Below are 121,896 nucleotides of genomic sequence, written 5' to 3' on the forward strand. Positions count from 1 at the left end.
AGTTATCCAAAAATACAAAGTTTGTTTTAAAAAAGTCAAAATATATAATCAGCAGTAAGCCAAATTTAGGTGAATAAATTTAATGATACAGTTTAGATATTTGTACTACATTAATAAACAACCCTTAAGAAAATGTTTACTTTGAATTCTTCCTGTGGTTAGATGTTTGGCTGTGTGTGTGTGTGTGTGTGCGCACGCTGTCCCAGCTCTGCACAGACAGCCGGCATGGCAGACCTTGAGCAAACCACCCAATGACCACAAGATCCGTTAAGGTATAAAGGCGCCAAGCCAGGTTTATTGTTGACAAAGCACGGTAATAGCACCTGACAGACTCTACAAGGGTACTAACACATGTATGCCCATGACAATGGATGCAGCTCAGTGAATGGCGGGACTTTCCCCCCTCCATTCCCATTTCCATTCCCCCCTCAGCTGGACAAAGATACTCCTCTGAGATATCTCTTTATACCCTGATACAAACAAGTTACTTACTGCTTCGGACATAGTTAATTACTGCCCCCTGACATGGCTAGTTATCACCACCTTTTGCTTGTTGGTTTGATCAAAACATCTCTGGGCTTGGCTACACTTGAGAGTTGCAGCGCTGGTGGAGGCTTTCCAGCACTGCAATTAGTAACTGTCCACACCTGCAAGGCACATCCAGCGCTGCAACTCCCTGGCTGCAGCGCTGGCTGAACACCTGGTCCGCTTGGGGAATAACGAGTGCAGCGCTGGTGATGCAGCGCTGCTTGTCAGGTATGGCCACACACCAGCGCTGTTATTGGCCTCCAGGGTATTAGGAGATATCCCAGAATGCTTTTAACTAAATTACTCTCTTTGTGTTGTTATGCAGCCTCTCTTTGTTTTGTTGTGAACTCGGGGCTCCCGGAGCTGCTTATCTAAAAAACAAACACAGCTCCTGTTTTCTGTGATCAATCTGTAACTGACTGAACAATCAAATGAGATAAACCCCTGCCTGCCTCATTCACAGGGGTTGAGTGTTTGCTTGACAGAGAAACGGGGGGGAGGGGGAGAAGGAGTCTGTGCTGCTTATCTGGTCTGCAGGCTGTTTGCAGTTAAGACTAAGGGGTCAGGAAAATTTTCTGATTTTGCAAGGCAGGGAGCTAGTGTCAGCTCCAAAAATCCACTCTCTCTCTCTCTCCCCCCCGCTCCCTGTCACACTATACCCCACCCCCTTCTTTTGAAAAGCACATTGCTGTCACTTGAACGCTGGGATAGCTGCCCATAATGCATCACTCCCAACAGCGCTGCAACTGTGACCACACTGTAGTGCTGGTAGCTGTGAGTGTGGCCACACACCAGTGCTTTCCCTACACAGCTGTACGACCAGCGCTGTAACTCCCAGTGCTGCAACTCTCAAGTGTAGCCAAGCCCTCTATTATGTATTGTCAACCTAACCTTACCATTTAGGAGGAGTCAGTATGTTTCTGTTATTCTTGGGGAATGCTTGTACCATCCTTGATATCGGGATGTTCTGGTACCACTTGATATCAGGATATGTTTGTGTAAGTCCTCTGTGCTTAGTACTTCTTAGAAATGTGTATTTCTGCAACATCAGCCCTGTTCTTGCCAGATACTGTGAGCAGGTCCAGCCTCGTACCAGGCCTCTGATACAGGGCTTATGTCTCAGGCTTTCTTCCTACTACACCTCCATCTCAAATCCACATACAAAGCCAGACTACTGAATGATGAACAACTCAGGTTAAAATCATAGTAATTTAGCAAAAAGCATATCACTTAAAAAGTTGCTAACATTTGCCTCATACAGTGGTGCATCAAAGCTGTATGCATACAAACAAGAGCCTCTCAGAAATATGGATGCCAGATCCTTAGCTGTCTTAAATCAGCACAGCACCAAGAACCTAGCCCAGAAATCCATATAAGGAGGTGCAATCTATACATGATAGATTAACAGGTCACTTATAAGAAACATGATTCTTGGAATTTGAGAACGTTAGTTCTATTTGTCTTTGGCACATTTCTGGGAACACAGGGTACATCTAGACTGCAATCATCGGCTAGGAGTGCAGCTTGTGTATACATATCTGAGCTAGCTTTAATCTGGCTAGCTCAGGTCCTGGAGTAGTGAAGCAGTGGCAGTGTGTGCTTCATTGTGGTCTGTACAAGCCCGCACCAAATACTGAGAAGTTACTCTAGAGGCTAACCTGAGTTGAAGCCTATGCTGCTGTGGCTTCACTACTCCAGGACCTGAGCTTGCTAGATTAAAACTAGCTGGCTTGGGTGCGTCTACATGAGCTGCAGTCACACTGTATGATTGCAGTATAGACCGTCTCTATTGTCAAAGTGAATGAAGAACATCGTTGAAGAACATGAGCTAATGCTTTGTAGTACCTAGCATTCATTCATTCCACCCACACACACACACTTACTTTTTTGGAACCTTTTCTCACTAGACCATCCAGGTGTCTTTAATATGAAGTTCCAATCCAGGCCTATTGAGGTAACATTTTGTAACAAAGACACTCCCTCAAAGATGGAGAAAGATAAAATTATAGACCCCCCCACACAGGAAATTATGTACCTATGCACCACTTGAATGTATTTTGCCTGATCTATCTTGTTCTTTATTGAAAGCAAACAAATTAGGCTGACTTGAAAAAAAAAAAACACACTTCCGTAAGAGTAAGGAAGGCTCATAAGACTTTTCAGATTGAAAAAGCCTGTGTTTCTGGTTCATTATGGACTTGGGTCAAAGCCCATTGAAATCAATGGTGGGTGGGGGAGAATAGTCACTGACCTCTAGGGGCTTTGGACTAGGTCCTATTTAAACATTTTAAATGGCTTTGTTGATTTTTTAATAGAAAAGACCAAGTAACCAGAAGTATTGGAGCCAATGATCCCAAGCTTTGGTGAAATTCTGATCTTCAGTTTATCTTCACAGTGGGCCAGTCTCCATAGTTGTCTGAACGTAAAATGTTTGAATCCAGATCCTAATTTTAAGTGTGTGGTTTATACCAGAGGTGGGCAAAGTACGGTCAGCAAGCCAGACCAGCCCTGAGCTCCTGGCCGGGGAGGCTACCCTGGACCCTCCCCTGCTGTTCCCCCTCAGCCTCAGCTCACTGCGCCGCTGGGCAGCTCAGCACCGGTGTGGGGCCGGCAGGGGAGAGCAGGGAGGGAAGTTCACCCGCAGCCTCAGGAGAGCAGGCGTACGGTGTGGGTGGTGGGAGCATGGGGAACCTGGCTGGAGGACTTAATAAATACAAACAAACACACACACTAGTGCACAATTCCTTCCCTAGATAACATCTAGACAGGCCTTTGAAAAATGAAATTTGGAGTTGAAGTTAGAATTTGATCCTGGACAGCTTCATTACAGTGGACCTCTGTCTGGAAGCCTCAGAACCTTGCTGTTTTGCACACCAAAATAGAAAATTAGACAAGGACAAAGTCTGAGCCTTAATGACTTGCATGCAGGACCTGAATCCTCTTGTGTAAATTGAGCCATCAATGAAGTAGTGCAGGAGACATAATTCAACATGTCTTATAACAACCTAATGTGGCATATCACATTATAGTGCAACAGATGAAACTTTGTGAGGGGAAATTTCCAGTGCTATAACAAGCAGCTCACTAACTACCCACAGACACCAATAAATCACAGTTCTGGGGTCCACACTAGCAAAACCCTGCATTTTGCTCTGGGTCCCTGGTGCACCACACAGATACATAGGGCACCAATGTGGTAATTTTTAGCTGAAACCTGAGAGAAACCATAAAAGGACGCAAGGTTTTCCCATGCAAGCTATGCAGGTGTTGGTATTCACAGGTGTCAAATGCACTTACAGTTAAGAGTAATGGGGAGAAAAACAGAAACACACACATAAGAATTAGATGGTTGGAAATATAGCAAATGCTGGAAGTAAGAAATATGCAGTGACAAATTCAACTAGGAGAAAGTCCAGTATGTTTCAAAGAGAAATTGTCATTGTAACAGACAGAAGAAATGAAGTATTGTGAAAAATTCAGTAGTAGCAACCAAATGTGAATAGGTGTTAAGACAAATGCTAGTATTACTGTGAATTCAGGAAATGCTCTAGAGAGAACAAATTGGGAAGAAGTCATTTAATACCAAGTAGTAGGTGGTAAAACTAATTCAGCCAGGGAACACAAAAAAACCCTGTTATTTTAAAGATTTATGAGCTCCTTTGTACAGGAAGCACTTGTCTTCTAATACAGATTTCCTTAATGTTCCTGAAGAATTTCCCCAGTCACTTTTCTGCAGGCTTTTCAGCGAGAGCTAAGAAACCTGAAAGAAGACAGAACCCTGGGTTGGTCCTTTAAGCAATATATAAATAGGAGCAGAAGTACTGTGTAGTCTGGTTAAGAGACTACATAGCTATTAGGTGCAACTTTGTGTATTAATGAATGTTTAACTATTTAACATAAACAGCACAATAGTAAGGATTGAACCCAGAAGGACTTATGGAGCTAAGGGAATGAGCTTCTGAGTGCCTGAGTTAAAGAAGTATGGGCTGGATGAATGGACTATAAAAGGTAGATAGAAAGTTGGCTAGATCATCAAGCTCAACGTGTAGTGATCAATGGCTCCATGTCTAACTGGCAGCCGGTTTCAAGCAGACTGCCCCAAGAGATGTCCTTCAATACTGCCTTAGCTCTAAGACCTGTCAAAACAGCTTGGACTACTGTTCCACATCTTAGATTTTAATAAAAGTAACCTTTTCCTCTAGTTAATGCGACTCTGGCCACTTAACCTCAAAATTCATTTTTAAAAGAACTCATCATGCCTTCCCCCCTCCAGCATCAAGACAAACATTATGTAAATAAATGGCAAATAATACTCTGTTCCAAATTGTGATTTCAGCTGTATTGATGTAAGTCCAGTATAATTCCAAAGGAGTTATTGGAGATTTGCAGCAATTTAAAAGTGGGTTCCAAAGAGGATGGATCTAGACTGTTCTCAGTGGTAGCAGATGACAGAACTAGGAGTAATGGTCTCAAGTTGCAGTGAGGGAGGTTTAGGTTGGATATTAGGAAAAACTTTCACTAGGAGGGTGGCAAAGCACTGGAATAGGTTACTTAGGGACATGGTGGAATCTCCTTCCGTAGAGGTTTTTATGGTCAGGCTTGATAAAGCCCTGGCTGGGATGATTTAGTTGGGGATTGGTCCTGCTTTGAGCAGGGGGTTGGACTAGATGACCTCCTGAGGTCCCCTTCCAACCCTGATATTCTATGATTCTAAGCTCAAAAACACAGTTCGGTTAACTCATAACTTCTGACTGGTCCAAGTGAGTTATATACAGCACTGGCTTCTGATATTCAGACATCACTATGCCTCAGTCCCCCTCCTAGAAGCAGTTTTACCCCATTCTCAATAGTCCATCAGCAGCCATCCCTGAGACTCAAAAGTACTTCTAGTAGTGCCAAGGTACCCTCACCACCTCTCAGAGGAGGAGCCCACCCTGGGACCCAATCTACCTTAAATCCAAGATTTCCATTCTACACTATTTTCTTGCACCACTTCATACAGTGCCTATTGCTGGTCAGACTTTACCTGGCTTCCCCCTCCACCACAGTATACAAACCCCTCCTTCAGGGTCCACCTATAGACCTCCTCTCTGGCCCTTATCTAGTTTCTTCGATACACTCTTCCTGGACTACTTCAGTAGACAGCCACTGCTAATCCTTCTCCAGTTCCTGGAGAATTTCACAATACCACAGGTCCCACCAACTTCCCCTCTCCTACTGAAAGCAAGCTTCCTTTTACAGTTCCCAGCAGGCCTAGGTCATTCACCAGGTCTGTCACATGACTTGGTGTGGGGGAAGTAAAACTAGATGCAGATTTTTGTTGGGACCGGAATCCCTTAAAGGCTCGTCTCATCTTGTACCATACTGTAGCTGCTGACAATGCTTACAAAGCAAAAAAGGCCCATGGATCTTACAGCCTACATACATACACAAAAATACTAAGATAAAAAGCCTTAAGGTTGCAAAGTCTGTATCCTCATCCTCCTGCTCCATCAGAAGCTCTATTGGGTGCCTTGAGTAAAGTGACCATACGTACTGGTTTTACCAGTACAGTACTGTTTTTTTGGACATTGGTCTGGTTAGTCGTGAGATGTAACCAGTACAGTTTAGGACTACAAAATCAAAAATTATTAATTTATCAAAAGATTGAGTACATCAAATCAATCCTTGATAAACCAGCCTAAATCAATTTTATTAATTTATCCTAGTTTTAGTTTTATTTTACACGACGGTTCTCGTCGTTGGATCTCGGCAATACTCGGCATTCAGCACACGCACTCTCAATATATTGTGGCCGCGGCGACTCTTCGATAACACTCCCGCGCATTACATACAGCCCGACCGTGGGAACTCGATTATGATGTCATCACACAGAGCCCCCCAAAATAGACCAGTTCGGTGTTAGCTTCGGACTATAAAAGGCCCTCCGCAGCACAGGACAGGCACCAGTGATCTGGCATCTTCGGACCGTGACACTGGCCCTCAGAGCTCCGCGTTCTCTCGGTTACTCGAGCTTTTCGCTCCGCCGTTTTCACGGCGAGCCTCTCTGCTTCGCCTGGACCCCTTGGACCAGAATCGACGCCTTCGCCCCTTTGGACCAGGACCGGCGTCTTCGCCCCCCTCGATCCTGGACCGGTGACTTCGCCCCCTCGGACCAAGACTGACATCCAACGAAGTTTGTAATAATTGTTTATTTTTGGACACCCATGGCGCCAAAACGATGAAAGTGCGTCTTCAATGACGAGTTAAAATCGAAATATACATTCATCAAAGCAAGTACTAATAATGACAATAGTGAGGTGGAATGTGTAAAATGCAGAAGTATATTTTCTATTGCAAACAGTGGAAAAACCGACATTGAAAATCACATACAAACAGCCAAACATAAACGGGCCGTGTCTGCAGCAATTGCAAGTACGAGTGTGACATCATATTTTAAGAAAAAACAATTTGAAGATGCTGAAAGAAAACTAGCTGCAGCTGAAGGTTTATGGGCGTACCACACAGTAATGCATAATCACTCATTCCGATCAATGGATTGTACCTGCAAACTGATTAAAACATGTTTTGATGCCAGGTTTACATGTTCCAGAAGAAAATGCGAGGCCATAGTTACCGATGTGCTGGTGCCTTATGCGAAACAGTTATTGGAAGAGGATTTAGATGCTGCAAATTTTATTTCTATTTATTCGGATGCATCAAACCACAAGGAAGTAAAGTTGATTCCCATAATAAGATATTTTTCATACCAGTCTGGAATACACATCAAAATTTTGTAAGTAAGAGATTTTCCAGGCAAAACATCTGACATAGTTACTGATTATATTTTGGAAGTGTTAAAAAAGTATCGTTTAGATACCAAGATACTTGGATTTTGTGCTAACACCACCAATACTAACTTTGGAGGAATGCGAAGAAGTGGGAAAAATAACATTTTTACCAAGCTGAAATCAAATTTGGGTGGAGAGAGCGCTTGTGGGAATTGGTTGTGCCGCTCATATTTTGAGCAATGCTATACAAACTGCAGCCAACTGTGTACCAATTGATGTGCAAACATTCATCACCAATATTTATTCATACTTTTATATATATATACAGTGCGCGTTAATGAATTGAAAGAATTTTGTGAATTCGTGGACATTGAATATAAGAAAGTCTTGGGATACAGTGCCACACGATGGTTGGCGTTACGACCCGCGATTGAGCGCATCCTACAAATATATCCTGCCTTAAAATCATATTTTGCCTCAAACGAGAAGAGCCCCACAATTATCACAAATTATTTTGATAATTCAGAGACAGAGTCTTGGCTTTACTTTTTGCATAACGTGTCAATGTTCCACAATGCTATTTTGAAAATAGAAGGACAGGAGATTTCTATTATAGAAACTAGCAATATTTACAGTGACTTAAAAACAAAATTAGCTGACAGAAAAGCAAACATTTTCTTGCCGTTACAGGTGCGGCAAAATTTGAAGCAGCTTGAGGAAGAAGGCATATTAAAACCTGCTATTTTCAAAGAAAAAAGTGGTAGAATTTTATAACACGTATTCAATATCTAGAGGAATGGGAAGGACCTATTAAGCATACCGAAAAATTCAATTGAGTTTTGTTAAACACTAAACTCACCCATGACAACTTTCAAGTTTGCAGTGATTACATTCTTCAGTATTTTTCTGAAATCAATTTAGTAGAAGATGAACTGTTTGATGAAACCTGCTTTGTCCTGCGCTACATTACAGATGAAAAAATTACTCACTGGAGACAAAATTCTGTACCACTATCGAACAGATGGATTGAAATATTCAAAGCCTTCAGTGAAAATGATGTTTCCTACAAAAATATTGGCAAATTGGTAGAATATTGTCTCTGTTTACCGAACGTCTTTTTTCTTTGATGAACAATATCTGGTCCAGTGATAAAACTCAATTACATGATGAAACTTTGAAATATTTGCTAATTACTAAATATAATTTTAACCAAACTTGCATGAAATTTTATAAAAACATCCAGGAAAACGAATTATTATTAAAATCAATCCTCTCTTCACAAAAATATAAGAAGCAAAATTAGGAATGTAGATTAAGTACTTTTGTACCAGTTTTTATTAAAACCATTTTGTTTTACTGCTACACTTGTTTCTTTATTACTTAGATCCCAAAATCCTAAGTATAAAATTATGTACTAATCTACCCATATCAAATATTTGTTTTTTTTCCACAAAATTACTTTCATAATATATAATATAAATAAAAGAAGTACATTTTATTGTATTCTTTCACTTAAAGAAAAAAAAAGATAAGCATACTCCGTAATATTTGTTCAACTTATATTCTACAACAGCGACTATTACTCATGCTGGCTGAGCTATTTTAAATGTCCTGGTTTTAAATTTGAAAAAAAATGGTCACCTTAGCCTTGAGTGTGTCAGAAAAGGCCACAAAAATTCCATCAGTGCCTCACAGAAGCTCTGCCTGGTTCCTGACACAGGAGTGAAAGTGCAAGCAAGAGAAGATCTTCAAAAGGTGCCTCCATCCATGTTGCTGGCTCTGGTTGCTGGGAGCACACAGACGAAAATGACTGCTTGGCAGGATGAGTTGGTGGCTTCTGGCCATTCTGTGTCTGCTGCAAGTTCTGTAGTGGGCTGTTCCTCGGGGGGACAAACAGCTCCTCTGAGTACATCCCCAAGATCGGTTGCTGCTCCTGCGGCAAAGCCTTCAGTGGGACCAATTTCAGCATTAGAGTCACTTTGTTGTCCACACTTGGCCCCTGCTCCTGGCTTTCATCAGTCTCCACAGGGCAGCACGTCCTGCAGCGGGTCCCTCAGTCCCTCTCGGAGCAAAGGACCCACTGCCAAATTGCTGCCGAAGAATGAAGTGGCATGGTAGAGCTGCCATCAAAGTGCCGCCGATCGCAGCTTTATCTTTTTTTTTTGCTTCACTGCTTGGGGTGACAAACAGGCTGGAGCCAGCCCTGAGTCTCCATGGTGGATTCTGGGGCCATCCCAGCTGAGTAGGTCATCATGCACCACTGTTGACTGTGTACTCAGCCCAGTACAATAAAATAAAATGGGCACAATGTCAGCAAGTTGCCCAGGGTGTGGTTCTGGTCCCTGGATTTCCTATATTCAGTCTTGAGCTGCTTAACCAGTCTGATAAATTTGCAACATTGGCAGCTTCTTCACTATGTTGATATGTATGGTCATTTCGGGTCCTCTTACTAAAGTCCACAATTTTGCTGGCCTTGCATCAGAGATTTACCAAAATTTGCCTGCGCTCCCATGACCATGAAGCAACACTATGCAAAAGGCTTGTTCTGTTCAAACTCCATCAGAGAGGTCCTTTGGGGCCATCTGCCTGTCCCAAGTCAGGGTAAAGGAGGAGGGTTGGGCGTGGGGCTAGCAACTCCACCCTGTAAAAAATCAGCTTGCTACAGAAACGCCAACAATAGAGTTAACAGAGACTTTTAGCCTGGAAAAAGAAGGGTCTTCAACTCGAAGATGCATGACGCTGGGTGGTGAAAGCCGCGAGGAAGCCACTAAGCCGATCACCCTTCTTGCAGCCAGGAGGATTACCATCGGCACATGGAACGTGAGGACCATGTACGAGTCAGGAAAGACGGCGCAGGTTGCAGCAGAGATGAGGAGCAACAACCTGCAAGCGGAAAAGAGGCCGCCCAAGAAATACCTGGCGACGCGACCTTCAGGTTGATAGCAAAAAAATGGGCTATACCTGGAACCAGCTAGAGCGAATGGCCCAGGATAGAAGACTATGGAGATCTGTTGTTGGCGGCCCATACCCCGGTTGGGGTGACGGGCATGAATGAATGAATTGTTCTGTTCAGTCTCCACTGCAAACACAGAAGGCTCTCCGATGGTGTGTTTACAATTTGGTAGTCAGAAGACAATGAGAGTTAAACACTGGCTCACTGAGCTGCTGCACTACACCAAGGGAGCATGGTGAGCGGGAGTTGCTTCAGTTTTCACTGGAGCTGATTGGAGATTCTTGGGACAAAGAAAGTTAGCCCATGGGATTGTGGGATACTTTTGGCAGATTCCCAGAATCTGAGTTGAGAGTCTGCATCTACACTGCAAAGCAAAAGGCCTCAAACCCTAGGTCTTGGGTTGACCCAGGCTTGGACCCTCCATCCCTGTAGGATCCTAAGTCTGAGCTATTTGTGTATAAACAGAAAGGGGGGTTGGACTAAAGCCTGAGTATGAGCCAGGGCTTACATCGCAGCATAGACATACCCAGGGACAGCATTGGGTAGTAAACTAAATAGATCTCAGAGCATATCTTATGCACAACAAAAACAGCAGAGAGAAAAAAAGTTACTGTGCTGTTATGCACCCAGCGGAATATCAGTCCAAAAATCATCAACAAAATCCCAGTGAAATTCATCAGAGTTCTAAACCCACAATTATAAAAAGTGGGAAGCCTTCCTGAGGATGCTGTAAACAGCCTCTGACTCATGACTGCTGACCACACTACGGGGTCATGTGACCAGGTCACCTGGTGCTGGACTCTATCTTGGAATACCAGTGTTTTTCCACTGGCTGACATGGAAACCAAGCTTTGAAACAAAAGGTTCCCGCCATATGCAAAAGCTATTTAAGGCAGGGGAGTGACATCATCATGGTTATTCACTGACTCCCTGCCCCAAAGAAACTCTTAGAAAGACCTGAGGAACAAGGACTGAACTGAGGGGGTGTGGGGTGCGCCCAGGGTGGAGGAGTGCTAGGGGAAGGGATAGCTCAGTGGTTTGAGCATTGGCCTGCTAAACCCAGGGTTGGGAGTTCAATCCTTGAGGGGGCCACTTAGGGATCTGGGGCAAAAATTGGTCCTGCTAGTGAAGACAGGGGGCTGGACTCAATGACCTTTCAAGGTCCCTTCCAGTTCTAGGAGATGGGCATATCTCCAATTATTACCTTTTATTACCCAAACTAAAGGGATTTTTAGCCTGTGAAAGGAACACCTAGGATTTTAAACTGTAAAGAAGTGCAGCTGGTCCCTTAAGAATCTCTGCAGCCTGCTTGAATCATTTAGGGTGAGAATTTGCTGCTCATATCCAATCTCTTTAGTCTATTAAGCTTAGATTGCATTTTTGTTTATTTGCTAGGTAGCCTACTTTGATCTGTTCGCTGTCCCTTATAATCACTTAAAAAGCTACTTTTTGTAGTTAAAAAATGTTTTTGCTTTATCACAAGTCAGTGTGAGGGAATCAACTTGGAGCAAAAAGCTGTTGTATATTTCCTCTCCACATTGAGGGAGGGTGAATTTCATGAGCTTATGCTGTGCAGTTCCCTGTGCAGCACAAGATGGTATAACTTGGGGTTTACACCCCAGTGGGGGGGTGTGCACTTGAGTAGCTAGGCAGTTCCTTAGCTGTAGCCTTCCCATGCAGAGCTGATCACAGCAGCTGTACGTACTGCAACTGAGTGTGTTCGTACCTGTAGGTGTGCTGAAGCCTGAGAGAAAGCTTGGCAGGCTGGTCACAGCAGTACAGCATAAAGGGAGCCCACGCTGGTGGGTCAGGGAGCTCAGTAGTACGCCAGGGGATCTGTCACACTGAGATAGTAGGCATGCCTGCAGATCCATCCCCTGTCAGCATTAAAAGATGGGTTGTGCTTAATCCCTGGGAAAAGGCATCTTCTCCAAACCAAAGTAGGGTTGAGACCCCCCCAATTTTTTCCTTGCTGTGACAGGGTGTTCCACTCACCTCTAGGATGGTGCCTCCTCCTGGTCACTCTGGGAAATAGCTCACCAGGTCAACACCTCTTCCTGCAGTTGCACACAGTTTTTCTGCTCCCCTCCCTCTTCTTTCTGGGTCTATCACCTCTTCCTCACTCCTCAAGCTGCAGCCTTCTTTCCATGACTCAGTCCTCCAGCCAAGTCACCCTACATGTTTTCCCCTTCTAGGGTACCAGAGTGAGTCTCCCCTTTCACTGGCCCTTGCTATCACTCCTCAGGGAAACCTAGACCTGCCCTCTACTCTGGGTTCTGGCTCAGGGACCCTCTAGTCATCAGTCAAGGAGTGTTAACCTTACTGCCTTTCCCTGAGCCCTTCCCTTACAGTCTAGCACTCCCCAAAGTAACTATGGGCTACCTATCCCCATGGTCTCCAAACACACCTTCCTTCAGCCAGGGAGTAACTGGATACTTTCCCCAGCAGCTGCCTCTGTGCCTGATTTCCTAACTTTATAAGTCCAGCCCAGCTCTTTCTTCCCCAGATGACCTCCCTCACTCAGTCAGGTGATTTCTTACCCACCTGATTCCTCTCAGCTGTGGCCTGGTGGGTTAATTAGCCCCCTTCTCCATTTGCTATAATGCTTGCAGGGTACTATTGGGGGGCAAACACACCATCACACTTGCCTAGAAATAAAGATGTAACCTGCCTGAAACCCACACTTGCACTCTCAGAGTCTGTGCCCTGGGTAAAAGATTTCTTACAATAATACAATTTAAAATATTGCTAGAGCTCGTAAAAAATGGAAAATATTTTTCTCCATTCCCTTTGAAAATGTTTAACATTTGAATCTTTTCCATCAGCGTAAAACACTACTCAGTTAGTGGGAGACAGAGGCACCTTCTAAATGTTCCTTAAGCAGCTAGTGATATTTATTATTACCTGAAATATTTTGACCGGCTATTTACCTAGTTTTAAATCTTCTCATTCTTCAACACCTGATTTTGCTTAAACTCACTCATGGGTCTGTTTTGGTTCCTGGGCAACATAAAGTTAGCACTTGCACCAGGCTCATGGTCAGTGTATATAGATCCTCTGTCTAGCACCCGCCCTCCTGAGAGCTGGGACGTTACAATCCAACTTGCCTACACCCTGAGGCTAGTTCTGGCTCCCTCAGACTCCCCAGTAGCTTAAGCACCTCCTTCCCAGAGCTCCAACCTTGTGAGCACTCTGGTTTACAGTTCATCCTTTGAGGGGCTTGTGACAGTTGAAGCAAATAAACACAGACTCTGAATAGGGTTTCTTACATAATCACACTATACTTTAGATAGCACAAGAGATATGCAGCTGTAGGCAAAATAAGAAGCATCTGCCCATGAATCCTTGCCTCACTCTCCAGCATTCCTTGGGATTTAGGCAGAGTCTTCTACAGAATCCAGGATCTTTCCTCTCCTGCACATGGCTTCTCCTTTAGAAGATGAAGTCTCTCTGACTTACAGTCAGCATTCTCCACCTTTGGCTGGGCTGGCAGTCAACAAGCCTCCACAAATTTGTCTTTCTGTTCCTCTTTGGGTCCCTCTCTGAGTCTTCTTCCCCCACCCTCTCAGTTTCTGAGACTTTTCAAAGGGCTGCATCAACCTTTGGGTTCTTTGTTCTGCTTCAAAACCTCATCCCCACAGATCGCCTGGAATGTAACTGGATTCTTCCAGCTCAGGCACCCTCTTTAACAAACCCATTGTCCTGATAGAGCAGCGTCATTACAATGTTAATGATTCCTTTTGTTTGTTCTGTAGCTTTTTCCAGGTAGCATGTATGATACATGACAGGGGACTTGTCTGACTATGGTTGATTTATTATGCATTGAAGTGGAGTTATACAAAGAGTTCATAAAATAACCAATTCATAAATTTTACATAGCAGGTCTTCCAGATGGTCACATCTGGCTTTTGTAGTACTGCTAAAATCAATCCTTGGCTCTTTACTTTTATGCTTACGCAGATAGTGCTGTATAAAAACACCCCAACAGTGTGTTGAATAGTTAGGATTAAGTGGCCAAATCCAGCAGCCAATGGGGAAATTAATCAAATGAGTAAAATATGTAAAATCCACCCCCAGGTTTTGATCGTTAGTTTATTTATAATTTCTATACTTATCAATTCCCAAGCATGCTTTCCTTAACTGTTATCTCTGTTTCCCCATGTGTGAACTGGGGCTATTTGCCATCTCTTTACAGAGGGAGATAGCTCCTTGCACCCTTTCTCCACTCCACCATCACAATGCTGCAGGACCAGCTGAGTTGTGTTCATAATAATCATCACCACACTAATCAGCAGCTCAGGCCATGCTATCAGGCAGAGATGGCGGACGCACAGTTTACAAGGACTGTTGAAAAATGGTGCAAAACGAAATAGGAAACCCATGGAATGCTGGGACAGAAAGAACTGCTCCACTAACGTTATTATAGCGACTTCTGATCGTTGACTTAATTCTGTAGTGTAGACATGGCCCAAGTCAGCATAGCAGGTGAGTTACATCAGCGGGAGCAAAATTTTAATGTAGACACTAACATAGTTAGGTCTACGTAAGCTGCCTTGCATCAACCTAACTCTGTAGTGTAGACCAAGCCTGAGAAACTGAAGATGTTCAATATTTAGGTTATTTTTACACTGCAAGTGCTAAAGCAGCAAGTTCTAGTGCTGGAGCTACACCTCTGCAGTCTAGGCACTTGCTATAGTGACAGAGGAGATTTTTCTATTGCTGTAGTAAATCCACCACTTTGAGAAGCGGTAGTTAGATCACCCGAAGAATGTTTCCATTGACCTAGCTGTGTCTATACCAGCTGTGGGGGGAAAAAACCCTGACCAATGCAGCTAATCTAACTTACAGTGTAGCTGCAGCTATATCTACAGAAGAATGCTTCTGTCAACCTAGCAGCCATTGCTCAGGGAGGTACAATCCCTGAGCAATGGCAAAAAAAACCCTTCTGTTGGTGTAGGCTGCATCGGTGCAGCTATGTTGGCATAGTCTCTGAAGAAGACATACCCTCAGATGCCTATGTGTCAATTGTAGGTAGATATTGAGATTTTAACAGCAACTTTTGTACATGGTTTCTGGAATGGAGAGATCATAAAGCAAATTGCCCAGGGGTTATTATTTTTTCCTATCCGAGATCTTATTCCTCTGTTACATCATTGATTTATACTGGTTTTATGAAGGCACTGACAAACTGCAGCAATACACACACAGAAAGCCTTCTTAATTTTCCCACTGAGCATTCAAAAACATCAAGACTATCCTTGATGAAAATTCCCAGCCCATTAACTGATATCCCATTAGCCAAATTAGGTTGCATTTTACAAGACAGCTCCCTTCTAATGTGTAAGCTATTGTTGGTGTGCTGCAATTAATTTAATTTAGGGATTAATGCAAAGATGTCATTTTATAAGTCTTTCTTAGGGCCATAGATAGTGCAGGATGCATTAGCAGCTGGGCACTAATGGTGCATAAAATGAAAGCCAAGATAAAAATTAAGTTGTTTTGTTAAAATTAGTGAGAAGCAGAAGGTATAATGGAAAGTGACAGCTGTACTGTAGGTGGAACTAATATATTATGTCTGGCTTGAAAGCACCAGTAATCATTTACTGAAAATAAACCACTCTTCAAAGGTGACCGAGCCTAAGCAATCTTTGCCTAAAACAGAATTTGATTGCCAGGGTCTCATCTTGTGAAAAGTTTTGTGATTTATTTATTATTGTTGTTTGTGTTTTTCAGGATTTATTTTGGGGTATTCAATAGGCTGCATTTAATTTTTAGTGTCATTGTAAAACTCCTGCTCATCAATTTAATCAAGTTTTTTGAAGACCAAATCCTGCCTTCACATGCTTATTTGCAGCCTGTTAACCTCGATGGAAACACTACATGTGTGTTCCCCAATGGCAGCTTTAGCCCTTGGTAGGAAAAACTCACACCATTTTTATAGCTTTGTGTGTCCTCAATGTGCAAGTATTAGTGAATATGTAGAGTTAATAAAAAGAGCTCCATGTCTCCAAGCCAAGTGTGAGATTCCTAAAGCCTTTTCCTGCCCTCTGGTACTGGGTTCCCCCCAAGGGATCAGTAGTGCTGGGTGGTTGTCTTTGGAGTTAGCTTTCCCTTTTCTTTTTGGGCAACATTGGCCAATGAGTAGAACTTGGTTCGAGTAGTAAAATTTGATTTTGGATCCAGATCTCAAACACCTCATATCCTGAGCCTGCTCTAATTTGCACCATTGGCTGAAACAGTCCTTCCAGTCAACTCCAGGATTTGAGGGAGGGGAAAAGTAGCACACAGCTTTCCCCTGAACTGAGTGCAAATCACTGGACTCAAGGATTGGCCCTGCAGAGAGAGAGAGAGAGAGCGCACGCATATACACAGCCATCCAGCAGGCCATATATTTATACACACAAGTCATAATTCTGCTCTATGTAGAGAAGAGTCTATGTAGATGGTTTAAACATGGATTAACAAAATTGTTATTGGAACCATAACTTTCATAATTCCTGACTTTTTAAAAACAATTGTGTAACCTTCAGTGTTCCATTAATGTAGGTTTTGCATTTAATGTTTAATTAAGAGGTATGTGGAAGTGGGCGGGAATGCGCTAAATAGTGCTAGGTAGCAGGAAAATAGTCATTCTGCAAACAAACAAACAGAACTGAAACTAATCCAAGCTGAACTAGTCAAGTACAATTTGTCTCAAAATCTGATGTAGGCCTCAAAATGAGCCAAGACGATGTCTTGGTCTGGCATATGACATGCAACTGTGAAGTTAAACAGAACGAAGGGGAATAAGTCCCTATTCTGTAGGCACTAGAGATGCTGACAGTTTTGAGGAGAATTATATCTTGCTGATTTATGAACTGACTGAACAGCTTGTGGTGTTTAGATGTTGCTTGTGATTATTAGAACTGGGAGCACTGGCTGCTGGGAGTCTGAAAGGACAGGAAACAGGAAGGAAGGGGGAGGAGTTGAGGAGACAGAGTGAGAGTTACTGAGAGTGCAGAAGCGGCTTGGTCGAGAGGTTTCCACTTTAAAAATAAAGTCCTGTTGAAGTTTGTTAGTACCTTGCCTGATTGATGCAACACAGCTTCAAACAGTTTAGTTTTGTAAGATGAGAAGCCATCTGGTATGCAACTAAACGAGTGAATGTTACCAAAGCAAACAAACAGATTTGATATGTATATTTCACCAGGGGCTAGCAAAGATCACTGTATAAATTCATAGATTCCAAGGCCATTGTGATCATCCAACCTGATCTCCTCTATGACAGAAGACATAGAGCTTCCCCCAAAATAATTCCTAAAGTGTATCTTTTAGAAAAACATCCTATCTTGATGTAAAAATTGGCAGTGATGTAGAGTCCACCACAACCCTTTGTAAATTGTTCCAATGGTTAATTACTTTCACCATCAAAAATTTACACCTTATTTCCAGTCTGAATTTGTCTAGCTTCAACTTTTAGCCATTGGATCCTGCTCTACCTTTCTTTGCTAGACTGAAGGGCCCATTATTAAATATTTGTTCCCCATGTAGATTTTTATAGACTAATCAAGGCACCCCTTAACTTTCTGGACAAACTATTCCAGCAGCAGTTGTACCACTGCTAAACAGAGGTAAAATAACCTCTTTACTCCTAAATAAAGTGAAGGAGTTTTGTGGGGAGGGGGCAATTAGAACAACGGCCAAATATATATTTCTGACTCTGTTTGGTAAAAAGAGCATTTCCAAGGTTGTAGCTGGAGTGTATTAGGAATGTTTATTCAAGTCAACCCCTACAGAAATTAATTCCAGGCCCATAGTTAAAAGCTGCCTGTCTCCATCACACCATAGCTCTAATTGAGGAGTCAAGCTCTCTCATCACCTCCTTGCCCATCCAAATCAAGTGGAACTGAATACCACAGTTGTCTGAATGTTATAACAAGAACACGGTCCACGTTGGTATATTATGGAGAGTGGGACACCTCTGCCTGAGGCCTGGGAGAAGGCAATGTGATGCCAATTAAAAAACAAAGATTTGCAAAACATCTGTAAATTTTACTAACAGGGAAATCCTATTACTGTCCCTGCATACTAGAAAAGGGAATATGTTGTTGGAATGACCTGATGTGTCAGCTGGAGGTGGAATTTTTAGGCATTCCTGAGCATTGGTGCCTAAGAGAACTGAGCAGTTTTTTGGAAAAGTGATCATAATAAATGAGGGTGAAGGCAGAACAGTGATTATGATTTTCCTGCAGGCCTCTGATTAGGTCTGATGACACCTGCAATTGGTGAACAAGTAATAGAGAAATCTGTTTGCAAAGCAGCAGACAATGATCTTTTCAAACTGCACTATTACAGGGATGGAATTAATGATTAGCCACAACAAACACTAGGAAATGCTGTGGTGTTTTTACGATGTGGACAAATGGCCAACAGGGCTCAATTGAGACTCAGCTCACTTGCAGGTTCCCATTAAAGTTGCATCTTTAGAGAAGAAAAGGTGGAAACCAAAGCAGAAGAGGATAGGTGAGGATGAAAGGAAAAGATATAAAAAGGGAACTGTTGCGATCTGGTAAACAACTGAAGGTAAGTGAAGAAACACTGAGAACAGTGCTTGGAAGACAAAAAAAAGAGAAAAAGAAAAGATGGAAAAAAGGTTAAAAAAGGTGCAGGAGACTGAGAAATAAAATTAAATGAACAGAGAGCTTGGTCCTGCAAACATAGTTCAGGTGAGCAACTTGACTAAATGAGACTGACACAGGTAAAGGTACTCCTGTACGTACAGAGGGCTCTCCTATGCACAAAGCTACACTCAGGCTTGAGGCCAGACTGGATAGGAAAAGTGAAAGGGAGAGGCAATGAAAAGAGGAGTTATGAATTTTCTGAAAAGGAAGTTTAGACTGAGCATTGAAAACCTTAAGGTTCTGCCATTCCTGGCTATAATGAAAGCATTGGAAGGCAATACCAATGCTCTGCAAGTCTCCAGCTGTTCCTTCTGGGCATCCAAGAGCTAGGCCGGGAGTTTCCACGTTGGCAAGTACTAAACTTCAATAATCCTCTTCCTGTTATTAGCGACTCCTGGATCCATTATGCATCTGTCCCCATTTGGCACAACAGCATACTTCTGCTTCCAGAAATTATTGCTCATGACTAAGTAACCATTTCTGAAAATACAACAATGACACAGATCACCAGTTTCTCCCTCACTCCCTGCTCTGGGCACATTTACCCTGTTCTATGTCTGCCCCTCACTCCTCCTTGCTCATTGTTCTCTGGTTTTGTTCTCTGGTTTTATTTTCTTCAGCTTCTTTTTCTCACTTCTCCTCACCCTCTCTCAATTCAGTGCTTAGGTTGAAGAGAAAAGGGGGCTGGAAAGTTTCTCCTTCCAGTTCTCATTCCCCAACCAATTTTCTTTACTCCCCTTTTCTGCATTACAGTTCTCCTCAACCTGCCCCTCTTTAATTCTCTTTACTTTGCTCTTTTTCCAGGCTCATTTTCTTTTCACTAGTTCTCCTTGCCGTTCCCCAGTTCTCCTCTGTGGCACAAGTATGTAGTCAATACAGATTTATAATTTGTATTGTGGTAGCACCTCAGGGACCCATAGACTAGGCCCCCACTGTTCTAGGGCCTGAACAAACCCATACCAAAAGTCAGTCCCTGGAGTTTACTATCTGAGTGATACCATCCTAAATAATTCTCCCTTCAGCTTAACTACAGAACTATTCAACCAGAAACTATAGCCTCCATCTACACTAGGAATTTGAATGATTGCTCACAATAGTTTTCAGCAGTGGATCCTTCTGGCTGCTAGTATAAACAGGAGAAAACTAATTGTGGTACAATTTCAGAATAAATACTGGCGCTTGGTGATGTCTTAGTGAAGTTGTCAGTATTAGCTCTGCTGGTTCCCCTGCTGAGTAACCTTGACAGCAGCAGTTCAATTTCATAGTGCAGACAGGGATTATAACTGCCAATTAACTGCCTTGAGTGCTTTTTTGCTTGAGACTGAGCCACTCCTCTGAGATACATGTAGCTGTTTTACTCATAACTGGAAACGATGGCTACTATGCAAACTATTTCTGCAAAATATGAATCCTTTCAGTCACCTCCAACAGGATATTTCATTGTATCAGTTGTACAGAGAATGAAATGTTCTTATCAGACGCTTTTCCTGAATGGCCCTTCAATTCTTTACTTTTAAAAGGCTGAAGGAAAAATGGAAGGACTTTATTTTGTAAACATGTACAAAAAATTAGTTAAGCTGAGTCCTTAAAAAAAAAACACACACACACACAGAGCTGTCTGGCTCTTCTGTCCCTGAGCTGGCTAACTGGTGCTGCCCTAAGTCATTCTAAGGATATGGGCTTCTCAGCAGAAGAGTGACATCAAAGATATGGAAATAGCAGAGGTATGCTTATAACATCATGGGGTTCCCCTGGCATAAGGTTAGAGCCAGTCCTGGAGTCATTCCACATGCAAAGCTCTCCCTGACAGCATGGTCAGGCCCCTAGTGACCAGTGCAGCTTCCAGTGATTGCAAGGGCTTAAATCACCAGGCTGAAAATATACCTCTTATTTGATTTCATAGGTGTCTTGTTTTTTCCAGCATGTAAGTGCCACCATGCTAGAGCCTACACATACTAGATCATTTCTGGTGAGATTCTCTTCCCTGCATATGCTGGGCAAAAGGGCCAGAGAGATGTAGAGGGGCTCTAAAAGCCCCAGTTCCAGCTGGGGGGGAAATCCCCAAGTGCAAGGACTGAGAGAGTCGCTTTAACCAGTCTTCCAGGGACCCCCTTTGGAAGCCTTGGCACAGGGCTGTAACCAGGGCGGGGCACGTGGGGCAGCTGCTCAAGGCACAAAATTGGGGAGAGGGAGAAGTGGGGCAGAAAAGTGGAATGTTACTGCAGGGAGCAGGGGGAAGGGAATAGATGACTTGTCCATGCTACGGCAGTAGAAGTTTCATTGATTGGATCCTTCAGTTTTATAAAGGTGGCTAGTAAGAGTTTAGAAAACATCTGTATGGGAAATTACCATGTATGATTCATGCTGTTGGAATACTCTTATGGAATTCCTGTGACAATATTTAAAACAGACTGACAACAAGCCCTCTGTAGCAGGGTATGCACACCTCCATCCTCTTTCGGGGTGGGGCAGAGGCTATACAGCTGCCCTTGGGGTCAGGGCTGTTCAGCCCAATGGCCAGGGTCAGGGGTCACCACCCTGGGATAGTGACAGCTGGCGTATGGGGACCCAGGCCTTCCCTGCTCCACCAGGTCCTGGCCAGGGCTCTGTCAACAGTGAGTATGGTCATCACCCAGTCAGAGGGGAAATCATACAACACCACACTGACTTTCCTCAGGTGGGAGATACCACTCAACCCGCCTCCCCAGACCACTTCCTACCATGTGTCCTGAAGCTGGGGTCCATTCATCATCAGGGGTACTGAACTCCTCAGCACAGGTAGCTCGCTGGAATTCAGACTCCAGTCAAGCAGCTGTAGGCAACAGGTCTCCGGTCTGGGCCTCAGATCTCTGGTCCCTGCAGTCAGTGGCTGAAGTGGCTCCTGGGCTGGAGCCTCCAAGCATCCTTCCTTCTTGGTGGTCAGCCTAGAATGAGTTGGGCTGCTCCCTTTTATACTGAGGCAGCAGTTGGAGCATGCCCAGCATGGCCTGAGGGGCGGGACTTCTGCCACCCATAATGTGGGATTAACCTTATCTTGTTCAGTGCAGGGTATGCACACTCCGTCACACCCTCCAAATGTTTTCTGCTAGAACATGAACAATAGAATTAAGTATTAGTAACCAGATTTTGATGTGTAATTCTAGCATTTCTTGGAAACTTCCTGTTTGAAACTCTGTTTTCTTTTATTGACAAAGTTTGTGTGAAGGGTTTACTGGTGCTACTGGGAAGATAAGACCTGGGAAAGTCATTTCTCAGACATTGAAGGCCATGATGATAATAATGCACACTGATACAATGCTTTTCAAACCAGTTGAACTTAAGAGACAAAGAGTATGTCTACACTTTGAGCTTGGGGTGTGATTCCCTGCTTGAAGCGACATGTCTGGGCTAGCTCTGACTGAGCTAGCACATTAAAAATAGAGTGTAGTTGCAGCAGTGTGAGGGGGGCTAGCCACCCCAAGGGTGTGTCCGTCAGAGATGTTAGGTACATATTCGGGATGTCTAGCACCTTTCATCTTTCGTGCTGTTGCAGTTACCTTCTATTTTTAGCATGCTAGTTCTGACTGAGAAAAGGGGAGGAAAACTGAAAAAGAAAAAATGAGGCTTTTAGTTTTATCATTGAAAAAAGGGAATTTTCATGATAATGTCCATTTTTTTGCAGAGAAACAATTTTTTCAATCAATAATAAAATTAATCTGAAATTTTCAACCAGATCTTGCAAACTTGCAAATGGCATGCAGCCCCTTGGCGACCATAACCAACTGGTATAAATTAGAACAGCTGCTCTAAATTACCCCAGGCCTGGTGTCAGGGCAACCTGAGAATCAGGTATCTGTAACTGGCTCCCTGACAGTCACCACAATCTGTACTGAGCTGCCTTTGGTGCAGGCTGAAATCTGGGCTGTTGTTTTTAATATAAAGTCCTATGTACTGTGCCAAAACAATTTACTGGGTCAATGCTGTTTTACTTCAGAAACGATTTCATTAATGCCATAAGAATCAAAAATGGAAAATTTATATACTGTGGGTCTAATCCTCCACTCTGCTATACTGGTTTATGCCAGTGGAATTACATCAGCATAAAGCCAGTGTAACAGAATTATGAATCAGGCCTTGTCTCTCCTGGGTTCCCAATTCAAAATTGGAATAGGTGGTTCTATGTGGAAAATAAGGTTAAATTGCACAAGTAGTTCATATCTCTGTATAATCTCAAATGGGCATATGATAACCTTCAAAAATGCGCAAGGTTAATTCAGCTTTCCCAAAAGACCATTTTTCATATATATAATAACTGTAAACTGGATTCTCACTTAATATACTACTCTGCAATATTTGCTCCCCCAGTATTAACTGCTTCAGTAACATATCTCAATTCCAGAGCAAAGACACCCCATGGAGAATGAAATAAACAAACAGAATAACAGCACAATCCTTGTTAGGATTCCATAAAATATGGAAAGTGAACGAAAATAAAGCCCTGTCTCTTACATACTGGAGCAATATATGTGGTAGACATATAGAGTATCCTCTACTGTTCATGCTTTTGATTCCTTTTCCCATGCTTTTGAGGAGCCTCTGAGAACATCTGCAAAGCCACCTCTTTATTGACCTTCTAATCCCTCCTCAAAACTCTCCAGTCCCATGTTGACTATCAAAAAACTTGACAACAGTTAGACTGCTGGTGTGCAGAGACTGTTGGCTATCATGCTGACCATGTTGTCTCACTGTTTCCTTGTACTCCTATCTGCCTGTATCTATCTGTTGCCATTTGTCTTATATTTAGATGATAAATTCCTTGGGAAAGGGACTGTCTTTTTGCTCTGTGTTTTTATAGTGCCTAGTACAATAAGGTGTTGGTCCAGGACTGGAGCTCCTAGATGCCGTGGTAATAATAAACAACAATATATACAGCAGGGGACAACGGTAAAGACACTTCAAATTCCAATTCTGGTTGGGCATTTGATACATCACTGGAGAAAGGAACAGCAGTGGATAGGAGAATGGACTTTAAGAGGAAGGATAGTGCTGATACTAGTCAGGCGATATTAGCACTAGAATGGCTGTACCCAATCAGGCAAGGAATGTGGACAAAGCCAAGCAGCAACAATTAAGATGCTTGTACACCAAAGCAAGGAGCCTGGATAACAAAATGGAGGAACTAGAACTACTGGTACAGGAAGTGAAACCAGATATTATAGTGATAACAGAAACATGGTGGAATAGTAGTCATGACAGAAGTACAGGTATTGAAGGGTTTGTGCTGTTCAGGAAAGACAGACATAAAGGCAAAGGTGGCAGAGTAGCATTGTACAGTATATTAATAATAAGGTAGACTGTAAAGAAATTAGAAGAGATGGAATGGATAAGACAGTCTGTCTGGGTCAAAATCACTTTGGGGAAGAAAGCTATTAAAGGTTCCCCTGATACAGTGCTTGGGATGTGCTACAGAACACCAAGATCTGATCTGGATATGGATAGAAACCTCTTTAATGTTTTTAATTAAATAAATACTTTTGGGAATTATGCAGTTATGGGAGACTTTAACCTTGCAGATAAGGACAAGTGCTAATAATAATAGTAGGATCCAGATTATCCTGGATGTGATAGCTGACAGATTTCTTCACCAAAAAGTTGCTGAAGCAACAAGAGGTGATGCCATTTTAGATTTGGTATTGGTGAGTAGTGAGGACCTCCATGGAAGAACTGGTTGTAGAGGGCAACCTTGGTTCGAGTGATCATGAGCTAATTCAGTTTAAACAAAAATAGATCTGCAACAAGAGTCCTTGATTTCAAAAGAGCTAACTTTAAAAAAAATTAAGGGAATTCGTTAGGAAAGTGGACTGGACTGAAGAACTCAAGGCTCTGAATGTGGAGGAAGCTTGGAATTATGGTACTTTAAGTCAAAGTTGTAGAAGCTATCTGAAGCCTGCATCCCAAGCAAGAGGAAAAAATTCATAGGGAAGGGTTTCAGACCAAGATGGATGAGCAAGCATCTCAAACAGGTAATTAAGAGAAAGCAGAAAGCCTACAAGGAATGAAAGATGGGGAAGATCAGCAAAGAAAGCTACCTCCTGGAGGTCAGAAGGTGTGGGGACAAAGTGAGAACTGCCAAAAGTCAAGCAGAATTGGAACTTTCAAAGGGAACCAGTAGCAAAGGGTTCTGTAGCCATATAAATAAAAAGAAAACAAGGAAAGAAGAAGTGGGACCACTAAGCACTAAGGATAGAGTGGAGATTAAAGATAATCTAGGCATTGCCCAACACCTAAACAAATAATTTGCCTCCGTTTTTAATGAGGCTAATGAAGAGCTTAGGGTTGCTAATGGCAACGATGATATGGAGGCAGAAATTACCACATCTGCGGTGGAAGTCAAACTCAGGGGCCCAGATAATCTCCATCCAAGAATATTAAAGGAACTGGCACATGAAATTGCAAGCCCAATACAATGATGTTTAGTGAATCTGTAAATTTGGGGGTTATACCCTATGACTGATTGCTAATTGCTAATATAGTTCCTATTTTTAAGAAAGAGAAAAAAAGTGACCCAGGAAACTACAGGCCTATTAGTTTGATCTCAATTGTATGAAAGGTCTTGGAACAAATTTTGGAAGAGAAAGTCATTAAGAACATAGAGGTGAACAGTAATTGAGATAAAATACAACATGTTTTACAAAAGGTAGATCATGCCAGACCAACCTGATCTCCTTCTTTGAGAAGATAACTGTTTTTTTAAACAAAGGAAATGCAGTAGATCTAATCTACCTGGATTTCAGTAAGGCATTTGATATAGTTTCGCATGGGAAATTAGTTAAATTGGAGAAGATGGGGATTAATATGAGAATTGAAAGTTGGATAAGGAATTGGTTAAAGGGGAGACTACAACAGGTCATACTGAAACAGGGGCGGCTCTACATATTCCGCCGCCCCAAGCAGTCATGCGCAGGAGGCGCCCCGGAGCCCCGGGAGCAGCGGACCTCCCGCGGGCTTGACTGGTGAGGGTCCGCTAGTCGCGTGGCTCGGCTGGACCTCCCGCAGCTGCGGGCGGTTCGCTGGTCCGGCGGCTGCGGTTGAGCTGCCGTAGTCATGCCTGCGGGAGGTCCAGCCGACCTGCGCGACCAGCGAACCGTCCGCAGTCATGCCTGCGGGAGGTCCGGTCTTCCCGGGGCTCCGGTGGACCTCCCGCAGGCGTGACTGCGGCAGGTCCGCCGGCCCAATCTGCCGCCCCTGCCGGAAGTGCTGCCCCACGCGCGTGCTTGTCGCGCTGGGGTCTGGAGCCGGCCCTGTACTGAAAGGTCCACTGTCAGGCTGGAAGGAGGTTATTAGTAGAGTTCCTCAGGGATTGGTCTTGGGACCAATATTATTTAACATTTTTATTACGGACCTTGGCACAAAAAGTGAGAGTGGGCTAATAAAACTTGTGGATGACACAAAGTTGGGAGGTACTGCCAATACAGAGGAAGACTGGAATATCATACAAGAAGATCTGGATGACCTTGTAAACTCTAGTAATAGAAATGGGATGAAATTTAATAGTGCAAAGTGCAAGATCATGCATTTAGGGACTAACAAGAATTTTTGCTAAAAGCTGTCTATTTATCAGTTGGAAGCGACAGAGGAGGAGCAAGAGCAAGACCTGCATGTATTGATTGATTGCAGGATAACTATGAGTCATCAATGTGATGCGGCAGTGAAAAAGGCTAATGCAGTCCTAGGATGCATCAGGCGAGCTATTTCCAGTAGAGATAAGGAAGTGTTAGTATCATTATACAAGGCACTGGCAAGACCTCATCTGTGCAATTCTGGCCTCCAATGTTTAAGAAAGATGAATTCAAACTGGCACAGGTGCAGAGAAAGGCTACTAGGATATGAGGAACCTATTTTATCAGAAGAGACTCCAAGAGCTTAGCTTGTTTAGCCTAACCAAAAGGAGGCTGAGGGGAGAGATAATTGCTCTCTATAGACAGGGCGGCTCTAGGTATTTTGCTGCCCCAAGCACGGCAGGCAGGCTGCCTTCGGCGGCTTGCCTGCGGGAGGTCCCCGGTCCCGCAGATTTGGCGGCACGCCTGCGGGAGGTCCACCGAAGCTGTGGGACCAGCATGCCGCCGAAGGCAGCCTGCCTGCCGCCCTTGCAGTGACCGGCAGAGCGCCCCCCGTGGCTTGCCACCCCAGGCACACGCTTGGCGTGCTGGTGTCTGGAGCCGCTCCTGTCTATAGATACATCAGAGGGATAAATACCAGGGAGGAGTTATTTAAGTTAAGTGCCAATGTGGACACAAGAACAAATGGATATAAGCCAGCTATGAACAAATTTAGACTGAAATTAGGCATAGGTTTCTAACCATCAGAGGAGTGAAGTTCTAGAACATCCTTCCAAGGGGAGCAGTGGGGGCAAAAGTCCTAACTGGCTTCAAGCCTGAGCTTGATAAGTTTATGGAGGGGATGGTATGATGCGGCTGCCTATGATGGCGTGTGGCCCATCAGTGATTGCCGTAGGAAAAATCCCCAATGGCCAGACAGGAGAATAGTTGGATAGTGCTCTGAGTTACTACAGAGAATTCTTTCCCAGGTATCTGTCTGGTGGGTCTTGCCCACATGCTCAGGATCTAACTAATCGCCATATTTGGGGCTGGGAAGGATTTTTTGCCCGGTGAGATTAGCAGAGACCCTGGGGGCATTTTGCCTTCCTCTGCAACATTGGGCACAGGTCACTTGCAGGTTTAAACTAGTGTAATGGTGAATTCTCCGTTTAAACCATGATTTGAGGACTTCAGTAACTCAACCATAGGCTAGGGGTCTATTTCAGGTGTGAGTGGGTGAGGTTCTGTGGCCTGCAATGTGAAGGCGGTCAGACTAGATGATGAGTCTATAAAGATTATTTTTCATATTTTCTATATTAAGGTAGGACCATAAATATGCATGGTGCTTTACGGATGTGTAAAGAGACAGACCCCTATTCCAAAGGAGGAGGGGCAAATGGATATAGAACACAGTACAAAATATGTAAGATAGAAAGATATAGTATTTACAGCCCAAACTTAAAGGGGAAAGCTACATAAATCTGAAATAAATCATAACAAAAAAGGTTGTACTTCTAGGGAAATGGATTTCTAGTTAGCAGCAGCAGCAGCCAGGACCCAAAGAGTGAAGAGCCCTTTGTTTATAATGCACATTAATCCCAGTAGTGCTAATCCTTTAACTGGTGGGGCAGGAACAGGGGCGGCTCTAGGCATTTTGCCACCCCAAGCACGGCAGGCAGGCCGTGCCTGCGGGAGGTCCGCCGAAGCCGCGGGACCAGCGGACCCTCTGCAGGCAAGCTGCCAAAGGCAGCCAGCCTGCCGCCCTCGCGGCGACCAGCAGAGCGCCCCCTGCAGCTTGCCGCCACAAGCACGCGCTTGGCGTGCTGATGCCTGGAACCGCCCCTGGGCAGGAAGGGAGACACAGGGCATAAGACCACAGGAAAAATTGTCACAAATGGAAATGAAGAGAAGCTTGTTGTAGCAAGAGTAAGATTTCTGCAGTAGCAGGGATCAGTAGTGAACGTCCCTCTATACTCACATTCCACACCCTATTGTAATAATCTTTTACACAAAGAATGCCTTGTGAGGGATCATTTGAAAACTCATAACTTGCTGGTAAGCATTGGCATGGTAGGATGTGCTTTATGTGTAAAGTTATACATTTCCCCTGTATGATGTTAAAAATATATGTTCAGACTCATGTAGCATCAAACTGGTCAACCTACTTGTCTTGAACAAAGCAGTGTATGCTTATCTTAATTTGCATTTAAGCAGTAAACAGAATTGTCAAGCAGAAGGGGGAAAGGGTGCTGGAACAATTTGCACAGTGGAGGTGCTGAGAGCCATTTAACCAAACTGCAAACCCTGTATATAATGGAAACCACTTCAAACCAGGGGGTGCTACTGCACACACCAACACTCCTAGTCAGAGACACAGACTTTCTAACGTTCGGGGGTGCTCCACCCCAGGCCCACCCCATCCCCCAAGGCCCCACTCTTCCCTATCTCGTCCTGCCCCCCCCACCCCACCCCCTCGTCCCACCCCATTCCATCCCCCCAAGCACACCCCATCCTTACTGCTCCCGCCTCCTTCCAGCGCCTCCTGCAAGTTGTTGAACAACTGTTCGGTGGCAGGCAGGAGGCACTGGGAGGGAGCGGGAGATGCTGATTGGTGACTGGGGGGAGGGGGAGGTGCTGATATGGGGGAGCACCCATGGAGTCAGAGCCTATGCTCCAGTTCCAGCACCTATGGAAGGGTGGGGGAGTGAGAAACAAAGGAAGCTCACACAGGTGGACATCCTTCTACATAGACTCTTGGTCCCCTGGTTCTCAGCTGGAAATGTTTTTCAAGAGGAGAACTGATATTATAAAAAGGAGAGCAAACACCCCAAGACAGCTTTCCACTCTCACTCCCTGACTCTCTCACTCTTTGCACCTGAGAAGACAAATGCCAACACTGGACTCCAGGGGAGGGGTCCTGACCTGAAGAGTTTGGTGGGTAATGCTGTTGGAAACATACGGTGAGAAACTTCGCTTGACTCTAATAAACTTTGTTATGTTAGGCACTAGAAAGTGTATTATTTTTATTTTTTCTTGTAACTATTTCTGCCGTTGCTTTTTTGCTTGCACTCACTTAAAATCGTGCTCTTTAGTTATTAAACTTGTTTTATTGTTTTATTTAATCCACTGTGTTTAAGTTAAAGTGTCTGGGTAGCTCTATTTAAGATAATAAGATGAAGGAATAATGGCCTTCATATATATGTACAGTCCAGGAAAGGGTTAGGCAGTATAAGACATATATTGGGGGGCCGGGGAAAAAAACTGGGACTGGGAGGCTGTTGGGGTCACCCTGCATAAGTAACCCAGGCTGGTAAAACCCTGAGTGTAACCCAAGTGTGGCTGGCGGGCTGCAGTTACACACTGACACTCACGGTGTGGCTTGCACGCTGGAAGGCTGTTTGTGAGTGGTCCAGGTGGAGGCATCCACAGTTGCAGGGCAGGAATGTCACAGCCCCTCACTAGTCTGGATTGTATCCCCATATGTCACACACAGTCACCTGCAGAGGATTGTTAAAATATATCTATTGTGACAATAACAACTGTCTTGACGAGGTTTTGGCTTGCATGGTTTTAAAGCCTCAAATATATTTTTAAGTCATTGTTTCAATAATTCATAGTAGCCACCCGAATAAATCTAATTCCTTACAATGAGAATTACTGTATGACAAGTAAGCACTGACTGATTAGTCGTCCTTTAGAAATGCTCATCACCATTGTGTTAAAAATATTGTACAAATAGTTATTTTATTAAAATACAGACATACATAGCTTGAACCTATGGCACTGAATATACTTGACACTATCATTATTTATTATTCTTATTACAGTAGGGTCCAGAGGCTCGAGGCAGGATTGGCAATCCATTTTAGAAACATACCAAGAGACTGTCCCTGCCCAAGGAATTTACAACCTATCTTAACACAAAAACATGACAAGAAGGTGTACCAAATAAGTGGAAAGTGAGAGAGAGAGAGGATGAGGGTAGTAGTTTCATGTGGTTACACAGACTAGCTGTCACAGAATCATAGAAATGTAGGGCTGGAAGGGATGTCAAGAAATCATCTAATCCACCCCACCTCACTGATGCTGGACTAAGTATATCTAGACCATCCCTGACCGGTGTTTGTCTAACCTGTTGTTAAAAACCTCCAGTGATGGGGTTCCACAACCTCTCTAGATAACCTGTTCCAGTGCTTAACTATCCTTATAGTAAGAAACGTTTTCCTAATATGTAGCCTACAGCTCCCGTGCTGCAAACTAAGTTGCTTACTTTTTGTTCTACTTTCAGTGGACAGGGAGAAAAACTGATCACTGTCCTCTTTATAACAATTATAATCATGTACATAATCATCATCTGGTTTCAAATCAAAGGTGTTTATTTTTAAAGATCTAAACTAACCAGTCAATCATCAATCATTCCTACTGGCCACCTGCCTGAAATGCCATTTCATGGCAGTTGTGATAGCATTTGTATGTGTGTAGCAGGGTGCTGGTGCAAAAGCACCTGAGCCCCTGCTCAGCCAGCCTCAATCAGGGGAAATAGATTGGGGCTGGGGAAAAGGCTGGTGCCTGGCCTCAGGAACTGGCTGCACCTGTGGAAGAGCTATAAAGGCTGGCGGGAAGCCAGTGCAGGAGGCGAGCGGCCAGGGAAGGGGTAGTCTCCAGAGGGAAGGGAGAACCCCTGTAAAGAGGAGACTAAAGCCTCGTAAACCTTGTATATAGTGTTGCTGGTGGTGGGTACTAATTGTAAATAAAAACCACGGGTGCTGCAAAAGCCTGAAGCCTGAAGGTGCTTTATTGAAGAAGCCCAGAGCAGCAGGAAAGCAGGCCAGGAAAGGACCCGGTTACAATGTGTGATGAGGTTAGCCATCTGCTAGGATCTGAGATCACCCATATGTATCGCCAAACCTTTCAAACAGCCACTAGCTGGGAATGACTTTCAATCACTTCTGATTGGGATCACATTTGAATTGGTGACCTTGAGAGCCAAAGGCTTCATATTCCAGTACAAATATCCTGAGCAATCATATTCTCTTACAAAATATTTAAACTTTGAGAAAGGTGGTATTTCAGTGTTGCTGTAGCCATATTGAGCCCAGGACATTAGAGAGTCAAGGCAGATGAGGTAATATCATTTACTCTACCAACTTCTATAGATAGGCACGACATTTTTTACTATATTCTTTGTGTTGGGCATGAAAGACTACAACCTGCAGCAGAAATGCCCTTGCTTTTGCTACCACTGCTCTTATTATTGACATTTATTCTGAAACCTGTCCTTAAAAGTTGATTTTACTCAATATATTTAAAAATCGCACCACATCATCAGCAACAAGTATGAATTAACTCCCCAGACATGATGATATCACTCCTTTTATTGTTTCACCTTGAAAAACAAGTTTTTTTTCTTCCAATAATTGACAGAGTTTTTCATAAGACCTTAATACATAATGTCAAGAAGACCCTGTAATCAGCAGCATCATGATTTGCAAATACATTTATTTGCAAGTAATTCATAACAATAGTCTAACTCTGAAAAATGATAGATGGACCAATCCAAAGGCAGATAGGTTGGGAAGAATCTTCTGTGACTGATTACACCAGAAAAAGCATTTAATGTAAGAAGAACTTTTTTCATACAACAAACATAATCGAGAATTTGACTGTCAGTCTGATTGCTTGTGGCCACTGGGCATTGCTTCATAGTTCTCTTCAAAGGCACAATCCTGCTCCCATTAACTCCAAAAAGGAATAAGCTGAGAGTTCGACGTTCATTGTAAAACAAAAAATCATCTGAAATCTCAACAGTGGAGAAAAGAAAAGTTGAAAGTGACATGTTGATTTTTAAGCAAATGTTTTACTCCACAGTCAGAACTTATGACTAGTTCAGGGACTCCAGTGCAGACTTGGAGGGAAGAAACAGTGATACATTAACTTTATTTCTATACATTATATAATAATCAGTGTATAAATACTCATGAATTTTCCAGAGAACATAGACACTGTATAGTGCAAACTATTCTTATTCCCTCCACCCCCAACATATGTTTTCGACTGAAAGCCTGTTTTTTTTCTGATTTGCTTATATGGAACAAACAAAAACAATCTTCACTGTTCAATCTGGTTATTCTGAACATTAGCTCATCAGATAGGTGATGTACAGCTTGGCACAAATAAGAGATACAGCGAGAGGCTTCAGAATTTCCTGAGTGTTTTAAATAGGGGAATATTACAACCGATATGGACAGGCCTAAGGAAGATGGGCGCTATGAAAATCCCAGCCTACTAGTTGTTTTTTCCTGTTTTATATAGTCCTGTATTCTTTTCGTATTCCAGTTAATCACAATGTACAGATCATTCATCTCATAGTAGTGAGCCAACCATCTAAGGCCCGAGTCCTCTAGAGCAGGGGTGGCCAACCAGAGCCTGACAAGGAGCCAGAATTTACCAATGTACATTGCCAAAGAACCACAGTAATATGGCAGCAACCCCCCCCCATCAGCTCCCCACCCCCTCTCCCAGTGCCTCCTGCCCACGGCAGCCCTGCTGATCAGTGCTTGCCCCTCTCTCCCCGCACCTCCTGATCAGCTGTTTTGTGGTGTGCAGGAGGCTCAGCGGGGGAGGGAGAGGAGCGAGGGCCTGGCAGGCTCAGGGGAGGGGGCAGGAAGGGATGGAGAGAGGGCAGGGCCTGTGACAGAGCCAAGGGTTGAGCAGCAAGCACCCCCTGGCACACTGGAAAGTTGGCCCCTGTAGCTCCAGCCCCGGAGCCAGTGCCTATACAAGGAGCCATATATTAACTTCTGAAGAGCTGCATGTGGCTCCGGAGCCACAGGTTGGCCACCCCTGCTCTAGAGGCGTGGGTGCATGCCATAAGAAATCTCATTGAAACCAGTAGGACTCCTCACAGGGAATATCTACACAGTAGCTGGGAGGGTGTTTCCCAGCATACGCAGAAAGATGCGCTAGCACTGTTCGAGCTAGCACACTAAAAACAGCAGTGTGGCTGCAACAGCACAGGGAGCAGCTCAGGCTAGCTGTTGAGTAGCCCCTCGGGGAGTCCATTGGGATAGCATTAGGGCACCTAGCCCAAGCTGCCACCCATGCTGCCACGGCCACACGGCTATTTTTAGTGTGACAGCTTGAGCAGAGCTAGCCTGGGTCTAGCCAGGCTGAGAAGTACCCTCCCAGATGCTGTGTAGACACCCACGGGGCATAGAGGCTTTTTCTTAGCGTATGCGCAACATGCCTCAGGTGACATGTGACCAGGATCCATAATTAGTTTAAGGCCTCATCCTATTCCACTTGAAGTCAATGGCAGAACTTCCTTTAACCTCAGTGATGCAGTGATGCTAATCAAAACTTCAGTTTTAATTTGCACATCCTTCAAAAAACAATACAGCTCATTTACAGAGTGCATGGCTCTTAAAGAGGTGTGGTGTTTTAGCCACACACAAGCTTTTTCTCTAATACATTCTAAATGTTTTATACTCTGCAACAAACAGCTACTCGTGGAATTTTAAAATCTCTGCAACTATGGGAAACTAGCAAAAACATCAAAAGCATCATGCACGTGGGAATAGATGGAGGGTGAAGGGGGAGACAGTTTAAGTAGAGGGCAAGAAGCCACACTATAGGTCCCAAGTAAACGAGCTGTATACTATCTGTTGCAATAACATCCATTTAAATAGCGGCTTACTCAGAATTTCAGGGGGGAATACAGTCTGGAAACCATCAAAATACAACACCAAAACCAAACTCAAGATTTATTAGATCTGTGTACTTTCAACATTACTTTATAGTGCAGAATGCTGGGGAATGAGAAAGTATGAGATGTCTAAACTGTCTTCAGTCCATACAACCTGCCTCAGAAAAATCCTCTCTATCTTTTGGCCCAGAACAATCTCAAACTAAGATCTATTGACACAGTGCAGCCATGAGGATTTGAGCACCATCATTGCCAGGAGGCGTTGGAGATGGATCAGTTATGTGCTTCGACTGGAAACTGATTTCATCATCAGAGTAGCAATAAGATGGACACCTGAAGGCAAGCGAAAACGAGGCCACCTGAAAACAACATGGTGAAGAGCTGTGGAAGCCAAGCTGGGGCACAGCTAAGGAGTCATTGAAAGACTTACCAGAAACAGACAGGAGTGGAGGAGCTTCGTTGCTGCCCTAAACGTTAGAGGCATAATGGGAACATGATGACGATGATTACTCAGAATCACTGGTAGAGTTTAAATGGTTAGGTCACTGGCATTCAAGTATGCAGCCACCACAGAAACTTCAATGAAACGTGCTGATGCCACATGTTTATTTATAGAACTAAACACATGCAGTTTATTTCACTGATGGTTTGGGTGGTGTCTCTTGAAGAATGTCAGACTAACTACTTGGATTGCAAGTTCTTTGGGACAGAGACTGCAGCTTTGTGTATGTTTATACAGAACCTAGCACAATTCAGCATCAATCTTGAGAGAGGCCTCTGAGCACCACTGCAATATAAATGTTAAGTAATGATGACTGCGTACTTGAACGACAGGGCTGTGGCCTGACCAAGATGGTAGCCTGGCACTGTCAGGGTGCCCTCTGCTTCCATGACAGGAAATAATATAGCACTTCTTGTTGACTGAGCCGTGAACTGGTGTGGCAGTATAGAAAAAAGGGTGGTGGTGGTGTTAGGTGACCCAACCTCCTCCCCAGCCCACTACACTAACTAGTAGGGGTGTCAGTAGGGTTGCCAACAGTCCCTTATTACAAGTGACGTCCCTTATTTTTTCATCTCTGTACAACAAGATCAGGAGTTGCTGAGTGCTGCAAAAAGCAGCAAGAAATACCCCAGGTGAATGTGAGTCATGCTTATTAATAAATAATAATAATGATAATAATAATTAATGGGATGAGAGGTGGGGCGTGAGGTGCTAAGAAAACAGTCCCTTACTTTTGAAATATAATGTTGGCAACCCTAGGTTTTAGAAGTCCCTTTTTTTTTGCTCTCTCTCCTATCTCCGGAAAAACAAAAACCACAACACCAGGGTCAAGCAAGTGAACATCATAACCTCTGCAGCTGCACAACCCTGACAGAGATCTATAATGTGTTGCAAAATGGAGCACCATTGAGGAGGAAGGATAACAAGAAAGGAGCAGATAAGAGAGACTGGGAACAAACACAAAGAAAAAACTGTGTATTTCTATCCAGTAAGACTAAGATTGTAAACCAAACAGAAAACCCCGGCATCATAGGCACCAGATCTTCAGTTGGTGTAAAACTGTGCAGCTTCATCAATATCAGTGCAAAGCTACTCTGATTTACACCATCTGATATTCATAGATCCTAAGGCCAGAAGAGATCATTATGATCATCTGGTCTTACTTCCTGTATAACACATGCCATAGAACTTCCCCAAAGTAATTCCTGTTTGAACTAAAGAATATCTTTAAAAAAGAAATCCAATCTTGATTTGAAGATTTACAGTGATGAAGACTCCACCACAATCCTCGGTAAGAGGGTTAATTATCCTCATTGTTAAAAACTTACTCCTTATTTCCCTATCTAAATTTATCTAGATTCAACTTCTAGCCACTGGATCGTGTTATACCTTTTTCTGCTAGATTGAAGAGCCCGTTATCAAATTTCTGTTCCCCACTTAGGTACTTATAGACTACGATCAGGTTACTCCTTAACCATCTCTTTGTTAAGCTACATAGATTGAGCTCCTTAAGTCTATCATTATAAGGCATGTTTGCCAGTCCTTTAATAATTCACATGGCTCTTCTCTGAACTCTCTCCAATTTATCAACATCCTTCTTGAATTGTGGGTACCAGACTGGACACAGTATTTCAGCAGTGGTCACACTGGTGCCAAAGACAGAAGTAAAATAACCTCTCTTCTCCAGCTCGACATTTGTCTGTTTATGCATCCAAGGATGCTTTTGGTCACAGCTTTGTACTGGGAGTTCATTTTCAGCTGATTATCCACCATAACCCCCACAAAAATTTTCAGAGTCACTGCTCCCCAGAATAGAGTTCTCCATCTGTAAGTATGGCCTGAATTCTTTGTTCCTAGATGAGTACATTTACATTTGGCTGTATTAAAACTCATATTGTTTGCTTGAGCCCAATTTACCAAATTATCCAGATTCTCACCCTTTGAGTTCTCTCTACTCCTTCTCTTCACCCCAGTTATTCCAAGGTCCTTATTAGAAAACTGGGACTATTATTTTGACATTTCTGGGTCAAATTCCTGTCAGTTACACCAGTGTAAATATGGAGTATATCTGTTTAAAAATCAACAGAGTTACTCTGATTTTACTCCAGCGTAAATTGGAGCAAAAGTTGCCTCTTTGTCTCTTCATGGTAAGGAACAACATTATCTTTGCTACCAACATTGAAGGCAGTATACTTGATTATTCTCCAGGGCTTTTTGGAAAATAGGCATTTCATACAGCATCTACCTTTTAATTTCTGTTACAGTTAGAACAGCATGAGGTTGTCTTTTTAAAATTCTTATATGCATTATGCTATTTGTCTTGAGTGTACAGAATTTAAAACATACAACTTTTAGAAAGAATAACAACACCTTACAGAAATGTCCTCATAGTACCCAGGGGTCTGTTTCCTTGAAAACAAAGTAAACAAGAGCTCCAAAACTCAAAGTGGGAAGGAAATTAATTGCAATAGTACTGTTTGAATATAGTTAGCACAAGATACTTACTGAAGTCTGCATCGTGAGAGTCAAACATCCTTTTTAACAAGTTCATGCTCCATTAGGCATTCTATCAAAGGACACGTGAGGGAACCAGGAAAACTGTATAGAAAATGGGCAGTGGGTGGGCTGTTTAGAAAAGGTTACATTCAAAAGTCTGGTACCATTACTTTATTGTTTCTTAAATGAAACCCTCCAGACTCTACAGATTTGCAAATCTGCTGTGTGCAGGTATTGTTTCCAAGGTGATTTCAAAGTTATCATTTTGAGTGCTTTTTTCTCCTTGAACAACCACCTTTACAGATTTCTTGGCATCCTGATTCTGTTTTGCTTGGAGACTACTCTCCAAAAGCACACTTTCTTGAGGAGTATATTCCATAGTGCTTAACCTCTCCTGGCAGCATTTTGGATAGTTCTTAAAGCATTCAAAAGTATCATTGCACTTTTCACAAGGGAAATAAGAACATCCTTCCACAGTCTGCACTGAGTTACAGCTGGACTCATTTCTCCCTTTAAATGATTTCAGGCTGATTTCCAGAACTGACCTGTAACTGCAGCTCTGTAGGGCCTTGAGGCAACAACAAGTCCTGATGCATAATTGCTGGAGAACTCCAAAATCTTTGGCAAGGGTGCTTCGGAAATTGGGCTTCAGAAGAAGATAGGTAACTGGGTTGTAGAGTGTTGAGGACTTTGCAAAGACAGCTGGCACAGCAAAGGCTAGTGGAGGAATCCCTTCTATGGATCCAAAGGCTGCCCACATGGCTATGATGGCATAGGGGCTCCAGGCAGCAAAAAATCCAATGCATACAGCAATGCTCATCTTGCAATGAAAGGAAAGAGGAAAGAAGTGGTGTTAGCTAAAACAGCATACGTGAGAAACATACTTCCAAACTAGTGTGGGCATAAGACATTATCATGACTAATGCATCTGCTGAAGTGTCTCTCTATGCCTTCCTCACTTTTCATCTTGTCTACTCTGTACACAGCTATTCTGTACTTGGATAATTGTTTCAGATAAGATGCATACCAGGCTCCATTGTATCTGGAGTTTTTTGAGGTCAGCTCTAGCATCTTAATCCTATCTGTTTCTCATGTCAGAGAAGGGCAAACATTGCCCTGGTAAACACCTGAGGAAAAATGCAAAATCAGAGGAAATTCTCTTCTGACCATCAACAATAGACTTTTCTATTTCCTAGCCCAAATAATTGGTTTATATTGACTTTACTGTGTGCACTATTCCTTTAGAGAGACAGGAAAGAAGTTAAACTAAACTGTAATAAATCTATAAAAAACTTAATCTGTGCTGACTCATCTCATCACCAGTATCCAGAATAAAGAATTCTATGGGAGTTGCACACAGGCAACTGATGGATTAGTCTGGCCACTGGTTTTTAAAAAATACATTTAATATTTTTAAAGCAATTAATATATTTAAACCAGCAGCTGACTCAAATGAATGAATTCATATGAACTGCTGTTGCACAGCTAATTGATGAAGTTTTGATAGCTGCTTTTAAAAAACATTGGGGAAAAAACCCACCATTTAAAGAAGTGTATATGTATAAAGCAAAAATATGAGAGTAAATACCAGAATTGGAATACAAACACCAAAAGCCAGAAATCACAGATATATTGTAAACTTTCATTCACACTGAGAGACCATAATCTACTATGAACCATTCTGAGCATCATTCAGAAATAAACAGTACTGAACACTTAAAAAGATATATACAGAGAAGAATACTCTCAGATAAGTGTCAGATTTCTGAATGAGTTGCATGAGCTCTGAATTGGTCAAGAGTTGCAATTCAAAATGAGAAATGATGAAGAAAATCCATTTCACCTAAAGCAGTGTCAGGTCAAGGTGTGTTTTGGCAATGAATGCACTCTTGTTTCCAAAAGCCTATTGTGCTCTGTGCCTGTAGTGGTAACTACCTCATCTGGCTTTAAAATTCAACCATTCCCCCAGGCAGGGTCAGGCTAAAAACTCTCAGCTGCCAAAAGCATGTTTATATTCACAAGTTCCATTGGTTTATGTAATGGCGATACTGAGAAAGGCCTTCTGAGCCCAGAATAAAACCAACATGTGTACAAGCTGTGCAGTGCAATCTATTTTAAAACATGCGGCTCTCTCCCAAGATTTTAATTAGTCTCGCCCTAAATTTGCAAATTTCAGGAACTGCAGGATAATTAAGTACAACATCCTCGGGAGAAAAATCAGTCCAAAAGACACTAAGCATTAGAAATGGGGATGTAAAACAAAAACTGAGGGAGCTAGTCAAAACAATATCCTTTAAGTCAAAGATGAAATTAAAATCCTGAAAAACTCAGCGTGGAGGCTTAGCACAGGATAACAGAACCACAAGAGGCATGCATCCTTAAAACAATAAAGAACTTAGAAAAACAGAGGAAAATACTACAGTTGAATTGCACAGTTTAACACACTACTGGAAGGCTGTCAGCTCCTACAGTGATAAGGGTAATACAAGATTCTGAATAGGTTATTCCAGCCAACCCTTTTCAAAAAATGGAAATCCAACCCAGTGAAACTGACAAAGGAGCATAAATTATGGAGGTTGTAGCCTTTCCTTAAATTGAATGGATAGTTCTGTGTTAAATCACAGTGTCCCTGGTGAATATTAGGTATATAAGCAAGGTAAGGCTATAATGCAAGGCCTATAGGCTAAGGCCTGTAAGATTTCAGCTTAGCCATACTAGGCCTCAGGAGGGTGCTATGGTTTAACACAGCACTACCATTTCATTTAAGGAAAGGCTACAATGTTAAAATGTAATTAGGACTAAGAGAAAATTTGAAGAGCAAATAGCCAAAGACAAAAACAAATAGCAAGAAATAGCAGGACCAGGGTTTATAAGGCACAATGAATGAGAATAAGGACATTGCAGAGAAGCTGAATTATTTGATTGCATCAGTCCTCACAGCAGAGAAAGCTGGAGACATACTTGTCTTAGACCTGCTCTTTTCAGCAACAGAGGAGGCGCATTCAAAAATTGAGGTGTTAAAAGAGTTGATCCTGGAGCAAATTCGTACATTTAGAGATTCATAGATTTCATAGCCAGAAGAAACAATTGTAATCATCTAGTCTGACCTCGTCTATAAGACAGGTCATAGAGCTTCTCCAAAATAATTCCTAGAGCAGATCTTTTAGCAAAACATCCAGTCTTGATTTTAAAATGATCAGTGTTGGAGAATCCACCAAAATCCTTGCTAAATTGTTCCAAAAAAATTGAAGAGCAATGAGTCGTGAGGACTAGATGGAATCAATCCAAGCATTCCGAAGGATTTTAAGAATGAATAAAAATATGCAATCTTTCATTAAAATTAGCCACTACTGGAGGATTGTGTGGTATCAAATGTCATACCCATATCTATTTTTTAAATGGTAATATGCATGATCCTGAGAATTACAGATCAATGAGTCTTTAAACTGGTTGAAAAGATAGCTAACCACAGAATTATAAAACATGTAGATGAACGTGATTCATAGACTCAAACTTCAAGGCCAGAAGAGACCATCATGATCATCTGGTCTGATCTCCTGCACACCACAGGCCACATAACCTCACCCACCCACTCCTGTAATAGACCCATAGCCTCCGGCTGAGTTACTGAAGTCCTCAAATTTACATACTTCAAGTTACCAAAAAATCTACCAAATTACACTAGTTGAAACCCACAAGTGACCCATGCCCCATGCTGCAGAGGAAGGTGAAAAACCCCCAAGGTCTCTGCCAATCTGATCTGAGGTAAAATTCCTTCTTGACCCCAAATATGGCTTTCAGTTAGACCCCAAGCACATGTACAAGACCCACCAGCCAGAGACCTGGGAAAAAATTCTCTGTAGTGACTCAGAATCCTTCCCATCTAGTGTACCTTCACCAGCTCTTGAAAGTGATTGACAATGAGCAAAGAACAAAGGTTTTGTAATGGAAAAATCATATATCACTAATTACTAACATTCTTTGATCCTCAAAAAAAAATGAGGAAGCTGGATGTCAGAGATCTGTCCCCCCATTGGATGCTACACGAAAAGTGCAGACACACAAGTCCAATCCTTCCATCAGAAGCATTTGATGTCAGCCCACCAGCCAAGGCCTTCTGACTATTTCTCCCCATTTCAGAGTCCCAAGTGAAACAGACAAATAATCCAAAGTTAGCAAGAGAGATTAAACAAAAGGGTGAAGAAGAAGAAGAAAAAAGCCTATAGTCAGTTCTAGCCAAGATATTTGGCATCTCTTTCTTTAGAGGGGCCTGGATGGGCTATAGTCCACTCCAAAGTTCTTCGGGTCTCCAGCACAAGTAATAGGATACAATCTCTTCCCCCTTTTTAGCACAGGGGATCTGTCTTCACTTTCTGTGAGGGCAGAGTCTCTGCTAACTCCCAGGCTCTTCCAGCTGCTTTCCTAGGGCTCCCTTCAACAACCTGCTCTCTTTCAAGGGCTGCCCACTACTGAATGGAGTTTCCTCCGTTTCAATGCCTTCTCCATTCCTGACATGACATGCAGGTGCAGCAGGGTGCGGCTACTCCAGCCCAAAGTAGCTCCTGAATCCCTTCCATGTCATTGCTGGGTTTACACACCCCATCACAAAGGGGAACTGGGTGACATGGACTTTTCAAAAAGACTTTGAACAAGAGACTATTGAAAAAAGATCATTGTGGGGTGAGATTGGATTGCAATGGATTAGAAACTAGCAGAGACAACATGAAGAGCAGGAATAAATGGTCATGGTAAAAGATTAACAGTGGATTGTCTATATTTCCATACTAGAATTGGTGATGTTTAGAACATTCATAAATGATCTGAAAAATGGAATTAAACAATGAAGTGACAACAGGTGCAGGTGGTACAAAATTAATCAAGACTCAGCAGGATCCAACCGGACTAGACGAATTGGCATCAAGGTAGCAGATGTGAATTATTTTACATTTGTCAAAAATGAACTACATTTGGAGAAATAATCTGAACTACTCATACTGAAAAACAAATATTGCCGTGTTCTCAATCAGCTGTAACCACTCAGAGGAAAGATCTGTGTGTCATTGGGTGCCAGCTCAATGTAATGCACTGTTTTCACTGGTGCAAAATAGGACTAGCATCAATGTGACCTGGGAAAATTGCACCAGTGCAAGCCCCATCTAACTGCAGTGTATGTACCCTCCAGGGTTGCACTGGTGTACCTCCATTGGTGAAATTCACCGATACACCCCTCCCTCCCCCCAAAAAACCCTCACCCCTCACCACCACCACATTCCAGTATAGACAGGACCAAAAATTTGATTCAGAAGGTTACAAAAGCATAATGGAAACCATTTACAAGATCAAATTGTGCAAATGTTTGAGTGGCAAAGGCTGATTTCACCAAAATGTAGTGTGTAAAGCAAGCACCTTGATCATTTACTACACAAAACAGCTATATAAGTGCCCCTAAAAGAATGAGAGATGTTAAATTGGATTAAGCCATAGTTAATCGAGTCTTTATGCATTTAATTTTTATTTAGTAGACCTTTGGATTCCAGGTGTTTGTGTCCTAAAGACACATTGATCAAATGTAGAATTGTAGGATCAATTATGACTACTCTTCAAATCAATCTATTCAATAGGGATGGATACTCTCAGCTTTATGGGCTTATCTTTTAAAGCCAGCTGTACTTGACTGGTATGTTTGTTAGCATTCACAATTTTATCAGATCCCCAATATTATATTTAGTGTATAACCTTTTCTCAACCAAAACCATTTTGAATAGGATACAAGATTCTGGACTTACACATTTGGGTTCCAAAGAAACATTTTAGGTAGTGAAAGGACAGAGCATTTGTCCTTGACTAGAAAAATAGTGTTTGACCAGAATATGCTGGTTATTTAGAAATCTACATTTCTCTTTATCCAGAAATCATCATTCAGCCTTCGTGATTTGTTAATATTTTTGTATATTCCTTTTACTCATGTATCAGCTATATACACCACAGAGAAGTAATTGTAAGTGGGTGTAACTTTCACACCAATATGGGGAGATCTGATGGGTCATCTAACCCATCCTCCCTCTCCCCACCCCCCCAGGATGTGATTGATTTAATTATTGTTAAACCATTCTTGATAGATGGATGTCATTTCTGGCCTTGAATATCTTCTGGTGAAGGTGATACCATCTCCCTTGGCAAATTGTGCACTCATCTATCCAATGAAAGCCCAGGCAGGACATTAAAACCAAGCAGGAACAGACTTCGTGACCTTCTGATAATCTAACTGCGGGCTTTGGGCCAGCTGTTCCACACACTAAAATGAGAAAGATAATGATTTCTCTAACTTTAGACTCAGGCTGTAATTCAGCATTGCTGAAACTGCGGTAGCAGCAACTATGAGGACACTAATCCAGAATGGGTCACAGAGAAATACGACTCTAGACGAGGGACAGTTTGAAGAGGTGACATTCATAAACGTAACAAAAAAGGTATAAATAAATTTGTAGATTGATAAGATGTCCTATCTAAGTAATGAAATCATTCCATAAGGTAATAAATAACTCCCTGAGGTTTGTAAAAAGCATCAAGAACCTAAGGCCTAATCCAATGCCCATTGGAGTCAATGGAAAGATGACTTCTACTGACTCCAGTAGCCTTTGGCTCAAACCTCTATTTACTACTGAAGAACAAGGATTAAAAATCAAACAACATTAACAATGGTTATCTTCCAATGACTGCAAGCATTTGTGGGAAATCATCATTCATTTTTATTAAATTAACACTTATCAAATCAGTGTCCCTCTCTCATAGGTGTTCTACTGACATAGTAGAGACAACCCCTGCCTGCAAAAGCTTAAAAGTAGTTGAAAATAAGACATAAGTAGATGAAAGAAACAAAATGTAAAACTGTATATAGTGCAGAATTATTTTATGTATTTGTACAGAGGCAGTGACTAGAAGCTCCAGCAAGAATTGAGCTCCATTGTGCTAGCTACAATACACACACATGATGAAATGTCAGTTCCTGCACCAAATGGTTACGTCAAGAGACAGAGAGAGAGAGAGAGAGATCCAAATGGGATATTTCCAAATATCTAGTGCCCACCCAGATTTAGCTAGTTATTCCTCAGGGAATGATGCAGTTTGTAAAATATATCTCACGTGGCATGCTGTTAGGACTCAAAAGAATACAAATGTGAAGTAATGATAATGATTTCCTATGTAGTGCTGGCAGAGGCAATGCATTGGTGGGGGCATGCAGGGTCATGTGCTGCCCCAGATTTAACTGCTTGGCTTGTATTGAGCATGCTCACACACAATGAGCATGCTCAGTAACATCTGCTGAAGCTTCTGCCCTCACTCTGCCCTTACTTGTGCTCCCCTCCCCCAATTCTTGGCAGATACAGGTCATCTCTCAGTGCTGGAATATATTCATCCTTGTCCTGCCTGTGAGCTTGGCCACTAGTAGGGTCTGAACAATACAGCTTGGCTTGGAGGCAGATTTAAAAAAAAACCACTCTGTGCCTAAATAAATCACATACCTAGACATTTTTCTATATATTATCCCTTTCCTATCTCATCCTACAAATGATCAACATGCAAAACTCCTTTGTGTGTGTGTGTAAAAACAAGCACTTTTTGCACAAAAATTTTCATGGGCATAAAATTCTTCACAGAAGCTATTGCTCTAGCAAAGTTGTATGAATGCAAATGGAGGCCATGTTGAGGTTCCTGTACAGGTGTTTTAGATAAATAATATCCACATACCATACTGGTTAAGTAAGTATGGACGAGAGAACAATTAAAGAGTGATAAGAGGATGAATCAGATCATAAAAGATATTTTGCATTGTATTTCTTGTTAGTTACTATTTTATTTTATGGGGGGGAGGTTTTAATGTCAGGCAACAGAGTGGGTGTAGTTAGTACTGCACAGGAGTTTACTGGCAGAAATCTTGCTGGAAGAATAAAAGAGGACGCAGGGAACTATAGACCAGTTAGCCTGACATCAATCCCAGGTAAAATAATAAAACAGTTAATTCTCAATCAACAAAGAATTAGAAGTTAAAATATAAAGAAAGTCTGTCAACATGGCTTCATGGAAGGTAGGTCTTGTCAAACAAACCTGTTTGTTTGTTTTTTTTCTTTACAAGATCTCGGGTCTGGTCAATGAAGCCAACTCTGTTAATATAGTATCTAGGGATTTCTCCAAGGCATTTAATTTAGTACCAATGACATCTTGATTGAAAACACTTCTTAGGTATACATTAGATGAATTAAAAACTGGTTCACTGACAGATCTCAAAACGTAATTGTTAATGGGGGGACATCAATAAGCAGGGTTGTTTCTAGTGAGATCTCTCAGGGATTGGTTCTTGGTCCAATGCCAATTTTTTATCAACAATATATGATCATATAAAATCTTTGCTGGTACAGTTTGCAGATGACACAGATTGCTGGATAGTAATGAGGAGGTTAGGTTATTGTTCCAGGGTGATCTGAATTGCCTGGTTAAAATAGTTACTGTGCAATCCAACAAAATCCATGTTAATACAGCCAAATACAAGGGAATACATCTGGGAAGAAAGAATGAAGGCTATACCTACAGGATGGGAGATTTTCTTGGAAAGCAATGGCTCAGAAAATGATTTAAAGAGTCTCTGCCAGGACCTGCCTCCATGGTGCCCCAATGGGCACTACTCAGACTACTGCAGGGTTTCCATTGGTCAGTTGCCACCTCTAATGTGTTTGGTACAGTGGCGTTTTAGTCCTTCAACTCAGGCACACTTGAGTCCCATCCCTTCCAGGTGTTAAAATGCAAAAATAAAAGGAATCCTAAAACTCAAAATAGGGTCAATCCAAGGACACTTCAGCAGAACCCCACTCTTTTGTACAGGGCTTGTCTTCATGCAGCCAGTCCTTTGATCAGTCTCCATAGGCCTAGTTCCATCCACCAGGAGGTTGGTCCAGGCAGCAAGTGGTCTCAGACTCTTGGCTGAAATCAGGCTTCTCTCACCAAGGGAGAAGTGGAGCTCTGTTCTCCATCCTGGTCAGCCTCAAACTGAGCTGGGCCTTCTCCATAACTCCCCTCTCCACATCTGTTACCAGTGTAGCAGGACAGGGCCCGTTGGGTCCACAGGCCCTCATTAACCTCCTCCCCACCAGTGTCATAGATAACTGCCTGAACATGAGCTGTCAGTGCAATGCTGCAGCAAAGAGAGGCCAGTGTGATCCTTAGTTGTCATAAAAAGGGAATATCAAGTAGGGAAGTGGTCTTGCCTCTGTACACAGCATTGGTAAGGCCATTCCTAGAATACTAATGTCCAGTTCTGGTGTCCCTATTTCAAGAAGCATGTGGAAATGTTGGAGTGAATTCAAAGGAGGGGCTGGAAATAAAGCTTAATGTAAGGCTTAAAGAGCTCAGTCTATTCAGCTTATATAAGAGCAAGTCGAGAGGTGACCTGATCACTGTGTGTAGATACTTACACATGGAAAAGATGTCTGAGGCTTTTCAATCTTGCAGGCACAGACATAACAAGATCCAATGACTGGAAGTTGAGGTTAGATAAATTCAACCTTGAAATAAGACAATTTCCTAGCAGTGAGTGTAATTAAACACAGGAGCAGCTTACCAGGGGAGGTGATTGATTCACCATCACTTGGAGTCTTTAGATACCTTTCTAAAGAATATGCTTTAATCCGGCTTCTGAGAAAAATTCTACAGCTTGCATAGACAGGAGATCATAGTGGTCTCTTCTGGCCTTAGAGTCTATGTGTCTGTGAATAAGAATTAAGTTTTGAAGAGGTAACTGAGGGAAAACTTTAACAGACTGCAATGAAAACTTTGAAGGAAGGAGTATGGACTGCAGGGTTAAGCTTTTATATCTCAGAGGTGTAGAGAAAAGAAAAGGAGAGACTGTTTTTCCAGCTGCACAATTAAAGTTACCTGCACATGGAAGCCCAGATCCTCAGAGGTTATAAATCGGTGTAGTTCCACAGACTTCAATAGAGCTATACTTATTTACATCATCTGAGGATCTGGTCCAGAATGGTTCAAATGACGAGAGTATTATGAGTATATAGTGAATTTAATATGTTTGGATTAGAGACACTTTAAATAAATGGTGTATAATTAAATCTTTTTAAATGTGAACACTTCAGCATTTTAATTTGCCCACTCAGTCAAGATATTCCTGGCTAGGGAATTTACAACAAAGGAAAGGAAATGTTACTGCACACACAGCAAAGTCAACCTGTAGTAATCAATGCCACATGAGACTGTCAAATCAGCTGGGGCGACTGGATAATTTTAGGACTAATAACATTTGCACAGTCTTAGAACAGTAAAATTTCACCTGTCCTTCAGGATGGTGCATCTGGTTTTACAAGATATCAAAATGATTCGATAGATTTCACTGTTTGGACCAGGAAAGCCCCTGCATGATAGAAGGAATTTTAAGGCTCCAGAACTGTAGCTACATCTGCTAAGATAAAAATCTCATGCTCCAGGAAGTACTCAAGATAAAAGATGCATATTCTCTGAAATAGGAGATAGTTTCTCATACAGATCATAATGAAACATTAAATAAGAGAAAAACCCAGTAAGAGGTCTGTATCATTGATAACCTCTCTATGGCATTACATTCAGCAAATTAATCTATTACGAAGAGGAAGAAATAAACTAATTTCAGTCCTGTTAGAAAATAAGCATCATTAGCTGCCTTTGAGCAATAAATGCAAACTACACAAAACATACAACTGATTCACAACTTTGTGGATGTCTGTAGTATGAAAACACTCTTTGCAAAGCATATTTTATGCATAAAATGTATAATTGGTTCCACACATATATGAAAGATTGATACTATGAAATAATTTAGTATCTATTATATATTAATGTTTTACACTGAGTTTTAAAAGGTAAGATCTTGAATTTTTCAAAATCTAGTATTCAAATTCTTTTTATTGAATATTTTTTGCTAATTTTTGGAAGGACCTTTTGAGCCAAGTTTTCAATGGAATATGCCTCACTTTCACATGCAAAAGTGTGTATGCATTTGTACATGCACATACTGAGATATCCAAAATGCAAATTGGTATCTAGACAGGTAAAAACCCATGTGTACGTGCAGTTGTAATCATGCATGCAAGTGAGCATGTATTTTTGCATGTGACCCTTACGATTCCACCTGTATCAATTTAGCCATCGTATTTGTAAAAAGGGAAATTAAAGAATCACACATAAGCTCATTGGTATGTTTTATGAAGCAAAATCTAAAATAAAAGGTTTGTCTTTCTCCTTTAAAATAGCACAGGTCTTTCAAGCAACCCATTCTTCCCTCACGGAGAACTTGCAAGACCTGGAAACAAAGCCCGAGACCCTTTGTTGCAGTTGAGAAGTAGTGGTGCTGTACAAATACAGCTTTCCCACCCAATCTCCCCTTCTGAGTAACAGCCCTTCCTCCACCCTCAACCCCATCACTACCACTTGTGCACACATATACAACAGGATAATTTGCAATAAACTCTACACACTGAAATTCACTACTGCTATTAATGATAAGTAATGAGGAACTAGATGAAATACAAAAGAAGAGCAAGAAAGCAAGTATGAGAATTAGGAAAAGCCAACCCATATATATAATTATACATTCTACTGGTATGGTGCATCATTTCAAAGATTTATACCACAAAATGTTCTAGCCATTCATCCTGACTAAAATGATTTTAGTTATAATCTTTAAAATCTGTTATAAAGCTTTAACTTTTTGAATCTCAATGTCTTCTGTCATTAAATTATTGTCTGACTCCTCTCATTGTCTGATCCCCAGATTTCCCGCAACTGTGAAAATTTAAATCAATAAAAATCAAAAAAGAAATGCTTAAACTCATAATTTTTCAAAAGCTGTGAAAATCTCAATTGATAAAAAAGAACAAACTGATATTGGTTGAAATTATAAAAAATATAAATTGAATTCTATTAAATTTAATAACTCTAACAACAGATCCCCTAGGAACATCATGGTTATCACTATGCTGCACACCAAGCATTCAGACAGATAAGGTAGAGGGCTATTTGTACATTCCGTGGTTCCCTGCACATAGTAGTTTGAGGAAGAGGAACTGCATTTAGAATTACATCAGGAACTACGCAGACATATCCAATGGTGAAATGGCTATTCTGAGTCAGTAGATTACAGTCTTAACAATTTTTAAATATTATGAAAGATGGAAGTTAGCAAATCCCCAGTTAGTTTTGCTAGCTGCAGGAGCTACCATGGCCATTCTCTGCTCCCTAGACCCTCGGCTCATATCTGGACTCCCTCCCACACTTCCTGTTCCTCAAGTTGCTCTTGGAGACTTGGTGGGGAGGTGGTAGTTCTTGCCACTATCTCTGGGCTTGGGAGTGGAGTCTCCCAGCTCCCTTCCCCTTCTCTCTCCTTAGGTTCAGGAAGGACACTCCTAAATCATGGTAGAAAGCGGGCTGGAAATCCTGTCTCTCCACAGACCTTACATGAAGGGTCTGAATATTGGTTTGGGAGTGCGTGTCTACACAGAGGGAGTGGTAGGGGACTTGAACGACAGACTGGGAGAGCTAGCAGTTTCATTGCTGCTTTCATTGTCAGCTCATTGAGCACAGCAGAATTCCATACTAGCCATAGGCAAGGCATAAGGTTTTTCCTGCATCCAGCATCCTCCATGCCCATGCTGTATACACCCCTACGTAAACTAGGAATCACTTCATCTACCACTGAAGTGAAGCCGCCTCTTAATAATAGTACATTGTAAGGCTAAAAGGTACTTTTTGATTTCTACTCAATATTTTGCAAGAGCTTCTGAGCAAAGACTTTAGCACCAGACATAAACAGTTGGAAGAATCAGGCTGTGTCTGAAGTTTTAACATGCACTTCGTGCTGTGCTTTACATAAATCACATGGCTTGCTATCATTTCTCTGTGGTACAGTGCATTTCACTCTTGTTGGCAGCTGAATTAATTCCTGTTTGCAGAAAAAATGAATATTTACAATATGTATTTTAGTTTTCTCACTATATTTCTATAACACATTTGTTCAAGGCCTCCAGATTCCTGATGGGTGGGGAAAAAAATCTTTTCTGATGCTAACACAGGTAGCATCTTTGAAAAGATAAGTGAATAGGGCTATATTGGAGGTAATCAATTGTATGTTCCTCTTCTCTTTCACATAATTGCTGTTGCCAGAAGTGTTTCAGGGTATTTTGCTGGGAACAGAAAGTACAGAAACAGTTCCTTCCCACACCTTGTGCAGTTCTAGGACTGCTCCAAATTGGTTAAGTGCAACTACCTTCAGCATCTAGAACACTTGGTCCAAATGCACAAGAACAGAGGCCAAAACAGTTTCATTGATTTTAAGGCCAGAAGAGACCAGAAAGATCGAGTCTGATCTCTTTCATAGCACAGGACAAAGAACCAATATATTATTCACTTATAGGAAGGAGGAAAAAAAGATGGGGAGCAAAAGAAATTAGCAACCTGTTTGGAAAATAAAAGCCACATATTCCCCTCCACCTCTCCCCCTCCCACAGCACAAAGTTCCAATGAGATCCTGCTAGAGTTATATAGTTCAGAAAAATGCCTTGTGATTTCAACAGCACTACTGAGTCTCACTTGGGTTCTGAATCAGTCAAAGCCGATTGAAGTCAATGGGAGTATTTCCAATGGATTCACCAGCCTTTGGAGCAACGTGATACTTTCAGGTGCCTTGGTAGTATTTTGTTCACCAGCTCCTCTGAGAGTGCTTGGAGAGAGACACTGAACAGGATTCTAAGATTGGCAAAAAGCTTACTGCGGCTGAATTATGCAGAAAACACGGTATTTTTTCTGCAATTGCTATGTACTAAAAATATCGCCAAAGTGTTTTTATTAATCAAAGCCAACAGCTAGCAGTCATGTCTGCTTTGTTAATCACTGATCGCTGGCTGAGGGAATTTTTTTTTAAAGTGGACCCATAACACAGCACACACTTTACCAAAATAATAATCTGTCTTCCATCCTAGCCTCTCATTTACACGGGCACTTAAGCATAATGCCTGTAACTTTAAATAGAAAGGGTGACATTGTGTAGTGTAAACATTATCTTTGATCCGTATAAATTGGCTATATTACTTTGTGCCAACAGCCTCTCCCCCAGACTCTTGATGTGATAGTCTCAGTGTTTAATCTTGCTAATAAGATCACTTTATGCAGCCTCAGGGCTAAAGTACATTTCAACACCCACTTGAGGATATGGGTCTCCACTTAGAGCTAATGCCTGCCTTGTGTACCTTCCTCCTCAGCCCTCTGGTGCTCCTGGTCCGTACGGTACCTGGAGTTCTTAGAAAGAGGAATTCTAGCTCACTCAGTGGGGTGGGGGCACAGCCATGGTCACATACTCATCCCACCCTCTTTTAGGCACCTAACACCTGCCGGGACATTATGGTCATGTGCACAACAGCACAAGATGATGGGGAGCCCTCTGTGCCTTTCCTCACTTTGTGCATCCACTCAGGGGCTGACTAAAAACTCAACTTTGATTTTAAAACCAAAGAGGTTTACTCCTACCCTGCACATGCCCTGCAAATCAAAATGATCTGACCAATACTAGCCTGTCTTCTTCTCTCTGCTATCCCTAAGCCTGTGTGAGGCTGTCACTTCCAGTTTAGCATCCAAGTTTTGAAGACAGAGAATGAATTAAAGGCTTGCAGACCTCTCCAGAGCCACAGCCAAGGTCAGGTACTCAACACCATCCAAAGAATAAAACTCTTTTGAAAGAGCTGCTGCATCGAAAGACCAGTTCTTCCCCAGTGATTATGCCATCCTGGCTTCTAATCATAAGGACTCCTACATTTCAAATACAGTTATCATAAAACACGTGTAGGGCCAAATTCTGACCTCCGTTGTACCTATGCAACCATTACTTCTATGCCAATTCTGTTGTGTGATTATAAGCGCAGCCAGGTGTAGCTCCTATTCTACATCTAAAAGGCAATTTGATAATCTAGCACTCACACATTAGCCAAAGCTCCAACAGTCTGAAACTGATCTGTGCAAGCCATCCTATTCTCAGACTAGAGAGTATCCACTCTCATGAACCTAAGTGTGTGAGTGGATTTCTAGGTTCCATTGAGGATCTTACTCAGGGGTCTCAAAGTCCCAGCCCATGGGCCATCTGCGACCCGAGACCTCCCCACTGTGGCCCACGGAGGAGAGACGCATGCAGACACGCTGACGGCAATGTCTGCTGCAGGCACTGCCCCCCACAGCTCCCATTGGCTGGGGGAGAGGGACAGAGATACCATCACTAGATGCTGGGCAGAGTCAGCCATGGAGGCAGCATCATTAGTTGCTGGGCAGAATCAGCCACGGAGGCAGCATTATTTTTTTCCACAATGAATATAAACAAGTCAAAATACCGAACACAACTAGCTGATGCACATCTGCTGCAATCCTGAAGGTTTCAACTGCTTAGTCACTGAGGCCAAACATCAACAAACTGACAGAACTGAAGCATTGCCAGGTGTCTGGCAAACACTAAAAACTCTCTGGCAGGCAAAGAATTGTATAAAGTTGTATGACATATTTATTATTTTTAAGAAATTTGAAATAAAAAATACAATATAAATGTTTTCTTTTCTGAAAAACCATCTTCAGTGACATTATTGGCCCACAGGGAGGATTTGAGGACTGGCACTGGCCCTAAGATAAATTGAGTTTGAGATCCCTGATCTAACTTGTGACTTCCTGGCACAACAATTTATCCAGTTCTATTGTAAAAAACAGTAAAAGCACTGTTCGCATGTACTGTCACTGGGAATAACGCCCTCTGTGTTGATCCAGGTACAAAGATCTCAGTGAGAGAATATAAACATAACACTAGTGATCAGGCAGCTTAGTCACAGAGCTCAAGCTTTTAGCTTAACAAAGACAAGGTTAAAGGGGACTTGAGTGCCGTGTATAAGTATCCCAGGGAACATATATTTGATAATAAACTTTCTCTGCTAGACTGAAGAGGGTAAGAAGATCCAATGGTTGCAAGTTCAAGATAGACAAATTCAGACCAGAAATAAGGCATACATTTTTAACAGTGAGGATAGTTAGCTATCAGAACAGTTTACCGAGGGTTGTAATGGATTCTCCAACACTGGCAATTTAAAAAAAAATCAATTCTGTCTTGATTTTAAAGACATGCTCTAGTTCAAAAGGAATTATGTTGGGGAAGTTCTATGGCCTGGGATCTACAGAAGGTCAGACTTGACGATCACACTGGTCCTCTCTCGCTTTAGACTCCATGAATTGAGGACTCCCTCAGGCGTGCAGTTTATTCGGACAATTGTCCCTTCCAAAACATTTTTAAATGATGGCAGCTATGCCTGTGTATCAGCACAATCAGCTGGGCTCCTTTACTACTGCAGCAGAAGCAGTGGGCATGATGAGGGGAGAATCCAGACATTCCCCCTACATACTTTCTCTATTAAAAGTGGAGCTGTCCCAAAGAATCATCACCAACAAACCCAAGTTGTCAGGCCAGCCTATGTAACATGGTGTGACCACTAGAGCGAGAATGTTTTTAGCAAGGCTGATTCCTGGTTAATGGCTTAATCCCGCAATTACTGCACATGCCAGATTCACACAGACCTGAAGTCAAAGGAAGTTTTTAGAACTGGACCCATGATAAAAAGACATGTTCATTTTTTGAACTAAGGGTGGAATTCACAAGGCTTAGATACTGCTGTGCTCAGCATTGCAGCCTGTAACTTTTAGGCACCCTGCTGCATACTGGAATTCACTGAATTAGGGGTCCAAGATGTCTATGTAATGCCTGGGGAGAGCTAGATGCCTGAGAACAGGATTCACAGAAGCCAGCACACTGAGCTGGAGCCACCTAAATTAGCCAATAAAAAATGCTGAGGAGTCTGGTGGGGCCAAACCCCCAACCTTCAATGGCAGTTAAGCACCTAAGTCTGGGCCTGAGGGAGGCACCAGTTTCTACATGGGATTTTCAGCCATGAACCCTCTCCTGGAGGTAGGCCTAGGCCCAGTCAGTCCTTTTTCAAGAAAAACTGAGGTGGAGATAGATGGTGGTCTCCTTATAACCCAGTGCTCAGAGCACTCACCCAGGCTCTGAGAGATCTTGGTTCAAACCCCTCATCTGCCCAATATGCTGCAAGGATTTGAATGTGGATCTCCTACCTCCTAGGACAGTGGCCTAGCCACTGATCTATGGAGTATTTTGGGGCAGGGCTCTCTCTCAGTCTCTCCTGCTGAAGCCATTCCCCGTGTATAAATAATTAAATAGTCCTTGGAGCAGGGCAGCTAGAACCCAGCTCTGACATAAGCACCCTAACTAATGGGCTATAGAGTCATTCTAACTCTATCCCTATTTAGGCAGCTGTGCACATGCTCTGCTGCCAAAATTTAGGCATTTGGGAGATTTTAATGACAGAGATTTAGAAACCTGGGTAGGGTTCCGTGAATGGCACTGAAGTGTTGGACATAGGCACCTAAAGTGGCAGTTAAACACCTAAGTCTCCCTTGTGAATCCTACCCCGCGTGTTTCCACAGAATGATCTGATTCTCATGCTATGTTTAAGGAAACTGAAAAAAAAATTAGCGGAGTTAGAATATAATGAAAGTTTGTAGGAACTGTGCTGTGCTCACATAAGAATCTAAAACCAGTCAGCCCAAAAAAGACCCCAAATCAAAACCTTCCTTCATTTTTACAACTATTTGTAAAACAAAAACAAAATCAAAAGTTTGACCATTTATTTCAAAATGACCAAGTCCTGACTGTACCTCTTCCAAATCATACTTCTCCCCGCTGACTGCCATAAAACTCTGTGACAGCAGGTTGTCATTTCCATTTTTTCCACATATCAGCCAGCCTCATACACTTACCAGTGAGGTGAGCATTGTTGCCTCCTCCTCTGGAATCAATAAACATTACCTGGAGTCAGTAGTGGAGGGAATTCAGATTTAATTTGGCTTCTGTATTGCTTCCCTTCATACATCATGCCAATACAACTGACATTTGGAAATTGAATGACGTCCAACTGGTAGGTCACCAAGACCCCCTAATAGTTTTGAACTCCCTGCAGCAAATCACAGTGACTTAATGCATTACAAGTAAAATATTTGCTCAAAGTGGCCCAAATCCAGAGAGGCACTGAACAATTTCCCCTTGCACTTTAAGGAGAGCTGCAGGTGCTCAGCACCTCTGAGGAGTTGGTGCTGTGAGCTTGTATCCACATCTTGTTCATCTTCTTTGCAGAATATCATTCATGCAGTTTTATTTCTATCACATTTCCCATGATATTCTTGCCTCTCCCCAACACTTAACCACAGCTTTCAAGCACACGTCCATTGGCACATGTATACCTCTAGTTTCAAGGACTGATCTTACTCCCATTATAGTCGTGGCAAAATTTCACTTAATTCAGTAAAGATGAATGAGACTGGCACTAAGCCTGTGCACCATTTAAGTCCAACTTAGACCATATTTTATGTGCTTAACTGGGGCTTGTGCTGGCTCTCTGTACATGGGAGAATTTCATGTTGAGAGGAGCAAATCCTCAATGAATACAATTAAAAATAAGGTACGTGCTATTCAGACCAGCAGCCAGGTGGTACTTCTATGCTTACAATCATGCATTTTCAAGCTATCACAAGTGATGACCAGACTAAAATAGAACATTACTATTTATTAAGTAAAAATCTGATAAAGATTCTTAGTTATTTCTATACTGATGTAAGTGACACACAAGTATTGTTCTGCTGCTAAAAGAAAAATAGCAGTTTTTACATTGTAAATTTAATTTAATTTTATCTTAATTCAAATGGACTCAAATCACTTTTATAACTACATTAATTTTAGTCTTTTGCACCAGTTTTTGTTTGGCCTCAGTAGGCATGAATGCATTCGCTGCATGTGTTGAGAACACATATTGCAGGCAAAGGAATCAGATATGCAGGGTCAAGTGCAAAAAAGATGTGTACACAAGCGACCAATCACTGCTAGAGTGAAAGCAAATCACATCAACATGCACACAAATCACTAGCTATTTGCACATGCATGCACACGGTGGCAGTGGCGTACATTTGAGTGGGCACTTTTCCATACTATAAATACCATGCAGGCTCCGATCCAGCAAAGCACTGAAGTATGTGCTTAATTTTAAGCAGGTGATCAGGCTAAATATCTAGTTCTGATATCTAATGTACTTACATGGCCTGCATTACTATAGTATAGTACTATAGTATCTGAGCACTTCACAGCCTAATAAATAACAACAGGATGTGTTGTAGGACCAACATAATTAACAGAGTGACTTCCAGCTAGGAGGGCATTCTCTAGTTCTCTGCTGAAGGTAATAATTGGAGATATACCAAACTCCTAGAACTGGAAGGGACCTTGAAAGGTCATTGAGTCCAGCCCCCTGCCTTCACTAGCAGGACCAATTTTTGGCTCAGACCCCTAAGTGGCCCCCTCAAGGATTGAATGCACAACCCTGGGTTTAGCAGGCCAATGCTCAAATCACTGAGCTATCCCTCCCCCTAGGAGTTTACCTCTTTGTGAGCTCTTGTAGTGGTTTTAGAAGTGGAACACAAATACATACCCCCATGCAGATATCAGAACAGAGCAATACACAATGCAGTCCACATATATTTTATTTGGTGGTATATTGCAATAACTAGCTAATAATAAAAACACCAGTTTACCAACCTCAGGCTCACAAAAAAATTAAACATATTAGTGAGTCATTTGTTCCACACTAAATCTTCTTAATAACTTGCTATTGTCATCAGAGCATGTGAGAAAAGCACCACAGGTCGAAATAATTTACTTTCAATTTACATGAGGTTAATTATAATGAATGGATGTTAGTAACTTTTTTTTTTATTAAAAATGTTTTTTCTGCACTTGTTCCATTTCTAACATGATCTGGAAAAATTACAGACCTTAATCTGAATGCTTCTAGTTACACTATTGAGCTGGAAGCTCAGATAATCAAGCAAAGAGAGGCTGATACTAATAGCATCATTTCAAGTGCATTGGCAAAACAGTTGTTTAAAAATGCCGGGCCTGTTCCTGCTCCCAGGAACATCAATGGTAAAACTCCAATTGAGTTCAACAGGAGCTGGATTGGGCCCAAACAGTATAAGAGTGAGGAATGAGATATGTAGCTGTTTTAGGGACTATGGGAGTTAATCAATGAGAGTTAGGTGCCTAAATCCTTTTCAGGATCTGGGTCTATAAGCTGATCCAACTCTCAGTGATTTCAATGGGGGCCGGATCAGGCTCCAGAGGCACATCTCAAATTTGAAGTCTGCCAGGGTACCGGAGTGAAAATGACTGATGTCAAAGAGGGGAGGAAATGGCAGTAAAGAGACAGCAGAAGAGAGACTCTATACTTGGAAGGGGGCAGGAGGTACATTGTATTGGGAAGCTCTAACATGAACTGGCTAAATGGAGAAAGCAGCAAGTAGTAGTCACTGTTGTTATGGGGATGCAAAAGGAAGGAAGGAAAGCGTCCTCCTGAGCTTCTCTCCACTCTCAGCTATCAGAACTGGCTGTTGGGACGAGAGAAGCAGCAGTTATGTAGGGAGGAGGCAGCTCTTTCACCTAAATATTTAGCTTTGCACTAAAAAGGGTAGGAAAATTATTTGCCTAAATCCAAATGTCATAATTTGGACCAGACTGTGGCTGAAAACTTATCTGAGACCAAATTATGCTACAGCTCTTAATTCTTATGTTTTACAAATGAATATTTGTACCTCCATTCAACTGGAATGAAGGGCTAACTGTTGCCCAGATTCTTTGCACAGCCATCGTGTAAGTGTGACAAGGCAGAGTTTGGGTGGGATTTGTAACATTCAGGAAATAGACTGGTTCCTTTTCATTTAGAAATGCTCCAACAAAATATATAAACACATTTCACTTAGGCCAGATGGTCATCAGCTGGTGGATGATAATTTCAGTGGAACTATGCTGAACTGTAGCAGGTGGGCACTTGACTCATTTACATTTTACTGTGAACCCAAAACCATAAATGAATGCAACCAGTAATGAATGCTCCTTCAAAATATGCAGGAAATGGACAAAATTGGGCAACATCTTTCAGCAATAATCTTTTGGCAAGAAGACTGCCCCCTGTTCTCTCACTAGACTTCTCACCATGGCTTATTTCCTCCTCTTAACTCTAGGGGTTTCTCTTAAGTATTCCCACTTATCCAGGCCAGCCTGATTATTTATAGTAAGCCAAAGAGCACATCAGTGTTCTAATTACAGTGGGCAATGTGCTGGCTCAACACTTCATGCTGTGCAAACATCTGGGCACTGCATACTTCTCCTGAGAACAGACTTGTTTCTTTTGAAGCAGATGAAAGTTCTGGAATTGAATTCAGGCATTGCAAGTCCCATGTGTTTCATAGATTGCAAGGCCAGCAAGGGCCATTTTGATCATCTAGTCTGACTTCCTGTAGGATACAGGCCATAGAACTTCCCCAAAATAATTCCTAGAGCAGATCTTTTAGAAAAGCATCCAATCTTGATGTAAAAATTATCAGTAATGAAGAGTCCACTGCTACCCTTGGTAAACTGTTCCAGTGGTTAATTACTGTCATTGATAAAAATATACACTTTATTTCCCATCTTAACTTGTCTAGCTTCAACTTCCAGCCATTGGCTCATGTCATATCTTTCTCTGCTAGACTATTATTATATATTTTCCCCCAGATAGGTACATATGGACTGTGATCAAGTCACCCCTTAATCTTCATTTTTATTAAGTTAAATAGATTGAGCACCTTAAGTTTATCACTGTAAGGCCTGTTGTCTAATCCTTTAATCATTCTTGTGGCTCTTGTCTGAACCCTCTCCAATATATCAACATCCTTCTTGAACTGTGGACATCAGAACTGGACACACTATGCCAGCAGTGGTTGCACCGGTGCCAAAGATATGGGTCAAATAAGCTCTGTTCTCCTACTCAACATTCACCTGTTCATGCATCCAAGGATTGCATTAGCCCTTTTGGACACAGTTTTGTTCTAGGAGCTCATATTCAGCTTGTTACTCACCACCACCCACAATCTTTTTCAGAGTCACTGCTTCCCAGGATAGAGTCCCCCATCATGTAAGCATAGCCTATATTTTTTGCTTGCGCACAGCATACAAAATAATCCAGACTGCTTTGAATCAGTGACCTGTCCTCTTCATTATTTACCACTCCCCCAATTTTTGTGTCCACTGCAATCTTTGTCAACAATTATTTCATATTTCCTTCTAGGTCATTGATAAAAATGTTAAATAGTGTAGGGCCAAGACCAATCCCTGCAGGACCCTACTAGAAACATATTTGATTGATGATGATTCCCCATTTACAATTATATTTTGAGACCGATCAGTTAGCCAGTTTTGAATCCATTTAATGTGTGCCATGTTAATGTTATATCATTCTAGTTCTTTTAATCAAAGTACCACATTACATTAAGAAAAACACCTTACAGAAGTCTAAGTATATTACAGCAACACTATTATCTTTATCAACCAAACCTGTGATCTCTTAAAAAAAATAAAAATGATAACATTAGTTTGACGGGATCTACTTCCCAGAAACCCATGTTGATTTGCATTAGTTATATACAGCCTCCTTTCATTCTTTATTGAGTCCTGTATCAGCTGCTCCATTATCTTGCCTGGGATCAATGTCAAACAGGGCACTGAAGACGGATTAGGCAGAAACAAGAGATAAAGTATATGCCCAAGCAAAGCTCCAAACTAGAGCTGAACAGAGGATGGAAGTTCCATTTTGCAAAGGATATTGAGATTTCGAAATTTGGCTTTGTTCTGAATAGGAAGAAAATTCTGAGGTTTGTTTTCTTCCCTCCCATCATTCAAAATATTTCATTTAAACAAAAAAAATTTGTTTCAGTTTCCACTTTTAAAAATTGTGTGTTGGTTAGACTACATAATACAAAATTTAAATTGCAGAATAAAGAGTCATTTTAAACCAAAAGCATTCTGAAATGAAACATTTCAATGTTTTTGTTCAAATTCTCAAAATGGGATGTTCTGACTGTTGGATTTGTCTGGTTTGCTTTCTGAAAGAAACACAAGTGAAACTGACCAGATTTCACAAAGTGTTTCAATTTTGGCAGAATTGCATATTCCATAAGAATATGGCTCCACTGAAGTTGCCCCAACCAGCTCTATTCCAAACAATGCACAAAGCTAACAGAGTCCATCACCTTCCCAATGCAAGCTTGTTCCCCGCACTGTATTCTCCAGTTTAATTTAAATGACTCAGACTGAGGTTCTACCAAATCACTTGAGAGAGATGGATCTTTGTTTTATGTAATTGGTTTTTTTTTTCAGATTTATCCAAAAGTCAAAGTTCCTCGGGAGAACTCCTGTGATTTATCTTTATGTTTCAAGCTTAGGAGCCCCGTTTTTAACATATGGGACAGTGAGATGTGTGGCTTAAAATATCTCACTTCAGAACCTTTTTCCAAATATATAAAAGTTTATCAGATTTGGTCTACATTTCTTCTAATAGACACAATAGCATCCAACATGCAAAAATCTTTCAAAATATGTTTTAACGGTATAAATGAATTACTTAACCTCGTATTCTCTCAGGATATTGTAGGAGCATAAACATTTTTCAGCTCATTTGTTTAGCCCTGTTTACGCTCAGTAATTCCCTCTTGTCAAAACACAATCCTCTTCCTTTGGTACCGATTCCCGAGCACATAGCATAGGTCTCAATATTTAGCTATTTCTCACTTCTTTAATGTGATCTGATTTTCTTTTGATCTAGATAAGGCTACCAAGCTGTTATGAGTAATACTGCAATCTTAAAATGAAACTATATGCTACAAAAAATACTGCAATGCAATATTACTACACATCCGTCATTACAAAACAGCTCATCTCTTTGCCTATCTGGGACAATATCTATAAAATATCATACTAGGAATGACAGGAATATATTTTGGGTTTCAAATTTTTTTAAAATAGAAAGATAAGTGTTCCCCAGAACTCTAAAGGCAAACAGATGTGGGGGGAAAGTAAGGTTTGTGACCCTGAAAACAAGGGGAAAGACAGATGGACCTGGGAGCCAAAAGAAAGATGACCCAAATACAGAAGGCCAAAATGTAACTGAGAGTTCCTTAGAAATAACTGGCAACTGTATGTTTAGGTACAGAATTTGTTTGCATGCTACAAGTAGTACATTTTTCTATTGAAAGTTTCAAAGTTTTATTGCATTCAGCATACATTTTCCCTTTTAAAACCAGGTTTGCCAAAGAAATCCTACAGTCTTCCAAAATAGTTTGTAAAATATCTAGAACTTTAAAGAAAAAAAAAAAAGGTCTGAAATTTTCACAAAACTCTAACAGAACTTCTGCCATACCTTTGTTAGCAGAACCTAAAGAAAAGGTTACAGAAACCTCACAGCTATCACGTAAGGGGTTTTGCAGGAACAATTCATTTGCATGGGGTGAATCTGCAAAAGGTAACATTGCATGCTTGTTTCAGAAACAAATGGGACTGATGATCCTTCCTTTCTCATTCCTCTCTCGGAATCCCTCTAGCACTCTAATTGGTGCTGCCCATGCATGCAGAATGTGGCTTGAGAACACAAATTTTCAAATACCTTGACTGTAATAGCCTGCACGTTGCTCATCCTGGTGGGACCTGAGACATGCTGTTCCACTGCTTTTCTGGATTCTTTGACTGTTATCAGAATGAAGGTATAGGACGTAACAATTACCCCACAGGGGATGATAAAGCAGAAGACAAAGAGAGCTACGGTGTAAGACATTGCCACTGTGTTTACATTTGATGAATGCCAGTCAATGCAACAAGCTGTACCATAGGGCTCTGCTCCATACTCTCCCCAATGAGCTAGGGGTGAACAGGCAAAAATTGCTGCATAGGCCCATGCGCAGGCTATCAAGATTCGTCCATGTTCTTGCCTAAATCTGTTCCCTGGAAGACATGAAACAATCAGTGAAGAACTGCTCGCAATAGTATGATGGAGTCTAATTATACAAGCCAGAAAACAATACATAGGCCCTTTTTATTGGACACTGGGTATTACAATTGTTTCCCCGCCCCATGCTTGGGAGGAGCCCCCATAAACATCCACAAAGCTATCTCATTGTCTTCCTTCAAATCCCCTATTAAACTCTCCCTTTTCTGTGATGCCTTAACAGATAAGCAGCAGATGTGCTGAGATCACTGCCTATCATGCTGGCCAATATTAACTCATTGTTTCCTTGTGCTCCCAGTCTGTCACCCTTGTTTTCATTTGTCTTAAACTTAGACTATAAATTCTTTGGGGGCAGGGATTGTCTTAGTTTTCTGTATAGCACCTAGCGCAATGGGGTGCTGGTCCAACAAGACTAGGTCTTTTCTGCACAATATAAATAAATAATATTCACAATATAAATAATCAAAAAACCTCCTTGTTATTCAAACTAAAGGCACCATAAAACGAGTTTGCTATATTCTGAACTCTAAATAACTGCAAGTTGGGTGGGCTGCAGAGACAAGATGTTTCAGGTCCCATCTTGTTCACTTTTGTCTAAGCTTCTGGCCAAAGGGAGGTTGAAGAGGCAGCATTTCTTGGGAATAAGCTGTGTCAGGAAATCCAGGGAAACAGAATAGAACAAATACAATACATAGACAGTACTTCAGAAAATACTCATCTCTGACACTCAAACCATAACTCTTATTTCCTGATTTCAGTTTGAGATTATTTCTCTTATGCTGTTATGAGGGATGGTATTTTTTTTTTGCATACAATGAATATACTGTACATCAGAGAGAGACTCAAGCTGATTTTGTACTAAATCAAGCTTTCAGTTCATGTGTCCAATAAGTGCAGGGATTTCAGATCATGCTATTTGCAAATCCTCCCTCATATCATGAAATAAATAAACAATCTTCACTGAAATTCAGTTGACATTGTGTGGAAACACAAAAGATGCAAGGAGAACTTAAAAGAACTCAAACAGATTACCTTAAAATGAAAACTGGCACCCTCAGGCTGCTTGGAGTTATGCTGGGAAACCAGACCAGCACAAATTAGCACAGAACTGGGGGAGTGAGGGGTGATTGCAAAGGGGAGTTTCATGGTCACCTTACACCCCTGTTCCTGCAACTTGTGCTGTGTGTTCCTTGGTCATAGTCAAGGACCTGGCTCCCTGCAGCTTCAAAATGTGCTCCATTTTAGAATGGTTCACAGACACAGTACGACTTTCAAACACAATGTTAACACTAATGAATCTAAAGAATGATCACCCTGATTTCAAACTAAAGAAGGGCTGTCACCTAGAGAGATTCTACTAAATGTTTTGCCCCACACAAGTAGCGCCAAGTACTTGTAGGTCAGAGTTCATGATCCATGCCTAAAATGTTTATATCTGTCATTTTTCAGTTTATATGATAAGACATTATATGTACTTAACAGGGATGTTGCAGCTTCAACACACTTTCACATTAATTAACTATTTAACCTCACAATTATAATTTCTTTAAACAATCCAACACCATGCATAGACAAGAAAAGAAACAAGATACTGTTAGTTAGTGTGCGTGTTGATTCAAGAGAAGGTCATCTTTGTTCTGGAAAATTTATCTCACTAACAATAAGTAGTTCTGTTGGTACTGAATATAAAAGAGAGGGGCACCATTTGCATGGCTACACTTACCACAATCAAGTGCATTTTTCTTGCAACATAACATCTTCAGGGATTTAAAAATCAAATGTAAAACCATCTTCTAAGCTAAAAGTTACCAGGTGAGATTTTAACACAAAAGCAAGTTTATTTTAACAAATTTAAAAACTACAAGGACAGTTTGACCCCAAGGTAAAATCTGATTAACACAGGATCTTTTCCACCTAAAGTTCCACTCTCACAACAATGAGATACTAGAATTTTAAAGCTGTTCTTTGAATAGTAGTAAAATCTGATGCTACATTTGTCTTTTTTTATGTTACATTGACTGGCATTCCTCTTATCCTAAGAAGTGAGTGAGGTAATAAAGAAAGAACTTGAGTAGATGAACAAAAGAAACCATAAGGCTAGGACTTTATGTCGAATTTAATTAGCGCGTTGATTTTTGGTGCAACAACCCGCACACACCAGAAGCAGGAAGTTTAGACCTCTCGGGCTAGAGGCTTTATTTCTCAAATTCAGTACTCCGGGGAGTAGCGCTAAATTTTGACATGCATATGTCGAGTTAGCCTGTATGTCTTGGTGGAATTGACCCTTAGTAGCTCTGGGAGCTATCCAGATGCACCTGTGTGTGTTGACGCTGGACAGCAGTCTGAGCTCAGATGTTCTGATCAGCCATACAAAGTCTCTGATCTGTGTGGGGTGTGGGAGTTCAGCTTGGGCTGCGCGCCAAAAAAACGGAATGCAAAGACCTACGAAGGTCTCCAAAAAGCCATGGCACTCAGAGGATACAGCTGGGGATGCAGCAGTGGTGCGTGAAAATCAGGGACCTGAGACAAGGCTATCAAAAAGGACTCAGGGGAGGAGGGGAAGGTCAGTAAGTGCTATAAAATAAACATTTATTTTTTTTAAAAAAAAAAAAAAAAAATATAAAAAGAAGAAGTCAATACATATAGGGATAGAGACAGAAATCCTCTTGGGAGAGTTCACGAAGCTCGTGAGAGGGTACTCAAAGCCTCCACAGGAGGTTCCTGGCTGTCACTCCTCATTCCTAAAGTAGCACACCTTCCACCTTCACCCAACACCCAATCCAATCCCCACTCCCATCCCCACTGTAAAAAAGAGTGTAGTAAATAGTTACTGTAATAGTTTGTTTTTCCGTGCTGTTTTCAGAAGTTTCTTTTGTGAAGGGTGTTGAGGGGGTGTTAATTGCATTTAACAGCCACCATTACAGGGTACAGACATGGGGCAGGATCAACAGCAGGACACACACAGAGTCACACACACTAGCAAGGCACACGGGCAGGGTCACTCTGGGAGGTGTCTGAGTGAGTAGTCTGGTATGCTGCTGCTGCCCGTCGCCTGGCTGGCACAAATGGCAAAAAGCAAGGCAGGCTGCCCTGCCACTCCACTTCCCCATGCCATGAGCCCCTCCCCTCCAGCCCTGAGCCCCAGCCAGAGCCATCATCCCCACCACCCCACCACCCCCCCCCACACCTCCCTCCTGCAAACCAACCCCTCCTCCACACCCCTCCTGCTGGCCCTCCCCCCACCGCTAGCTGGAGCAGGAGCCTGTCATTCCTCGAGTGAGGCATCTCCCCCCCACAGTTATTTTTGTGGTCTGGGAAGAAACTACCTTCCTGCAGGCATCTAAACAGACCAGAGTTCCTGAACACACACGCTGTCAGACCAGAAAAAAGCGCGAAACAGATTTCCAACTGGATAGCCCCCAGAATGCAATGCACCGCTGTGTCGTCGCTTGCCCCAGTGTGTGTGGACTCAAAGTCGAATTAGTGTCCTTAGTGTGGATAACTTGTAGTGTAGACATACCCTAAGAAAACATCTGAAAAGGTCAATAGAATATAGTATGCATTTCTACCATTTACAGAAAAATTAAGGTACTGAAATGCTGCTCCTACCTGTCAAAGATAATTGTACAAAATGAATCTTAAAAATGGTATCAACTTAACCCAACCTTGCTGTCATTTTAACAGTTACCTCATGGTCCTCTTCTGAGTCATTTACCTCAGCATAAGCGGGTTTGGATATAATAAACTAGGTTTATATAGCACCAAACTCAATTACTGGGGAGAACAGATATATAATCATTTAACACCCCCATGTAACACACCTTTCTATATAAACGTTCTCCAAGATACAGACTAGCCAATGGCCGTCTTTGTTCAAAAGACAAATACTAAACAATCTGAGAGAGAAGGAAATTAATTTACCATAAGCTGGAAAACAAATTTTGAGGCAGCACACAGTACTCAGTAATGTTAGTGTTGACAGACTGCAGATCCCAAAAAGTACACCGCAAAATGCATAGAACAAGCAAACTTGTTTACCATACAGCCATCTGAAAAACAAACAAAACAAAAACAAGAGTCAAGATTTAGATGCCAGCATTCTTCCTGTAATTCAAAGGCAGATGGTAGAAAGTCCCTTGTAGTGGTCATTATTATAATGTTGACATTAACCATTTGAAAGTAGCAAGCATCACTGTGATGTTAATACTTGGTTGGCAGTTAACTGAAGGAGGACATTCTTATTAGAATATCCTCGTGCCATTAAGAAAATTGTTGCCTGCCTTCATTTTTGAGGAAAGGTGAGAAGAAAAAAAAAAAAAGAGGCTGTTCAATTCAGCCACTTCTGCGAAGCTGTTCGCCCCTTTTTCTCTGGCACCAGCTGCTAAGAATTCTGGTCTCCTCATTCCTCTTCCTCTGCAACACTTCTAGGCACTGTCTATATGGAGAGTTGCAGCAGTTTAACTAAAGATATGAATTTAAACTGATTTAGTTAAACCAATGCAGTCCCCTGTGTGGACACGTATTTCGGTATAAGAGTAGCTTATTCCAGTTTAATTTAAATAGATTAGAAACTGGTTTAAGATAAACCAAATTAAGCTACCCAAACCAAAATCAGAGTGTCCCCAAGTGTGTGTGTAGACAAGCCCCTGGGGAGGATAAGAGACGTATTCCAAAAGTAGCACTAATTAGGAGAACAGTCCTGCAGTAAGGAGATGGAATCTCAGAAATCCCTCTCTCCCTTCTCCTGCTTCCCCAAGTCATACGGAACAGTTAAAAGAGGTGATCTTATACCGTAGCTCTTGGAAGCAGGTTGCTCGGGAGGTGATACAGTCATGAAAGTTAACAGTCAATAGCACTGACTTGAGCTAGGCAGTGTGGGGGCAGGTTTTGTGCAAGCTCTCCCACAAGGATCACAGTCTGGCTTGAAGGACTTCCTCTTGAACCCTGCCATTTAGCTAGATTACATAGTACCTTGTTGCTTCCTAGAGAGGCTCTGCAGGAAATTCCAACATTCAAAGGGGTTTTTTCCCCCCTCCCCGTTCTGAATGAGAATGAAAAAAAGTTTGGACATTTCCTATGAGATGAAGTTTTCAAAATATTTTGTTCTGATAAAATTCATTCCAATTTTGGTTTTTTAAAAATTATATTATAATGTATATTTTAAAGTACAATACCTTTCATAACAAAGTCATTTCAAAACAAAACATTTGCAGTGTTCCATCCCCCTGAGGTCATGTTCTGTTTGATCTTTATCAAACCTTTTTCCAACAAAAATTTCATCAAAAAAATCACTTTCTCCAGGAAGGTTCCCCCCCAACCCCCATCCTCCAGCCATTTTGTGTGGATTTCAACATGCTGTGAGCACACCTCCTGGATGGGGCCCAAAAGGGGAATGCCAGCTCGTGAATCCTGCTGGGACATAGATGGGAGTTAGGTACGGAGCTGATGGGCAGGTCAGGACTTGGCTATGGGCATGTTCAGCCACTAAAATGTAGGCACCTAAAGTCTCCAAGGCACCTACAGGGCTCGGCAGCAGCAGCTGAGCTATTGTTTTGCAAATGCCATTTGCTCTTAAATGTTGGATTTCAGCACCCAAAGTGGCAGCTAGGTATCTAAATCCCTTTGATCTGAATAAATTAGACTGGGGGGGTGGGGTGGATTCACATTCTCCTCCATCCTCTGAGCACCCCCTTTTTCCTCTCCACAGTCCCAAAAAGCTTCCATAGGAAAACTCAACAGCATACCAAATACTGTCTTGGATCCAGCAAGGGCATTTATTAGAGATTCTGAGCCCCATGTAAAGATCACAAAAGCCAGGTATTATGGAATACTATTAGGTTAAACTTGCAAGGATGAGGGAGGTAGAGGCAAGAGAAAGAAGAGCTAAATTGGAAAGAAATCCAGTTGTGAATTGGACATTAACCATAACTTTAAATCCCAGGATTAAATTTAATCCCCAGGAGTCATTTACAGCCTCAGATTTGTTTAAAAAAAACCCCACAAATCTAATATGCAAACAGCTACATTCCAATAGCTTTTACAATTCCTCCCACAGAAGATTTCAGACAGCAGGTAGAGTGATTGTATGGAAGAAATATCCCAAGCCCCTTTCCCAAGAGGAATACAAATTGCAATGGCTTCGGACTAGAAAACTAAATGCAACCAGCAGCTCAGAAAGCTGCTCTTACGTAACATACTTCTCTCAATTTCTGTAATTAATTTTCCCTGTCCTTTCAACAAAAGTGGCAGAATAATTCAATCCTCCCTGCTGGCAGAGGCCTCCAGTCTGTGCAGAGGATGTTAAATACTATTTGCATATTGAACAAACCTGTGAGAAAGGCTGGATGTAACAGCTAGAGGATACAAGGTCAGAGTCATACCAAGGTCACTGATGGCAAGGTTGATCATGAAGTATTCTGCTGGTTTTAGTAAATTCTTTTTCTTGTAGGAAACATACAGAAGAATACTGTTTCCACACAAGGAGCATATTCCTATAGGGGAATATAAAATAAAAAAGAGGAATTCATTATTCTCATTTATTGGCTTTTCATTTTTAATACACTTTGCAAGGAGTAATGCATTACCAACCTAGTCAGTGTTTATGGGATGATCTTTTTTCTATGATGAAATTAATTCATCTCAATTTTTTTTGAACACTTAATACTCCTTATTTGGTACATCTTCCCAGGAATGCCTTATTTAAGACTCATTTGCGATAATGATTAAGGATACAAAGTGAATCATGGAGAAATGAACTTAAATGATATCTCTATTATCGCCAGATTTAAAAGATCATTTTCTTAGGATTTGATATAATTCTCGTAGACGATATACTATTTCCAACATTCCAACAGGAATAACAGGGAAAGAATATTAATTTGCTCTCTAGCTCTGAATGAGTAGGATAAAACCTTGTTCTTATAGTTGTGGAGAAAAGTATGGCTTAACTAGTAGTATGCTGATTTCTAGGTTAGAAAGTCATGTATTCAAATCCTAATACCAGAACCCAGTATTGACCTTTCAGCACAGCAGTAAGAGACTTTACTTCATTTAATATACCCTTATATTTACCAATCCAGTAGAATTTTATTTCCACCACCCCCATCCTCTCAGTAGTTTTTCAAATGTTCCCCACAAATGATCTTGCTTTCACTTGATATTGATCATGCTAGCTGGATTCATCATTATTTTGATTAACAAGGAATTGTAATAAGCAGTAACAAACTGTTTTCTACCGTATTAAACCTATCCCAGGTGTCTGAGGGTGGGGACTTTCTTGAAAAGGAACAGAAGAGGGATTAAACTTCCCCAGATCAAGCCCAATTGTAATAATATCACAGCTTGTCAAAACTTTTTTCCATACAAATGGCCTTTTTTCTAAACTGAAAACTTTTCAAAAACTGCTTTAAACGTTTTCCTTATTTTTCACCAAACCCAAAAATTTTACAATTTTGAAATGTCGGATTTCCCACATGCACCCACCTGCTTCCCCCACACACACTGAAAGCACAGAACGAACAATATCCTGATTTGCTTAATACATATTGACTTTTTCCATTAAAAAAAAAAAGTTCCTTTTGCCACTGCAATTTTTCAAAAAGTCTTTAACTTTTGAAAACTTAGAGTGGAAGAAGGAAACACAAAGAGACATATGAAAAAGTGAAGAAAAAACTGGGTATTGTTCATTTAGTGACAAAAGGGGGACCTAACATTCAAAATATCAACATTTTAAAATATATTTTACCACAAATTTTGATTTGAACTTTATAGAATGGGAACACCTTTGAAATGGTAAGCTTTTTGTGAAATAGTTTTTCCATTTTTCCACCAGTTCTACCAAATATTTCATGACATAATCTCTACAGGAGACATGATCTGAGAGTATGAGATCACATGTGGCCATTGAAGGCATGGGAACTTAAACATTAGAATTACTTTCACTTATCAAAATGGATTGCAACTAGCATATGAAAATTCCATCCACGTTAGTAATACTTGAATGTTCTCAGTAGCCGGTCTACGATCATCACTTGGCTCCATAACAACAACTCACCTTTTCTGTTTGCTTTCAAGCCCCACAGCACCCAGCCCTGTTTGGATTACCAGCTCAAGCTCTGATATGATATCCCAGCATGTACCATGTGGATGTCACAGCTGCTTTAGGACTCTGCTGGAGCATGAATATTGGAGAAGGTCAGCTTTGTTGTTAGTTTTTTAGTTATTAAATTGTGGAGGGAGAGGGGAATTAATAAATTACAAAATTATATCTAACATAAAAGTTGCACAGTACTTCTTTTAAAAGCAACTTACCTGACACCCCCCTGCCCAATAGGCCGGCTCCTTTCTCTTTCAAGGTCCTGTAGCAGCTGTGACACCACTAACATAGTGCATGCTGTAAAGTCACACTGAAGCGAGCCAGTGATCTGAGCAGGGTTGGCTATCATGGGATCTGAAAGGGAAAATAAAAGAAGTTAGTAGGCAACACACCTTGCTGAATGCCTTTTTAGCAAAAGGTGGGAAAGGGGGGGCATAACATACTGCTGAAGTAGATGGAATTTTCACAATTTCATGAGCAGTTCACTTTCCAGCAAGAGCAAGTTTGCACCTTGCTTTGTTGATGATGATCTGCATGCAGAACATCAGAAACAGAATGAAAGCATCACCAGAAAATTCTAGTTTTCACCTGCAATGAGCAAACAGCAAGACTCATATATTTGTTTCTAATCAGAAAGTACTTTATAATATATATACCAGTTTGTGCAAAGCTACAGAAAGAGTTAGATTTCCAATTACATTCCAATGGCCAGTCATGCCACAATTCTCCTCTCGGATTCTTTATTTGCTTTTCCAGCCATGAAGCAGGACTGATGTACTATACTGGTGCTCCTTGTCTTGGGGGTGATGTTGTTTAGAAGGAGATGTTCTTTACAGACAACCCTCAGTTTCTGCATTTGAAACACTTGACTTGGTTCACAGAAAGCACAGACTAGAGATCAAATTCTCCCATATGGATTTGCATCACATAGCCCAAAAGCCAACATCCATCGCTGGGAAGACCATACTAGCGTAAAGGAGGTCCTTTATACAATGAATGTAGAGATGTCTACATAATTCTCTGCTGTCAATGTAGCAGGGAAAAGGAGAAAGGGATCCTTCTACATCATCCTTCCACTGCATGCATCCGATGAAGTGGGTTTTAGCCCACGAAAGCTTATGCTCAAATAAATTTGTTAGTCTCTAAAGTGCCATAAGTACTCCTCATTCTTTCTACATCATACTAATCCCTGGCTGTCAGTAGTCATAAATTAAAGCAGTTACCAGGTAGACTGGTCCAGCATACAATATGAGCAGCATCAGGTATTGAAAGAGTGATTTTTAAGGCACTTTTTCCCCTATCTCCATGCAATTTGTGCTGTATGCAGTTCAGCTACCGCCAAGGATCTGGCTTTTTCTCAGCTAGAATATGCATTTTGTTTCTTACCCATAAAGAATTCATAAGACCATATTCACCAATGGTATAACTGGGGTCAAATCTAGTGAAGTCAATGACTGAGGATTTTAGATGCAGAGAAATTCAGTGTTACAGTTCCAGGAGTAACTTGGCTTCATTGCTCATGTTTAAGGCTCTAAACTTGCATCTGGATCTACTTTCATGGGCCACTGTGCCCATGAGGAGTCTCACTGACGTTCCTGGGACTCCTCATGCGTACAGGGGTTTGCACTACTAGATTCTGATGCTGGATTGGGATTTAAGGATTCAATGTTAATATCATAACCAGAAATACAAAATAGTGCTAACCAGAACCTCAGCTGGTATAAGTTGGACCAACCACACAATATTTTGCAGTAAATCATTCTTAAAAATATTTAATGGCTTCCAAAGTTAACACTGTTATTATTGTCAAACTATTAGAGTAGATTAAAATTGAATAGGTATTTTATTTTTGATGAAAAATATGTCACTAATTAGTGTTATGGAAGTTGTAATCAGGGGTCAATCTATTCTTTTATTTTATTGTTATTAAAATTTTGAAGTAATCCATCTCAGTAATTAACTCCATTTCCAGACCCTCTACATTCTCATCAAACCTTTGGAATGTGAAATAATAATCATGAAACAACTCAGGAAAAGCTCCAAAACATACTTACCATGAAAGCATACTTACCAAACACTGTATAAATCATTCCAATAATAATATCTGCCCCTTCTGTTATTTTGGACTGGAATGTTGCATTAACAAGATAGGAACCCATCTGAAAAACAAGAAAATGGGAATTCAGCATCTGAGAATCTCTCTGTTGGCTTTCTGCGAGACTAGCAATAAGCTATTTGTTGGGGGGACTTGGTTTGATTTTTCCAGAGTTTGCAATGACAAGTTTGAAGATCAGAGATGTTGCATGGGGTTGTTGCTGAGGAAGGTTAGTTTCTGACACCCTTGAGTGGTGTCCCTTTGACTCATTAGAACATGAATACATCAAGATTTTCCAAGAAACGTTTTGTGATTCTGTATGCCTCGATTTTTGGATGCTCAACTTGAGACACATTAAAAGGGGGCTGAATTTCACAGAGTGACTGTTCAGCACTTTCCAAAGATAGGAGGCATGAAGGGCCAAGAACCATGGAAGAAAATCTAAAATTCAACGGGAGCTGAATCAGACCCTAAGTGAGCCTAAGAAAATATAGAGGTCTAATATAGGTATAATTTACACTTCTCCCCCACCTCTTCAACATGTATGGTACATCAAATTCTTCAGCAAATGATATTCAACAATAAATCAGAGAAAATAGTGAACTGCTTGCAGCGCGCAAGAAGAATTTGGAATCATGTTCCAATGGGTGAACTTGAGCCACTTGTATCTTGCCAGGGGTTCTCTAGCTACTACGTTAGGAACTATGGAGCACTTCTGCCCTTGCCCCGAATCAGGCTAGCTAGCAGTGCATCCACTAGTGTTTTCCCAGCTCCCACTGTCCTACTGAGAATGCATCTTGCCCCCAAGAACAACTTTATAGCTAGGCTTGGCAGAATTTTATTTTTTTATATAATTTCAATGGATAATATCAGTTTATTTTAACCATTTTTTCCAATTTTATTGATGTAAATTTTTATGACTGTGGGAAATTATTGGGGGGGGGAGTCAGACCATTGTTTAAAGACATTGAGATGCAAAAGGAGAAAGCATTATAACCATTAAACTACAAATTGTCAACATCACATGTCAAACATATACTACGTAAATATCCTTAAATCAAACTCTAGTAAGTGTTCCAAAAGTAGTTTTCTTACTTTGTCTATCTGTAAATTTCTATCATCATCAATAGAAATATTACCAATAAAAATCTAATCCTTCCAAACCTATTTATCGCATGTGAGGACAGAAGCCCACAACAAAAAAGCCCTAGAAGGGCATGCTAGAGCCAGCAATCACTGAATGCTGACAGGAAGCCTGGGGAGGAGGTCACCAGGGGCCACATCTTCAAAGGTATTTAGGCTCTCAACTTCCATTGGTCTCAGTGCAGCCGGAGAAATTGCTGAGCCTTCCTTGGCCTTCAGTGGGGAGAGGAGTGGCTGAAGGCTACAGGGCCCTTGGGGCAAATAAGCTGCAGTTCATTGAACATAAAGAGATGCTTCACTGCCAAATGCAATCTGTTATGAATTAAACTGCAGATAGGGTGACCAGATGTCCCAATTTTATAGGGTGTGGCAAAGTACCTGCTTCTCCTCAGCTGGCTCAGTCCCTTTTTGCCTTGGAGACACAGGCTTGGGCAAAGTAAAAGCCTTCCCAGTCACGCAGGGTCTGGCTGATCCTCCTCTCAGTCAGCCCCTTGCTGATTTACTCCCGTTCTGGGGACAGAGTGCAGTCTTCCTTACTGGAAGAGGGCAAAGCCTTGCTGCACCTATTTGCTGGCAGCTTCTCTCACTCCCCCCGTTTCCCTGCCAGGGAGGGTTTAAAAAGGTCACCAGCAATTGGGGCCAGCTGAACCAAATTAGTTCCCTGATAACCCCTGTTCCAGCTGAACCTAATTTCTCACAGCTGTTTCTCCTCGATGGATAGGGAGAAGCCTTTTAACCCCCCTGGGACTAATTCCTAACCCCCCCTTTGTAGCCATTTGGCCTGGGTTTGCCACATATCCCCCCCCCCCCCCCGCTCAATACTACGGGGTTGGGCTACTTGGGTCGGAAAGCAGTGCACCCTCGACAGGCCATCTGCATTGCCATGTTGGGTTCCAGACCTATGTTGTACTTTGAAGTGGAAGGGTTGAAGCAACAGAAACCATCTTGTTACCCTCGCATTTTTGTCCTTGTTTTGGTGCATCCACTGCAAAGGGGCATGGTCCGTCACCAGGGTAAACCGCCGCCCAAGTAGATAGTAGCGGAGGCTTTCTATGGCCCACTTTACTGCCAGGCATTCCTTCTCCACTATGGCGTATTTCCGTTCCCTAGGTAGGAGCTTCCTACTGAGGAAGAGGATGGGGTGTTCGTCATCTCCAACCATTTGTGAAAGCACCGCCCCCAGCCCTACTTCAGAGGCATCCGTTTGTAGGATAAACTCCTTCCCCCAGTCCGGAGCTACTAGTATGGGGTTTGTGCAAAGGGCTGTCCTCAGATCGGCAAAAGCGGCTTCCGCTGCAGCAGACCATTTTACTATGTCTGGGCCCCGAGCTTTGGTTAGGTCTGTTAATGGGCATGCCCTGGTGGCGAAGTGGGGAATGAACCGTCTATAGTACCCCACTAGTCCCAGGAATGCTCTGACCTGTTTTTTCCGGAGTGGTCGGGGCCACTTCTGTATAGCTTCTAACTTGTTGAGTTGGGGCTTCACCACGCCCCTCCCCACTATATACCCAAGGTACTTGGCCTCAGCTAACCCGATTGAACATTTGGACGGATTTGCAGTCAGTCCTGCCTTCCTCAGGGTGTCCAGGACTGCTTCTACCTTCTCCACGTGCGTCTCCCAGTCGGGGCTATAGATAATGACATCGTCGAGATAGGCTGCCGCGTACTTTCCATGGGGTCGTAACAGTTTGTCCATTAGCCGTTGGAAGGTAGCGGGAGCCCCATGCAACCCAAAGGGGAGAACCGTGTACTGATATAGTCCTTCTGGAGTTGCAAAGGCCGTCTTCTCCTTGTCGGCCTTAGCCAGGGGGATCTTACCCTTGGTAAGGTCAAGGGTAGACATAAACCGTGCCTTTCCCAATCGGTCAATCAGCTCATCTATCCTGGGTATAGGGTATGCATCGAATCGGGACACCTCATTCAGCTTGCGGAAGTTATTGCAGAACTTCGTACTGCCGTCTGGCTTAGGCACTGAAACCACTTGACTGGACCATTGACTATGAGATTCTTCGATGACTCCTAAGACCAGCATCTTCCTGACCTCTCTCCTAATCTCTTCTCTTTTGGCCTCCGGGATCCGGTATGGCTTGATGTTCACCTTCACTCTGGGCTCTGTGAAGATGTGATGGTGAACCTCAGTTGTCCTGCCTGGTTTTTCCGAGAACACGTCCTGGTTGCGTTCTATCAGGCTGATCACTTCTGACCGTTGTTCCGGAGTTAACTCTGAGGATATTCCCACCAGGTCGCGCTGGTTGCTTGTAGGGGATGGTGCCCCCAGCGCAACCACCGGAGCTTCTCTATCCTGCCACGGTTTCAACAGATTTACATGGTAGATCTGCTCCAGCTTCCGGCGACCTGGCTGTCGGACCTTATAGTCGACTTCTCCTATAGCTTCTATTACCTCATATGGCCCCTGCCACCTGGCCAGGAGCTTGCTCTCTGCTGTGGGTATGAGCACCATCACCCGGTCCCCTACCTGGAACTTCCGGGTCCTCACTTGATGATTGTAGTACGTCCGTTGTGCCCCTTGGGCCTTCTCCATGTGTTCGCACACAAGGGGAGCGACTCGGGCTATTCTGTCTTTCATCTCCAGCACATGTTCCACAAAATTTCTCCCCAGGTTCGGCTGTTCTTCCCAGTCTTCTTTAGCCAGGTCCAGTGTGCCCCTGAGGTGGCGACCATATAACAGCTCGAAGGGGGAGAATCCAGTGGAAGCCTGAGGAACCTCCCGTACAGCAAACAGTACATAAGGCAGCAGGGCGTCCCAGTCTTTCCCGTCACGACTAATCACTTTCCGTAACATGTTTTTCAATGTACTATTAAAACGTTCAACAAGGCCGTCGGTCTGGGGATGATAGACCGACGTTCTAAGGGTTCGTATATGGAGCATGGTACATAGGTCCTTCATCAGTTTAGACACAAAGGGGGTCCCTTGGTCCATCAGGATCTCCTTAGGTATTCCTACTCTGGAAAAAATTTGGACCAATTCTTTGGCTATGGTCTTGGACATGGTATTCAGTAGGGGTACGGCCTCGGGGTACCGTTTGGCATAATCTAGCACTACCAGAATGTACTGATGGCCCCGGGCTGACTTCTCCAATGGCCCTACAATGTCCATAACTATTCGCTCAAATGGAACCTCGATAATTGGCAGAGGTACCAGAGGGGCCCTTAAGTATGGTTGGGGCCCATGTATCTGGCATTCCGGACAGGAGGTACAATATTGCCGGATGGCCGCATAAATGCCAGGCCAAAAAAACCTCTGTAGGATCCGATCAAGGGTCTTATCTACCCCTAGATGGGCCCCGAACAGATGACTGTGGGCCAGATCCATTACCGCCCTCTGATGCTTTCGGGGGACCAAGAGTTGTTCTATAACTTGCTCTTGGACCCGGACTACTCTATATAGCAGATTTTTCTTAATCACGTAATATGGCCCGGGGCCCTTAACTCTCCCCTCCACTGGGACCCCATTTACCTCGACTACTTCCCTATGAATATTGTGGTATATGGGATCATTGGCCTGATCCTGACCAAAATTCCCACGTGCGGTCCCCATTTGACCAAATTCTGGGGGGGATCTACCTCCGTCTCCGCTTCGGGGACAGCCCCTGGGGAACCAGGCCCAACGATAGGGTTGTTGATGGCCGACCCAGTCCCGCTGTCAGCCGAGCCCCTCCTTTCCCCGGCCAGCGTAGACTTCTGGTACTGGGTCAGGATCCTCGTCCCCCTCCTTTTATCCACCCTCCATTCCCTCCGAGTCTTCCTGGGCTTCCCCGGCGGGGAGAACAAATCCTGGCTAAACTCATGGAAGGCTGGGGAAGGGTCATCTATCTGGACCACACCTTGGGTCGGTCCCAGGGTCATTATTTTCTTCTACCTCGTCCCCGGGGAGTAGGCCATCAAACCCCGGGAAATCTCATCCGATAAGAACAGGGTAAGGGAGTTTCGGAACTACTCCCACCGTCAACTTAGTGGGGTTTCCGAGAACTTCTATGCTTACGGGGATGGTTGGATAATAGTTGACATCCCCATGCACACAGGATATTCCCGAGCGTTTGGCCCGGGATAGTTGGTCCTGCCTGACCAGCTTCCCCGAGACTAATGTGACTGCACTTCCCGAGCCAATTAATGCCGTGGTCTCTATACCGTTCATCTTAAAGGGTCTAGTGTATCTATGCGGGACCATCGCAACCCCGACCAGACTTATTATATCACATAGTCCCCCTATATCTCCCAGTTCACATTGCATAGGCTCTCCTAGATTTGGGCATTGGGCAGCAATATGCCCCAATTCGCCACAGGCATAGCATCGGTACCCCGCTTGGGGCAGCCCCCTATTTTTCAGGCTGCTGGGATTTATCCCCCAAGTCTTTCTCCCCCAGTCCTCCAGCCCCGCCGGGACTGCCGGCTGCTCTCCCGCCTCCTTCCTCCTCTCCATTGTCCGGCCTGGCATTAGGGCAAACCGGGGCCTTGGCGCAGAGACTGGTCTCCGGTTCTGGCGCCTCCCTTCCTCGGTGGTCCGAGAAAGTTCTTGGGCTGCCAAGTGTCTCTCTATGAGAGCAACTAGTTCCTCACAAGAGGAGGGATCATTTTGGCAGACCCACCCTCATATGTCTGGTGGCAAACCCCTTATATACCTGTCCAATACCAGGATTTCCACTACCTTCTCCGGCCCATGGGTCTCAGGGCAAAGCCACTTCCGGGCGAGGTGTATCAAGTCAAATAGCTGGGACCTTGGTGCTTTGTCATCCCGGTATTTCCACTCATGGAAGCGCTGGGCCCTTATGGCCGGTGTCACGCCTGTCCTCGCCAGGATTTCCGCCTTCAGCTGGGGGTAATCCATAGCTGCGTCTGCGGTCAAGTCAAAGTAGGCCTTCTGGGCCTCCCCACACAGGAATGGGACCAGGAGGCCTGCCCACTGGTCTTGGGGCCAGGACTCCCGCAGTGCCGTCCTCTCGAATGCGAGGAGATATGCCTCTATATCATCATCTGTAGTCATCTTCTGTAAATAGTTGCTAGCCCGTAGCAGCCGGGTCCCCTGGGCCCCGTGCATCAGCGTGGCCAGGGCTTTCAGCTGGTTCACTACTTCATTCAGTGTGGCTCGATCTTGGGCCGCCTGGTTCATCAGCAGCTGGTTGGTCTCCTGTTGGACACGTACTGCCTCTTGCTGGGCCGCCGCCTGTACCCTGGTAGCCTCTTGCTGGGCCGCAGTGGCCTGTAACAGCGCCTTCGCTACGTCCTCCTTTTGTGTGTGTGTGTGTGTGTGTGATTTACCTTGCCCTGAGGTGGCTTGCCACAGAGCCACACTCGCTATGAAATCCCACTCCTGACACCACGTGTGGCAAAGTACCTGCTTCTCCTCAGCTGGCTCAGTCCCTTTTTGCCTTGGAGACACAGGCTTGGGCAAAGTAAAAGCCTTCCCAGTCACGCAGGGTCTGGCTGATCCTCCTCTCAGTCAGCCCCTTGCTGTTTTACTCCCCTTCTGGGGACAGAGTGCAAGTCTTCCTTACTGGAAGAGGGCAGAGCCTTGCTGCACCTATTTGCTGGCAGCTTCTCTGCTTCTCTCACTCCCCCCGTTTCCCTGCCAGGGAGGGTTTAAAAAGGTCACCAGCAATTGGGGCCAGCTGAACCAAATTAGTTCCCTGATAACCCCTGTTCCAGCTGAATCTAATTTCTCACAGCTGTTTCTCCTCAATGGATAGGGAGAAGCCTTTTAATCCCCCTGGGACTAATTACTACCCCCCCCCCCCTTTGTAGCCATTTGGCCTGGGTTTGCCACAAGGGACAGTCCCGATATTTCGGGCTTTTTCTTATATAGGCTCCTATTACCCCCCACCCTCTGTCCCGATTTTTCGCACTTGCTATCTGGTCACCCTAACTGCAGGATCTACACATCTCTAAGGGCTTGTCTACACTACAGGACTATTTCGAATCTACTTAAGTCGAATTTGTGGATTCGACCTTAATAAGTCGAATTTGTGTATCCATACTAAATACACAAATTCGAACTTCTGAGTCCACATTCATGGGGCCAGCTTCGACTTTGGAAGCGGTGCACTGTGGGAAGCTATCCCACAGTTCCCGCACTCCCCGCTGCCCATTGGAATTGTGGGATTTCCCCCCAATGCATGCTGGGGGGAAAAATGTGTCGTCATTGAACCGTCAATCCCGCCCTCCCTCTCTTCCTTGAAAGCGCCGGCGGGAAATCTGTTCGCGCCCTTCTCTGGTCGGTTACAGCGCGGACGCCACAGCACTGCGAGCATGGAGCCCGCTGCGATCATCGCTGCACTTATGGCCGTTGTCAACTCCTCGCACGTTATCGTCCACCTCTTCCACAGTCAGATGCTGAGAAACCGGGCGAAGAGCCTCCGGCAGCGCGGTGAGGAGAGTGGCACAGACCTCTCAGAAAGCAGGGTACGCCGGGCAGTGGAGATCATGGTGGCAATGGGTCAAGTTCATGGTGTGGAACGGCGATTCTGGGCCCGGGACACAAGCACAGACTGGTGGGACCGCATAGTGCTGCAGGTCTGGGATGACACAGAGTGGCTGCGAAACTTCAGGATGCGTAAGGACACTTTCCTTGAACTGTGTGACTTGCTGTCCCCTGCCCTGAAGCGCCAGGACACAAGGATGCGAGCAGCCCTGACTGTGCAGAAGCGAGTGGCCATAGCCCTCTGGAAACTTGCCACGCCAGACAGCTACCGGTCAGTAGCGAACCACTTTGGCGTGGGCAAATCTACCGTGGGGATTGCTGTCATTCAAGTAGCCCACGCAATCGTTGAGCAACTGCTCTCAAAGGTAGTGACTGTCGGAAATGTCCAGGTCATCATAGATGGCTTCGCGCGATGGGATTCCCAAACTGCGGTGGGGCTATAGATGGGACTCACATCCCTATCCTGGCACCAGCCCACCAGGCCAGCGAGTACATTAACCGAAAGGGCTACTTTTCAATGGTGCTGCAAGCTGTGGTGGACCATAGGGGACGTTTTACCAACATCAACGTCGGGTGGGCGGGCAAGGTTCATGACGCGTGTGTTCAGGAACTCTGGTCTGTTTAGACGCCTCCAGGCAGGCACTTTCTTCCCGGACCACAAAATAACGGTTGGGGATGTGCAGATGCCTACAGTGATCCTCGGGGACCCGGCCTACCCGCTAATGCCCTGGCTCATGAAGCCCTATACAGGCGCCTTGGACACTGAAAAGGAACTCTTCAACTACCGGCTGAGCAAGTGCAGAATGGTGGTGGAGTGTGCTTCGGACGTCTCAAGGGAGATGGCGGACCTTACTGACTCGCTCGGACATCAGCGAAAAGAATATCCCGTAGTTATTGCTGCTTGCTGTGTGCTCCACAATCTCTGTGAGAGCAAGGGCGAGACCTTTTGGCCGCTTGGGAGGTTGAGGCAAATCGCCTGGCTGCTGTTTATGATCAGCCAGACACCCGTGCTGAGAGAATATCCCAGCGGGAAGCGATATGCATCAGGAGGCTTTGAAAGCGAGTTTCCTCAGAGCAGGGTAACCTGTGACTGTCCACTTGATTTTAAGAGAGCCTGATCATAAACCAAGTTTTCCCCACTTCCCAAGGACGTTTTAAAACTAAGGACATGTTTTAGTAATTAATAATAAATCTTTCGTTGACTTTGCATTTCTGTTTCTTCGTTGAAACATGGAAGCATTCGGTGCTGGTTAAGGTGTGCACTGATGGGGGGGTTTGCAGGAAGGCGAGGGTGCCGTCCTTGGATAGGGGTTACCATGACGGCTGTGGGTTTGGGCGTTGGAAGGGTGAGGGTGTGGGGAAGGGTGAGTATCTGCCCCTGGATGAGGTCTCTTTGGGGCTCGGGGCACCGGGAGGATCGTGACTACGGTCCAAATGCATGTGAAGGAAGCCTGCCTTTACATTCGGGATGTCAGGCACCAGGACCCTACACATCAAGGAAAGACCGGGCAGCATACACCACACAGACTGTCCCTGGTGCCTAGTGACTGCAGTCTGTGTGTGCCCTGCAGTTGACCCTGCCCCCAAGTCTGTACCCTGGTAATGTGGGCTATGCACTGTAATTAAAAATCCCCACAAAGTCTTCTGACACGAGAAACGTGGCGGAAACAGAGAGTAACAGCAAACCGCTTTTAATAATGTTATACACAGTGGGGGTTGAAACTTGGATTTGGGACTGGGTGATCCTGTAAGGGAAGAACTTCTACAAATTTACAGCGAGAGGTGTCTTGTACATTAGCGCTCTGCTGCGGTGCAGTGACAGTTCCCACGGCCCCTACCGCCCCTCCTTCTTGTCACTTTGGGTGAGGGGGACAGGACTTCTTGGCGTTGGAGGCGGTTGCAGATGCACTGCAGGGGCTCTCTCCTCCTGCCTGTGGTCTTGCAGAACATCTACAAGGCGCCGGAGCGTGTCCGTTTGCTCCTCATTAGACCAAGCAGCGTTTGAGTCGCCTGCTGGTCTTCCTGCCGCCACCTATCCTCCCGTTCCAGGTGTGTGCGATGCTGCTGACACAGGCTCTCCTCTCGACTGTCTCTGCTCTGCCGCCTCCGCTCTGGAGCTGGCCATCAGTTCCTGGAACATGTCGTCCCTTGTCTTTTCTTTCGGCGTCTAATCTGAGCCAGCCTCTGCAGTGGGATGGCGGGGCAGTCCGTGAAGGAGCCGAAGCTGTGTGATGCGAAAAAGTAGGTGATTTCCTTGAACAAATACATGTTTGCCAACAGTAAACACAGTCTAGTCATTTTCAGTTAAGAAGACCAAACAGGGAACCAAGTCTCAGGAGATCTCGGAACTAGTCCGAGCTTTGAATACGCTCTCATTGGCGCGATTGCACTGGATAGCGCTGCGAGGAGAGACAGCTGCATCCCTCTTGCACAAAGTCCTGGTAAGCCTTACAGTACAGACTGCTTATCAGATAGTGCTTAGCTGTGCTCTCCTGCTGGAGGCAATGTGCAAAGCAGAAAAGATGAGCGTTATGCGGCATCTCCCGCCAGTGACCGCGAAAGACCCTGTATGCTTTTCCTCTGAGGCCTGCAACACGTGGCTGTTAAGCGAGGTCATTCTTATGCAAAGTAAAACTCTGTTAAGCGAGGTCATTCTTATGCAAAGTAAAACTCTGTTAAGCGAGGTCTTTCTTATGCAAAGTAAAAGTCTACCATGCACAATAGTAACAGTACACTAATTCCACTAATTAGATGCAGCACTTCCACAACGACATCACCCTGAGGCGTGTCAGGCGCACACAGAGAGCGGATGTTAATAGAAGCCCTGCACAGACCAGGACCCTACGCTGCCATGCTCGTAGAGGCGATGGTCCCCTCTACCTGAGGATGGCATGGCGCGGAAGAGTGTGCTTCAACGGAGCACCCAATAAAGCACCTCTCCCAAGAAACCTCTTGCTGAGGCTTTTCCAGCTGCTCTCTGAGAGCTTTTTTGAAATATCCCCAGAGGACTTTTGCTCCATTGCTGTTTGTGTAGACCTGCTGTTTGTTTAGTTTCATATTTAAAAATGTTTATATAGTATTTCTATTTTTTATATAAATCCCTGTTTCTTAAAAAAATAAATGGTTCCCTGTTTGTAGCACTTACCGCCTGATCCTTCCCCTGATTCCGAGTCCTGGTTAACGGGGGCGGTTGGTAGGGGATCTCTGTGAGGGTGATGAAGAGATCCTGGCTGTCAGGGAAAGCGGGAGTGGGTTCGATGTCGCCTGCGCCGTCCTCTAAAGACCCTTCCTCATCTTCCCCATCGGCGAACAGGGAGGGGAACTGTCCCGGTACACTATTCCGTCCTCGGAGTCCACCGTCACTGGTGGGGCACTGGTGGCAGACCCACCTAGAATGGCATGCAGTGCCTCGTAGAAGCGGCATGTCTGGGGCTGGGCTCCGGAGCGTCCGTTTGCCGCTCTGACTTTTTGATACCCTTGTCTTAGGTCCTTCACTTTCACGCGGCACTGCATCGCATCCCGGCTGTATCCTTTGTCTTTCATGGCTTTAGAGACCTTCTCGAAGGTCTTCGCGTTCCGCTTGTTGGAGCGCAGCTCCGAGAGCACAGACTCCTCGCCCCACACAGCGATCAGATCCTGGACTTCCCGGTCACTCCATGCTGGGGACCTCTTTCTATTCTGGGATTGCCCGGACTCCTCTGCTGGAGAGCTCTGCATCGTTGCAGGTGCTGCGGAGCTCGCCCCGATGTGCAACCAGAACGTCAGATTCAAACCGCCCAGACAGGAAAATGAATTCAAATTTTCGCGGGTCATTTCCTGTGTGGCTGGCCAGAGAATCCAAGCTCGGACTGCTGTCCAGAGCGTCAACAGAGTGGTGCACTGTGGGATAGCTCCCGGAGCTGCTAAGTTCGATTAGCATCCACACCAAGCCTAATTCGAGCTAGCAAGTGCGAATTTAGCGTTACTCCACCTGCCGGGGTGGAGTACCAAATTCGAACTAAAGAGCCCTCTAGTTCGAATTAAATGGCTTCCTGGTGTGGACGGTTGAGCGGTTAGTTCGAATTAACGCTGATAAATTCGAATTAAAGTCCTAGTGTAGACCAGGCCTAAGTGATACTATATAGACCTGTAAGAAATAGACTATTGAGGACTTAAGAAAGTCATGTCCCTTCCTATTTTCATGGCCTATAGAGGCTATTGCAATGTGGATGATGGGGCTGGTAGGTTTAGCTGGAGCTTTTCCTCAGTAGATGAGACAGATTACAGTTGCTATACAAATAGATTGACAAAAGTAAAGCAACATTCCCTAAGCCTGGCCATGGCAGATATAATTGCTACTGGCAGCCTTTTCCCCTTCTCAAGTTTCTCTGATCGTGCTTCTTGATAAAAAAATAAAGGTTCATTGCTCTCCCTGTTCTGTAACTGTCATATGATTAAGTGCCCTAAGGGCAATTTCACCCCACATCCCTTAGCATAATAGCAGGAAATGATGTAGTTCATGCAATTTTGCACATTTGATCTTAGTGCAGCATGTGAAATGTCAAAAAAATAAAAATAAAGTACAAACGTCATCTTAACAAATGGTCTAAGCAGTGTCTGTACTTGACATTCTGGATCTCAGCCAACCACTGTATACACGCATTTAGTAATAAGGTTACAGACTGCTTCACTCCTGCAATGCTGTAGGTAGAGGTAATCTGCATTCAGTTGGTCTGTCTTCACTTCAGCTTTTCTTAACTGAATTTGAATGAAGTGTATTCTTAAGTTTCACTCTCACTATTCCATGGATTCTTTTTAACCAAACTGTTAGATCCTCAGCTGGTACAAACAAGTGTAGTTTCACTAAAAATCAATGGAGTTACACTAATTCAGACCACCTAAGGGTCTGGATCTTTACTTCCAATGGCAATCATGCCTCTTAGTTGTCTTTATTAGCAAATGCATTTACTGGTAGGAATGTTCTCTGAAACAGAATTAAGTCAACAGAAAGTGAAATTTGAATTTTATTCAGTTTATTTTTAATAAATCACTCATTAACCATCAACTGCAGCAGTGACTATTCACAGCAGAAGCCTGATTCTAAGATTTACTAGTGTCCATTTATTTCAGATATGGAACCTTGCCACAGTTGTTTGTTTTGTCATATCAAAATTATATTGCTGTAGTGCGCTGGGGTATATCTGAAGATTAGCCAGAAGATGACGCTAGAACAGAATGTGCCACCACTCCATTAGACACAATCTCTCACTGGAATCCTTAATGTCAATGCTCTATGATCCACTGTTCATTATCTTCCAGATGGAATTCAAGATATTGGTTTTAAACTATAAATCCCTAGGTGTTCTAGGATTTGGTTATTTGAGAAGCCACCTCCCTCTCTGTGCAATAACTGTGCAGCAACAACCAATGGAAATGCTGAAGCTAGAGTTCATCCCTTCCTTGGTTTTAGATGAGATAGGGCAGCTGGCAGGGCATTTTACAGGAGTAGTCTGCGACTCAGGAATTCACTTCCCCTATCAATCTGCCTGCACCTAATTAGCCTTTCAGATACACTGTAAGACCCATCTTTTTTGTCCTCTCAGACATTTACAGAAAAATCACAGACACTTCTATTATAATGTAACCCTTCTGCCTCTCTTTGTTAGCAGCAACAAAGGCCAGGTTCAGTATCCAGGGGTTCCATTTCAATAACACAATGCAAAACCGGCTCGAGCCCCCACCCAGTGACCTGGGACAATTACATACCACCCCCCGGACGCCTCTAGGAGGCAATGCTTCCCCTCTCGCAAGCACAGAGTCTGAGTGTAGCAAAATTCTTTTAATAAAAGGAGGGAAACAATGTGGCATCATATTGGGGAAACACCACAAACAGGATTCATAATGTAAACCATGAGCAAAAGACCCACCAAGTAAGTTTGGCAATGTCCTTTTCCCCTCAGGGTCTTAAGTCCAATCACCTCAAAGTCCAACACCCAAAAGTCTCTGTCCCTGGTCAGTGCCGCCCCAGAGTTCAACAGTTTATCTGCAGAGTTTTATCCCCCCAGCCAGGATGGAAATGGGGTGGGGGCACATAGGGTGTTAAGGGGCACCTTATGTGGGCCGGGCCGACTGCCCCACCTCTCCGTGGAGTTTTGCTGCAGCCTTCACCACGACTGGCTCCACTCCACCAGCTGCGCCGCTCCTCCAGCCAACCCATAAGCCGCTTCAGCCGTCCCCGCAAACCACTAAAACACAGCTACTTTTTTCTATCTTTTTATCCTCCTGCACTATAATTTTGCCTCCTGCACCTCTGATTATAGTTTTATTTTGTAAGATAGAATGGAAAACTGATCACTCCAGTAAATTTGATCAGTTATCAGTTTTAAGCCTGCTTTATAAACTTTCCATGCTTGTCCAATGTAGGGCAAGGAAATGCTAAAATAATTATTTGACCTTTAAAATCATCTACGGCAGTGGTGGACAACCTGTGGCCCATCAGGGTAATCCGCTGGCGGGCCACGAGACAGTTTGTTTACATTGACCATCCGCAGGTACAGCCACCCGCAGCTCCCAGTGGCTGCGGTTTGCCATTCCCAGCCAATGGGAGCCCCAGGAAGTGGCGCAGGCCGCAGGGACGTGCTGCTCCATTTGCCTCCCCCAGTTGGCGGCCCTGGGATGGGGCAAAAGGGATAGCGACATTAAAGCACTGCCAGTACCGGCAGCCACTTCTTACCAGTACGCTGTACTGGCCCACTTTCACCTCTGCCTTCAGGAGCAACTTTAGTTGCCTAAACCACACCTCATCACTACACTGCTATTTATACCTGTGCTGGGGCAGGGGCTACAGGGGTATGTACTTGTAGCAGGGTGGACCCTGCTCCGGGGGTTTAAGGGGTTAAAAGTGGCCTGACAGAGCTGGGCTGATTGGGAAAGTGGCTGCAGCTGGAGGCCATGCCCCAAACTGAAGCCCTGGGGCTTATAAGAAGCAGGGAAGCCAGAGCCCAGACAGACTCTCTCTCTGGCTTCAGAGAGGGATGGGCCTGGCTGCTTAGGGCCTGAGGCTAGATACCTGAGTGAAGCAGGGCTGGGAACAGTCTGAGGAGCTAGGGAAGCTCCAGCCTGGAAAGCCCCAGGCTGCGGCCTAGCAAAGGGCCAAAGGTACTGGGAGTTGCAGAGGGCAGCCCAGGGGTAGGACAAAGCAGCAGGTCCAAACCCCTATTGCCTGTGATGAGTGGGCTGATACTGCAGTCTGCCCCAGGGTGTGGGGCTAGGCCATGACTGTCAGTGGCCACTACTGAGGCAAAGTGGGGATAGTAGGGTGGGGGTTCCCCTGGGAGGGGGGAGACCCAATTATAGTTAAAGGGGCACCGGGTCCTGGGAGGGACAAGGGGCCTGCGAACAGGGGGACCACCAGCCTGCCGAGGGCGCTCCAGGGCCGGACTTAGTGAAATTCCGGGACCAACCAACAGGGGGCGCGGCAGGGGTGAGTACCGCCCGTTTACAGTACTCTATATGCCACCAAAACAAGAGCGCAGTGTAGATGCACCCTACCTGAATGCAATTTACCAGGTTGTTTGACAGCATATTGCACTGCACTGGGATGGAGCCAGGACTTCTCTCTCTGTCACCTTGAAACTTACATATTCTACTTGCACTATAAACAACTACCAACATTTCTGAGAGTCACCAAGTAAACTCAGCCTTCAGACTTTATTTAGAGTTAGGAACTTTGTTTGTTTTATGACTTATCTATCCTGGGCCTAATTTTTCTGTAGCTCTGCATCTGGAAGATGATCAGGCTTCTAGATGATGTATAATGTACGGGGGAAATGAGGGAAAACAGTTTAAGAGTGCTGGTTCCTCATGGAACACAATCAGCATTTCAAACTAAATGTGACAAAGTGGAAATTTTTTGTAATATTTTTATGAAGCCTGTGTGTGTCTCAGTTTCCTCTGTGTGCTGCACTGTTACCTAGGAGGTAGAAAAGGGCAGTTTGCTCTCAGGGCAGGCAAAGAGACATAGATATGGGTATCACCTCAGTGTCTGGGTATTACATCCCATATCAATGAGAATATAATGGCAGATCCAGTTGCCCAGATATTGATACCTAACAACTAGTGACCCAGACACTTCCCCACCTCTCAGAGGGTCTAAGCAGCATTTCCCCAACTCAGGGGCAAAAAGACTGGAGAAGTGTGAGGTGGGGGATAAGTGTTGACTGCTGGAGGCAATTGAGAGCTCTGACCCAGGATTCAGACCAATGAGGTCAGACAGATGGAGAGACAGGCCTTGAACAATGGGTTCACTACAGCTTGTTTGGGCACTGGGCTACCCAGAATGGACAATGCTTTAACCTTCATTCCTCTATGCTACCCTGAGAATTCCCTGTGCTATGGTCCAGATGACTACTAATCACTCCTGTTTTCACAACACTGTGCGAGTGTCACCGCAAATGCTTGGCAAGGTGCATTAGAGCGTGAATGTCCATCGAGGGTCTGTCTCAGACTCACTGAACGGAGCTCACATTATGAAGGAGTGCTGCCCGTCCAGAGGTCCAGTCTAAGGAGGCAGTGAAGCACGTAGCTTACCCTGGAGGAAGCTGAGACCACTTAGGGGTCTGGCACTCTTGAAGGAGTTCCTGCTACAGACTGTTCCAAAACTGGGGCTGTAGCACCAAACCTGTGGATCCATGACACCAAGGATAGTTTTGTTGTCCTTTTTCATGCATATGCAAGGCATACACAAAAGGGAGTGCTACGATCTTACATTACTAACTGAAGTTTTCACAGTGGTTGAACTTTTTGGACACCCCTCCCCCCCCCTCCCCGACACACACACACACACACACTGTTCAAAAGGGTGTAATTTCTAAGCCCTCTGTATCCCTACTGTTTGAAGTTGTTGTGGTTCAGGAGCAGACATTTTATTTTGATCCCTCTTTCAAACAGACATCTGATTCTCTGTGCTCTGTATTACAGGTGTTCACATATTACCATCTGAAGTAAAGAATCCTGTGTCTTCAAAGAACCGAATCTGAGTTTGAAGTGTGTCACATTTGGTGAGCCACCCAGGAGGGTTTGTGAGCTGCTGGTCCCTGAAGCTGGAAAACAACCCTTCCAGGCAGCAGAGTCTAGAAAGTAATACAGCTAACAGCTGCAGTGCTGAGCGGTGCAGATGGATACACTGAGCACAGGACACAAAGATGGTTGATGCTGTGCTGGAAGAATCTATGCATACAGCTAGAGAAGCAGTTTTACCAGATACAGAGAAAAGATCTCATTATTTGTTCTCAAATATTTCAGGAAATAAGCAAAGCAGATTATAGGAAAGACCTGGTCAATACTTCAGGCACATTAGTCAGTACTTATACAGTGAGGCTGTTGCCAGTTCGGAAGATCAGGGCATGTCTGTGTTTCTAGACCAAAAGGACAGGATATGGCAAATAGTCAATCCACCTCTAATGAACGACACAAAAGAGAATGCAATACCAATGAGAGAAACAACAGTGGTATGAGCTCTGCAGTGGGCACACCTGATAAGGAAGGATTTCAAAGTGACAGAACATATTGGAGGTTTGAATTGGAAGGATGGACTGCATTTTTCTAGTCTGGTCCATAAGATAGAAACAGGACTACAAAGGAGCTATTCAGAACCTAAAGTAATAGAGGCAGTGGGTAAGCAATTTGCCCGGGAACAAGTCTTTGGAGCTACTTGGAAGGAAATAGTACTGTGACTAGGGCCCTATCAAATTCCCGATCCATTTTGGTCAATTGATGTTCTTTATCTCAAAAATCACTACTCACAGTCAAGTTGGTACTACCTGAAAGGTACCAAAAACAAGCTCCTATGCAGAGTTACAGAAAAACATGGGTCACCTACATGCTGAGTTATTAACATTGCTAGAGACCACTTTTATTGGCCTCATATGAAGGAGGATATTGAGCACTATGTAACTCAGGTCTGTCAGTGCCTGAAACAGAGGAGACTGAGCCAATATACCAAAGCTCTTTTACATCCTATTAGTAACACAGAACCATTTGAACTAGTCTCAACTGATTTTCTTCATTTTGAGAAAAGCAGCGGGTATGAGTATATCCTGGTCATTACGAACCACTTTACCAGGTTTGCACAGACTTATAGAATCATAGGACTGGAAGGGACCTCGAGAGGTCATCTAGTCCAGTCCCCTGCACTCATGGCAGAACTAAGTATTATCTAGACCATCCCTGACAGATGATTGTCTAACCTGCTCTTAAAAATCTCCAATGATAGAGATTCCACAACCTCCATAGGCAATGTATTCCAGTACTTAACCACCCTGACAGTTAGGAATTTTTTCTTAATGTCCAAACTAAACCTCCCTTGCTTCAATTTAAGCCCATTGCTTCCTGTCCTATCCTCACAAGTTAAGAACAACAATTTTTCTCTCTCCTCCTTGTAACAAGCTTTTAGGTACTTGAAAACTGTTATGTGTCCTCTTAGCCTTCTCTTCTCCAGACTAAACAAACCCAATTTTTTCAGTCTTACCTCATAGATCATGTGTTCTAGACATTTAATCATTTTTGTTGCTCTTCTCTGGACTTTCTCCAATTTGTCCACATCTTTCCTGAAATGTGGCCCCCAGACCTGGACACAATACTCCAGTTGAGGCCTAATCAGCACGGAGTAGAGCAGAAGAATTACTTCTCATGTCTTGCTTACAACACTCCTGCTAATACATCCCAAAATGATGTTCACTTTTTTTGCAACAGTATGACATTGTTGACTCTCATTTAGCTTGTGGTCCACTATGATCCCCAGATCCCTTTCCGCAGTACTCCTTCCTAGGCAGTCATTTCCCATTTTGTATGTGTGCAACTGATTGTTCCTTCTTAAGTGGAGCACTTTGCATTTGTCCTTATTGAATTTCATCCTATTTACTTCAGACCATTTCTCCAGTTTGTCCAGATCATTTTGAATTATAATTCTATCCTCCAAAGCACTTACAACCCCTCCCAACTTGGTATCATCAGCAAACTTTATATGTGTACTCTCTTTGCCCTAGTCTACACTACGAGGTTAGGTCAAATTTAGCCGTGTTAGGTTGATTTTATAAGCAATCAGTCTACACAACCAACACCGTTCCATCGTCCTAAAGGCCTCTTAAAATCAACTGCTATACTCCTCCCAGGCGAGGGGATTAGCGCTAAAATCTACCTTGCTGGGTCGAATTTGGGGTAGTGCAGACACAATTCGACAGAATTGGCCTCCACGAGCTATCCCAGAGTGCTCCAATGTGACCGCTCTGGACAGCACTTTGAACTCTGATGCACTAGCCAGGTACACAGAAAAAGCCCCGGGACATTTTGAATTTCATTTCCTGTTTGGTCAGCATGGCGAGCTCAGGAGCACAGGTGACCATGCAGTCCCAGAATCGCAAACGCGCTCCAGCATGGACTGAACAGGAGACACTGGATCTGATTGCTGTACGGGGAGAAGAATCTGTGCAGGCCGAACTCCGATCAAAAAGAAGAAATGCTAACATAGATGCCAAAATCGCACAGGGCATGATGGAGAGAGGCTACAACAGGGACACACAGCAGTGCCATGTGAAAGTTAAGGAGCTCAGGCAACCCTACCAACAGACAAAGGAGGCAAACGGTCACTCCGGGTCAGAGCTCCATACATGCCGCTTCTATGATCAGCTGCATGACATTCTGGGGGGGGGGGACCCTACCACTACCACACCACTGTCTGTGGACACCTGCAAGGGAGGAGTCTCATGCAACAGGGAGGAGAATTTTGTGGATGAGGAAGAGGAGGAGGAGAAGGAGGAGAATGCACAGCAGGCAAGTGGTGAATCCGTTCTCCCCAGCAGCCAGGACCTTTTCATCACCCTGGAGCCAATACCCTCCCAAGGCGGGTTCCTAGACCCTGAAGCCGGAGAAGGCACCTCTGGTGAGTGCACAGTTGTAACTACACTAAAGGGTTTAAAAGCAATTGTGTTTAATGTTTGATTTGCCCTGAAGAATTGAGATGCATTCGTGGCCAATACAGCTACTGGAAAAATCTGTTAACACGTTTGGGGATGGAGCAGGAATCCTCCAGGGACATCTCCATAAAGCTCTCCAGGAGGTACTCTGAATGCCTTTGCACAAGGTTTCTGGGGAGCATAGGCACCAACTCAGTGGGTGCTCCGGCCACGGAGTACCCACGGGAAAAAAAATTGGTGGGTGCTGAGCACCCATTGGCAGCTCCCCGTGGCCCCGCCCCATCCCCCTGCTCCAACTCACCCTTGCCTCTGCCACAAGCATGCCGCTGCTTCCTGCTTCTCCTCCCTCCCAGAGCTTGCGCAGTGACACAGCTGATTTGCAGGGCAGGGAGGGAGAGGGAGGAGGAGGAGGAGGAATGCCGTGCGCTGGGGGAGAGGCGGGGCCGGGGGGGATTTGGGGAAGGGATCCAATAGGGGCATGGAGGGGGCGGAGTTAGGGCAGGGAATTTGGGGGTGGGGGTGGAATGGAGGCGGGGCCAGGGGCAAGGATGGGTTGGAGTTGGGCAGGACCAGGGGCGGGGAAAGGGCAGGGCACAGGCACCCACCAGCACTGGAGAAAATTGGCACCACTGCTGGGGAGGGCTGCCTTATTTCCTCCTCCACAGTAGGACACTTTACCACACCAAGCCATTAGCAAGTAGTCTGAAATCACTGCAGCACAAAGCATGGCAGCGAATGGTCCTGGGTTTTGGTCACATTCAAGCTACATTATGTCTTTATCTTTCTGTGTTAGCCTCAGGAGAGTGATATCATTCATGGTCACCTGGTTGAAATAGGGGAATTTTTGTAAGGGAACAATAAAAGGACCCCGTTCATGCTGGGCTGTTTGCGCTTGGCTAAAAGGGATCATCCCTGAGAATAGCCATGCGGTGGGGTGGGAGGAGGGGTGTGCTGCACATCCACCCCAAAACCGAAGCCCCTCCTTTTAAATGGCAAACCCAACCAGCATTGCTTGCTATGGGAAAGGAGAGCGCTGCAGTTTGAAACCATTCCCAACTGTTAGGGAGGCGGAAGAAGCCAACCCCGCATACCTTTTGGCTTACCATGGCTGCCTGGAAACCGAATTCTGTTGCCCAGCCATGTGTGACCCTACCGGCAGGTGCTCAATATAAAAGGCAAAAAGTGACCTTGTACCTAAAGCACATGTGCTGTTTGCTGTAAATTGCTTGATTCACTGTGAAAGAGTCTCTCTTTTGTTCTCAGAAATCTTAAATTTTACTCTCCTTTTTATCCCCCCACAGGTGCCAATGTTTCTATGCTCCCCCTATCATCTCCATCCTTGAGGTTATTGCAGATTAGAAGGCAAAAAAAAAAAAAAAAAAAGAAGGTTGTCATTCAAACAGTTTTGATTTGTAGTGTGGCTACAATAAGTAATGCGGCCTTGCCCTTCCCTCCTTCCCGACCCCAATACATTCACTTGCTCGTAGGCACCAGCTGGGGGTCAGGCCATTAAAATACTTGTGAAAAGTAAGTTTTGAATTGCATATTTGATTGGTCAAAGCAAAGTTTGCAATTTATGCTACGTTGGTTAGTTACATCCAATCAGAGACAGATATAGTGCAGATTGCAAATATGTAAACAATATGCAAATCAAGCATTATTCACTGAAGACATTTACAAACAATTACAAACAACGAATCATTTCATTATTTAGCAGTCTGTTCACTAACAGGGAAAAAAACAAATTTCTCAAATAATTTGCTCCTTTCTATTGTCAACAATTTTCCTCTGAATGTTGAGATTAGTAGACACTCTAATGTCCTGATTAGTCCCTGTATGTTTCTTAGGAGAGGCAGCAGATTATGTTTGCAGTTGTATAACTGAACATTGTAATTAATGTCAAAAAACAATTAATTTGACTTGGGGCCTAAAAATCTGATTTAGTTTGGGGAAATTAGATTCTGTTTGTCACTAAGGGAAAGGGTAATAATATAAACAGTTACATTGTCAAATAAATTATGATAATCTTTGTTGAATAAGGATATTCTAGAAGTAGTTTTGATTCCAACTAGCAAGAGGAATTCCACTAATAACTGAATAATTAGCAGTATTTGCAAGTCAAACAAATACACAGTTGCTTTGCTTGATCACTGAAGCATCTCTGCCTCAAGAAAAGCAACTCCCAAGAGTTTTATATGCAGTATGCTCTAGCCTATATCAGACACAAGAGCTGAAGCCCTAATGTATATAGGCAATGCCTATCTTGAAAATGTATTTTCTTTATCATCCTCACCATCTCCAGAAAGTAACACTAGAGTTCAAGCCATGGATCTCTGTCTTTCAAAGATCTGTAGTCCTAGGAGACAGAATGATTTTCAACTATAAAAAGACTATATGTACAGCTAAAGCTGAACCTGTCTGATCCATCATCAGTTTCAGAAGTGGATGAGATGGAGGCAAGAGACAAGTAAACAAAAATCTAGGCTCTAGTGGGAGCTAGCAGATTGCTATGGCAGAGACATCTGTGACTGACTCATTGTCTCTCATATGCTCACTGAGATAAATTTACCAAGCAAAGATTTTTAAACTGCAAATGTGCAGTTATAATATTGATGGAATTTTAAACCTGTTAGAAAAATATCAAATTTCATTTACATTTTTTTCATTATGGCAGTATCATAGTGTTATGCTGCAAGGTATTAATGTCAGCCATCAATCACAGACCTGGTAAAAGTCAATAGGTGTACTAAGCACCCTTCATTCAGGCTAAATGAGAGAACAATTAAATGCCCCCTTTGTTTGGTGAGAGCTGAAACAAAAGCCACCACCCAAGGCAGGAACCAGCTTGGCAAAGACCTGAGCATAACCTAAGTCATGAGACCTAAGGGATTTTCCTAGAGACTGATTGCAAATGCCGGGGCTGCTACCTTGATTGGTTGCAGGAGCATGAGAGTCAGAGAGAGAGAAAAACCAGAAAGCAAGGAAAAAGCCAGCAGATAGTGGGTGTAGCAGTGGTGCCTGGCCCTGGGGAGGAAGCCAAGGGACAGAGCTTCTTTGGGGGCAAAGTCAGGGGCACGGGAACAAGGGGGACTATGGGACCATGGCCCTCCCACTTTTTACTTGCTATAAGGGTGAGCAATGGAGGACAGGAGATGGGCCTCAGAGGGAAGGGGCAATGCAAGGGGACGGGACCACAGTTTGGGAGCCAGTGGTCTCCCCCCCCCCATTTTTATGGACCTTCTGCCGCTCCTGGGCAGAGTACTCATTGAAAAGAAAGGAATGGATTTCTGAACAAGGAAATTTCCTCTCATTTGTTCCTACTGTGTTCAGGGAAACAGGACTTTGTGTACATTCTTTGTAAATAAACAGGATTGCACGTAAGAAATACCTGACTCAATCAATTTCTCCTCCAAATGGAAACAATCTGGCAGTGTTGCAAATATTGCCTAATTACTCAAGCCACAGGGTTAAGAATTAGACCACAAGAATGGAACATAACATTAGAGCTCCCTGGGAAACAGAGAGATAGATCATAAATGCACAGGGGTGATCTCAGTGGCTTAGGTGATCTCAGTGGCTTAGGCTTAGCACTTAACTTTATACATGCAAGTAGTCCCATCAATTTCAGTTTTTTTGCTGGATTGGGGCCTAAGCCACTAAGATAACAGTGCAAACTGGTTTCATAATGCTAACCATATATAATTTGGACATTCTGAACGTATTAAACAGTCTACTGAGAACAGCTCTTTTTAAGCATCTGAAATGCGTCTTTCTATTCAAAAGGGAATTTTCCACAGATTTGCAATAAAGTCTTCGATTTGAACTCAATGTCACAAGATATTAATAATTTCTAGACAGGTAATATACCATACAAAAAAACCTTACGACGTTCTATAGATATCCTAGAATGTATCCAATAGACCAAAGCCCCAACTATAACAGAAGAGCTGGCAGTTTAATTACAAAAATATATTAAATACTTTATGCTGCCAGCAAAACAGCCTCCTTTTCATTTGTAGGAATTGCTCAGGACTAAAAATTGTTTCCATGATCTCTCCAGATTGCCAAACTAGGTATACAAGAGAGCCACGTTACACGGATTCCCTTCCTCCAGAAATGACTTCTTTTACCTATAGAAAGCTGGGACTAGAGTGAAGAAAAGTTAAAAAGCAGAGCTAGTTGAAAATTCCAAGTTTTCATTCAATCGGAAATCCAATATTTCTACAATTATTTTGATCCAAAATTGGGAAGAAAAATTGAAATATCAAAAAATTGAGAAACAGGAAGTTCAGAATAATTTCAGTTTAAAAGTATCACAGTGCTTTGATTCAACAGTTTACATATTCTCACATCTAAATGTTTTATTTAGGTTTGTTGAACTAGATCAACACATTTCATTTCAGCTTAGTTTGACTTTATACTGTGTTGCCCTGAGCTGCCTCAATGACTCATGAGGTTTGTTGTCCAGGTGTCTCATGCCCCAATTATCCTCTATGGGGAAAAGACCTTGGGCAGACTACATCTTCCATGATGTACTGCAGCAGTTCAACCAGATGGGAGACAAAATCAAGCCAGGGCTTACTTGTCAAAACAGGAAGCAATGTAACACCTTCTTCACTCAATTTGAGCTTGTTAATGGATTTCAACCACATAAAACACCACTAAATAAGAATTCTAGTGCAGTCCGTGGGCACCCAAATTCTCACCCCAGCACTAATGAAAACTGATCTACTATACATTAATAGCTAAAATAATTGTACTTTCTGAGTGAACAGTTTGAAACTCTGTATATAAATCCACTATCAACAAAATGACTAACAATGATTATAGAATAAGAACCACTAGGCTGTTGTGGACACCTGCAGAGAGTCCTTCACTTTGTCCATAACCTTCAAGTTATCAATAGACTCAGGAAGACAATATGTACTTGTGTTTTTTCCACCTTTGGAGGATAGCAGGAGTCCATTTATCCAGGCACATACATTAAACATAAACCAAAGTATATTTTTCAAAGAAAACCCTAACACAATGGTGCCTATAGGCCCAAATGCCTGACCGTATGGAAATGTAAATGACTCTCTGTTCTGTGCTTTGTTATGCTACACAGGAAAGTAAGTACATGCCATGCTCCACATCTCCTACTACATAATCATCAAGTGCACAGAACTCTGCGAGTGTGGTCAGGACCCCAGGATACGATGCACAATAGACCAAATTGCAAATGCCACTGTTTACACTTGAAGCCTTGCTGTATAAAGTGCAGCCAGAGGAACCACAGCTACCTACTGCATGAGGGAAGTGGCTATGGATTAGAAGCCTACATCCAAGTACTCAACACATAAGCAATGGTCACATGGGGGAAAATCCATAGGTGTAAATGGGGGCAAGTCCACTAAAGACACTATCTGACTTGAGCAGAGCTGTACACTACAGCAATGCAAATAATCGATTTTTTGGCTTGCTGGCCATTCCGAAAACATTTATTTTGGGTCAACACAAAATGAATTTTTTTGGTAAACTGGAAAGTGGCAAAATATTAGTTTCAGGTCAAAGTGTTTTGTTTCAATTGAGCTTTTTAAAACAATTTTTAATAAAATGGAAGGAAATGTTTAAATGAAAAGTCTAAATGAAAAATTTGATTTTTTCCAGAATGTATGGAGTTTTTCAACCAAAACTATTTGGCAAAATTGATACTGGTTCATGGTATGTTTCAGCTGACCCAAATCTGCATTTTTTTGCCAAAAAAAATGCAGCCAAAAATTTTCACCCAGATCTACTGCACACACTTATACCAACTCTGAATTTAAGGGTCTAAAAGACAACACACAGCAAGATTGTTGTGATGCAATTTCACTACCTTCTCACCTGTCTTCCCAGAACACTCCCTCCTCCCCGACAGAGCGTTGATGGTGGCCTAGACATACCACATCCATACAGGGCACCTGTCTTAGGTATTGAGCTACATGCTCTTTGCACAGAGGCGGCTGAACCTTTTTAGGAACAAAGTCCAGTTTTCATGCAAATACATTTCCATAGAACCAGTGATACAAAAAGCTTATACAGGTTATAGCCAAAACGGCTTTACAAAGTGAAAGCCATTTTGAAGCAGTAGCAGAGATTTAAGGTAATGCTTCATGACTAAAAACTAGCAAACAGCTTCAAAGTACATCATCCTGTATAGTATGCTGCCATAATGAAATATTTTCAATGATCTTCTCCTTTCAGATGGGCAATTTATTTCATGATGATTAATTCCTCACAACCATGCAACACCAGTAAATGTCATGCTCCATAATAAAAGTAAAATGTTCAGAAAGCAAAGGAAAGCTTAACAGTCATACTCCAAGCATGTCAGATACAGGTCTGAAACTCTTAAGATTGTCAGAAGTTCTCACTCAGGCACCCCAGGCAAAAGTATCATTTAACCCTAAACAAATTTCACTTTAATCCAAAACACAGGTGTGTGCCCTAATGGGAAAGAAATTACAACGGAAGAGGATATTAAAAAGCTAAAAAGAAGAAATTTGATGTGGAAGGTAATGCCAGCTTTGAAAAGCCAGATGCCATAATGAAGCTTTGAATGAGGTAATAGAACTTGGTTCGCACAAAATCAATGCTAAGGTGTGCATACCCATCTGGGTTATGCTTTGAAAAAGAAAGATGTTTTACTTACCCCCTAAATTACATGGAAATGTTCCTATTCTGCAAATTAGAGGCTCTCTGCATTGATTCATCCCTCATCGAGGAAATCAGCAACTCTACCAGAAAGATTCTGTCAGCTTCTACGGAATCCACTGACCTTCGTAATGAAATGTGAAGGTTTAGAGCCTAAATAAACGTACGGTGCTGACAAGAGAGGGTCTTACAGGAGTCTGCTGCCAGAAAAAGCACATTGGTATCAAATGAGAAAAAGTATTCCAGCATTTAGAAATCTAAAAGATTGCCTCACATTTGCATATGCTAATAGGCTAGGGCCTCTCATGCTCAAGGTGCCATTCCTTTTCTGAAGAGTGACTCTAAAAATAGCATTGGGAGGTTCCATGTTTATTGCCTTCATAGATCTCAGACATATCAAGGTTGATTCTCCACTGCTTTGCACCCGAGGATGTCATTAGCCTCTGTATAGACCAGGGGTAGGCAACCTATGGCACTTGTGCCGAAGGGGGCACTCAAGCTGATTTTCAGTGGCACTCACACTGCCCGGGTCCTGACCACTGGTCTGAGGGGCTCTGCATTTTAATTTAATTTTAAATGAAGCTTCTTAAATATTTTAAAAGCCTTATTTACTTTACATACAACAATAGTTTAGTTATATATTATAGACTTATAGAAAGAGACCTTCTAAAAACGTTAAAATGTATTACTGGCAAGTGAAACCTTAAATTAGAGTGAATAAAGGAAGACTCAGCACACCACTTCTGAAAGGTTGCCAACCCCTGGTGTAGACTAAGAGAGAAGTGGGTGTAAAATAAGCATGGGAGCATTTTATATCTATTTTACACCGGTGGGAATGACAACAAAAGATAGAAGCAGCATGAGGCAGACACCCTGGACTGGAAAATTTTAGCCCAAATGGCTGTAAGCAATAGAAAATAAAGGTCTTAGAGTGGAAAGAGTCTGGCAGCCTTAACTGTAGGTCTCACGACCTGCATCACCTATAACTAAATTATAAAATGTACTGTTCTCAATTCAATGCAAGCTGCGGGTGGTCCGTTTTTTATTCCCTGCCCATCCTCCTTGAAAAAAAAAAAAATCAAGTGACTTAAGTGCTTAAATATAGACTTAGGAGAATAACTTAGGCTTCTATTTTTTAAAGTCTTGGCCCAGCACTTCCCTGCATGAGTTTAGATCCTAATCTAATCAGGATGTTTTCGGATGTTCCCAGAACATTTTGGATAATGTCTATCTACTCTGTCTTTTTGTTTTGGATTCATCACTGTGGTGATGATGTTTCCTACCTCTGCAGGAGGGGGATGAGGGCTCTGGCTAGGGGGTGCAGGCTCTGGGGTGAGGCTGGGGATGAGGGGCCTGGGGTACGGGAGAGGGCTCCAGCCTGGGACAGGGAGTTGGGGTACAGGGGAAGTGAAGGCTCCGGCTGGGGCCAGGGATGAAGGGCTTGGATGCACGAGTGGGCTCTGGGCTGGGGGGGTTGCAGGAAGCAGGCTCTGGGAGGGAGTTTGGGTGCAGGAGGGGACTCCAGGCTGGGGCAGGGGGTTGGGGTGCAAGAGCAGATAAGGGGTCCCAGCAGCGCTTACCGCAGCTCCCAGGAAGCAGCCACCAGGTCCCTGCAGCCTTTAGACACATGAGCAGCCAGGGAGGCTCCACGGGCTGCCCTCACATCTGCTCTCACACCCCCACAGCCAGGGGCAGCTCTAGGAATCCCGCTGCCCCAAGCAGGGCGGCGCGCCGCGGGGCGCGCTCTGGTGGTCACCGGTCCCGCGGATCCGGGGGACCTCTTGCAGACATGCCTGCAGAGGTTCCGCTGGTCCCGCGGCTCCGGTGGAGCATCCGCTGGCATGCCTGCGGGGTCAGCGAACCCTCCGCAGTCATGCCTGCGGGAGGTCCACCGAAGCCGCGGTACCAGCGGACCCTCCGCAGTCATGCCTGCGGGAGGTCCACTGGTCCCGCAGCTCCAGTAGACCTCCCGCAGGCATGACTGCGGAAGGTCTGCCGGAGCCGGCTGCCGCCCTACCGGCAAAATGCCACCCCAAGCACGCGCTTGGCGTGCTGGGGTCTGGAGCCGGCCCTGCCCACAGCTCCCATTGGTTGCGGTTCCTGGCCAATGTGAGCTGTGGAGCCAGCACTCGGGGGCACGGGTAGCGCGCAAAGCCTCCCTGGCTGCTCATGCGCCTAGGGGCCGCAGGGACCTGGTGGCTGCTTCTGGGAGCTGCATGGAGCTAGGGCAGGCAGGGAGCCTGCCTTCGCCCCACGTCCCTGCTGCGCCGCCGACCGGACTTTTAACGGTCTGGTTGGTAGTGCCGACCGGAGCTGCCAGGGTCTGTTTTTGACCAGGCATTCCAATCGAAAACCAGATGTCTGTCAACCCTGCCCATGGCAAGCCCCTTACACCAAGCTTTGTGAGATGTCTGCAGAAGGCAACGTGATGGATATCTGCCACAGTGCCTGCACTGTTTTATCTGCCGGATGGATACAGAATTTTTAGGGCCCCTTTACACCACTCCAACCCTTTTATGCAGTGTAAAGGGGCCAGAGCTGGGGTGAGAAGTTCACCAAAAACTGGAAACTGAGTGAACTCACTAACAAGAGGTCTAAAAAGGAATAACCCTGACCTTCACTGTTAAATAGTAAATAAAGGAATGTGCTAAGTAATTAGTGTAGATACGGAGTGCTCAAATTCAATGGTTACGCCCAGGGGTGGCTCTAGGAATCAGGCTGCCCCAGGCAGCGCGGTGTGCTGCGCCGCCCTTCCTCGGTCCCGCGGCTGGTCCCCTCTTCCCGCGGCTCCGGTTGAGCTCCCGCGGCAGGTCCACCGGAGCCCCGGGACGAGCGGACCTGCCGCAGGCATGACTGCGGGAGCACCACCGGAGCCGCGGGAACAGCGGACCTTCCGCGGGCACGGCTGCGGACGGTTCGCGGGTCCGGCGGCTCCCAGCCCCCACCCGCTGTAACCACTAGCCCCCACTCCCCTCCCAGCCTGCGGGAGGTCCAGCCGAGCCGCGGGACGAGCGCCCCCTCCGCAGTCATGCCTGCGGCAGGTCCAGTCATCCGCGGCTCCGGTGGACCTCCCGCAGGCATGACTGCGGCAGGTCCACCGGCCCAGGCTGCCGCCCCCCTGGGAAAGGGCCGCCCCAGGCACCAGCTTGGTTTGCTGGTGCCTAGAGCCGCCCCTGGTTACGCCATACTTCCATTTCCCACTGCCTCTGACTGACAGAAAAGCAGAGACGACTACTGTGAAAAATTTGTGGCAGACTTTCATGTCTGGGGGGTGCCATATTTTTGGTGCGGGGGGGCAGCTCTGGTTTGCAGTTCACTTGGCATTTTATTTATTAACTTTGTGATGAACAACAGGTCCGTGACTAAAAGGACAGAACTATGAAATGCCCTGGTACACTTTCCGTTTGCAAGCATCACACACACAAAAAACATCCAGAGGTGAGTGGTGTTGGCTTTGGCAGTATACGTACTGCCCATGAACAACTCATACTATTCAAGTTCATAACAGCAGCCTTATTTGCATGAGGAAACAAAAATCATGCAATGTCCCCCAACCCACTCCCTCCACTTTTACTGGACATCGAATCGTTATTTATCAGCAGAGGTTGCTCACCACTGCACGCCTGCTCATTCAACAGCAATGCGGGGAGATAACAAGGACATTCATAAAAGCTAACAAAGCAGTTTAGGCTCAAGCAACAACATATTGAATTAACCTTGCCTGGCAAAAAAATGGAATGGTTTGGCGAGTGTTTGCCATATAGCTACTGTTGCAAATGTAGCCACAGCTGCCTTGTAAAGCAAGGCCTCTCCAGGACTGCTACCATTGAGAGCATCTCTCCAGTTACAGCTGATTTTTTCCATGTGCACAAATCTATTTTCTCCAAAATGGTTTGTCTGCCCTGCATTTAAGGTTAATCAGCTTGTTTTTTTCCCCCACTAGCACCATATCTAATTTCTCTGCTCTCTGTGGGATACTGCAATAGGCAAAAACATGTTTTTCCTTTTCATCAGAATCATTCTGGGTAGTTTCTTGCTCCACTTTTATTTCATTTACATTTCACTGTGGCTACTGCAGAGGAGAAAAGAGCCTTGCTGGGTTTCATTATACAGCTGGAGTTTGCATTTATGGTAGCACCTAGAGACACAAACCTAAACATGCCCTTGTTCCAAAATGGGTCCTTTTTCTTCATGCCTTACATGTGTCTGTTGTTGTCTGGTGGTGAAGTAAATTTTGCAACCACCCTTTTTTTTAATAGGATTACACACAGTAGGGGCCAGCAATGCATTAGGAAAGCTGTGGACCATTCCCTAGGTGCAAGTGCGGTTTAACCGAAAGATCCCAGCAATAGAGAGAGACCTTCAGGTGGACAAAGAGCAGCAATAGCAGCATTTACAACACTCGGTTCCCTATATGGCTGCAGCAGGGGAATGGGGGTGGAGGGGGATGGCCAGGACTCTACTATACTCCTGTGATCATTGGCAACTATGGTGGCCCCTTCAGGCAAAAAAATCACATAAAATAAAAAAAGCTGCATTCAGAGGAGCATGAAGACCACTTAGTTGTGTGGGAGACCATTTTGGTGCAGATTGGCCCAGGACTGGGAAACCACTGAAGCAACCTACAGCCACCCTTGCACACACACACACACACACACACACACAAGCTGCAACAAGAGCTCTTCAGCTGCAGCTCTGACTCCGAGTCTGGTGAGGAGCCTGACCTGTCCCAACAGATCCAAACCCCTCCCTCCCTCTCTCCTTACAAGCTGAACTCTGATAGAGTTAAAACCTCGACAGGCTTAGGGGTGTCTTATCCCATAGAGGCATGGTGTTATGGTTAAGACATTGGATTGTGATTCAGGAGAACTGAGCTTAATTCCTAACTCTGCCACAGACTTCCTGTGTGATCTTGGGCAAGTCACCTAAACTTTGGGCCTCAGTTTCCCCCCTCAGTAAAATGGGGATAACAGTAGTAACTTTCCCCTGCCCTTTGTCTGTCTTGTCTATTTAGGTTGCACACTCTGTGGCAGGGGCTGTTTCTTACAAGGTGTTTGTACAGAGCCTAGAACAAGGGGGCGGCGGTCATGATCTCAGCTAGGGCCCCTAAATGCTACTGTAATATAATTAATAAATGATCACAGTATGGAGTTTTTTCAGCCACATGAAGCTACTCTGTAAGGACTTAACTGTACCTGGAACAAGATAACATCAGCAGCATAGCATTGCTAATACATGTTCTACTGTATTCTATTCCAGCCTGATACCCATAAGGCCACGTGATTGGCAGCTCTTTGTGAGTGTCACAGAATTTCTACTCATCGGGGTCAGATTGTGGCTTTTGAGCTGCAGCCTTCCTTGAGGGTGGCATGGAGGTCCTGCACGGCATTGGGTGCTGCTGAAGGAATTTTGGCTGACTTAGCCAGAATGCAGCATTCCTTGGGAACACAATGCTCCGCAGCAGTGGCAAGACTAATACTCTTTCACAGGACACGGCGTACACTCAGGGGTGGCTCCAGGCCTCAGCACACCAAGCGCGTGCTTGGGACGTGTGCCCTGATGAGGTGTGAACTACCCCTCTGCTCTTGGAGAGTTTTGCCTGGGCTTGTTTTAAGCCATGAGGACACATTTTCAGCCTCATAACTATATACATGAAATTACACCCTATAACATAACCTTACTATAACAATGCTCAGTGCATCATGAGCCTTCCGAAGACATCTTACATGACAAACTTTGCATTGGATACCAAGCAATCATATCATAAGGATGAACATAGCAGTGCAAGGTGTACCCCCGAGGTACAGTGTAACAGGGTGAAAGCCAGAGAGAAAAGCTCTGCATCCTTTTCCCTACTACCTTCCCAAAAGAGTTTGAAAAATAAACTCTGAACTTTCCACTGAAATTTAGCTTTCAAAGAGCATTTATTTGTGCCTAGTGGATCTGAGCGAAGACATTGTTATAACAACTTAAAACAGTTCCTTCCCCACCCCACCCCATACAGTAAGACCCAGTAGTACTTTCCTCACATTCAAAATTGCATAATTTCGTTGACTTATACAGGGATCTGATCCCAAAGCCTCTGTGTACCTTGACTGAGCCTCATTTTTCCCCTTGGTTTTATGATGTTGGGAGCCAAGCAGTCTCTAAAGAGAGAGAGTTACTGACCGTAACTTCAATTCTACTCCCAATAATGTTACTGAGGGAATTCCCTCAACTCCAGCAGCATACGATCAGATCTTATAGGAAGATCTTTATAGTGACTGTAAAAATTGATAGACCTGAACACCCTGCTTGTGTACCCACTGGAATTACTACAGAAACTTCTGTTTTCTCTTGAAAGACTCTGCACATTTTTCCCCCATGTTGTAGAATTTATTTTTTTTGGTCAGGCTGCTCAAAATCAGCCACCAAGTTATCTGCCTCAGTGCTCTAACCGTGAGCAAACCTGAGATTCACAAATGTTATGCACTGTACAACAGGTGGCAATGACCATGGGACTATTTTCCTCACTGAGGTCTAACCAACCATAAAGGCATCTTGAGCGTACCTTTTTAATCTGCCAAACACACATTCCACGGTCATCCTGCACCTTCTGAGCCTATGGTTGAAATGCTCCTTGCTGCTGTCCAGGTCTCCCGTGTATGGCTTCATGAGCCACGGGAGCAAGGAATATACTGGGTCTTCCAGAATCACTATGGCATTTCAACATCCCCCACTGTAATCTTCTGGTCAGGAAAGAAAGTGCCTGATTGTATCTTTCTGAACTAGGGTGACCAGATAGCAAGTGTGAAAAATCGGGACAGGGGGGTAGGAGCCTATATAAGAAAAAGACCCAAAAATCAGGACTGTCCCTATAAAATCAGGACATCTGGTCACCCTATTCTGAACAGACCAGTGTTTCTGAAGATGTGTGTGTCATGCACCTTCCTAGACCACCCTGCCTTGTTGTCTGTGAAACACTAACAGTGATCCACAAGTGCCTGCAATACCATAGAGAAGTATCCCTTTCTATTAATGTACTCCCTTACAAAGTGGTCCAGTGCCAAAATAGGAATATGCATGCCATCTACTGCCCCAAGTGATAAGTGACAGAGTGAAGTTGACTCTAGCTGTATCGCAAGTCATTAGAACAAGCTCATCTAAAGAGACTGGCCATACAGTTGCCTGGTCCTGTTCAAAACTAGTTCAGAGATGACCACAGATCAAAACTTGGTGAACAGATGGTTGGGTCTGTAACAAGAGAGTGATTAACAGCTGTCATCACTAACCACTTGTTGTGCTGAACAGGTTCCACTGTCATATCCTGTGGTAGTCTAAATGACCATGAAGGGTATCCAGAAGACAGGTGAGCTGGCAGGTGGTTGAAGAGGTCTGCGTACAAAGGCAGGTCGCTATTCTCACAGCAGCAAGACAGAGGCGGTCTCACAGCAAATATGGGGCAGTGTTATGTTACTAAGTATCAACAGCCATGGCAACATGATGTCCCAATAACAAACAAAAAAAAATTAAAGGTTCTGATTCCACTATACAAAAAGCAAAGAGAAACAGAGCATAAGGTAATTCATGGAGAGGGGTATTCAGGTGGATCTTCTGGCATTAAGTCATGTTGTTAAGTTAGGTCCAAACACCACCATAAAAACATTAGTGTTCAAATCCTGCTACTTCAGGCCACGTACGTGTGAATAGACAGACTTGTCATTACCTCTAGAACTTTAGATATTCCATTTTTCTTATGTCCACTAGATGGCATGACATTCATTAACATCCCAAACCTTTGCCCACCCACTGAAATTAATTTTTTTTTTAATTTTTGTTAGGGCAAAGAAAAGACCCCCCACACACACTTTCTGTGAAATTTTACAAATATCTGATGGTCTTAGGCACCTACAGACAGGCACAGTTCAACAAGATGGGGTCATAACTCACACAATGTTCTCTTCTTTCTTCATTGGCTGCAAGGACACCTGTTAAGGTTCCTTCCCCACTCTGAACTTTAGGGTCCAGATGTGGGGACCTGAATGGACACTTCTAAGCTTAATTACCAGCTGAGATCTGGTTTTGCTGCCACCAATCACAAGCACTACTTTTCTTCCCTGGGTAGTCTTGAGAGACTTCACCAATTTCCTGGTGAACACAGATCCAACCCCCTTGGATCTTAAAACAAGGAGAAATTAACCATCCCCCCTCCTTTCTCCCACCAACTCCCAGTGGATCCAGATCCAACCCCCTTGGATCTAAAAACAAGGGGGGGGAAATCAATCAGGTATTTAAAAAGAAGGCTTTTAATTAAAGAAAAGAAAGGTAAAAGAAAACCCTCTGGGAGAGATTAGAATACCAGCTACTCTCACAGACAACAGATTCAAAACACAGAGGATGTTCCCCTGGGCAAAAATCTTAATATACACAAGAATACCCAAATTTGATAATTCCCTTAATGGTACCAAGACAAGTTACAAAGAAAATAAACATAAACCTATTTATCCCTTTCTAAAACTTACTACTCTGATAAGAGGCTGGTTCCTTGATCTTTTTCACTCTGGCTGAAACTGAAACTCTAAATAAAGGAAAACTTCCCTCCTTCCTTTTGAAACATCTTGTTCCCCCATTGGTTCCTCTGGTCAGGTGTCAGCTAGGCTAGGTGAACTTCTTAACCCTTTACAGGTAAAAGAGGTCATAAACAGATAGTTAAGGGTTAATGCAATACCTCACACTGATGTACAGAGAGGTTTTGCAAAAAACAAACAATAGGACACATGGGCTCTGACATTTCTTTAGCATCTCTTCAAGGATGATAATTCTCTCTAGCCCTTGCATAGACCTCTCCAGGTTAAAAAAAAACCTGCAGAAGGGAAAAGCATACTTGAACTTTGGTGCTTTCTTCTGCCCAAATAACCATCACATCATGCCCTGGAGATCATGAGACAGGCTGAAGTGTGTTCTGGAATACTTGTACCACGAGCAACGAAGCACTCATCTACAATTCGCTGGAGACCACTCTTTCACACACCAGTGCCCTTTTATTTCCCAGTATTTTCCCACCACCACATATATACAGCTATATACAATTCAATACCAGTCAGGTAGCCCCTTAGGGAACAGCTTGCTCTTACAGCAGCTAGGAACAACAGGCCTTCACTCCTCACTTTCCTGTTTCCCCTCCTTCCTACTAGCTTTATAGGCCTTCCTCTCTGCAGGCTCACAGGTGATTGCTCTCAGGCTCCTTTAATAAGCCACACCCTGCCAGGTCCCGCCAGTTCCCCTTGATGGGAGCTATGCTAGCAGGTTCAGAGCTAACAGGGACTGGTTCAGTGCCTCTTAAGCCAGCACCCTGTTACAAATACACAGTGACCTGAGATCTCCAGAGAATACTTTGCCATCCCAAAAGAACAAAGTTTAGCATGATCTCTGCCCCAGCCCTGGCATCATGACTGTCTGGCTCAGTTGCTGTGCTGCTGTTTTCCTCCAAAGACAGGTGCATTCATGTGAACACGGTGTAAGGAAATGTGTGTGTTTTTTGCCACACCGGAAGTGAGGAATAGCTGTTCTGTATAGTATTTTTTTTTCAGTTCCTCTGACCAGCCAGCCATACTCTCCATTAAACGCAGAGCTCCAGTTGCATAATGCCACCATTCCCTCCATGTTGGTAACTACACAGTAGTGGCAGCACGTTATACCACCTAACCCTGTGTACTCTGTATGCACCACTCTTTGCTCCATTTCTTGAGATTTTAGAGCCTCTGTTCCCCCCATGTTGCATAATGGAAGGGAGCATAGGGCCCAACTGTGATAATCTTTGGTTGTAATAAATGTATATGTAATAGCCACAGCTATATACAAGTCTCACACACAGTTTAGGAGCTAGGATTAGAACCTTGGTCCTTCAGCTCCAAAAGGCAAGCCTCTACCACTTGAGCTACAAGATCTCTGAAAGAGGTATTACAGCAAATTGTATTAACATGGAAGTGTCTTGCCAACTGGGAATGTGGTGGTGGACATCCTAAAGATAGGATAAACAAATTGCTGGGTAGAAAAGCTGTTTTGATGGGAAGCTCAGCACAAGTCATACTTTTTGGGTGGGAAAAAAATGTGAATCAAAAGATGCCAATATTGCTTGAACACCAGTCCTGTTTGGTAGGAATGCAGATCAGAAAGCCCCACCAACATGAGTTATGCAGCATACAGGGAAGCAGATGGGACAAAAATCTCATGAAAACTGAATGAGCAATGCACAGCCAGAGCAGAAAACAGATGAAAAATCAAAAGGGCATAAACTGTTGACTTTCCTGTTTAAGCACACAGCTCTGCCAACACCTTATGGCTTATATAGCCCAGTGGGTAGTTCACCAAAAAAAGGAAAGTCTGGTGAGCAAAGCCAGTGAATTTATAATAAAGGGAAAATGGGTATAAAAAAAAATTAGGCAAGTAGAAGAATTAATGCAAACCATAAAAACTGAGCTCTTTGTGGTTTATTTGTATGCATTTGCACCTTATGGCTACTCTAAAAATCAAATCTTAGAATACTATATCAATAAGTTGTTATCTCTAAGGACTTCAGAGAGCAATTTCTGTATCTCAAGTGATATCTTTGTGACAGTTCCTAATCTCCACAAGATACTGGCAAAGTGGCTTTAAACCTGTTTGTCATCAGTGGCAACTGTCAGTACTCTAAATACATCATTTATTGATCCTAAACAGGGGGCTATAAGTAGACCCTAAAGTACATGGCAGGAAGCTTGTCTGCAAACCTACAATAACTCAAATATTATACAAATACATTTTCAGCAATACACGAATAAGAATTACTGACCTAGTTTTCTGCACATTGGCCTGAAAATTTACCTTATGTTGCCCAAATCTTCATTGTAATAAATCAAATATTTCACCATCAAACCATAAAGTGGATGAAATTGCATATATGTATGCACACCAAGCTGCCCATTAAATACTATGCTTCCTCAATTACATATACACAAGTGCATAATCCAGCCCTTTGTGGATGCAATTTAAGTGACTGGTTTTGAAGAAAAAAAAAAGTCATCCCGTAATATTATCGACAACTGGTTCAGTGAAATCCTGGGCCCCCCTTGAAGTCAATGGCCATTTTGACATTGACTTCAATGGAGACAGGATTTCATCCTTTGTGGGATTTTTCCCCTCAAGGTTCCCCAAGGCCTCCATTTCTCTAGACATTTCCTGCTTTCCCCTCCATTTCTTCCTTATGTCTTGATTGATTACAGAACCGAAAAGAGAAAGGAAAAGATCAGAACTAATCAGTTTACTTTTCCTCAAGTCTTTCCAAATGTTCTCTCATGCTTAAGGCCCAATCCAACTCCTGTTGAAGTCAGCAGGAAGATGATTTCAATGGAAACTAACCATATCCAGATTCTGTTGTCTTGAGTTCTGTTTTAATAGAATGCACTTTTTCAACAAGATGCATCTAAAAGGGATTCATTCATTTCTATATTGAAAGTATTTTATTGACTTTGAGAAGGGCTTCCTCTCTCCAGTATAAATATGAGCCACTAGGTAAGATTTCAGAAGGTAATTATATTATATCGGTTGAGACCTTGGCTGCCATGACCCATGCAATCCAGGCTCAATTAAAAGGTCTTAAGGACAAAATTCACTCCTCAAGAGGCTGCACACTATACTCCCACTTGAGGTCTGTTTTAAGAACTTAAGAGGGGCATAGTGCTGGCTCTGCACAGGCCTGAATTTCGAGGGCACAGCAGTGAAGGGTTAGAGCCTAGTACTCATACATGTAACCTCCCAAATTCTAATCCTAGTACTGACTTCTGGATCATCCTTTAGCAAACCACTGAAGACCCAATTAGATATTGTAGTAGGGAGTCTGGAGGAAAGCCACTGTGTATTGCTCTAAATCTGTGGAGGAAAAATAAGCAATACTTCATATTCAATAAACAAAATAAAATGAAGCCCCAATCTCTCTCTCTCTCTCTCTCACACACACACACACACACCCCTCTTGCAACTTAGTAGCAGAAAAGTTAAGGTCATCCACAGGAAAGTTGAGCTGCTCATGGGTTGACCAAGCTTGCATGGGGCCTCATTTTCCAGGAGTACTAAAGACCTACAATTTCCCAATATTGCTGGTCTCAAACTTCAAAAATCATGAGTCAACCCCCACCCCACCCCACCCCACCCCACCCCACCCAAGTCATGCGGTTAGCCCAACAACAGTGTTGCCAACTCTCTCAAGCTTAATTCATTTGATTTTAATGCATGTGATTTTGGTCCCTGATGCAGGAGCTCTTGCATGAGGATACATTTGAGACTAAGGCTCCATTGTGTTCAGCACTGTATAAAAGATTCCTGGACTCTTTCCAAAAAGCTTGCACATTCTAGGGCAAAGTATGGTGGTGAGCTTGTGATGTGGGTGGTGGAACCAGGACCCAAACTCCTCTTATATGGCAATCACTAAACATCCATTAGACAGGAACAACTTTTAATTCCTGCTACGCTGGGCAGGATTCAAATTGGTGACCTACAGGTGACAGCCTCAATTGCTCATTAGCAGGGCTTGGAGGCGTCAAGTTTCCCTACGTGCCAGAGTTACTCCTTAGAGAATGGGATTGCTTTCTTGAAATACAGGTTTATTAAAACAAGCTCTGACCTTTCTGGAGTTGACACAGGGTTTTGCAGCCTCTGGGCTCAGCAAAATCTCCCGCTGTTCTCTCAGTTTCAGACATAATCCACAGAAAGTGCCACATCCTGTCTAACATTGCCAATCCCAGACATTCATAAATGAAAACTCAGGCCTTGGGGGGGGGGAATTATATTATATCATATAAAAATTTATTTTATATAAATATATATATATAGGGTTCTTGTTATTGGTCTTCTAGACTTAGAGTCTTTGGGGTACTCTCAGGTCATGTTTTCTGGCTTTTCTCCATGTCTTGAGGGCTAGCAACTTACTTTACATGAGACTCCAATTTCACTTTTTTTTTTATTAATCACCTGACTCCAGCAGCTGAGTCTTTCTTAAAGACCAAATATTGTGACTTTTTTTGGGGAAGTATCACAAGAGTTGATAGTATCACTGCTCTTCTTGATGACTACAAACACTGAAAATACAACAGCAAAACAATTATTAGCACAACATCCACATTCATTTCTAAATACAATGTTGCAATATTCCAGCTATTACTCCTGAGACCTTGAACTAAATTTTATACATATACCCATTTCCCTGCCTGCCCCCTCCCAAGGCTCATCAGCAGGGTTTAAAACCACAACCTTCAAACAGACAGCAAAGATCATTTCTACTACTTTTGTGGCAGGTCTAAGTGGGGGAGAAAAAGCAAGCTATTATGCTCTGTGTGGAACAGACCATGGAGATAGATAACATATACATCAGTGGATTATAAAAAGAGGTTGAGAGAGACAGCAGTAGAATGAGGAGCATCAGGATTCTTGGTTTCTGTTATTGAAGCTGGAAGAAGATTGTGGCTTTTCTAGTGATTACACACAGCAGAGTCAAATGTAACAGTGCCCCTCATCGGGTCATCAGCAGAGACTGTACGAGGGACCTCTCTGCTGGAGCTAACTAACCAGATTTCCTAGCACAGAAGTAGCAGAGTCATGAATCTTTCTCTATGCTCTAGCTACATGGCATTAGCACACAGGTTAAAGCGGCCTGTGATTTGGCCTGCTCCTTCCAAATGGCTGAGAGACAAAGTGGTTGAGACTTGGCACTGTTCTATTAGACAGCGGGGCTATTCCCGGCTCCCTGGGAAGTGACCTGAGAGCTTGCACAAGTTTTTCAATTTGTAATGATAGTTACTCTGCAAGGTACCTGAATGGCTCATAATAAGATCTATTAACCGCAGTCAGTGGAAAAGCTGGGACTAGCCCTCCGTCTCTGGGCTGGCAGTTTAAACTATAAAGTCCTCCCCTTCCAACTCCAAGGCAAACAAGTGTCCATACTGAAACAGTCCTTTGCCCTTCTAGGGCTCAATAACCCTTCCTCCTTTCTAGGCAAAATAGCCTTACCCTGCTGACACAGTACCTTAACCTCCCAGGACTCAACAAATCGAGTCCTTCCCTAGGGCCAGACTTAGTCCTCCTCTGTTGTCATTGCAGGGCAGGAGGGGGAGGGAGATGAACTTTTTCCTGCCCTCCCCAAAAGTTGCAGCCTGGGGCCCCTAAATAAGGAGCAGCACCAACACTGGGCCTCCAGTCCACCGCAGAGCCATATTGCCTCAGGCATTTCTCTCCTTGTTTCACTTCTTATAGGGCCCTTCTATAGCCCACCTCCTCACAAACTTTTTCACATCCTTCTTTGGATAGTGCTTCTCCGGCTCTAATTGTGGAGAGCCCCACACCAGATCTGCTTTCTTCAGTGCAGCAGCAGGTCGTCCAGATCTCATTCCATACTGAGAAGAGGCTGCCCCTTATAACAATCATGTGCCAGCAATGCCCCTCTGCCATGTACATTGGCCAAACCAGACAGTCTCTACGCAAAAGTATAAACAGACAAATCTGAGAACACTCAAAAACCAGTAGGAGAACACTTCAACCTCTCTGGCCACTCAGTAACAGACCTGAAGGTGGCAATTTTGCAACAGAAAGACTTCAAAAACAGACTCCAGTGAGAAACGGTTGAGCTTTAATTGATTTGCAAATTAGATACCATTAACTCTGGCTTGAAGAGAGACTGGGAATGGCTGAGTCATTACACTACTTGAATCTATTTCCTTATGATAACTATCCTTACATCTCTCATCAACTGTCTGTAATTGACCATCTTGATCATCACTACAAAAAAGTTTATTTCCTGCTGATAACAGGTCATCTTAATTAAATTAGCCTCTTAGAGCTGGTATGGCATTTTCTCTGTATGTGTGTACACACACACACACACTCTTATATATTCCATTCCATGCATCTGATGAAGTGGGCTGTAGTCCACGAAAGCTTATGCTCAAATAAATTTGTTAGTCTCTAAGGTGCCACAAGTACTCCTGTTCCTTATAACCTAGCTCCTCTCCCATCTTGCATTACTGTAATTCCCAAGCCTACAGGGAAATAAATACTACTTACAGAATTCTCTTGTTCTATCCGGAATCCAAACCAGGCCATGCTTGCCCTGTATGATGTATATAATAAAGGGCCAGTTTGTGCCTTATTACAGCATGTAATTGCCAATAGGTCAATATGCTTTGACAGGCAACTACTCTGAACCCTTTGTTACAGTGCTGGAAATTGTATGCCTTAATGCACTGCAAATAGCAACTTATAACCGTAATTTCAGAAAACATAAGTGACTCAACAGGTCCACCTGTTGCTCTACTTAGTCTACTACATGTAAAAACAAGTTGAATTTACTACCAGCATCTCCCTGGGTATCATAACTTTTCTAGAGCATTTTGGAGTACAAGCCGCATTGCAATCAAACTAGCTAAAAGTGGCAGAACAGATTTGTCAGGGTTGTGCTGTCTCTGAGCACACTGTAATGTGGACATATGGGCATAGCTTTACTCATCCACTGCTTAGACACTCTCTTTATGAGCCATTTCTCATGGAGATTACACCCTCCCATAGGAAAGTAAGTGTGCCCATGGGTGGTGGGTATCATAGCTGGGGTAGGCTATGCCTCCCCAAGCAGCTGGCACTGGGGCTGTGCTGCCTGCCCGGCATAGGTGCTAGAACTAGAGGTGCGGAGGGTGCTGCCGCACCCCCTGGCTTGAAGTGGTTTCTATTATATACAGGGTTTGCAATTTGGTTCAATGACTCTCAGCACCCCCACTATTAAAATTGTTCCAGCACAGCCTGCCACCCGGACTTGGCCACCTGGTGCTCCGGGGCTGGGGGAGCTCTGTGGGAAAGGGAGGAGAAGCGGAGATGGAGGGACGGGACCTGAGGCACAAGGAGAGGGGCCGGGAGCTAGCCTCCCCCAACAGCCGGGTCACTGGCCACCTATGCATGTGCCCTTGATGTCACAGGTAATTCTGCTTGGTGGGTTGTGGATGAATTATACCAACTATCTGCAGCTGGGGGCCTGCTATGCTCAGTTAGAACTTGAAGGAACTTTTCCAGGATGGGGCAAGCACTATACAGAAACGTACAGTACCATAGGACGGAGAAGAACGAGGTTGGAGACAGAATGCACCTATTCTCTGCCCGTGTCAGTCTCCTTTTGGTAGATGACATTGCAGAGATCACTTCAGTGCAGGGGCAACAGTGATGTCTCTGCAAGCTTAGTACACATGGAATAGCTCTTACTGCATGAAGGCCAGATCTTCCAACACTGGAAGTGCTGCACAATACCCTTATTTACAGGATACTTGGGCATGTTGTCAGAGTGGCTATGTCATAAACAGTTAGTTAAGGGTTAAGGTTTTTGTCTACCTGTAAAGGGTTAACAAGCAGTACCTGTGGACACCTGACCAGAGGACCAATCAGGGACAAGATATTTTCAAATCCCTGTGGAGGGTTTTTTTTTTTCCCCCTGTTCTTTGTTTCTTGGGGAGTCTCTCTTGGGAATTAAGAGAGTCCAGACATCTTAATCAAGTCCTCCCAGGTTTCTGCAACAAATTCTTCTATTCAAGCTAGTGAGTATTAGCAAGGAACTAGTATTCTTATACTTTTATTTCTGTATTTGCAATTCTGTGTTTTGCTATAGAATTTCTTTAAGTCTGTACTGTGATTGCTTTTACTGAGAAAGAAAGGAGGGGGAATTCTCTCCAGAGTGATAAGTTTAGACCCTGTATTGTTCCATCTTGGTTACAGAGACAGTGACTTTTCTTTTTATTCTTTAATAAATTCTTTTCTATTAAGGACTTGGTTGATCTTTCTTTGGGTGGATTCTCAGGGAAAGGGGAGGGGGAGGTATCCCTCTGTAGTTAAATCCTGGTATCTCTCCTAGGAAAAGGGAGTGGGGAGGAAGCAGGGGGGAATGGTTTATTTCTCCTGGGTATAAGAACTCCATGGATTTGGGGCTCTTGGGATCCCCTAGGATTTTGGGGAAGGATTGTGTCTCAATCCACATACCTGATTGAGTGGTGGCAGCTTTTACTAGATCTAAACTAGGATTTTAGTTTAGAGGGAAACCAGTGCAGGTCCCCACATTGGAACCCAACAGCTCCAAGTGGGGGTGAGACCTATGACAGGCTAAGTATCAAATTGGGCTGTAAAGGTAGACAAATAATTTCACTTCCACAGTATTTGTGCCCTTTCAACTCTTTTCCTCAAGAACAGTTATCTGAGCAAAGTTTTGTTTGTACGACTGTTCACAAAAGAGCAAGTTTTGGGCTTGCAGCTGAGATTTATGTAATCACTAAATTAAACTTGTTTCTTAGCTAAGTTACATTTAGATCACAACAGAAGCAGTTTATAAAGGTTTGATCATTCAGTGAGGGAACAAAAAAAAATTTCCCCAATCAATCCACAAATCAAATCTCAAAATTTGTTATCAAATAATCCAAGGAAGTATCCGAGCAAACAATTTCTTAGTTTATCAGAGGCTGAAATGTGTTTGTGAAGAGGTACAAATAATTGCAAAGAGAACAAATCAGTACAAACACCAAACATTCAAAAATCATGACGTTCATCCCTCCTTAAACAAAAACAAAACAAAAGCTTGACTTAAAAGTCATCAAATTCTAAAATAAAATCAATTCTGGGTTCTTGCTTTGCCTTATTTTTTGTTTGTTTTTTGAGACAGTTGCAGTCATGTTTTCAAGCCTTTCACCAAAATAACAAGAGCTAGAATTTATGGTTATTTTTTAAATGAGAACTGAGAGTCTCATAATAATTTGAATCCAAGAGCTAGAGCATGAAGTAAAATACCAAATATTGTGAGACTCAGGAGAGCAGGCAATGCTGAGCATCAGGAGCAGCTCTAGCCATTTCGCCGCCCCAAGCACGGCGGCACACCGCGGGGGGCGCTCTGCTGATCGCCAGTCCCGCAGCTCCAGTGGACCTCCCACATGGAGCCAGGGGCCTGAAGCCGTCCCTGCTGAGCATGTTCACAAGCAATCCACAAAAACATTGAACTGTTAGTTTATTAATAGACACAAAAAAAGTCTGTTGCAATTTTTTTTTAATCTGGTTCTGTCATATTCTTTAATTTCCCCATTTGTAAAATGGAGATAATACTTAGCCTCAGGGTTGTCCTTGGAAGATTAAAAGTGCTCCGATATTACTATTGTAAAATGTGTCAGTAAGGGTATAGGGATGACACTTTACTCAATGTTTAGTCAGTAAAAACTGGTGGCAATGTCTGAACAGGAAACCCACAGAAATTACAGCCCAAAAGGTTCAGTGTTGGCATCTGTTACTGTACATACATATGAAGTATTGCAAAAGATCTATTATTCATAGGGTATGGCTACACTTGAGAGTTGCCGCGCTGGGAGTTACAGCGCTGGTCGTCCAGCTGTGCAGGGACAGCGCTGGTGTGTAGCCACACTCACAGCTACCAGCGCTGCAGTGTGGCCACATTTGCAGCATTTGCAGCGCTGTTGGGAGCGATGCATTATGGGCAGCTATCCCAGCGTTCAAGTGGCAGCAATGTGCTTTTCAAAAGACGGCATAGGCGGCAGGTTTGTATAATTTTTGGTGGGGCCCAAAATGGTGGTGCCCCCCCACTCCCGCCCTGTAAGCCAATATAAAATGAAGCTACAACGCGTCAGTGCCACAAGATTACAAGGGTCAATTAAAAGTGGAAAGTCAGTAGCAGCACTTGCCTACTTCAGTATACAGTATTATATTTTGTTGCACCTGTTGTGATGAAGTGGGAATGTTCTTAATATTTTCTCTGAATACTGTGTGGGTGCCTCAGTTTCCCCTGCAAGATGCCAACTGAAGGTGTTGGGGATAAAGATCAGGTGGCCTCCTTGTCCGGAAGAGACACAGAGGCCAGAGGAGGGAGTGTCAGTTTGGAGCTGGCTGGGGAAATGGGGAGAGACCCAGAACTTGGTTCTGGGCTCCCCACCCCCCAAGATGGACCTGACAGAGGGGTTCTGTTTTCTGTACCAACAAGCTCTGTTTAAACTGTGTTCCCGTCATCTAATAAACCTTCTGTTTTACTGGCTGGCTGAGAGTCACATCTGACTACGGAGTTGGGGTGCAGGGCCCTCTGGTTGCCCCAGGACCAGCCTGGGCAGACTCACTTTGGAAAGTGCATGACGTGGAAGGGCATGCTGAATGCTCTGAGGTCAGACCCAGGAAGGTGTAAGCTTCTTGCCCTGGAGACAGTCTGCTCAGAGAGAGGAGGCTCCCCCAGAGTCCTGACTGGCTTTGTATGGAGTTGTTCCAAAGCATCACAGCATCCCCTTCCACACCGTGCACTTCCCAGAAGTCCGCACAGGCATTGACACTCCCTCCTCCGGCCTTTGTCTCTTTTCCAGGCATTAGGAGGCCACCTGATCTCTCTGTTCTCCAACACCTTCAGTTGGCACCTTGCAGGGGAAACTGATTTGGGAGAAATGAAGTAAAAGCTGCCCAAACCGAGCTTGAGCACTCCTGAATTTTGAGGTGTTCAAATCCGGAAGGCAGGTGCTGGGGGTGGGAGAGGGCTGTGGGCTCCATGGGGGAGCATGGCAGCAACTGTCTGGAGCTGCACGGAGCCAGACACGCTGGTCTGAGTGGCACAGTAAGTGGTTTGGGGGTTGGAGAAGAGGTACGGGGTTCCGGGGGACAGTCAAGGGAAAAGGAGCAGGGGGGGTTGGACGGGGCAGAGATTCGAAGGGGCAGTCAGGGGACAGGCAGCAATTGGATAGGCATGGGAGTCCAGGAGGTTTATCAGGGGACAGGTAGGGGGTGCGGTCCTGGGGGAAGTTGGGTGGGGTCTCAGAAAGGGGCAGCTGGGGACAAGGAGAAGGGAGGTTTAGATAGGGGCTGAGGTCCCAAGGGGCAGTTAGGGGCAGGGGTCTCGGGAGGGGGTAATCGGGGAACAAGGACCAGTGGTGCTTAGATAGGGGGTGGAGGTCCTGGGGGGCAGTTGGGGCAGGGGTCTGGGGAGGGGGCAATCAGCAGCCAGGGGCTGGGATTCAAAGGGCTCTGGGCTGCCTGCAACCGTGGGGAGCCCAGAGCCTTTTAAATCCCAGCTTAGTTCAGCTGCTGCTGATGGAGGGGGCTGGGCTGCCTGCAACCCGCGGGAGCCCAGAGCCTTTTAAATCCCAGCCGCAGCCGGGAATCAGAGGGCTCTGGGCTGCCTGCAACCGCGGGGAGCTCAGAGCCTTTTAAATCCCAGCCGCAGCCGGGAATCAGAGGGCTCTGGGCTGCCTGCAACCGCGGGGAGCCCAGAGCCTTTTAAATCCCAGCCGCGGCGGGGAATCAGAGGGCTCTGGACTGCAGGGAGCCCAGAGCCCTTTAAATCTCAGCCGCGGCTGGGATTTAAAGGGCTCTGAGCCGCCTGCAACCGCGGGGAGCCCAGAGCCTTTTAAATCCCAGCCGGGGCTGGGATTTAAAGGGCTCTGGGCCGCCTGCAACCGCGGGGAGCCCAGAGCCTTTTAAATCCCAGCCGCAGCGGGGAATCAGAGGGCTCTGGGCTGCCCGCTGCGGCGGGGAGCCCAGAGCCCTTTAAATCCCAGCCGCGGCAGGGAATCAGAGGGCTCTGGGCTGCCCGCTGCGGCAGGGAGCCCAGAGCCCTTTAAATCCCAGCCGCGGCGGAGAATCAGAGGGCTCTGGACTGCAGGGAGCCCAGAGCCCTTTAAATCCCAGCCGCGGCAGGGAATCAGAGGGCTCTGGGCTGCCCGCTGCGGTGGGGAGCCCAGAGCCTTTTAAATCCCAGCCCCGGCCGGGAATCAGAGGGCTCTGGGCTGCAGGGAGCCCAGAGCCCTTTAAATCCCAGCCGCAGCCGGGAATCAGAGGGCTCTGAGCTGCCTGCAACCGCGGGGAGCCCAGAGCCTTTTAAATCCCAGCCCCGGCCGGGAATCAGAGGGCTCTGGGCTGCCCGCGGTTGCAGGCAGCCCAGAGCTCTCTGACTCCCGGCGGCGGCTGGGATTTAAAGGGCTCTGGGCTGCCGGCAGCGCAGAGCAGGGGAGAAACCTAGCTCCAAATATTGCTGGAGCAGAGCCTCTGTCTGTGAATATTCCTGGGGCTAAAGCCCCAGGAGCCCATATAAGTTGGCGCCCATGAAAGACGGGGGTGGGGTGGAGTGTAGTGTGACAGGAAGCGGGGGAGAGAGAGAGAGTGAACTTTTGGAGCCAACACTGTGTATCAGCTCCCTGACTTGCAAAATCAGAAACTTTTTCCGACCCCTTACTCTTTAACTGCAAAAGCCTGCAGACCAGATAAGCAGCTGCCAACTCCCTTTCTTGCTGCTGGTCAAGCAAAAAGCAAACACTCAACCCCTGTGAATCACGCAGGGAGGGGGATATCTCATTCACAGATTGATCACAGCAAACAGGAGCTGTGTTTGTTTTTTTAGATAAGCAGCTCCCGGAGCCGTGTTCGCAACAAAACAAAGAGAGGCTGCATAACAAAACAAAGGGAATAATTTAGTTAAAAGCATTCTGGGATATCTCCTAATACCCTGGAGGCCAATAACAGCGCTGGTGTGTGGCCACACTTTACAACCAGTGCTGCAGAACCAGCGCTGCAATGCTTATTCCCCATGCAGAGCCAGGTATATGGCCAGCGCTGCAGCCAGGGAGTTGCAGCGCTGGATGTGCCCTGCAGGTGTGGACAGTTACTAATTGCAGCACTGGAAAGCCTCCACTAGCGCTGCAACTCTCAAGTGTAGCCATACCCATAGAGTGATATAGGTATTCATTTTTCAAACCAGGAGTTTACAGACTAACTGCCTGACCCTACAAATACTTAACTTTACTGCTGCAAGTAGTTAACACATGCAAGTTTACAAATTTGAGCCCCAAGCTGAGAATGACAAAAAAAGATTGGAGAATGTGTGTGGTAATAACAAAAGACCCAAATAAAGGCACATATCTCCCCTTGCGAATGTAGATCAGAAATGCTGAATGAAGTAATACAGATAAGAGATATAGAATTAATTTCTTTAACACCTCGAGATCTTCCTGGTCTCTCAGGCTAGGTCTCTGTCCTCAAGTGGGCCTGGGCAATTTGGGGCATGGGGAGGAAATCGAAAACTCTCTATTAGGACAGGACAGGACAGGCCAGACTAGATGTGATTCAGGCAAGGAGGTACTGTCCTTTGCTTCTGTAGTGTAAACAAACAGCATTAGAGGGAAGCTCTCTCAAAACCTCACACGCTGCAAACTAAGAGCAACCGCCAAGCTTGAGGTTAGCAATACAGTATGGGATCAAGCAAGAAAGAGCGCTCCGGGACTCAGCCCCGGGGTCCTTGGAGAAGTGCAAGAGAGACCAGGCACAACGCTCCTGATCTAGCCAGTTGCCTTTGAGTGCCCTGCAGCCTGCGGGGTGCCCTTTAGTCTGCGGATCCCCTTAACCCATCCACTCCCCAGAGCCTCTCCCCTGTCCCGCAAGTGCAGTCACAATCGCCGCCATCCGCCGCTCCGGTCTCCCCGGGGAGAACTGGTGCTTGCACCCTCCCCTGCCCGGCTGGGTCCCCAGCTCCTAGCCCGGCCAATGCGGGACTCCCGCTCCTGTGGCTGCACTTGCTCGGCGGCTGTTAGCGGGGGTCCCGCTGCCCGGCCCCAGCCGCCCGCCGGGCGCTCTCCAGGCGCCGGGACCTACCTTGGCCGCAGCCCGGGGGAAGTTGGCTAGAGGCGCCACATCCTCTCTGCGGGCGCACGCGGCGGGGCCCGTCCCAGCCCCTGCCTCAGCGCCGGGGCTAAGGCAGCGGCCGCCGTGCAGGGACGCCGCCGGCAGCGGCGCACAGAGCAGCCACTGAAGGACTTTCCGCCTCTTCGTCTCCCTCCTCCGCTTCCCCGGCTCCTGCTGGCGCGGGGGGACTTGCCATGGCACTGGCAACCCCAGTCCGTTCCGCCCCGTCTCGGGGACTCCTCTTATAGCAGAGCGACGTGCGCAGGCTGGGGGGGGGGGGAGTTTTCCGCTCTGTCCCCCCGCCCCCGGGCTGACACTCAGAAGCCCCCCGCGGCTTGCAAGGCGGCAGCGGACGGTGCCTGCGCCCTGCCTGGCTTTTCAGGCTTCGCTCTGCGGGACGCGAACGCCGCGTTCACCCAGAGGCCGACGGATCCTGCGGCTTGTCCGGCTCCAGCCTCCGAAGTGCGACCGACAAAATACAGGCTCGAGAGCGGCTTCTGCTGAGCCCGAAAAGATCCAGATCCTGGATTCAAGAGCCCGGGCGAGCGCTTGTACCCAGATCCTGCACCTGGAGCCTGGCAACTGGAGACTCCCAAACCCAAATCGTACCATTTAAATAGGAAACGAGGGCAGCCGCT

General features: G+C 44.0%; 1 protein-coding gene and 1 long non-coding RNA gene across 9 annotated transcripts; both read right to left on the reverse strand.

Annotated features, from left to right (window-relative positions):
- Positions 1-4,098: 4,098 nt before the first annotated feature.
- Positions 4,099-12,728, reverse strand: LOC120396839. The gene is made up of 3 exons (XR_005593438.1): positions 12,247-12,728; positions 11,978-12,128; positions 4,099-4,288 (listed from the first exon to the last, which is right to left on the reverse strand). It is a non-coding gene; the product is annotated as an uncharacterized LOC120396839 (long non-coding RNA).
- A 19,134-nt stretch (positions 12,729-31,862) lies between these two features.
- On the reverse strand, positions 31,863-121,455 carry LOC120396608 (opsin-5-like). Of its 8 annotated transcripts, none has more exons than XM_039521609.1 (9): positions 107,655-107,698; positions 72,350-72,437; positions 70,722-70,866; positions 70,494-70,632; positions 70,237-70,350; positions 68,512-68,674; positions 66,105-66,232; positions 61,845-62,179; positions 36,986-38,011 (listed from the first exon to the last, which is right to left on the reverse strand). In XM_039521609.1, the coding sequence occupies exons 6-9, from the start codon at positions 68,589-68,591 to the stop codon at positions 37,394-37,396; spliced, it is 1,161 nt and encodes a 386-aa protein (XP_039377543.1). In that variant the 5' UTR covers positions 68,592-68,674; positions 70,237-70,350; positions 70,494-70,632; positions 70,722-70,866; positions 72,350-72,437; positions 107,655-107,698; the 3' UTR covers positions 36,986-37,393. The 8 variants fall into 8 exon arrangements, with proteins under 8 accessions (XP_039377544.1, XP_039377543.1, XP_039377540.1 ...); XM_039521606.1 differs by having other exon boundaries at positions 70,237-70,353; XM_039521607.1 differs by lacking the exon at positions 107,655-107,698 and adding an exon at positions 107,442-107,460 and having other exon boundaries at positions 70,237-70,353.
- Positions 121,456-121,896: the final 441 nt, after the last annotated feature.

This window comes from Mauremys reevesii, linkage group 2 (assembly GCF_016161935.1).
Source record: "Mauremys reevesii isolate NIE-2019 linkage group 2, ASM1616193v1, whole genome shotgun sequence".
NCBI classification, from domain to species: domain Eukaryota; kingdom Metazoa; phylum Chordata; order Testudines; family Geoemydidae; genus Mauremys; species Mauremys reevesii.

Coding starts and splice junctions, on each gene's coding strand:
- LOC120396608 (XM_039521605.1), bottom strand. CDS start 72,437: ATGGGTTCCTATCTTGTTAATGCAACATTCCAGTCCAAAATAACAGAA. Junction 68,675..72,349: donor AATGATTTATACAGTGTTTG/GTAAGTATGCTT, acceptor ATTCCCCTATAG/GAATATGCTCCTTGTGTGGA. Junction 66,233..68,511: donor ACATCCAGCCTTTCTCACAG/GTTTGTTCAATA, acceptor TTTGTTTTTCAG/ATGGCTGTATGGTAAACAAG.